At 37.6% G+C, this 144179-nt stretch overlaps 1 protein-coding gene across 1 annotated transcript; it reads right to left on the bottom strand.

Moving 5' to 3' along the window:
• Positions 1 to 62038: 62038 nt before the first annotated feature.
• LOC306769905 (toll-like receptor 4) lies at positions 62039 to 131509 on the bottom strand (the record flags this gene model as incomplete). The annotated part of the gene is given in 9 exon segments (XM_079258672.1): positions 62039 to 62279; positions 63202 to 63319; positions 65452 to 65480; positions 65482 to 66197; positions 108637 to 108725; positions 109661 to 109814; positions 119034 to 119142; positions 119457 to 119715; positions 131446 to 131509. Coding segments are annotated over 9 exon segments (1779 nt in total).
• Between the last annotated feature and the right edge of the window lie 12670 nt (positions 131510 to 144179).

The following is a 144179-nucleotide window of genomic DNA, read 5'->3' as shown; positions in this document are numbered from 1 at the left end:
TCCTGCTGCAAGAGACAAAATCAAACAAAAACACATCAAGGCAGTTCTGCGGTGTTTAGAAATGTGCATTAGAATGTGTTCATTAAGACACATGCTGAGACAAACCCTGCTCTGATTGAGTAAGTCTGCATTTAAAATAAATGAATAAAGAAAGAAACAAATAAATAAATCACATATTTAGGATGATAATATTGCATTTTCCTCTCATTAAAAACAGTAGCTTTCCTCCACCCTTCCTTAACAGGACTTTGTTGTGTGTTATTAATCAGGAACTTCAGTGTTGAGGTGTTTAGCTTATTAGTACCACAGTTTACCTCAGAGGATTAACAGGTAATTTTTTGTGTCTCAAAGATGCCAAAGGATCTTGACTAAATGTACATGGGAAGGGATGACAAAACTTTTCATCCTCTCCGGCTATTAATTAAATTTCTTTATGGTCCCAATTCCCAGTCACTCAGCTCTTATAGGAATCAGATGAGTTACGCTGAAACGGCTCAACAGGATTATTTGTCTTGAATTCTTAACACTAGATACAGAAAACATCCAAATTATGGTTCATTTAATGAGATTTAGCCAACTTGGACTCTTGCTTCAATGTTTTTAGGGTAGCTTTTCCTCACCGGTGGGCAGCTGACACTTTTATTACTGTGACTGAGCGTCAGTAGTAATTTACCCCTCTGAGAACAGCCTTACCTCTGTACGCCTTTTCATAATTTCCTACAGTTTTTATGTGCAAGAAGTACATGAGGAACTTGGACTGCAAACTGGTAACATTTGGTTGCTCTGATAAAACAAAGACCCTCCCTGATTATCAAAAAGCAGAGCAAGCAGGCATGGCTGCAGCTAAAACAAACTGATTGAATTGAAAATCTGCATCATGATGCGGTTGAAAATGTTCTCATGGATGTTAAACTGGAACAGATCCTGCAGCAGAGTGACCAACTTTCCTTTCCTTCAGAACATGTGGAAATCATACTTGAACAGACTTATGAGACGTAGAATTATGACTGATACCATGTTTCAGTTGTTTTTCTTCTCTTTGCTTATTTTAGATTGCTTTGTACATTGTTTTTTTTGGGTTTTTTTTAATCACAAATCCTAATAGTTATATTTATCAGTTTTTATGATTTGTATATCTATTTTCCCCAGCACATATCCAAAGTTTGTTGTTTGGATTACTGCAACCAAACCAGTAAACCAGCCAACTGATAGAGCCAGCTAACAGTGCTGTATTTCTTTGCCACTGACAGCTGAAATGCATTAACACATATTGGTTATTGACCATGTAGTACTACAGCTTTGGTTACTTTTCTCCATTTACCTTCTTCTAAAAAAAACATGTCTGTCTTGATCGACCACATCTCCAGGATCCCACAGACAGCTACTTTTAACTTTGCCCTTTTTATTATCTGTAAGACTGCTATCATTCATTCTGCAATGATTCTCACTCTGCACGGCACCAGAATAATCTCAGTGACGGTGACACATTATTCACTGAAGTGAAAACATGTTCAGTTCTTTCAACTGACTTAAAGTGGAATTGTGACAGACAGTTGACTAAATTCACTTTTTATGTGAGCACAGAGTTAGTTAGAGTAAAAACTGAATGATGGGACATGAATTAAAGGAAAGTTTGGTATGGCTCACACTGAAGCTTCTGTTTATGCTGTAATGCAATCCTGATACAGCATCAGAACAATCTGCCATCAGAGACATAACAATCTAAAGTTTTTGGACATATTTCTCCCATGGATAATAAAGAGACGTGATTTCATTTGTTGTAATACAGCAAAAAAACAAAAAAAAAAACAAGGAAGGATTGTGTCTTGAGGTGATTTCAGATTACAACGCCTTTATATTGTTACATTGGAAGCTTTTTAAAAATATTTGTGCTCGTGCAAAGATAAGAGCCCATTTTCTGCTTGCAATGTCGGAATTGCAATGTTATTTTTAAGTCACCGATTAACAAGTTGACCATAATGCTACTTAAACACTCCTATTTGCAGCACAAAAGGAAGCAAAACATAAAAAAAATACTTTTAGGAGATAACTTTCAGAGTGACGCTGAAACTTTTTAGTTGAAATATGTGAGAAATGCTATGGTTGATGTCTACTTTAGTAAAGAATGGAGAATACAGTTGAATCATGGGTGTCAAACAATAAAGGCTAGTTGGAGTGCACACCAGACATGTATAAGAAGCTGTTGGACCATCTGCACAACAGCTGAATCTTAGACGTAGCATAGCTAAAGATGATTGTGATTGGCTGAGATAAAGTTTAAACAAAGTTCCAACATTATCAGAACTGAGTTGTGTGAGCTCACGCTTCATTTTTCGCTGCAACTAAAAGAGAGAATTAGTTAAAGTATCAGATGAAATCTTCAAGAGCTCTTCCCAAACAAAACGGTAGAATTATCCTAGAATTGATATGTTTAGTTTTGCTGAAGTTAATTAAACCGACTCACCTGTCGACATCTTTTCAGGAAACCAGTAAGTTTCAGGAATTCAAGCTGCAGCTCTTGGACAGTTTTTTAGCCAAACTCATCAAAAAAAAAGATGCTCCACCACACGTGTTGTGTTTGTGGTGGTGATTCGTCTCATCTCCATCCTTTCAGAGCTGATGTTTTGGCTACAGACTTTATTGGCACTGAAAACACCAGTTACTAAGCAACGGCCAGGCTGGCAGGACAACGGGGAGTCGCTGGAAACCGACTCGTCTCATCTCTGCAGTCAAACCGATTCAACACAGCTTCGTTCACCCTGTTCTCCTGCCTCCAACTCTCCTGGGCCCGCTCCTGCTCCTCCTCCACCTCCACATGTACTGCTCAGAAATAACACTGCGTCTCCTCAAGTTAGCTTCTCAGGTTTGTTTAAGTTTTCCAAGTATCTTAATAAAAGTTTATGTTCTTTAAAAAAAAGGGGGAACACAAAGTAAAAAATTAAGAAGAAAATCTTCTCCCATGAGAGACAGCAACCCTAACATGCTGCCCGGCAGGCAGTTGATGAAATCCCAGCTCACCTTTCACGCTCCTGCATTCACTTCATGTTCTCGCTGCATCGCTGCTGATTCCTGCAGTGCTGCTGTCAGAGAGCTGCAGAGCTGTGGGATTTCAACAACCTATACAAGATCTGAGCAGAAACCACCGCTGCACCAGTTTGCAAACACCAGATGCTTAATGTGGGATCTTCAGTCATCTGTCAGATGAGTTCAGAAAAATTGCACTTGTTGTAAACATGACAAAACTGTTCCGTGCATCTTTTGAGGAACAGCTGCTTGTGAAATGCATGAAAGACACGCATTACGAAAGAAAAATAATCTATGGGGGGGTGTCATCATTTTTCACCAGTAAATGTTAATTTCATTAATCAATCTCACATGCATTTATTAAGGTTATGATGTGATTAAATAGTTGGTGTTTTTTGCCCAGATGTACTGCCTGCCAGGCAGACTGAGATGATGATCAGACAGCATTAGAGACACAAAGTGCACTTTTAGTCATTGACCTGCCACAGAGGTGAGCGGTTTGGACACGTACAAGCCACTACTAGCTAACTCAGTTTGTTTGTGTGATCACTCACATCAAGTTATGGTGGACGTAAGGATTTAAATAGGTTTTAATGTAGGAACCAAAGTCTGGACTGCAATGTGACCACAACTCAGATGAGTGGTGGAAAATATATTTTTCCTCTTTTATTATTCTTTTAACTGGCTAATGAAAACACAGCTAGCATTGCCATGTTTCGCGTTGTAAAATTCTGCGCTGCAGATTGTGAAACTAAAGTTTTACTTAATAGCTCTTTAAAAATTATTCTCAAGCTAGGTTTTTATAACAGGACAGACTCAGTTTCCGATTTGACTTGCAGTAAAGAGTTTAAAGTTGACACAGGGATTTCAGCACGCAGCTATCATTGGATAGACAGAACTGAAAACTCTAAAGAAAGCAAAAGAAAGCAAACTATTATCAAATTTAAAGTGTTGTTTTCCTCACACGCTGTTATGTTCAAGGCCATGTATTTTTTCCAAAATAGTGTAAATTCTCATATTTGTCCTGTTGCTAATATTTGTCCTTTGGAGCTAATATGTTTAAGCAAATTCTTGCTCAGGTTACAGCTTAACATGAAGAGTTTTAGTTTGATCCCTAATTTAGTTTCTACAAGTAAACAGCACATTTGAGAAGAAATCTCATGAAGATTCTCAGGTTCTGGCACTTTAGAGGCAAATTGGGAATTTGGAAGAATTGTGGTTCTGATGGATCTCTGTAGCATCACCAATGTGCACTTGTGTTTCTTTCTTTATCTCTTGTGTGATCATCATCTCAGTTTAGTTGTTCATTTGTCAGGGTTGCTGCCTCTCATGCTGCCTGTCAGGAAATCCGGTAATCGAAGGTGTCCTTCTCCATGTAGTCTGTCCAGGTGGATGATGGCATGCTGCGGTAAGGGTCCAGAAGGATCCGGAAACAGCGGACAATCAACAGGCCCAGGAAGATAAAGAGAATGAGGACAAAGACAAAAGCTGCCCTCTGCTCGAGCGTGAGGAAAGAAGCAGACGCCGAGGATGAAGAAGAAGAGGATAAGTCTGATTCCGAGGGGGCGAAGGTGCTGCTGTAGAGATCGTCAGTCATATTGAGATGGTACCGACTGGTTAGTTCAGATCGTGACCTTCCTCATCTGCCCAGAGGATGACATCACGTTCATAGTAGAGGATTGTTGGAGTCGCAGAGGAAATGTCTGCACTGTAAAACAAACAAGAAAAACAAAATATTGTTAATGCTACAAAATTGCTTTAATATTAAACTCTTAATGTTAAAATATGTAACAAATTTAGTTTTTAGCTTTTATTTAAAAATAAATACTTATGAAAATGCTTATATTTTTGTTTTTGTTCATTGCTTTATGAACAGGGGTGGATCTAAAAAGTTTCTGATGGGGAGGCACAGGCCTGAAGATGCTTAGAGATGGCTCAGGTAGTTTTCATCCACACATGGTCGATTGGTAATAAAAACCTTTCTAAAATGAAAAAAAAAAATGCTTGAAACTTTAGGAAATAAATTATTGCAAGTGAAATGGTCCTTTAATTAAAAAGAAAAACAAAAAAAAACAAAAAAAAAAAAAACAAAAGGTCTTACTACCCTCCTTTTGAAACCAATGCTCTACTTCTAGTTAGGTAATAATGATAAGAATAAATGTTATTTCATGCAAAAGTATTATCAATATAAAAAAAAGTGACATAACATATCATTTTTAGAATCACATACCAGAACTGAATAGTAGAAAAACGGCTTAGGCAGTTTTACATCCACTAGTTTGATGAGATACAATTTCACTGATAAATGGCAGAGCAGGATATTAAAGGACTTGATATCTGTAGTAGTATCTTTCATTTTATACATGATTTTACTTTCAAATTTTAGGTTGAGGTTTCCTAATGGTCCCAATAATATCAGCGCAGTTTCTTTTATTTCTTTTGTGATGCACAGTATTTCTAAGATGAGTCTTTTTAACTTCAGTCTTTTCTCATGCCAGCTGTCTGTGGGTGGGACTGTAGGTGTCATCTGGTTTAAACACATAATTCTGTGAAGAAGCTCTTCATTTGCTTCCCACATGCAGATTAAAGCCAAACTCAATTACCTTATAATGTTGCCATGTTGTTCTCTTTCTGAGTCCAAAACCCAAAAGCGAGAAACTACTGTACATCCACTCGACTGAAATTAAAGTCTTCATGCCACATGCTTATATAGAGGAATAAAATTTGTCTACATGTGATCATGTCGAAGCTACAGCTTTTGATTGTTAAAGGGAAAAGGGACCAGTTTTCCTCCAGACAAAAGATGGATTATCTGGTTGTGTTGTGATCAGATTTGCCAACAATCCCAAAATAGCTCATGTCTGTTGTCCCACACAGCTAATACATTCAGGTTTGATGAACTCCACTGATTAATGTTGCATGTCTCCACAGTTCTGTACCAATGTAAAATAACCAGGGGATCTTATTTAGCTACTTTCTAATATAAAAACTCACTTTCATATGAAAATCTTTTGAAATATAACTTTGCATGCGCCACACAACTTAAAGTCTGATTAGTTTGAACAGGCAGAGTGGAGGACGTCGTTGGAGGATTTGCTGAGTCTGCACATTTAAAGCCTCTCCTCCCACCCTCGTTAATATTTCACTGCTAGTCTTCCTCTCCTTCCTCATTTTCATTCAGTTCACCTTTAGTTTCTGAACTTCTGTTGGAACAAAGAGCAAAAGAATCTCAGCTCCATGAAGCCCGTAGAGAAATTCATCCTAAAATAAATGATCGTTGTCATATAATCTGTTTCGAATTTGCACTACCTGCCATTGTGTGCAAATTCACCTTAGTAAAGGCTAAAACACACACACAGAAAAAACACTGGTTTCCCTGAAAATGAGTGAAACTCAAAAAACATTAGACTGAGTGGAAGAACTCAGCCTAACCTCAGAGATGTCATTATCAGACGAAAGAGACATCACATCACATCAAGAGCAATCTGCATAAAATCAAAGAACTGTAAAAGTTCCTTGAGTTTGAACCTTCCTGAGTTCAGAGCATTTTGTCCTCACATTGGTTTAAAGTGCTGAATATAAATCAAGACAGTGTTTCTGCCACAGTTTGACTATGTAATGAAGAGCTGGTTACATTAAGTGATATTAAAGGGTCACTCACTGGTTTTACATGCCAAGGCCAGTTTAATTGCTGTCCTCAATCTCAATCAGCTCATGCAAACTATTTTCCAAAGTCTCCAGATGTTTTAAACACCACCACTACCAACAACAATAATAATAACTAGAGATGCCCAATTTTGTTGTTATACTGACATTGGTCAGTACCCACATTAAAATGCAATCTGTGCCAGTTTTCACTTTTTTAATGACATAACTTTTAAACAACATGCACATATACACCACCAGTCAAAAGTTTGGACATGCCTTTCCATTAACTCAAATGGGAAAGCGTGTCCAAACTTTTGACTGGTAGTGTATATCAGACTCTTCAGCTTCAGAGTCTCCTCTAACTCAAAATGATTAAATATGAGCGATATCATGTCTAGGTTACAGATATACATGTATATCTTTTGTTTTTTGTTTTGTTGTTTGACACAACTCCCTCCCCCCAAATGAAGGGAAATTGGAAATTAAGAATTGGACAAAGTCAGTTTATCCAATATTGGTAAAAGCTATTATTGAACTGTCCTAAAAATAATGCAGTTATCCATTTAAGGAATTATAAAATGTCAACTGAAATGTCTTGTATTGTAACTGCACATCCTGTAACAGATAATTTTATCATTTGGCACTATTTATAATAACAGGTTAGCCAGTTAAAATGAAAAATATACCCTTTTTTTTTAAGAAAACCAAAAAATCTTAATAAACACACCTTTTTTTTTTTTTATGAAACGGATTACCCTCTCGACTTTGTTTCATAAATATTTGCTTCAGCTCTAAAATATGTGTTTATATTTGTAAAACATTTAAATATCCAATATTTGTTTGCATTCAAAGGTTTGGACACACTTTCCTATTAAATCCAGAGGAAAAGTGTGTCCAGACTTTTGACTGGGACTGTACATTACATTATATATGTAAATGATTTAAAATATGCTTTTCTGTTTAGTTTTTGCGAGTTTTGGATCAGACTTTGTGATGGACTGATGACCTGTCCAAGGTGTACCCTGCCTCTCGCCCAATGACAGCTGGGATTGGCTCCAGCTTACCCAGCTTAACCCTGAATTGGATTAAGTGGCTAAGAAAATGGATGGATGGAGTTTTGAATCGTCAATACATTCACTGTCATGGATGTTTACATTGTGTGCATTCTGGATGTGGCAGTCTCTGCACTAAATTGCAGTATATCTGCAAAATTTTTTCTGTTCAACCTTTTCAGTGTGACACTGAAGCCACTAAAAGGGGAGATATGGTGAACTCACAGAAATCGATGAGGACCATCAAATATATGAACATAAAAATATGTAAACAACAATATGTGCTGTTTGTTTGGCACTTGCTTGTAGCAACAGTCAGCAAGGTTGGTTAGATGGTTATGGAGCAGGGGTGAGCAACTTCAGTCCTCAAGTGTCTGGAGTTTCTCTGCTGCAACACAGCTGACAGACATCAAACTTCATTAGCAGGCTGCTGCTGAGCTTCAAATTAAACTCTGCACTAGTCTGCTAATTAGCCACTGATTTCAGTCATGAGAGTTGCAGCAGGGAAACTCTGAACACTTGCAGATCTGCTGCACTGGAGAACCAGAGTTGCCCACCCTTTGATGGGGAGGTGAGGGGGTATACCATAACTGCATCCCTCTTTTCAAAAGCTCCAGATCTGTTTATTTCTTTAGCAGTTCTGTTTAACAACAAGAAGGAGAGAAGTGTGGAGAACTTAAACATGGGTCCTGGAAGCCTGTCCAAAGGCTTTATTCCTCTCAGCTCTCCTCTTCTTATCACTCAGAAAGCAGGAAAGACTCATGCTATTGTTTTTTGTTTCCTTTTAACCAAAAGCGTCTCAATGCGATATCATATCTGTTGATCCACAGATGAAAAGAAAATCTAAGCAATAACAAGTCACATTTGTCTTTATTTCTAGAGCAATCCTAATATGTCATCACCCAGAATGCATTGCACGAGTGAAATGAATACCTCTGTGGGTCAAAAACTGATTAAAACTGTATGTTTTCTAAAGTAATTATATATCAGTATTAATAAATTTTAGTAGAACTGGACAAAATCACATAATAACACCAACAAGTGCTGATAGTCAGGATTCCTTTTAAGGTTGTGTCAATTTATATGATGATGGTGTTATTTCAGACTAAAATTGCTGCCTGTGAGTGTGTACAGACCAAGACAAGGATTAAACTAAGGCTACAGACAGGGAACATGGTATGTACACTGTGTGTGATGTGGTGCTGAATCATGGCTGCATGTGTGTATTTGCTTCAGCAACCTTTCTGGTACGATGTTGCTGCAGTGCAGTCTGTTTAATCCTTTTTGACATATCATGCCCATATCATTAGGTATAAATACCCTGGGTTTTGTGTAATCCATGGTTAATATTACTTATAAACTGACAGCATCAATGTTGCAGAAGTGCAACTTCAGAACAGTCACACAGACTTTCTAAAATAAACTGAGAAAAACATTCCTTACCATCATTGTAACAGCTAAGATGTATTTTCATTAATATCTGTAACTACATGGTGAAACTAAAGGTGAAAATGGTATTCTTGCCGATACTTTATGAGGTCAAAGTGACCACTAACAAATGGTTACAACGTGTACGTTGCTGATATGCTTCCCTGAGGCTTACTTCACCTGATTGCTATGCAGCCAGTGTGGATGCTGTTGCATTCTGCACACATGTTGCATATGCCAGGGCTCTTAAACTCAGTCCCACAAGGGCTACAGCACAACAGGTTTTCAATGTATCAACACACCAAATTCAATGGATCTACCAGCCAATGAAGTTCTGCACAAGGACTCATTAATTTGACTCAGGCGTGTTGTTGCAGGGATGTGTTAAAAAACCTGCAGGGTGGCCCTTGTGGGATCGAGTTGAATAGTCCTGACATACGCGATACTCCTGGTGTGAAACCAGTTTTAGACACAACATATGGACTCAAACACAAGTCAAAATTGATTATTGTTTCATAACTGTCAGCAGGGAGAACGTTTTTGGTAGCAAGTTTAGCACCCTACAGGATTATATGAAATGATTAGAACTCCACAATGTCCATTTAACTTACTGTATCTCCATCTGGGGACAGTTGCCTGACCTAATCCCAGATTATCTACTGGTTTCAGAGTGACAACATTCTTAAAATGGCACTGGAGTTTGCTAAAGAGCTATAGCTTTAGCCCAGCCAGCCTTTTGTTATCATTGCATCTTATGGACAACAGAGGAATGGACAATAATCCATACCTATTTAGCACTTTTCTGGCCTCATTTGTGCACCCCGAGTGATTTAACACAAAATTCCACAATCACATTCATACAGCAATACTATGGATTTATACTAAGTACTTTTAACTGTCACATAGCATTCATACCCTGATGGGTACATTAGTTTGGATGCGTTGGTCAGAGTTTTGCGAAGGAACTCTGACATAGGGATCAAATAACCAACTCTTTAGTAGGTAGAAAGCTGCAGCTTCCTCTTCCTCCTGAGCTACACCGTCCCTGGTTCCTCTTCAGGAACTGCACCCAAACACCCAGTTGATACATTTACTGACACCTTTAATATTTGGATATCCTTTTGCATCCTGGTGTAAACTTCTTTTTTTTACTGCCACATAAAAAAAAAGGAAAAAAGAAGAAAAGAAAGAGAATATATATATATATATATATATATATATATATATATATATATATATATATATATATATATATATATATATATATATATATATATATATATTAATGTCCCTAAACAATCTTACACTACAGTTACCAGGATGGACATGTGTGAAGACAAATGTTAAAGGCTGTTTTATTGACTTTCATCAGTTTGGTAACATGTAAATAACAATATTCTCCACAGAACTTTCAAACAGATATTTTCCCAAAACCCTGCATCCAACATCCACATGTGTCTGTCACTGCAGTGAATAAGTCTTTGACTTTTATTCCGTTCTCAGAGACCAAACGTTGCGCTGACTCCCACCATTGCTACTGCCTGAGGTGGAAGCGAGACAAAGTAAACGTCCTGCTGGAAAATGCAAAATGTGTTGGTGTGGAGAGCAAGCGGAGGAGTGAGAGTGGGCGAGAGAGAGGAGGATGTCAGTCTGTGTGGGAAAGATGCAGAAACGCTTCTGCAGAGGTGTAAGCTGCATTGAACATGTTCCTTTTTTGCAAAGCTATTTATCAGGTTAACCTCTAAATGATTTCTATGTTGTTGTTGCGTGACATTGAAAAAAAAAAAAAATCAAACCTCCATGAGCAGAAAGTAATTAAAAACGAATATGATTGTTTTGAAAGCTGTAATTAAGGCAATGTCATATAAAAAAAAGTATGTGCGTTCTAATTTATTGATATTTTTCACAGCATGCAGACTCTTTTGGAAACGGGGTCGTGTGTTCAGATATGATGCAAACTGCTTCAAGGTCCCCGGCTCAGCTGCAGTTTGGACCCTACCTGCTCATCGTCTCTGCACACAGATGTAATAATGGAGTAATTCAGCCATACAGTTCACACTGAAGCAGAAAAAAGAGAATGTGATTGTACAAGGTTGGTGGATCAGAACATTCATAAATACTAAAGTATCTCAGACCATGTCAGCTTTGTCAGTGTAAGGGACACTGATAGGAAATTTAGATTAGACTTTTACAGGAAATAGGTAATAATATGTTGCTCATGTAAGAAAAGCGTGTTCATCTTTTTAAAATATAAATAGCCAGGATTGGTTTTCTAATTAAAAAAAATGAAGTAATTTCATTTTTAAAGCTTGTTACTTTGGAAATCTTGTCTAAACCTGTGTTTTTTAAATGGTCACTGATCATCATCAGCTGCCATTAAGAATGTTTTTCTTTTTTAAATTGTCATTAAGAAATTCTACTGCCTTGTGCCTAAAAATCTTCTACAGGTATAATAATAGTAACAAATATGTTTGTGGGAAAAACATACTTTATTCATATCATCTTGTCGAATCAAATCAAATCAAACTTTATTTTTTGAGCATTTTTCATGCCACGGGCAACACAAAGTGCTTTACAGGATAAAATCAAGTCATAAGGATTAAAACAAACAGTAGATAAAAAGGCATTTCAAAATAATAGACACAAGCTCTTTCCACACACTCACACACACACACAAGGACATAGAGCAAAGAACCCCCCCACACCCACCCACACACATTCCCAGAAAAACATCATTCCCTGAATACTGTCTCTTTAACTGAATTCTGGTTAATAAAACAACTAAAAAAATTAAGTAAGTGATAAAAATTCTGATAAAAATGTCAAAAGTTCCTTATAGCAAGAAGGATATTGATAAGTTTTTTTTTTATTTATAGAGGTACTTTCAGTAGTATGGATCTTTTCCTGTTGTATTTTGGCTCCTGGACTTTCTAAAACCATGGAAACCTTGAAACATAGTATCGTCCTTTAAAATAGAGCAAGGGACAGTATGTTCATCACTGTAGCTTTTCTTCCTGTCAAGATTTTGGGTAGTTTTGGGGGTCCCTCTTTTAAAATCTTTGTCTCAATACAAAAGGCAAAAGAGAAAAGATACATTTCTAGTCTCCATATACAATATTTATTTGGACCCGACATAACAGATATTCAGAGGAAGCCGACAATCTCAGTGCTGCACTGAAGGACAGGCATGTCCAGCTCTGGTCATCAAAGGCGGCAGTGCTGCAGGTTTTAGATGTTTCCCTGCTCTAACACTCCTGATTTGAATGAAATGTACATGATATGCCCAGCAGCTTATCAATTTCTGACCAGTGGCTCGTTCATTTGAATCAGGTTGAAATAGGTAAACATCTAAAACTTTCAGGACTCCAGCTCTCAAGGCTAGATCTTACACCTGCCTATGCCTGCTCTCGTTAAAAGTACAGTTACTGGCAAACTGGGTAATTTTTTAAAGGACAGTCCTCACTCTCTTGACAGGTTTTGGATATTCTGCTTCAACCTCAATCCTGAATCACTAAAATATAATGGTCTTGTAAAAAAAAAACACAGTAAAAACAAAACCCTGTAATGTGCTTTAGATTACATTTATATTTCATATGGAATAAATAGTTAATGTCTTCACATCTGCTAAAAAATACATTTGTGTTTGGTTCAAAAGAATCAGTGAAAAGTGACTAAACTTTTGCTGTGAGAGTTTATGTTTTAAATTTTGTTTGACATCTCTTTTAGTTGCTTTGTTTATTATCTAACTTATTATTTTATTTGTGATCTTTGCTATTTGTGTTTTCTTTTCAGCACCTGTAAAAGCTTTTGATGGTTTTATTTAAGGCACTTATAATTGTTTTGTTCATTAAATGTGCTATACAAATAAACGTACCTTGACTTTAATGTGTTGACATTTATTTTACAGTTGTTACACATATAATAATATAATTTGCTTCACTTGTTATTTATGTACTTTTCAATGTATTTTTTCTACGTATCTATTCACTCATTTTAGGCTTTTTTATGTTACTTTTTTGGCTATTAGCCTATACTAAACTGAAAGCTATCACTTAAGTTTTGCACTCTGGCCCTGTGTGGTCACATGCCAGCAACTTGATATCAAACACTTTGGATATTTTGAACGTCCACCATGCATAATCCAGCAAATGAAGAGGATCTCACTGGAGAAACTGAAGAAAAGATAGAGAAAAATAGAGCAAGAGATAACACAGGATTCAACACTACAGTGACTTTGACTGGCTGCAGAGAGAAGAAACAAGATACAAGACAGCTGCTGAGTTAGACTTTTTAGAGGGCACCTAAAAGCTTAATTCCCACAAAGTTTAAAAGTGTGGCTTTAAGAAACTGCAACACCAGTTTCCATTGGTTTCTACCTGTCAATAAGGCTGCAAAAATATTTGTGGATAACTAGAACACTGAATGGGAGAAACCTTTAATTAAGAGCTAATATGAGTGTTTTAGCCTGACTATATGAAACCCCTTTTTGTCTACACAACAGTTATATACATCAGCTCGATGTGCTGCAGACGGAAAAACCTGCAGATATGACGAATGACTTCTGCAAAACAGGGAAATCATATCTCCATCAAAGTCCATTCATTCGTAAATACAACTAAGCTCACAAAGCTCCAGTCGGTGTGCATTCTGCAGGGTGCAAACTGTTACATGTAGATCTAGGCATAAAAAATGTAAGCGGATCATCTGCAAGTGAAGTTTTAGCTGTTTGGTGTTTGGCAGTGATCACATGTTCTAGATTTATCTGCAGAGCGGAGGGACACTCAGACCATTTTATTAATCTTGCCTTAGACAATATGTAACCATGGTAACCTTACACAGAAAAAGAGATTGCTAAAACCCAAAGTGCTTTGAACATATGAAAATCAAAAACATGAATATGTTTTTGATGAAAAATGTCACGACGGATTAAAATGCATTTAGCAGAAACAAAAATCAAAAGGCAACATTTTAATTCAAACTAGCTCACATATTTGTCAAACTAATCACAATCAGGTGTCTAAATTTACTTTGTCATTGCCCAACATGAAAAGCATTTTGGTGAAAAGGTTTTTTAGTTTGTTGCTTTTGTTTTGTTTTTTCTGTCGGCAAACAGTTTGTTCAATAAAAATGTCAAACTAAAAGGTAAAATTCACAAGAGTTATGAAGTTTATGCAAACAGTCTAGTTTTGCCAATCAACTTAAAGATACTAACACAAATTTCCTCTAAAGATGGCCAAAGGGAGAACCACATTAAGTAATTACTACCAGTCTTCTATGAAAAAAGCTGCTGTCTTCAGGCTTAAATGTTGCATCAGTGCCACAGTTTTCAAGAGATTTGTTTTCTCATTTTGGCAAACTGAGAAGAAATTCAGGTAGCTGAAGAACAATGAATAGAACATTTATTCCATCAATTTACTGCTCTCCTGTTTTTATACAGTGTTAAGCTATGCGTGTGCATGTATATGTATGTGTGTGTGTGTGTGTGTGTGTGTGTGTGCTCAGCTTTCATGCAAGAGAGAATTCAATTAGAGGATGATGTAGTTCCTCAGAGCTTCCAGTTTGGATTTGACAACTGAGAGATGATGGTGTTTTATTCATGCAAACAGTTTGCAGCTCGTCTCTCTTTGTCACATAAACACATAATACCACACATAATGTCTTTTGTTGTGGAGATTTTCTAGTAGTGACGATGAATAAAAGCACTTTAGACAGTGGTTTCATAGATTATTATTACAAATAAGCAGAATTTTCCATCTTTTTTGTCAATAATAGACAAAAATATTTCCTAATCTGAATATTATTAGTTGTCCTGTATTGATTCATGTAACAGGAGTTTATTGGTGAATTTTCTCTGTGAATTTTATCCCCCCCCCCCCCCCCCCCCCCCCCCCAACACACCGAGACACACACAAACACTCACATTTGTCTCATGCAACAAACTGCAATGAAGCACTCAGATTTTTAAACTTTGCTGCACATTTGAACCCATTTTGCAAACTGATTTTTACTGTCCAAACACAAGTGTAACAAATGCAGGATTAAATTGGAAAAATCAAACAAACAAAGAAAAATCCTTAAAACTTAAAGCAAACTTATGAGAGTGTGCACTATTTAGGAGAGACCACAAAGCAAGTGACATTATGAAGACCAGGGAGTTGTCCAAACTGGTCAGGGAGGAAGAGAAATATGAATCTGATTAAGTTTATTAAAAAATAAAAACCCATGGAGTGCCATTAAATCCACAAAATAGAAAGAATGCTGCACCAAAGCAAACCTGACGAGAACGGACCATCCACAGAATTCACAGGCTGAGAAAAGATGGCATGAATCAGAAAGACAACAACCTTTCCCAGCTCCAACGGTAACCCTGAGGAGCTGGGAAGAAGCTTTATGTTTGCTCTTCATATTTGTATTTCTTTTTTTTTTTTTTATTTCTTTAATCCTCTAAAATACCAAAATGAAAATCAGAAGAAAAGCGGTGAACAAACCCCAGAAGACAGATCATGAAAGATAAAGTAAAGTAAGCAAGCTTGGACTTCACTCTATTCTGTTGATTTGCCTCCTTTCGGCAGATAAGATTATATATATATATGTATATATATATATATATATATATATATATATATGCTGACACAACAGTATTATTTGATAAAAGCTCATATTTAAATCAGGCTGGATGGACAGTCCATCTATTCACATATAAATATAGGAACATCAATGCAGTTTTGAATGTAAAGCACCTTTTTTTGCTGATTAGTTTTGATGAAAAGCGCTTCATAAATAAGTTTGATTGATTCATTGAAAGTAACACGTTTGGTTTAATAGCTTTCGTAATAATCTGAGTTTTTGCTGTATTGTCTTGTAATAAATGAAACAAATACTATTAAGTACAAGATGATAAATAATGACCAACACAAGCATGCAGTTCACAAAAATCCCAACGTCAGAGTCTTGAAGACATCTTAGCACTGAAACATCCAGGTAGGCCTATATTTAGACAGAAGCTGTGGGCTTTCTGTGTCTTTCTGGGGAGGATTTTCAGGATATAACTGGGATTTTTGTGTAAATTGAGAGCATATACAGTCCCCAGATCTGTGTGCACAGCCTGCCATTCCCGTTTTCACACTTCTGTGTGTGTCCTATCCATTACTGTGTGTGACCTGACACCTGTCTGTAAGAGCGCAGAATGTACACATTCTTCAGTCCATTGTGTTTCCTGCATCGAATATTCAAATATGTCTTTTTCTTTACATCAAGCTATGAAAAAAAAATACATCCCTCTCAGCGTGATGCTGCAACTCTGAATGACAAGTACCCGCTGACTTTTGCTGCAGGCTGAAACAAGAAAACCACTGCAACATCAGAGACAGAACACACACACATACACACACACACACACACACACACACACACATGCACTGCAGCAGCGGCTTGTGTAGAAGCCGTTGTGGGGCTCAAGGTAAACCTCCTGCTGCGTCAGAGTCTACATGTGTATTTTTTTGACTGTCTGGTGTTTCATCAGCGGTTAAAGCATAACATTAGAGGTGAGTATCCATGAAACTGGAGACGGTTTGTTGCTATGGGTGAAATGGTAAAGTGCCCAGGGCGTAATTTGTGGAAGAGCACAGACCCGGTTCTGCCCTCTGCAAGATTATCCCCTCCCTTCACCCCTACTTCACACTCACAATCCCAAACAACATTAATGAACAGCTACGTAAAGGACATTTTAGCTTTAATTAATTACTTCCCACTCTGCTGAGCTACATTTGGCTTGAAGATGCTCATCATAAATTCGGGTCTTTATTTTGACTCTCAAGGTAGAAAACAGCTTTTTATACAGATACATGCTCTCTGAAAGACACACGGTCGCCTTGAATGTCCCAGAAAAGTTCAGGCAAGACCAGTTATCGACATCTACTATCCTGCAACTTTTAGATGAAGTCCCTTTCAAGGTAAAAACCAGCTGACTTGGTTCACATATTTTCACAGTTTTTTTCTCGCTTTAAAGGTAAAAGATCTTAAAAAACAGGAAAATCCAAACCAGGCCATTCATATTAATTCAACAACAGTGATTAATAGGCTTTTTTTTTTTATTTCAAAGTTCCTCTGCTGAAAGAGCAACACCAGCCAATCGCTGCTCTCAGCTTCTCTCACCACCACTCATCCACATATTGAAAAATTACATGAAAGGAGTGTTTTTGCCAAAGGCCAGTCAGACCACCAGCTATTCCACATGCACTACCAGCTTTCAAATCCCTCTTTTAGTTGCTCTTGTTTGAAGATATTTCCTCACAAAATAAGAGACTACACTGAAAAGTAAGCTTTAACACATTACTTTCAAGGTTGTTTTCTTAATAAAGGGCTTGTTTTATGATAGTTTTCACTTGTCTAAAGTCTTGATTTTTTTTTTTTTATTAATTTAGTAAATCTTAAATATTTTTTCTCTCTTATTAAGACAGCTTTTGTTGTGTTGGGGAGGTTATAAAATAGGGTTTTTAAAGCTGAGACTGGGTGTGAAAGATTAAAGGTGGTGTCAGTCAAGTGTCTCACTGAGATGCATGTAAAATAACACATTTTATAATAAAATTGCGAAGAAATAAAAGACAGTCTCAAATGTGAATATTAAACTCCCAAACTGCTCATGCTGAGTTTATTAGTCTTGAATTAAATTCATAAAGACCTTTTGGCTGTAAATAAAAATAAAAACTTGCTTTAATAAACTGTTATTGCTGTTTTGATATGACAACTCTGTAATATGTAGCTGATGTTTTTCTTAAGGAACCAAAAGTAGTTGTGAAATTAACTTTAAAGCTGCTTTTTGGCTTTCATGAGTCATTTCTTCATGCATCATCAAGCAGGTGAAAATTCCATCATGTCCTGGGAACTGGGGGAACTGGGACAGACAATTGATCTCTGGAGGATGGCTGGGAGATTGAGACGACAGGAGATGCTGAGGCAAGACACCACAGAGTGGCCATTGAAGCAAGGACCCCATGGATGTACAGCTGGAGACACAGGGGCAAAGGAGCTGAGAGATTCCTGGTGAGTCACAGGACGTCATGGTGAGCACAAGCACATGAACCAGAGCTGATGGAGGTGAGCGCCCTTGAAGGCAGGTACCAGAAGCAGAGGCAAAGGAGGAGCAACCTCTTTGGGTGCAAGAGACAAAAGTAGAGGAGGATCCTTTTACTAGGATCCACAGAAGATGGAGGAGATTCCTCTAAACACAACATGCTTTTCTCCCCAGCTGCATTCCCCCAAAGACCTCCTCTCACCAGTTAGCTTTGTTGACTTAGTGAATGTCAACTGGAGTTCAAGAAGAAGAGCAAAATAATGGATGCTGCGGCTGAGGCACTTTGACTCGTGACAGTTTGAGGACTCAAAGATTGATCCAAAGCGAGAACACTTTGTTAAACTAAGGAACCAGCAAAGTCCAAGCAGCAAAGGCAGGTGTTGGTTCTATACCACAGAGATGGTTGCGAGCTAATGGTCTGACCAAAGGCAGCGGTAGCAACTGTATATTCATCTGGAGGGTGTGATGAGGTGACGCTGTACAGGTGTGCCATCATGAGGTGCGGCTGCAGGCAGAGAGGGAGGAGGAGGGGAGGGCACGACAGAATCAGCCTCAAAAACAGAGAATCCAGAGTAGACTTTACCACAAACCATCCCAAGAAGCCGGCTCAGTTCTGGAACAGCATTCTTTGCACATGTAAGATCAACCTGTATCAAAATTATGAAGAAGAAGAAAAAGCACTGGAGATGTTTTTGGAACAGCTTGTGATCCAGAACACAACGTATTTTCTCTAAAACAGTGGAGGCAGTTAGATGGCACCAGTGGCGGATTTAAGAGATTTGGGGCCTCAGGTAAAGGCAGGCATGGGGCCCTATGGTAAATATTGCACTTTCTACTCCACTACGGTGTATTATTTGCATTGCGAACAAACAGCCAGTGTAAAAGTCTCTTTGCTGACTGAGAGGGCAATTTATAATGACAGGGAAGGGTTGCTTCACTTGATGGTATGAACTGATCATTTATTGTGACGAGTCATTCTTTAAGTTACAGATCAACTCACTGATCGCATCACACACACACACACACACACACACACACACAGATCACATTAGGTATTAGTACGCTGCCCTACGTACCGGAGGGGGCGGCTTGAAACACACATAATATAATAATCATTCTGTTGACAGTTTAGCGAATGCATTTTAATCAAAAACACGAGTTTTGTTAGTAATAAGTAAGTAATAAATAATCATAAGTGTATGACAAGTTCTATGGGGCCCTAAATTACTGGGGGCTCTAGGCAACCGCCTAGTTTTGTCTAATGGTAAGTCTAATGGGTGGCACGTGTGTTCCAACAGCTCTGGGTCACTGGTTCTTATTGATGATGTGACAGAAGACAAAAGCAGCCAGATGGAATCTAAAATTATAGGGATGTACTTTCTGCTCAGATTCAGCAAAGTGGATTTGATGTCATGTCACTGCACGGATGAACAATCATCAAAATTATACTGCGAAAGGGAGTTTCTAAGGGGAAAGAGGTGAATAATCTGCCATGAATGAGTCGGTCATCAGATCATAACACGACTTCACATAGGTTTCAGACAAGCAGTGGGGAGAAAAACCCACAAACACGCACAACTACATACAGCTGCAGTGAAGGTTGAGAAACAGATCACAAAGAAAGATGTTTGGTGATGTTTATGAGTTCCAGACTTCAGCTTGTCGGTTCCTGCAAATGGTTCTCAACAAAGTATTATAAACACTTTGTTTACGGATGGTCCTGTTACTTTTAAACCTTTGAAATGGCACTTTACATAAAAGTTGTTGCATTTTCTAAATTCCTCATTTGATATATTCGTTACCTTAATGTCTGCACTTCAGTTTATTTCCGTTCATTGTCTCAAATCCAGAGCATGCACAGCCATAATCATGATTATTGTGGCATTGTCCAAATACTTCCAGGCCTAAACTTTTATCTCAGATAAACAACAACACAATACTTGTTCCACAGTGTCATGATTTATTTAGTACTAACCATGAAAATAGCATAAAAAGCAGACACAGCGTGTAGCCGTACTACTTCCACAGGAACGGAGGGTAAGGAGCAGCCGAGTGCTGAAAATCAAATGCGCTTGATTCTCAGGATGTTTCTGTGAGCTCACCTCAATGTTACACACTGCAATGGTCAGCAAAACTGAAGCAACTTTCTGCAGAAGTTTGGGCCAAAATTTGTAGCAATGTGAGAAGCTGACATCATAAAATGATTACTTCAGGTTGTTGCTGCTAGGGATTCTGCAAAATATTAAATTATGGAGTAAACTCGGTTTTTCACACAGTGCTTCAACATTTCAGCTAAATCTTTGCTCATTAATGGCATGATATATGTTATTTGATATTGCTCATCTGAGCTTGTATTTTCCTCATTTTAATACCTAGAAAGGGTGGTTGATTTTCTTCAAACTACGTCTCACTATCAAACTACATCTAGGAGCGAACAGAGTCAAAATCTCAGCATGACAGTGCAAAAAATGTGGCTGAGTCACAGCTGAGTCTGGATTTATGGTCATATATTGTGAAATTAAGTGGAGTGTATCTTGTCTGTTGCAGTGAAGGAGTGACAGAAACTGGATTCTTTCTTTAGCTGAATGCACAGCCCTCCTGTTTATTTAAAGCAAAAGAAAAGAACACAAGAAAAACCCTTAAACGTGGTTAGATGCACCACTGGAATAGAAATCTGGAACAAATGCTGGTATTTTCTTTTCAGAAGACAAAAAAAGCCCAAAAAAATTCAATTTAAAAATCTAAGTCAAGTCTATCCTTAACTTAACTTCATGCGGGAATGAACTTATTTCCCTTTGTCACCATGACAACAGTAACTCTAAACACACATACACCCGTTCTCAGAAAATATCTGCTTGTAAGCATATTTTCACACTTTGAGGATTACAACGCCTTTTTTCCCCCACAGCATCAGAGCATCACAAATCACCTGATCTAGTCAATGTCACAAGTTAATTTGCATATCACATACAGGCGTGTGTTGTGTGTGTTCTTGTCTCTGTTACCTCATTACCACCTTTGGTGATAGAACCACTAACCTTGTCTGATTTAATCGTCCTTTTAGGCTGTAAAGTCTGCTCCTAGTCAAGCAGAAACATCATTCATGAGGAGTAAAATTAAGATCAGCTTAAGGTTAGAGGCTACGTTGTTGGTTTGGCTGTACAGGACGAATAGACATCGGAACAACATCTACATATGGATAAGATTTAGGAGAGAAGATCCCAGCTCTTTGGATTAATCCAGGCTCTGAGTCGTCAGCAGAATCTGTGAAAACTGACATGTGAACTTTGTTCATCTCCGCTGGGAAAAGATGGATTTGTTGCCAGCTGCTTCTGACCGTTAACATGCCAGAAAGGCGTTTGTGTGTGTATATGTGTGTGTGTGTGTGTGTGTGTGTGCTTCATCATGGAGCAGAAAACCAGCCTGTGGTCCCAGTAAAAAAAAAAAAAAACAAAAAAAAAAGAAAGTGCTAAATAACTTGGTGCAAACAATGTGGTACTTTGTATGTAAATTTCCTAAAGTGCAGATTTGATTGTTATGAATTTTTGATTATGTCAAACCTACATGTCTCTTTAAAGGTGGAGTATGTAAGATTTTTAATATTTGGAAAAAAAAAAACAAAAAAAAACTAAAAAAATAACTACAATCATAATTAGAAAGTTTTTTAAAACATGTAGGTTCCAGTCTGTCCATATTTGATGTGTTATTAAATTACAAGTTTAATTAATGACAAAGACCCTTCTTAACTGTTTTCCTACCAGTAAAAAAAAGTGCTTTTTGTCATTTGTCATTAATTAAACTTGTAATTTAATAACACATCAAATATGAACAGGCTGGAACCTACATGTTAAAAAACTATCTAATTATGATTGTAGTTATTTTATTAGTTAATTTATTTTGAAAATATTGAAAATCTTACATACTCCACCTTTAAGAGGGAAGACAGGTAACAACATAGTCTGAATGCAAGCTCTACAGTGTGTCTCATTCAGCTGTTTAGATAATGTGGGGTTTTGTTTCTTCCTCGGGGATGTTTTAACACGTCGAGGAACTGGTGATTAAGCCACCGATTTTCTGTTTGGAGCATTAAACCATTTAATTTTATCCATTTAAAAGCAGTTTGTTCATGCAGATGAGAAGCAGCTTGAAAATTCCTGAGATTCACAAAGTAAAAACTCCCACCAACATGAACAGTAATGGCTATTGATCAGGTGATGGTTGTCTCTTCTGATATGCGGTCATAACTGATCAGTTCCACTGTCAGTGAGATGTGATTCATTGGAAGCAGGCTGGACACAAACACACACACACACTCACACACACACACACTTTTGTGAAGACACTCAAAAATTTGGATACACCTCAGCACATAAAGAAAATTCACACAAGTCCTCAGAATAATGGACACACGTGCACGCACACATGCACACAAATGCGCACGCAGAGTCATCTGTTGAACAAACTGTCAGATTGTAGCTCAGTGCCGCTCTTCCGCCTTCCTGCTGACTGGGAGCAGTGTGTGTATGTGTGTGTATTTGTCACTAAATGATGCTTGATCATCATCATTGTTCACATTACATAACAATTGCTTTTGACTGCCATTACCCTCTTGTTACTAACACATTTCTGAGTGTGTATAGATGAATGACTCATGTTGTGGGGACATTTATTATGGCCAGATTGCAGAGACCTTTGGGGGACAAACTCAACACCATATGAGGCAAATCATCAACATTATGCATGGCTGCATTATTCAAAGGCAACATAAGCTCAGAGGAAAAGAATGTAAGTCAGTGCAATGTCCTCTGAAATGTTGGGAATGTGGAGCTGAATGTTGTATAATCCCCTGTATGGCAGTTATGCTGATGTATGCTGTCAGTGTTTGGTTCAGACTCAATGAAGCCAAAAGAAGGCCTGGGGGGTGGGGGTGCCTTTCAGGGTTGTCACCCCTTTTCACATTTTTAAAGGATTTCCACAATATATACACAGATATAGTTACTATGGAGACCGTAAAGTCCTACAATAGCGGCGACTGCTTACTTAGTGTAGTCCACAGATCTTTAATAGGCACAAAGAATAAAACACACTGCTTTATGTTTCTCTTTGTGAACAATCAGCTGCATTTTACAAATGTAAATCACGCCCCCCCAACTATGTTTCAAAAATTGTACATTTGCAATTGCTAAAAAAAAGAGGACAATTTAACTAAAATAAACTTCAGTCTTTTCAGGAGATATGTAGACAACTGTATCTGCAGCATTTGGTGCTTTCATCCCAGCAGCTGGTGCTGGAAAGCCGCTGGTAACAGTGGGTAAACAACTGATCTAGCTCCAAGCTTAGGCTTTAAAATGCTGCAGCAATGGCAGACACGGCACCAGACAATGAGCTGGGAGGTAGTGGAACTGAGAGGGTCTTGGCTGCGGCCTGGAGAATGAGGCGGGGCTGGATATTGGGCGGGGTTGTACGTCCCCTCAACATTTTAATTGGATTAACCCTAAACCTAACTCTAACTCTAACCCTAACAAACCCATTTGACATCTAACCACGCCTATTGGATGTCCAACCCCGCTCAATATCCAGGCCTGCCCCATTCTCAGGCTGCAGCCAGGGTTTATTGGTGGAGCCAGGTGAGGTAGGAAGTGCAGCTGAAGACAGATATCTGAATCTGTGCATGCATAAATTGAAGAATTTTTACAGCTGAGAGACAAAAGGAGAGAAACCAAACTGTGCTGATTGTCCAGTATGAACTGCTAGAAGACAAAGTTTGCAACTTTCAGCACAATCATGGTGCAGTTCAACTTCAGTAAGGAGTCCTGCATTGTTCCAACCACACAGCCTCCTCAGCAACCCCTTCAGTGTCAGCAGAAGGTTGCTCTGGTAACTGAAATCTTAGCCCGGAGCTATATTCATCATGTTGGTACCTTTGATTGAAACTTTGACATGACTCTTTTAGCCATTTAGGTTCAGAATGGAACTTATTGTTTGCTGCGTCTTAGGGGAACTTGATCATGTTGGATTAACTCCAGGAGGATGAGAGGAATGCTGTTGTCATGGTGGAGTTTGGTCTGCAACATCGTTACATCAGGAGGTAATACCCACAGGAATGTCAGGATTTGAGACTTTTCACCAGTATATCACATTACATCTATATGAACCATGCCATCTGCCCGTGGTTTTCATGATGTGACTGACCTGCCTGATCAGCTTATCATAAACACACTTGCAGCTGATGGGGAGAATTTTTCTTTCGCACACGTGTTGCCACAGAATCTGAACCTGTTTTTCTACTGGTTCCATTTCTGTTTAACTTAATCTAAACAGGAAGAAGATGGAAAAAAAAGATAACATTGTTAAAAAGAACAAGTGAATATTAGGATCTGAGACCAGATGCATGCAAATGATTATTATTTCCCAACTAAAAAAGTGTGTATGGACTTTTTTACTTGATTTATAGCAATGCTCTTTAACGTGGTTTAGTTCCTTTACTGGGACATAGTCACCTATGTAATTGAATATTGCGGGCGGGCTGTCTATCAAATTAACCGACTTCATAAAAAATACAATAATATACAATAATAATATTTGTATTCCCCTTTGTTACCAGTAAAAACAAATAAATAACACACACTAAACATAAAATACATTTGAATGACAACATTCTTGACGTGACAGAGTCAAGCGGAAATGTTATGAACACCAAATTTGATCTTTTATTCTTAATCGAAATAACAGACTGTGGTCAAGCTCAGTTCATCAAAGTACCTAAACACCACTATGTTCAGCATTATGGGTGGCGTTTCTCACAGAACGACACAGACGTTCAGCACAGATGTTTTCATTGCTGCTCACTCAGTCAAAGAGGAACTCTGGTGGAACACTCAGTAACCTGCACAAGTGTTCAATATAGGTTTGTTATTTTAATAAAGACTGCTCGTGCTCAGCCAAACTTTTATAGTTTATATTGTGCCTTCAGTTCCATTAAGCATAAAGGAAACATCTGCTGCCATCGGACAATAATCTAACCATGAAATTATGTCTGTATAAACCTAATTATGACTTACTACATTTTTTAAGGATGGCTCTGAGTCAGTCGGAGTTTAATACACCTGCTGACGGTGCTTCCAGATGTAGAAGAGAAGCAGGTCATGAATTTGTAATTGCTGCAGGCATTACTGTGTGACCAAGTCTTGTCACATCGCTGGAATCCCCCAAGCTGCTGGAAGGGGTTGATTATTGCAGTAGAACGCCCGACACATGTTCCTTTCTTATTATTATTGTTGAAGGCCAAATGCCGTGACAATTGAAATAAAACTAGCTTACAAACAACTTACAAATATCACAATAGGAAAGTTTTCTCACTGAAAATTATTCATCTCATCATAAGGAGTTTGGTTTCTAAACTTGACCGAATATTATTACCATCTCTGAAACATGGCAACACAGTAGGATAGCAGACGATGGGATAAATATACATGACTTCATTTTATACAGAGCTGAAATAGGCTCTGGAGGTGGTGGGGTGGCAATATGTCTCTAAAAATCTTACTACTGAACGTATATGTCCAGATGTCGGGCCATTTGACTTTGAATCTTTGTCTATCAAAAGTAACCTTAAAAATTATCCTATAAAAATTAAAACATTTAAATTACTACGATTTATTGACCTCCATCCGTATTAACAGATTCCATAAAAACTATTATGTCCACAGTCTATTCTTTTAATAACTGCAGTGAGATGATTATCTTAGGAGACTTTAATAGCAACTGGCTCCATGCTCCTCTTCCAAAGATAGACATAATTTCCAGTGCAAACCTAACTAAGCTAATGAATGAACCAATTAGAGTCACTAGCCATTCCTCCAGCTTGATAGACTGGATACTAGTCACAAACCCAGACAGAATTATAACTTCTGGTGTGATGCCTGACTGCTTGAGTGACCTCTCAGCTGAGTTTTGTGTATGGAAAATAAAAACGGCTAAACTCCCACCCAGATATATAACTGTGAGGCAAAGTAAATATATCAATACCAAGTATTTTTTAAATGATCTAGCTAACATTAACTGGACTAGATTTCAAATGATCCCCAATGTTGCTGATTGTTGGGCATTTTTGTTTTGTTATTCTGCCGTCCTTAAAGTAATCCATAAACATGTCCCATTTAAAACTATTCCTGTGAAAGGAAATCATCTCCCATGGATCACTTCTGACTTGATTGAGCTCTTTAAACAAGGTGATCAAGATTGGACTAAATATAGGGAATCCAAAGACCCTTCTGACTGGGAAATATACCGTCACCTTAGAAAATCAAACCAAAACACAAACTAAGAATGCAAAGTCATATTATTATAAATAATCTTTTATTTGAAATCAGAATAATCCTAAATTATTCTGGAAGAATCTGGACTATCTTATAGGTCTAGAAGAAATACTACCAGTCAAGTTACTATTAACAATAGCACAATCGCTGATCCTCACCTGATAGCAGAAGCTATAAAAATAATTGTTAAATAGTTATAAATGAAAAGGATATTTAAAAGTGTATAAATCAGATGAAAGTTTTAAATAATGATTTATCACATGATTTTTCTATGATTAAGTGTGATTAACTGTATTTGTATGTACAATATTAAGTGATATTTCAAACCCATAGAAAAAGTAGATCTACACTGACAAAATGTTCAGAAGCTTTTGTTTTTAAGAATGTTTATTTCTGAAAACAAACAAGCTGCTCTATTTGGGGAGATGAATGAATAACTGAATGTAAAAAAAATATTCCCTAAATATTGACTTAAGAAAAGTGGAGATAAAACCAAATATATGACATAGAAAGACAGAAATTTCAACATGAAAAACCAAAACCAGGATCAAATTCTTAACGGTTATATGCATCAAGAAAAAGTGATGTGATAAGAGAAAAAAAAAAGAAAAAAATAAGAGATCATAACCTCCTACTTTTGCAAAAGTTAATTGAAAATTCAACATTTTATCTTAAAATTCCAGTTATGACAAGATATATAATACCATATGATCAGTAACACAAAACCAATCAATTAACTTATATTTAAATAATTTTAATTTGTCTTTACAAATATCTGAGTAATCTAATCATCCAGGTCCGATGGTTCTGTTTATTTCTACTTTTTCTTCACTAGTATTTTTTTCTGAATTGGCTTAATCGGATGTGTCTATGAATTTCCCTGAGATGACATTGTTGTGAAGTGGCGCTATACAGCTCTATTGAAAAAGCTGAATTTTACACCACAGTCACTGCCCTAATTCAAATCTAGAAAAAAATCCATTATAATGAATAGTGAAGAAGAATCTTAATTTTACTCAAAGTGGAGATTAAATCTATTCATTTGGTGGCTCAGTTCTGGAACCACAAGCAGAACAAAAACCTTCCAAGTGGAGAAAAGCAACCGAAGTGATCAACTTCATGTTCACTGCAATGAACGTTGCAGAAGTAAAAGAGATGCTCAGATTACACCACACACAAACAAATCAATCAAACAAGCAAAAGGAAAGAGCATCAAATCACACTTATCGGAACAGAACTGAATTGTAAATAACCTCTAATTCTTCTGCAACACATGACTGCATTGTCTTAAGTGTGCAGCCTAATGGCAGAAATACACACAGCATGCATAATTTCATTTTCATATAGCATGGTATAAGTTTTTTTAAACAACCCTTGGAAGTCTTTACTGAGAAATTCACAGCTGACTCTCAATACTCAGTGAGTATTAATAGTGACCCCTGTGTTTGTCTTTAAACATCAACACAGAAACAAAAAGGGTAAAAACTCTTTTGTTGGAACTTTAACAAAAGAAAAAGGACCTCTGTGAGCTGACAAACAGGTCAAGTTTCTGAAGACTGTCCAGAGGAAATTTAAAGTATGAAGGAGATGGAGCTGCATGCCAGTCCAGTCCACGCTCTGTGTTGGTTTTACCACATTAATGAAGAGTGAGCAAACGCTGTGTTTATTTCTGTCCTGACAGCGAACACATTGATCTGCTGCTGCACAGTCCAAACAACAATAGCACAACCACTGGATGAGCTACCTAATGAGGGAAAGTGATTGTTGCCGTGGTAATGCCTGACAGCTTGTCAATAAGTCATCTCAGCAGGTAGACTGGTGGACACTGATGGGCAAGAGCCATTCACTGCCCATAACGTGCATAGAAAGAAGGAGGGGAGGAACATGGAGTTGTTTTTCTGCTTCCTGTCTGGGAATTGAGGGAGCCATCTTAGCAGGCAGAGAAAAAAATGACCACTGCTGTGAGGTCCAGCTGTGATTTAGACAGGAGGCTGATTGTGGTGCTCTTAGTGAACATGAAATATCGCAACAGTTTGTACACACAGGACTGCTGTGTGGACAAATGCCGTTTCACTGTGGGAAAACAAAATCTGGGCCACATTCTGAGAGATTTGCTTTGATAAAAAAAAAAAAAAAAAAAAAAACATATCCTGGCTTTCTTTCAGTGAGTCTTCTTGTTTTTGCCAGTTTACACAAATATGGTTTCATTTTCTCTTTTTTTTAAATTTTATTTTATTTTTTACAGATATTACATACTGTACGTGACTAATATGTGAAGTTATAAGAACCTACCACCATTTTTTGGTAGTGGATGGCTTGTTGATATTCCGATAAAACTCCACCTGTCTTTATGTCTGAGAGACTCTGCCTCTCCAAGGTGCTCATACTCAGTTATGCTATTGACTTGTTGCCAATTAAACTGGCAGATTTATTTTTATGGACAAGTGTAAAATCAATCCCACTTGATAGATAAATAATCTAAAACAATGCTGATTGGCTGGAATGCAGACAACTTGATGTTACGACCCAGTGGTCTAGGGGTTAGAGCCGCAACATAAAACAAATGTGCCAGACTGAAAGTAAGTTTTGGGAAATTTTATTATCCCATAAAGAGAAAAAAAAAACAATACAGGCCCAAATGAGAAGACAAGTGGTGCAGCTTACAAATACAAAACAGAACTGTTTCAAAAAGCACAAAGACAATCAAGTACCATTAACTACCCAAGTCACACCAAACAATCCAAACAGCAAAACAAATGGCTAAGCCCAAAGGCTACACAAAAGCCAACAATACTGCAGACTAGGCCATAAAGGCTCTTCAAACCTAACCACCAAAAAAGACCAGTCTCAGAGAGGGCAAGCTGTAGCCACCACACAGCTGCCCCTGAATGAAGAACTTGGCGCCCTTTTATCTTGGATCGGAGAGGTGTCGAATCCTCATTGGAGCCGAGGTCAGCCACTCCGACGGCTGGGATATGGAGGAACCAATCCCAGTCAGGGGGAGGCCAGATGATGGTTTCCATGCTCAATGAAATGGGTTGATGGGCAATTGGGGGCAGCTGTAACACTTGATTCCAGAGATAATCTAGCTAGAACCAATGACAGAACACCCTCAGGTTACCTGTTTGCCAGGAGTTGAAGGTCACATGTTTGATTGAATTACCTTGCCACTGAAATTGATCAATTTTTGCAGAATTTTATTAAGCAAATACAACTAATTCTTAATAAAGGCTGACAGTCTGCCTATTAGACCACATAAATGAGCTGCTTCAAGCAATAACACTGTATCAGATACACACAAAAACAGAGGAAGACATATACTGTACATATGCTGCTTTCCATGTCCACTTGCTATGGGCGGTGGAAGTAAAGGAGGAGAAAATGTTCCTGTAAAAGCCGTGTCATGCTCAGATGTTTCTGCAGCTCTAATCTGCCATGTTGTAGCTGTTGGTGGGGTTTGTGGATGCAGGTTAAAGAAAAGATGGGGGCAGGATAGAAGCATATGGGTCGTCAACACACAAGCAAAACAGTGAAATTCCAAATTTACTCAGTTTTGGGCCAAGTTTAAAAAAAAAACAACAACAAAAAAACAAAAACAAAATATGGCCCTTTAATTTAGAAGCAAATAACTATTCACAATGCAAATGTGTTGCATGACTTTACAGAGTGTGAGTGTGTATCAGAACCCTGTTTATGTTTTCTGTGTTATCACAGTTGGTCCGCTGGGTTTTGCATATTAATACAAATGTTCCTGCCATGTATATCAGTGCAGGCGACCTTCCAAATTTTCGCCCCTGAATGAACAATGAGGTATCAGAGAGAACACTTGTAGTTCAGATTTTTTGTAATAGCAAGTTCTGAGAGGCACCAAGAAAGATTTCAGAATCTGTTAAGTTAGTTCTGAACTCACATGTTGCAGCTCTAATGGTGACCCACAGTGGCTTCCTCTCGATGTATGATGTACCTTTGATTAAACAATAGGCTTAACTGATAATAGAAATGTTGTGATGGTGATGATGAAGCAGTAATCCAACTCAGTGTGATGATATTCTGATGATTGCCATGGAGACCATCAAAGAAAAAACAAGTGCAGCCTGTGTTTCAGATAAAACAGCATTTTTTTTGTTAAGTGTTTGGTAGTGTTAAGTATTACTTAAATCTTAAAAAATGTCATAGCCAACACTGTATAGAATAGAACTGAGTCATAATAACATTATAGTTGTCATGTGGATGGTCCTCCCTGTTAAAAGGACAATTCATGCCAATGTAAAACCAATTCTTTCCTCAGCTTGTCTATGATTCTAGTACATCATTATTTAATATTGGGATTTGCCATGAATAGGTTTATTATAATTTTTGTGGGACGATGTGTGTGAAAACACACACTGAAAAACTATTTTAGCCTCAGCTGGAACCTTCTCTTCACAAAGATGCGTCTGATCCAAATAATTTTTTTTTAGCTTTCGCTGCTTCTTGAAGCTCATATTTTGACTGGGAACGTGACACCAGGTGTTTGATGCATTCCTGCTCCCAGTTTTTAACGACCGGGTCTGATTTTAGTTGATGCTGTTACTTGTTTTCGGCGTCTCCACACTTCATCTCGCTTCATTTTGCTGCCATAATTACTTTCTCTGTGTCTCATCCCCCTTGTTGATGAAATCTGTCTTTCTTAACAGGAAGTGTTGCACTGTCACTGTCTCTTTTCAACTCTCCATCTGTTTCATCCCTTCTTTTTTTATCTTTCACTCTCCTTTTTGACACATTTTCCTCTCCTGTTCTATTTCAGGTAGTGATTGTCTGAGATTAAAATCAGTTTCTGGCCCTGGAAACGATCCAGTCTGTTTTGGAGTCTGCTGCCTCATCTTCATTCACAGACATCATCAACATCTCATCACCTCCCCTGGTTGTGCCGTCTGGCATTATTCCATTTCTGTTGTGTCTCTTTACAGTGTCATCTTTTTATGGTTGTTAAAAATGACTGTTTTAAGTCTCTTAGACAGTTTGAGTGTCTTGGTTGATGTCTCTCCACCTGCTATTTGTAAATGTTTTCAGGCTGCTTGTTTCTCTCCACCTGTTGGATTTCTTTTCAGCCCACTGCAATTTTAATCTCCATGTGAACATCTCGCATCTCTTTGTTCACATCCTTTGCTCTTTGCACAAGTTTGTACACATTTGTCTTTTTTTCTTGTTTTTTCATTGTCAGGTCCATTTTTTGTTGACTTTTCATTTTGCATATTTCTGTATGGATTTTTTTTCCATCTTATTTTCTCCATTCTTTGGGTCCCTTGATGGTGTTTTTGCATGACTGAATCAATAAAATGTGTTATGTAAATCTTGGTGAAACATATTCAACAAATTAAACTCTTTGATTCAATTCAATAACACTAAGAAATGTGGACAACGATTACTCAAAAAAAAAAAAAAAAAAATGTTATGCTAGGTTGCTGCTCTGAAGTCTGTGTTGTCCGGGGAATCGGCCTCTGGTAGGGTCTCCCATGCCAGAGTTTCAGGTATCACAGGTGGAGTGAGACTACGAGCATTTTAAACAACTCAGTGGACCGGCAGATGTGTTGCAAATCTCACCTGGAACCAAGTAACTAGGGCATCTTTGTAAGGGGAGCTAGCCATCCGACAAGATGGAAAACATGGAAGCAAGTGGCTGAAATGAGCATCCTTTGTGGGGTGGGAGACCTGGTAAGGAACTCAAAATATCTAGAGAGGGGGCTTGGAGTGCAGCAGCTGCTTCTTTAAATAGAAATGAGTAAGCTAAGGTGGTTTGAGCATCTGGGGGATGCTAGTAGGATGTGTCCTGATTGCATCCCTTTGGTGGTTTTCTGTGAATATCCTACTGGGAGGAGATCTTTAGGAAAACCGAGGACCCACTGGAGAGATTGTATAAAACTTCTGGCCTGGGAATGCCAAGAGGTCTCCTTCCTGAATCCGTTCCCTTTACAACCTGACTTCAGATGAGTTGGAGGAAAGTCAAAATATTTATTCAGTAATAATATATATCTTATTGATCTATATTGTAAAGTTTATTCACAGCAGAGAGCAGTGGGCTTCCATGCTTTGGCACCCAGAGAGAAGAGAGGACCCAGGGGGACTTTCCCAGGGCCCCACAGTGGTTCCCCTCATTCATTGCCCAAGAATGAATGGAACCCTGTTGTGGCAGACATGAAGAAGCCTCTGACTGAAGACATTTTTGTTTTATCAGTGTGTATTGCAGAGTGTGTGGCTGTGTTCTTCATTATGCTTAGCAACTAACACAACATTATTTTTTGCTCCAGCTCTAGGGCTCCAGAGTGAAGATGAATGCATAATTAGTTTCCAGCAGATGGTGGTTATGCTTCACAGTGTTGGTGGGCTGCTGGTACACAGAAGAAATGTTTTTTTTGTTTTTTTTATTTTAGTTTTCTCTCAGAGACATTCGCTTGATAATATCACAAGCAAGTCAGACACAAAACGCCAGTTTTTCATCCTGAAAATGTATTTCATTCATGAAAATGTTTTCATCCTGTTCATCTGCATTTAGTGCTTGTGGTTTTTTTTTTTTTTTTTTTTTTTTTTTTTTTTACGTTTAGTGCTTTGTGTGTTTTTGCAGTCATTCAGGACCTGCTGTGACAGTTTGGTATCACATGGTATGGCATAACTCACTTTTTTCATGGTGCCAGATAACTAATACTGATACCATGAAAGCCAAGGCTCCAAATGAGCAATGATAATACAATAAAATGACATGTAAACACTGTAGATCATTGATGAATCCATATCATCACCACCTGTGGACATAAATAACTTGGCAGCAGTGCAGACACTTATAGACCTCCTTGTTTGATGAAGTCCTTTGAAAGTCCTGCACTCAGTTTGCAGCATATTTCACAAATGCAACATTTGTGCGCAGGGATTGCATATTGTGTGCATGTCTAACGCATCCATCAGCATTTTTATTCATCGTAGATTGACAGGCTGATCAGTTGTTTTTTTGTCATTGGCTGACAGGAAGATAGTCCTGTAGTGCTCAGTCACTCAAAAGATTGTTAAATCGTTTTCAACTAAAATCTCAAACTCAAGCTTGTTGAGTCAAACTGGATCATGTGACGTATCTGAAAAGTACTATTTGTGTCTCTGTGCTTATTTTATTTTATTTTTTCCTTTGTTAGTGGTTTATTCTTGTCTCTTTGTGGTCTGTTGGCCCTGCATCTAATTGCTGTTTTTTCCTCATCATTGTTTCATGTCTCAGTCTTTGTCTCCCACTACTTTGAATCTATACTTTTGCCTCTCTTCCTTTGGGATGCTATTTCTGTCTTCCTTTTGCCTCCTACCTGTCTAGCATTTCCCGTGTGTGCAAATGTGGACAACACACACACACACACACACAGATCAGGACATCAGAAATCTAAATTTAAATTAAGTTAAAAGAGGTCAATGTGGATATAAATACCCTGACAGCTCATCTGTCTTGTCTTCGTTTTCCTCCCTCTATCTTGACTTATCTGCTTTTGAGTCTCAGGTTTGTACTGAGCGTGCTCAGTCCATCCTGGGAACTGTTACTGGGTGAAACACACCGACAGATTTAGAGTTTCTGTGTTTGCACCCATAACACTCCTGCCTCTGATGGTGTGAAAAACCATTTTGATGTAGCAGTTTCTGTGAGAGAAGTGTTTCAAGCACCACACACACCCTTGTCATCTTAAGTTAATTTGACACATTTACAGACAGAAACTTGGGCGTTCTGTTTAGCCTAAAAGTAAAAAAAAAAAAGAAAAGCGGGCAAAAACATGCTGATTCATTTTGAGTTTAAAGCAGAAAAAGAAATGCAGACAGAAAACTTCCCATCTACTTTTGCAGTTCAATGTCTTTCTTTAAATGAATCCATTTCTTACAATCTGCTGTGTCCTCCCTGCACTAGATTGATGCAGTTTATTTATCTTGCCTCTCCTCTCTTTTTCCCACCTTCGATCTACAAATGAAATTTGTTGAAAAACCACATCCCTCATACATTCTTTAGGTCTGAAATAGTCACATACTAAAGGTTGCTCTTGCATTACCAGAACTAAGGAATAATAGAAAAAGTATGTTGTTTGTCAAAGTGTTCAATCATTCATGTCAGAAAATGTTAAAGTTACAACAAGATTAATATTCCCATAATTCCTCCAAAATGTCATGCCTGTACCGTTTTATCTTGCACACAGCTGATGTCATTTTTCATAAAACCCCCATTCAGACATGAAACTGACGTTTGGTTGCCATCAGATTAATGACAAGGAGTCCTTGTCTGAAAGGAGCCACAGAAAAGAAAAGAAAAGAAAAGACAAAAAAAACTAATTAATTGAAACTAAATCAGTCAGCATATTTATGACTGATCACAGTCACATGTTCACAATTACCGCAGCATGGTCATTGCTTAAATATAATCCACTGTTTGCTTTCACGTGTGGCTGCTCCATGAACATTTTGAATCATCTCAGAGCTGCGTCATCATGAATGAGGGAATTAAAGCCTCCATCAGCCTTTGCAAGTCGTGACACACCTTTCCCTCTTCTGCAGCTGTGGCCACAACTGCTTGAAGCCAATGATTTAGGAAACAATATGAGGCTCCATTTTTAGTTTTGTGCAAACTATCCGCTACCAAGGAATCGCACAAACAAAAATCGAATATGCAAAAAAAAACAACAAAAAAAAAAAACAACAAAAAAGTGGAAAGCAGCAATTCAAAGCAGCTGAGGGGACACATTATGTAAATATATATGTTTCCAGTAGAAATTGCATGAAGATTGAAGCCCTTTCAGGGAACTATGGAGCTTTGGAAGGTCATTAACTCAGATCATCTCCATTGCTGGGACCAAAACCTAAACCACAGACATAAACTCCAGTCCATGTTTCAGATTTTTCCTTGTTTCAACAGGTTAGACTCAATTTAATGTGCAGAAATAAACAAGTAGTTGAATCTATTTGATTTGATTTAGATATGTTAGAGTAGAAAAACATCTGCCCCCTCAAGGACTTAAACAGATATCCTTAGGTAATATTTTACCTCAAAAACAGCTGTCACAAACATATTACCTTCACAATTACACAGAACCTGCTTGAGAAGTGCTTGTTGCTCTGCTAAATATTCCTGTTTCCACTAATTAAACAAGGCCTTTCTGCCTCAGTCATTTCATATTTTATTTATAAAATAGGTTTTAAAATCTTGTAACATTTCATTTGTATTGCAGTTAAAGTTTTTACTGTTTGGAAACAACCATAAACTCAGCCGGTTCGATCAGCTGAAAAGACACAAGACAAGCTACGAACTGCAGCTGACGACCAACAATGAGACCTAAACCATAAAATCTTGCCGTCTGACTGGGTCACTGTTCTAAGGCAAGAATAAAACCACTCACTCTTAGTACCAATGTGTTAAATTAACAAAGATGTGCTTTCCTTGGTTTGACCCTGATTTTATTTGTATGAACAATATTTTTGCTTGAAATGTTGTTTCACATTAAAATGGACTCAGCTTTCATATCGTATCCTCTAATTTGAATCTTGGTAGATATGCAAATGATCCAGCAGTGAAATATTCTTTTTGCTCCTCGAATAAAGCCCTGTGGCATTTAAGTCTTGGATGCTATTGGCTAAAATGTGCCTAAGTGGAATAAATGGCCCTCTGAACTCATCAAATAAGCTACAGCAGTATCATGTCTCTGTTTCCATATGCCAACAGACATCATGGGACCAGACTGCAAATTACATCCCCAGCTTCTATACTGGCTTTCATCAGGTCATTGTTGTTGACACTGAAACAATATTTTAGACTTGAATACAAAGCATTTTGCTCATCTTCACATGCATTCAGCAGCTTCATTCTGTTCAGGATCACGGGGCGTGGAACGAATTCAGTCAGAGGATGGAAGGTAGGGTAGATATTTTACATGATGCCCACCAATTACAATGCAGTATTCTCACTGTTTAAGTAAAAAAAAAAAACTGAAATTGGGAGACTTTTTCCTTTAAATATTGTGCATTCAAATTTGCTTTGTATTGACATGCAACAGTAATGTTTTAAAATGTTGAAAAGCTAAATAAAAAAATAAAAACACCACTACAGAAATGCAAATAACGGCCACACATCAGTTAAATCAACAAATTCTGCAAAAGACTTCAGATTCACACCATTTTTTTCTTTTAGAAAATTGGATTAAACTAAACTGCAGTATTCTGAAAGATGAGCCGTGACAAAATGTACTTTGTTCTATGAGGTGTTGACAACATTGTTAAATCTAATCACATGAAGGTTAGACAAAATGACATTTGTTTTAAGTCATTTGAAGAGAATTCATTCCCAGTGGTTGGTGCAATTAGGCTATAAACAACCATGGACATTCAACAGGATAAAAGGAAAATAGAAAGCGACAAACAGCAATGAATGTGACAAAAATCTAATTAGATATGTCCAGCAATAGATTTAAACTAGTCAATTCTGCTAAATTAAAACATACAACCACATACACGGAAAGCATATGACAAAATGAAGAGCTACCAACCTGTAGCTGGCATCACAACAGTATAATCATGAGCGCACTGGGTGTAGCTCTTCTGACACATTTCATTTCTATCATCATGTTGCTTTTCTGACAAGCCTTTCTGTCTATCTTCATGTTCTTCAATTAGCCGTCCCCCAGTTTCAACAAACAGTACATTTTGTAGTGAGATGCGTCAGAATAAAGAAAGATTTGCTATAAAATAAAGGATGACACTCTTGAAAACTCAGCATTTTACATCTTCCATCATAAAAATTTCCATCGAATAAGGGGGGAAAAGGATCAAAACAAGATCAGAATGAGGGTTTTATGTGGCTTTGTCGAAACTGTATTTTTATTACTGAATCCTCTGTGAGGTCCTGACCCTCCACTGTGGCTGGGTGTGATGGTTAAATGCTGTTTATTCCACCAGTCTGGATTTCTTTTCCTTGCTTCAATGCTTTTAAAACTGGAATATTTTTTTTACTTTCAGACATTAAAAAAAAAAGAAGTCATGGCACCTGTGATACGTATAAACACACCTCTTGTCACAAACAGATCCGCAGAAATATCAATACTGTTCTGAAAAAAATATCTTGGGGTGACACAGACAGTTTTTGCTCCCTGTGGTGCCACAGTTTTGGTTAACCAGCTGGAGACGTCATCACACACCCCTGTCACACATGCAGAGGTCTATGACAGCATTCACCTCGCTGCATCACCCTGAACCTGAATGATTTTGGACCCACAGGACTCCTGCCAAACCTGATTTAGGTAAGAATATAAAGCCCAATCTGAAATTGAAAAGAAGTTGAGACTCACCCTGCAGCGGCGGCAGCAGTAACGGTCTCGGTCCAGGTCTCGGTCCCTGTGATCTCAGTTGGGGTTTTGGGCGTCAGGGTCAGCCCCTGCACTCCGACACTGCCGAGTGCTGAAGCAACACTTTCCTGGATGCACAAGTTGTCACCATTCTTTGGCAGCCCCTCCAGAAGATGAAACAGAAATGAAAGAATCCATCTGTCTCAGTGGATTTACATTTTATTTTATTTTTACATTTTGTTGATGTTTCAGCGAGAGAAAAAGCCTCTTCCCCTCGCAGCTGCTGTGCTCACACCTCGCCTTCTCTCTTCTCTGCCTATCGTCGACAACAACTGAGGATGCTGGCTGGCGCTGGCTGTGTCTCGTCACCCGTGGCAACCAGTTGCTATAGCGATGGACCTGAGCTCATTGGGAGACGGAGGTGATGATGGAGATGGGGGGAGGTTTTATGGAGGGACAGAGAAAAGCTGAGTTTGTTTACATGGAAGTTTACTTAAAACCAGATCAGATTTATAGAAAAGTTCACTGATTACTCCTCCCTCTGCCTAAACTGTCCTCATATGATATTGTAAAATAAAAAAAACAACAACTAAATAACCAGATAAAACTGTAACCGATTTAAAAAAGGGACACACACACATACACTGAGACTACTTTGTTAATATTTAAAAGCATTTAGGTTTTCTTTTGAACATAAAAACTCACCTGAGGTAACTATTTTTCTTTTTCTCCATCCTCTTTATGACACAAGGTAAGATGAACTGCTACTGTTTAAAATTCTTTAATTATGTCATAAAATATTGTTTGTTCATTAGCCATCTAGAAACATATGACTTTTAGATCCCAGCATATCTCTAACAATAACAAGTAACTTGCCATTGCAGCGTCTGATCCTCAGCGTTCCATAGACATGACTAAATTTGGCTATATTCAGTAACTTTTGCTGTTTTGGCCTGAGCCTAGGGTCTATGACCTCTAGGCTCCATACATGGAGGCTGTATGTCTCTTGCATGTAAGTCCTATAATCAGGCCATATGTGAATTTAGTAATGTCTTTGTCTATGTTCCATGTAAAGGGGCAGATAAAGAGGGTCCATAAGATTTTCTGCGGTTGGCTTAGGAGCCCTCAGATTCGGCAGATTTGTTTTTGATGCATTACGTTTTGTAATAAGTCTTTTTTATTGTCATCAGGTTGGTGTCTGGAGACCTTTTCGCATCCAAGCTACTTTCTTTACTTTACCTGCCTCAGTAGTACTTGTCACAATTTTAAAGGGGTCTTCACCCGGAAATTGCACTTTTTCAAATTAAAACGTGTACATTTGCTTTCACCAGAAGTGGTAACACCCCTGGAAGATGGTTGAGTTTTTTCATCTGGGTGCTTTGTCACAGCAGAACTGTCCACAAGGCTGAAGTCTCGCAAACGTGTTTTTTTTTTCAATTTGCCCCTGGGATTTTGTCAATCTGGGGAGCTAATTGCATAAACCCACCTCTGTTCCTGGTGTAAACACACCCCTCTTCTACACCTAAATACAGCAGCTGGGCCTGCCTCAGTCACCGTTATCAACAAACTGTGAGAAGATGTGGAAACATCTTCTCGCAGCTGTCCACTGCTCGGTCATAAACTGACACCTACAATCTATTCATGAGATGATCTGATATTTTTACTATTTCTATTTGCAGATTTTAGTCCAGCACATCTCATGCCATGCGCAGCACCAGTGGTCTACATGTAGATGTTGGTTTATAGACTGACCCGGCAATGCAAGCAACAACTGGAACACAGCTGTCATCAAGTACTTTCCACCCTTACTTCAGCAGTACAGGTTTTTCGTCTTTCTCATTCATTTTACATACAGAAAATGATAATTAATCAAACACATACATTATTAATGGAAGCTAAGAGGCACTTTTATTGCTTGTTTTGATGTCAGTATCTGGTTTTGTGCCAAAAGGAACCCAGGTGACAGCAGTGAAGATGATGCAGGAGTCTGCACATCTCTTGATACCGTGGTTCCAGCCTTCCTTGGTCCTAAAAGCCATCCCTGAAGAAGCCTCAACGCAGTCTGGAGGAAGAAGAAGATTTCTTTATAGGCTTGCTCAGTGGCTCCAGAACCACAAGACACCATATTTAATCATATCTAACCCAGAAAACTCAGCTATGATGTTTACAGAATTAGCAGAGTGAAAAATATCATTTTTATTTTATTATATTAAAAATGTGCATTCATTTTGTTTCTGTACTCTAATAAAGACATTGTGTTTTAATGAGCTGTTGTTTTTTTTTAATTTTTTAATTTTTTTTTTAAATTTTACTTCAGTTTTACATTTTATATTCAGAATTCAGATATAGAAATGTGTACATGGTAAAGTTGTGCTTTACTTTAATTCAACTACTATTGTCCTAAGTGACTGGAGCAAAGTTACTATTTGTTGTATGTAATGTGAAATGGTAAGAACATATATAATCACCTTTTACTGTTAACCATTACATTAGCTTTATTTTTTATTTTTTGGGTATAGAAGAGAAACTTCCCTCTCATTTCCTCCAAAAGATAAATGTACATAATCCTGCCCATAAATATTTCTTACATTTTGTAATGAAACAGAATTTAAACAGACAGGTTCCATGCGAGGATGTTGGATCAGACACGTGGGAGTTTGGAGCTTTTTCCTTATGTCTGAGCACCTGAGAAATGAAAAAGAGACATTTTAACTTTGAAAATGAAACTTTTTAAAAAGAGACATTTTAACTATTTAACTTATTAATCTTTACAGTAACACGGCGGCTAAATCAACCAGTGATGTGTTGTGTGGAAATCACAACATTTTCCAGACTCCTGGCTAAAATGGCCCATCTAAATAGGCTAATTAATTAAAATAAACACTGATGCTAAATGAAACCTAAAGTAAACACACTGTTTTGTGGAGTTCCGTGTCATTAAAATATGTGTGTGCTTATCTGGCTGCCAGTAAATTTGATGTGGCATGTAGTGTAAATTTGGTTGGGAAAAATGATGCAGTGGTCAACATGATTTCATTATTTACATATCTAACTTTGAATTTTTTAAAAAGTACATTCATAGTCTAAGAAGTGGTCCAATGCAGAATACGATTGAGATAAATGAACATGAACGACATACCTCATTGTCAACATGCTATCTGACTTTATAGGCAAGGTGAGCAGACTTTAAAATGACAAATTTACCATTCAGAGTCGTGTTGAAAACGTGCTCCTTCCACCATCTCGGTGTCTTCTCTCTCAGGTTTAGAGATGGGTTCAAACATAAATGGCAGAATTAGCTGCTGTCACTAGCATCGGATGTACTAATCCCCCCCCGGCGCTGGACTTGCAGCATCACCGTGCACTTCATTAACATTATTTAAACCAACATGTATGTTTAAATTTAGCTTGAAATCTCATGAGAAAAGTATTGTTGTATATAAATCGTCAAAATAAGCACTTTTTAAACATTTTTGGTTTTATAAGTTTTTAAACAATTATTTAAAAACACTAAGAGGACAGTGGAGACATGAAAAGACCAGGTTATGACTCCTTTAAGGCATTTGTAGTGTTTGACATCAGTTGCATGCTGAAAAGATTCATTATGACTAAACATGAAAATAGTGCCACTTAACTGGATAAGAACTCATCTCTCAAAATGTAGAAATACCAATTTAACATAAGGGAGCTTGAGAATGAATGAAAACATTACCAGCTCTACGTTTAAGGCAAAACAAAAAGAGTACAGAGGTATCAGTGTGCCTAGCTTAGAGCAGGTGTGCTACCTTTGCAGGTAGAGGTGGGAAGTTATAAAAGCATCCCAGAAGAAGACAGATTAAGTGTTTTGTGTAACTTGAAGGTTGTTGAGGATCAATGGCATTTTTTGTTCAATTGTCCTTCATATCATGATGTCAGAACTGTTCTGTTTGAGGAAATTCAAAGTAAAAAGACTGATTTGTTCTGGATGATTTCAATTCAATTCAATTCAATTCAATTCAACTTTATTTTTTATAGTGCCACTTCACAACAATGTTGTCACAGGGCACTTTACATACACATAATTTCGAGCCAATTCATACATATCATGACTACGATCAAATCCCCCATCCTGAGCATGCATGCGCCGACAGTGGGAAGGAAAAAACTCCCCTTTAACAGGAAGAAAACCTCCGGCAGAACCCGGCTCAGGGAGGGCAGCATCTGCCTCGACTGGCTGGGGTGGAGAGGACAGGAAAGACAGAACAACATTTACAATTGCACTTAATAAGGAAGACCTGCAGAAAAAAGGAGAATAAGTTATAGACAGCAATATTGGCATATATTTATACATTAATATATTAGAGTAATAGAGCGAGGTACTTCTCCGTGCATCAGGTAACATCCCCATTACTACATAAGTAAAGGCTGGCTAGACTGATGTGGACTGATGGGGAGATGCAAAGCTGACTATTAGAAAATAACATGTATAACTTGGTGTGATTTCTGGAAAAAGCATATGACAGTGTTGTTCAAAATGTTTGGTCTGAGTTTGTCAAATGACAGTAAAATTAGATTTTAACCACTCAGTCAAACATAAATGATTGAAACAAACACAATGTGAATAAAATCTGGTCTGAAAAGTCACAAGGAAATGGCCAGTGCTTGTTCTGAGAGATCAAAGTTGTGTCCATAAATGCATGGAGCTAGTTTAAGTCATACAAAACTGTTTCAAATGTAACCACTAATGCAAACCTCTGGATAATATGCCTTACAATTGTATACCACAAAACCAACATTGTAAAACTTTGTAACTTTTATGGCAGATTTGTCCAGGAACGATTCAACCACACACTTCTGTAAAGCGTAGGCAAGCCATCGGGGTTGGAGAGACTCCACTTTGCTTTCACAATAGTTTAATGGCAAATCTGTTAATCCCAAGTCTCTTTAAAAAGTTCCTGAAGCTACTGGTTGAAAAATGAGAGGAGTGCTCATCACTCTGTCACCTTGCCCCTACACACACACTTCCCACTGAAGCACCACTGATGGAAAGCACTCTGGTTCTCTCTGTGGGTATAGAAAGAACCAGAATCACAATTACCTTGTTAATAACGAGATGATTGAAGTGGACTCAAGGGAACGGCTGTTACATTCAGCGGAAGAGAGGACTTTTTCTTTGGTGGGTTGAATAGTTTTAATAAACAACTGATACAGGTGATCAGGAAGTACGAAAATGTATACAAGATATGGCAGGTAAAGACACGGAGAGCGCAATGTGCACAAGTGAGCTCTGCAACGTAAAAGTAACTTGTTAGATATGAAATAACTGGTTTGCTGCTCTGCAAGAAGCAAAGTGACAACCTTAAGTGTGTTACTGTGTTACGCTTTTTTTCATTCAGCAGGGAGAGGAGCTACAGTCATGGTGCCTAGGTTCAATACTGATTGAGTGACAATAGTGATGTTTCAGCCTTTGTGATATTTGATAGAAGTAAAATAGAATGTATTGATCCGTTATGTCTCATATCATGTTGGCAAAAGGCTGCAGTGCAGGTTGTTCTCTTTCCAGTCCTCTTCACCCCATTCGAGGCAGATGGCTGCCCTCCCTGAGCCAGGTTCTGCCCAAGGTTTTGCCTTCCTGTTAAAAGACAGTTTTCCCTTGCCATATCGCCTCATGCATGCTCAGGATGGGGGTTTGGATCAAAGTCAAGATTCAATGCAAGCTGTTGGTTTTCCCAAACTATGCTATTTATTATGAATTGACTCAAATTCATGTAAAGTTTGTAAAGTGCCCTGAGATGTCATGGTTGTAAAGTGGTGCTATACAAATAAAAGTGAATTGGATTTAATTATGCATCTTCCATGATCAGATGTCAGCTTGTGTCTATTGTTAGCTTGATTCCCCTTGGACCCACCAGTTGAGATGAGAAAGGAAGATAATGCCTACACTCGCATTCACACATCCATGTTAAAGAACAATTCCCCTCCTCACTGTCCCACACTGGTAGCCCCAAATAGTTCCTTCTGCAACAGACTGCTGCATCTCTGCTACATCATTCTTGCTACTTGTGAGTATGGGTTTCATTGAATGTTTGTCCCCCTGAGCTGGTTCTGTCATGGACTAGGGACAGGTCCCACCCCCTTGTGACCTTGCATTTGAATGATCCATTTTTCAAGATAAATTACCCAGTTGCCACAAGAAGACAATATATTAAGAAAAACACACAAGTACAACTGTGCTTGAGATGCAGCAAAAGGCATGTTCCCCACTGCTACACTGGGACAGGCAGGCACGATAAAGCAGGCGAAAGAAACAAGTCACACACAACAGGCTTAGAATGCACAAGACAAAGCTGGATACAGACAGCAGAGAGAACTCCAATGCTTTGGCAGTGAAAAGAAGAGAGACTGCTGCTTAAATGGAGAGCAGCCCAGGTGGGGAGAATCGGCAATCACTGCTGAAGAGGAGGTTCATTCAGAGGTGGCTTGGAGAAACTTCCACTTGAGACCATGACAGCTCTGGGGTTAAAGGCGCAGCTGGCTTTTTGTCTTACATACACAGATAATGTGATTTCAGAGCTGCTCAAACGTGCTGAACAGACAATGAAAAACTGCTAAGCAGCCCAACTCAAAAGTTCAGTAAAAATGCAGTTCTTAGCTTATAAAAATGTCTGTAGGCATCAAAAACATGTTCCCGTGCAAATCTCTGAATTTGCATTTCTTGCTGTGTAGAATTTAGCAGTGTGGTGTTGACTTGTCATGCAAAGAGAAAGCACATATCCTGTAGTGTATCAATGTGACTGACCACTGTCTCAGAGAAAAACAACAAACAAACATAAAATACTTTGAACAATTTGTTGTATATCTATAATCACTCATTTCATATATCTTGATATTGTATCTTTATAATATACAGTTAGAGGTTGAAATTTTATATATATATATATATATATATATATATATATATATATATATATATATATATATATATATATACATATATATATATATATATATATATATATATATATATATATATATATATATATATATATATATATATATATATATATATATATATATGTGTGTGTGGTGTGTGTGTGTGTGTGTGTGTGTATTCTTCCACATACTTCCCCTGGTAAAAGTAAACTTGTGCACCCTCTAGTGGACAAACTTTGTGATGCTGGCAGCATTTCGAAGCAGAATTATTATAATGATAAAGATTATTACATTTTAATCTTGTCATCACCAGTCTGTCGTTTCAGAGAATCAACTTTTTTATGTACTAAGTGTGTTTTTGTACAAGCAACAAGCGAACATGTGACCGCAATCAGTACAAACCTAAAATTATCCCAAACACTCGTGTTGCTGCAGCTGCACTGACAGACAGCTGTGTTATTACCATGGGATAATTTTAATGTTTCATGGAGGCGTCAGTAAAGCAGCTGGGAAAATCACAAGTCAGAGACTGTGTATGTTGTAATTTTCTTTTCTGCTTGAGTGGGAACTTCAGGTATAAATACAACAAAGAGCATCTTGTGGTTTTATGGGTTTTAGATGTTTGATCTTCTAAACATATATATATATATATATATATATATATGGTGGGTTCCTCAAACAAATACATTGTTGTGGTCACATTAAAGCAGTGCTTGTCAAATGGGCTGCATGTAACTTTTGGGGACTGAAGGTTGAGATATTTAAAAAAATATTTAAAAAAATATTTTTAAATAAAAAGTCTAAAATGTATTTAATAGACATGAATGAATGCTAATATATATATCTAATATAAAGTGAATATGACAAAATAAGCAATAATGACATATGTAAATATATTTAATAAAATTATGTAAACATGAGGCAAAATAAAACTAAAACTGCACTTATTTTCACTAGAAATATCAGGTGGATCATTATGTTTTTTTAAAAAAAGATACATCTAATAAAAGCATCCTGATACTTCTCTGAAATAAATTAAAGGGAACATTTTTAACTTTTGGTTATTCATAAGCTATTATGCTGATATAGTTATTGGTCTCACTTATTTGCAATCGAATTGCACTGTTTGAGGTCCTGAACTAAAATGTAAACAGACACCTCTGGTTTAGGGGCTACTCGGAAGAAAAATGATCCCATATTAAGATATTGTTCCTCAGAAAGGCACACATAAAACATCTTTATAATAATAATCTGTAACACTAAGTGGAAATATTTTCATCAAGTTAAAAAAGGTTAATGAAAGGTAATTTGTTTTTTGTTTTTTTGGGAGACAGTCAATTGCGCTTCATGTGGTAGCAGGGGATCGATGACTTCTCTTCCTCACAGTTTGCTGTCTGGTGATGGATCTCTGTGACTGACCACAATGACTTGCATGGCTAGCTCCACACTGGGAGTTGTCAGAGATGTTTTCTTGAACTGAACTGAACTCAGTGTCTTCATGTCCTAAATCAAACCAGTTACATGCTATATTTATCACATTATTATTTACAACCTCCTGTTTCACTCTGGACTGGATCATGTAGCCCAGCCAGTGCTAAGTAGCTACTTAGCACTGAGGTCCTCCTTAGGGATTTTTATGGTTTGTTTTTAGCTCCAATGTGAAAAACTAATCAAGTTGTTGTAAAGTCTCTAAATACCATTACTAAAAACTAAATATGACATGGTTTTCCCACATTGTCTTAAAAGTAATCTGGTGCTAGAGGATAAATAGATTAGCATTGCTACGTAGCTCCATGCTAACATCATGTTAGTATTTCATACAATATCAAATCGAATCAAATTTAATTATTAAGCACTTTCCATATTTTAACAACATAGCAAAAAGTGTTTCACACATGTAAGCTTAAGGTCTGCCTTGCTTATTCTTAAAGATTGGTGAGTACAACTTTAGTTGTACGAAACTCATCAAAGGGCAGGTGTCATGAAAAACATGGATGTCTCAGTTTTATTGAGTGTTTTAAGGACCCAAAGGCAGAGATGTAGGATGCAAGCAGGTAAAGACCTAAACAGATAACCAAAGTTCAACAGTATCAAAAGAAAATTCTGAGAGGGCTGAAATTTACAGCTGAAAAATAAACAGAAGCGCAGACAACATTAATCGCTACTGAAGGGATTAATATCCTGGGACATTAGGTAACAGAGTGTTGGTGTGCTAATAAAAACCTGGGAACAGGTGATGAAGTGTGGAGAAGAAATGTATGACTGATGACATCTTAAAAAAACTGGCTCAGAAACAAAACCAGAGACCAACCTCAGAGCACCACATTCACAATATAAATTTTAATATCTAAAAGAAAATTTCCTGTTTGAGAATTGAAATTAAATGAAAATTTAATACAATTCTATATATTCTATAAACAGCTACTGATACTTCCATAAATTCTAGTCTGATATACATGCTGTGTTCACATTTTGACATGACCAGACTAAAATCAGCATCCAACACATAACAACAATGTATTGAAACATTGATATTTTTATGATGTAGTTGAGATTTAATAAAAAAAAAAACCAAAAATGATGAAATTACTATTTTATGTCAATTTCATGTGAACGTTGGATGTGACTAACCTTTTTGGAGTTCTTTAATAAATAAAAGCTCTTTCTAAAACCTGGTTGTTAACAGATACAGCTTCATTGTCTTAATCTGGTTTAAATTTGAATGAGTGTATTTTTTAAAGACTTTTTACACATTCTACTATAGTAGACCAGATTTTCTGAATTTTAATTGGATTTTTTTTAGTCTTGATCTCATTCCCATATGGAACTTAATAACAGCGGTTTCTGCCTAATCAATTAATCAGCTCTTCCATACAAATCAACGTACAATAGAAAGGCAACAGTTATTGAAATGAACGAATAAATCGTTTTTAGACATTGAAAAACTGAAGAGTCAGAAATGGTTTTTGAGCTGGTCTTTGTCGATTTTCTCCTTCTGAAAGGAGACTAATTAATACTTAAAAGATTTTATAATCAACAGCTTAGCGTTGTGAGGATGGAGTCCACCTGAGTGTGACAGAAAGCCAGAGGACGGGATTAAAGTGATGCAGTGGAACAGCTCGGAGACTTAAAGCTGAGTGAGACCCTGCAGATTCAATTCAGGCCCTCAAATTATTATTACTGCTTGTGTTTTTTTCTACTGGTTAGTCCAGGAAGGTTCAATGTGATGTCAGGAGTGATAAAGGTGAATTCCACTCAAACTGTTAACTAAATGCCACCTGACTTTAGAGCAGGCGTGGCCGACGTCAACCCCTTGAGATGCAGGTCTTGTTGGTGTGGTTCAGAACACATATTGAGGGTACGTTAACAATAGTGCTACTGTATTATTGCGCATCTGTTGCTTTGTTACCTTTCCTTGAATCTTCAACATTTAATACATTTTCTTACATTGGTTAGATCCTGTGCTGCTGGACTGATTTCTGTACATTTATGCCACCAACAGGAATGATGGTAAATATGAGAACAGGTGATTGAGCTTTCAAATTTCCCTTTGAATTATTCTTGACTAATGATCTGTAGCTTTTTGTGGCACAATTTTTCAAAATAAGACTGGAAAAATAACATAGCCCTCTTTAGTCTACATTATAAAACTGAAAAGGTTTGGATGATGTGGCTTAAGTGTCCCACATAGACAACAACAACTAATGTTAGTACAATTATTAACATTACCAATCAACAATATTAGTACAAAACAATTAAAAGTTTTCTAAAGTGCTGTTAGTATCACTTAAATATCACTCTGATTTAATCCTGAGCTAAATTAGTTTATTGTTATGATGACTATTGATAGGATCTGTACTATTATGTGAATAAGTAGATCTATGTTTCACTCCTTTACATAACTCTAACTGAGGGGTGGACTACTCTGGTCCTCGACAACCGCAATCCTGCATGTACCAGGAGTTTCCCTGCTGCAACACACCTGTAATCAAAAGCTAATTAGCAGACTTGTGCAGAGTTTGATGTCAAGCTCCGCACAAATCTGCTAAAGAAGTCTGACGTGTGTTTACTTCAGTGTCAAACTTCTGAGCTGGAACTTATTGGATGTGAGCGTTGTTGGGTAATATATGAGCACTGGAGGGCGCCGTTGATCTGCTGGTCTGACAAAGGAAAGGGCCGAGAAAAAATATGCTGATATGTCAGCATGGATTTTTTTTTATTTCTAAACCTTAAAAAAAAATTAAATTAAAATTTTCACTAAATTTCAATCATTTTAGTTATTAAATACAAAGGATGAGTGAAAAAAAGTTAATCAAGCATATTTTTAAAACGTCATTGGAGGGAAAAGCCCTTGAAAAACTGTACCCATAATTAAACTTTGAAACCTTTCATCATCTTTAAAGCGCCTTTTTTTTGTAAAACAAAAAAAAAAAAAAAGATTAATAATGAAACATGGATTTGCATTTTTAATTTCACAGTGAAAACATTTTTCCAGAGTACTTATAAAATAAAAAGGGTTGATTGCAGAGATTAGTCAAATTTAACAGAATTCATCTCTAATTTTATTTAAATATAGTTTTCTTGCGACCCCCCCATTCCACAAAAAAGATAAACAAAACACACAAAAAAGTTTTATAATCCTCAGGGAGAGAGAGAGAAATAATAGATAAATAAATAAAAAAAAAAAAAAAAAAAAAAAAATCTGAATGTTACAATGCCCATGGATGCAGCATGTTATTGAGTGTGACTGCAATTTGATTAAGTCACAGCAGAGATTTCAGATTTTAATAAAAATATGTCTGCAATTTAATCAGTGAAAAGCTTCACAGGTTATAAATCTACCACTAAGATAGAAAAAAAAGTTGGTGAGAGAAGTGTGACTTTCCAAATTTCATAATTTTCTCCCTCGAGGTTGTCTAACAGCCGACTGACATATTTCACACACACATTTACACACATATTCTGCTACTTCTTGTTTATTTACTGTCTCTGTCTACCTCAGTTGGCTGCTGTTAGTCACAGGACTAAAATATCACCAGTGTTTCGGCTAAACTTCACAGTTCCAGCTGAAAATTAAGGGTGAAACAGCTTTTTGCCCTGATTTTATAATAAAATCAACCAACAGGAAGGATTTACAATTTTAAATACACAATGAAACCAATTTTTCATTTAGATTATTCCTCTTTAAGTCACTCATGGATATCAGTTTACAGATATATTTTCTTTTTCTTTAGAGGTTGATCAAAAGATTAAAAGAAAGATACAAATAAGAAAAAAATTACACCAACTTTTAGAACGACCAGTAAGTAAAACAAATGAATAGGACAATGACTACAAATAAAAAAGTTGGAAGTTCCCAAAAAGGGAAAAACTGAACTGAAAAACAACAACAAAGAAAACAAGGATAAACAATTACACCACAGAAAACCCACAAGACAAGAAACATACACAGTGGAGAAATGTCTCGTAAACAGATAAATAATAAGTCAAGACAGGATCACACAATGGAATAAAAATATGAGAAAAGAGCTGAAAGGCAAAAACGTTGGGCAAGACATGAAAATACAGCAGAAATAAAAAAATGACTACAGAAATATGATAAAAAGCTTATGCCAAACTGACCACAAACAAATTTAAAACAACAAAAAAAGACAATAAACATAAGAACCCCATGAAAAAAACAACAAAACCTTCCTTATAAAACAACTAGAGACATTCAAATTACCACAAAAATGTAAAAAAAAAAAAAGGCCACAGATATACATAAATTAAATTCAAGACAGTCTAAATGCTGTGCAATCTTTCAGTTGTTCTTGGAGGTTCACCCTCAGCTCATTCTTCCTAAACCTTCCTGAAAGAATAAAAGTAACAACAAAAGGTGACAAACACTTCATGGCAATATGCTGAAAGTATTTTGCAAAAAGGAGCAATGGTGTAATATCAAAGAGCAGACGTTAAATCTTTTCTTTGATTAAAAGTTAAATTTCCATGTTCAATCTTTAGGTCCTGCATGGTAAAAGATTTATTTGTTAAAAAGTATTAAGAAATCTGGTCCTGATGAGTCAAAAGGTATCTCAAATTTGAACATTTTGTCAGTGAGTCCATAAAGGCCAGTCTTTGTATGACTGATAACAACCAAAACAAACCAATATTTCAGTCAAATTTTCATTATTTACACAAAAAACATGGATGTTTCAATCACAAATCGTTTCAGCAAGACAAAGGAAGCAACTAGAAGTTTAATTGGCCTCAGAGAAACAGACAGATGATATATATAGTCACTGAAAGGTTTGAGACAAAACACGAACAGCCCATCAGCGTTTTAGGACAAATCATAGTCATCAGAAACCCAGTTTAATGGTTTTACATTTAAGCCCAGAAGCAACAGCTCAAGGCAGGAGGAGACTCTTTATGTGACTTTTAGTGCACTGATTAAAGGCATATGGCTGTCAGGAGACAGACTTTGTTTTAATTAATGAGCAGCGTGTCCTAAAAGTAGAGTCTTAAATCAAATCTGACAAGCCAGAAGGAATTTCCAAGCAGCTTCTCAGTCCAGGACTGCGTCCAACTGAATTCCCAAGCCATACGCCTTAAAGCATTGTCATTATGAACTTTTTGTTCGCTTTTTAAAAATCCAGTTAGGGTAAAAGTATGTCACAACATTCAGGAAGTCTCTGGTTAGGAGATCCAAACCAGTATAAGTCCCAGTCTCAATTTACTTCACAAGTCTAAAGTCAATATTAAAGACCTCGCATTAAGCTTCGCTTCAAGTCTAATGTGATTCTTCAAAACTTCTCGATGCACAGCCCAGTTAAATGTCCGAATCTAGTTTTAGTTGTACACTGTAAAACTTTGATGTGAATTTACAGTCAAGTCTGAAGAGTATTTTACTGAATTACTGTGATGCAGTGCCATATTGCCAACTGTGATTACTGTAAATCACAGCAAGAGAATGGCTTTGAGAGAAGTCTTTACTGGAAACGGCTGAGCATCATGGGAAGGTGAAAGCAAATTGCGAGTAAAATCTAAAAATCAGCCGCAATGTGACGGGGTCAAAGTGTGGTTTTTAAATTGAAATAGTTTTATTGCATGTGTTTTTAACTTGTTGCTTGCACTACTAACCCCCCCTGGAGGCCTGTCGCATAACTAACTATTTAGTGGGAACACCTGTGAATGGCTGGGCAGACACTTTAAAAGAGCAACAGGTGTGGCAGAAGAGAGACAGAGAGAAGGAAAACAGAAAGAGAAGGAGAGGAGCAGGACAAGGAAGGGAACGGAGCTCCTGAAAATGGACGACGACGATTATGGCGACGACGATGGCGACGATGACAAGGATGATGGCGACGATGACGGCGATGATGGCGACGATGATGACGATGATGGCGACGATGACAAGGATGACGATGACGATGATGGCGACGACGATGGCGATGATGGCGACGATGACAAGGATGACGATGGCGATGATGGCGACGATGATGACGATGATGGCGACGATGGCGATGATGGCGACGACGATGGCGATGACAATGAGGATTTCCTTTGGATTTCCTTTATTTCTTTTTCCTTCTAAGTCACAGTCTCTTAACACAAACCTGTATTAAATAAGAGTGAATTATGGGAGTTACTACATTTAAAGTGGAATTATAATGGGCATTTCAGGCTAATTTATTTTTATTTCTGAGACCAGAAGGGCTGGGATTGATGGAGTTATTGTCACAAATCGCTTTATTTACTTCAGACCGACCCTCTCCGTAGGCTGTCAGATCAGCCTGTGGGCAAAACGAGTGGATTGAGACTCTTCCGCATTAAGCCCCGCCTCCCGCCACTGCACTACATCGGGAGCGCGCACCGCAACTGCTTTCGCCGTCATTGTAACATCTCATAAACAGAAGGATTAGGCTCATATGAACTCAATAAAAAAAACAAGCTACAATGTCAACACATAGCATACAGCCCTACATGTTGGAACCTGAATCAGACCCTGAAAACGAAGTGGAAAACAGCAACCCACAGCAACGAATGCAGCAGGATGTCTCTCTTTGGTAAACTCACCAGCCATCGTTGGAAATAACTTTATCCAACATTTTCCACCCGCCTGATGTATTTGTACATGCCCTTGTTAACCAGTAGAAGGTAACCAATCACTGAACCTTATCCCCCGGGGCGTCACAAGGATTTCCAAGTAGAAAAAACTCTCTAAAACGACGCGTTTTTTGTCACCATGGAAACTGAACGGAGCGAGTGCTGAAACTCAAACTCAATCATGCGTTTAGGTGATATAAAACAGTGCTGTTCACATGTCTGATGAGGATTCAACACTGCAACACTGTAGAAAGCTCAGAAAACTCCAAATACCATAATAGCACCCCTTTAATGATATTAAGTCCCTTTATTTTATTTGTTTATTTATTTGTTTTTTTAAGTCAAGATTTATTCCCACCTATTGCAGGCATACAGTCACTGTCCCTCGGTCTGACTTAACTCCCTTTCAATACAAAGTCTGTTTTCTTCCCCTATTTTTCTCCCTCTGCGGATTGCCCTGTGTGAAGATCTTGAAATCTTTACTTTCTTTCTGCAAATTCTATTCAGAAAGCGTTTTTGCTGCGACATGGTTGAGAATGAGAGGAGCAAAAGACAAAGAAGGCAGGGAAATAAAGCACAATCATTTATAACGAAACTGAAGTCTCAGCTGAAGCATTTAACTTAAGAAACAGAAATCCAAAACACAAGAGTAGGACATGGCAGGAGCAGAAGTCAACTTGGCATGAGGAATAAAACCCACAACACAAAAACAAAGATGAGGATTCATAAACTGACAAGAGACCACGAAGGATACATGCACTAAGGGACGTGATGACAAATACAAACAGGTGTGTGTGTGGTGGGAACTGGGAACACAGCTGTTCCCAATTGTTCAACATGACTCAAAGAAGGAGAAACAAGCACAAAATATAAATGGATGGGAAAGGGTCTGAAACAATACAGAAAAGAACAAGAAATTGAGAGTTTAGAGGAACAATTGAAGTATTAAAGTACGAGGATAGAAGTTGACCTGACTGAAGGATTACATGACACAACTTCAACTCAAATACCTCAAGACAGGCATAACTGGAAACAGAATAAATGACCAGTTCAACATGGATGCTTTTACTATTGGATTTATTCACACTGCAGACAAATGAAACCATACAAAAACCACAAAAAATGGTAAGAAAAGTCCATTTTCATTAATATGAGGTCTTTATTTGTTTCTTTGAGAAAATATAATAAAGTAACACATTTTTTAAGGGATATTTAGCATTTATTATCATGCGATATGTCAAAGTTCTGTCTGTTAATGAACAGAAGACAAGAATCCGATTTGTAGCAAAGCATTTTGAGCAAAGTCTTTACTGTAAAGTGAAGCAAAACGTCTCAGAAATTGTAAGTATGACATATGTCAGGCTGTGCTCTTATTGCTTAAGTTTGTCCTACAAATCCAATTTGATTTTAATTCATCAACATGTCACCAGTATTTCTGTAAAAATATCCTGGAATGGAACAAGGATTGCAGGTTCAGATAATGCCACGTTTAAGGTCATGAAAATGTGGAGAAAAGCTGTGTAGGACCAGTTAAACTTCCTTTGGACGATAATAATAACAATAATCCATACATCCATTTTCTTAGTCCAATGATGGGTCATGGACTAAGAATGGGTCAAGTTGAATCCAGCAATCCCTGGTGGTTGACATATAGAAAACAGTACTGGGATCACAAACAATGCATACCAAAACCAAGTGGTCGACACACAAATACCAACTTTATATTGGTGATAAACAGGAGAAGTAAGTCAGTCAAGTCAACTTTTATAGAGTATTTCCATTATGTAAATATAACAATATAATGTAATATGTTATAAACATTTTTCATAGAATAGATAAAATAAAAGAATTAAAAAGCTAAAAATATCAAAGATAAAGAAATGGACTTGTATGTGTCTGTAGAAGTAAAATATTGTGTGTGGAAAAAATGTGACATTGATTTTCTTTTAATAATTCATACATCATAGGGTTAAAGGGGCTGTGGAATTAAATTTGCAACAAGGTCATAGATGTGACTTTAGCATAGGAAGATAGGACAAAGTCCCTGAAAAAGGGGGAAAAAAAAAAAACTACTACTGCTGATATAAAGATAAAACTTACATTTTCTGTCAATATCTCCGTTGGATAGTGATGAACACTTTAAGACTTAGGATCTAAATTATTAGCTTAGTTTTATTATACACTGCAGAGGTTGGCAGAGAGGTGTAGTCCACCTCAGCAGAAAGCAGGCGAGAGACAGGAAATAAACAGAAAATGTTGCACACACTCACATCCAATTAGTTTTACTCATTTGTCTCAGCAATTCATCTCATACTTCAAGTTGCAGAAGAGAGAAAAAGAAAAATATAAGAACAGTAAACTTCAATGTTACAGTATAAAATATATTAAAACTATAAATTTAAACAGCTCTGAAATTTTATTGGGTTTAATATCAACCAGAGCAATACACAAAGTGAGCAAGTTAAAGATTATTACATCTATAAAACAGCAGTCTGGTGCAGATTTATCTTTTCATTTGAACAATTAATGTTTCTCAGTTAGAAATGGCTGTCTGACAACCAATCAGCACCTGTACTGAAGGATAAAAATCTCCCAAACCACGTTAACTAATAAGTTTCTTGTTTCAGATGCTTTTTAATCGTTCCGTTTTAGTTTTGTGCGTCTTGAGGTCTCTATCATGTTGGTTTGTCTTTTTTTTTTCTCCTAAATTTGTTGTCTTTTGGTTGTTTTTATGTTATTTTTTTCTGTCTTCTGCTTCTGTATTAATGGGCCGTATGTTTTATGTGCTGTTGCAACAAGAAAATCCTTAACTGAGTTTATTCATCACTGTCAGCAAAGTAAGAGTAGTGTAAGTATAGGTATAGGTTCATAAAAGCAACCATTGGCAGTTCAAATCCTGCTCCTTCAGCCAATCTGTTGTGTCCCTGGGCAAGACACCTCCTCCTTCCTGCCTCCAGTGTTGGTATCACTGGTGTGTAAATGAATGTTTTGGTGGTTGTCGGTGGTCAGGGCAGTTGTGTTTTCACATTTAGCTCACCATCACCATCACTGTAGATGAGAATGAATATTAGATTCAATATAAAAGCCCTTTGAGTGCATTGAAAAGCATGATATAAATCTAATTTATTATTAAAGATGTCTGAAGTTCTCCCATGCTGTACCTTTAAATTGGACTGAAACACATGACTGCATGCAGTCAGTCACATCTGCAGGGGGTAGAATGAAGATTAAGTTGCTGCAGGTTGATTTTCATTTTGAATTTGTATGGTTTAATTATGAGCTTGTGTACTACAGCATTAATAAAATCTGAATGTGATATTACTGTTTTTCCTTTGAGAGCAGATTGATATTGCAGTAAATCATTCCACCACCCCAAACAACAACACATCAGTCTGGTATATTACGTTGAGCCTGAACAGGGACCCAGCAAGTTTTACAGTTAGATGATGGTAATAATAAATTCTTGAGATGTGTTTTAGTGTCACAAACCAAAAGTTCAAGTAAACTGATCAAATTAAATAAGAGTTGACACATTGTGTTGGCTCAAAATGTTCTTATTAACCTGTAAAGGCATGTCAGCAGCAGTGAGAATTTAGCACAAAAAGGGCAGAAATTTCTGTTTGTTTAATTATTTCTCCGCTTTTAATAATACCAGTTTATTTTGTATTTTATATCACAACAAGACCTGATTAGTCATCTGACAGTGTAACTTATAACTATCATGTCTTTATTGAGCAATGTCAATGTACTGATTTGTTAATTTCCCTCATGCATTCAACAAACACACGACCGTTCAAACCCCCTGATGTAAAAGAAGCTTGAGAATATTTCTTAATTTTTCTTAAACTTTTTGGGGGGCAAAAAAAATCAGAGTGCATGGGAACACTTTTGTACACTTTCTGTAGTGTGGTAGATTCCCATAAATGACATTGTATTATTGTGCCAAAACTCTAAAAGATATAAAAATACCTGAGCGGATATTAAAGTGTTATCTTTGGTTGGTCAGTTGGTTTCTATTATAGGATATGTATGAATTGACTCGAAATGATGTTGATTTGTGTTTGTAAAGTGCCCTGTGACAACATTGTTGTGAAGCGGTGCTATACAAATAAAGTTGAACTGAATCGAATCTTTAGTGACCAGTTTTAACTTTGTTGTAAGTTTCTACAGAAGTTATAGGGCTCACAGCTTGGTGTGATGAAATTCTTCTAAATGACAAACTGTTGATGATTGAGGTGCCCATTTTAATGTTTTTTGTTTTACTTTTTACCTGTTTTTTTCTCAAAACTGCACTGTAAAATATCTGGAAATTGTGGAAGCTAAGCAGTTTAAGTATGAACAAAATAGGTTCCAATGCTGAAGGTATGAAGGCTATTAGAATTTCTGTAACAATGTCTCGAATACGTCTTGGGTCTAAGTAAAGAGCAAAAGATTGATGGATGCTTTGTTTTTTCATTGAGATTCTAAATGGATTTTACATAAGTTGATGGGATGGCAGTTATAATTTCTATAATAACCTGTGTGACTAGCCTTTTCCTGTGTTTTTCCTGTATGCAGCTTTTCTTCCCAAACTCAGTTCTGCAACCAGAACAATTTTATGTCTGTTATAAAATCTAACATTAGAAAACTCTTTGTCACTTTTAAACGTATGTTATACAGGCATTTACATGCATTTGTGTGTTAGATCTTTTTTTTTTTTTGTGTCCTCCTTCTACAATTACTACTTCTGCAATAACTCTTTTGTTGAGGGGATATTGCATATATTGGACAGGCATCTTGGCCAGGACTCTTTTGGAAAAGAGATCTTCAGATCTCAACCGGCCTTTCCTGGTTAAATGTGGTTTTTTTTTAAAAGAGAAATTGTAAACTCTCCATTTTTTAAAATGAAAAATTAAGGTAAAATAAGTCAAGCATCCCATTAAAAAAAAAGTCTAAAAGCTGGTGATTAGAACCTGACTGAACTTAATGAAGGGTTCATTAGTATTAGAATTATGTTATTTATCATAGTTCACAAAAATGATAAAGTATATTTGTGTAGAGAATGTTCTAAACAAATATTTGCCACCTAGAACAGACATTTAAGTGCATCATGGATGTTCATGTAACAATAGTTGCTGGTTGACCAAATCCCCAACATATCAAGCTGTACAGAAGGATTTCAAACAAACAGAATTATAGTTTAATTATCTGATGACTCTGACTTCTATAGCCTGCAGTTTCAGAACCAGGTGACTGACAGTAAATTACTGCTGAAACATTGATAAATTTGGATTAAAGTCTCAGTGATGGCAAACGTTTACAGCACATTTAAAGAGTTTTATGCAGATAATTCTTTGAACATTTTGCTCATCAAGCTTTTATCTCAAGAATTCTAATTGTAAGAAACTGTCCTGAATCTGATCTACTACTTTTTCTTGTACGGGATCAGAAGACGTGTCCCTATACGTTCAGGGATATTGTTGCTTTTCAAGGTGTAAAGGTGTCATCATGGTTGATCCTTGGAAGCCTGTGGACGTTTGTCGTGTCTCAGCCTGTAAGGCGACATTGCAGAGGTGCACTTCTATGTCTGCACTCGCTCTCGGGCTCTGATGAGGTGTAATGGCAGCAGATTGCTCTGCAAATCTGAAGAGTTCCTCTCATTGCTTCTAATGTCATGGGATAAAAAAGCTGTTGCTTGACAACGGGTTGCCAGGTAACATCCTCATTTTAAACCATTAAAGTTGACGACACTTCTGTAAATGTGTCTCTGTGGCTTTGTTTGAAATTCTAGTTTCATGACTTGCTACTTGCTCTTTAGGTTTTAATTTCTTTAAGCAAAAATAGCTGGCTTCAAAAATGATTAAAAATGAATAATCATAATGTAAGGTTTAACCTTATGGAATACAGAATGGTGATGCCCCCTTAGGTTCACAAGCAAGCTAAACAAACAAAAAAAAAGCGAGAAGAACAGGACTCCTGCATGGGTAGAGCTCTTTTTTTTTTTTTTTTTTTTAACTCTTCTTTTAGCTAATCATGTATAGGCCTGCATTTTTTAGGTTAGAAACAAACCAAAAAATACACTGAAAATAAACTCAATTACTGTATTATCTGACTAAATAGGATCCATTTTCGTGGATTAATCCATAAACAAAAAATGAAATGAATGGCATTAAATTGTAAGTACATGTTTGAGTGGGCCCTGTAACGGACTGGCAAGCTGTCCAGGGTGTACCCTGCTTCTCACCCAATGATTGCTGGGATAGGCTCCAGCTTCCCTGTGACCCTAATCAGACTGAGTATTTTGGAAAATGAATGAATGAATACTTGAGTGTATGTAACATGAAACTGAGCACCTACTTTGTGAGGGAGTGTCTGCGTGTCTCTCTCACACAATTATTACTTTTTTTTTTTTTTAGCTATCTTAATAACATTGCCAACATATTATGGCATAAGAGGTCGTGTGATGGCTGTTCTATACCATCCCATTGTTTTGCAAGCACTAATATGTTGTAATTGCAACTATCAATAGCCTTTCCCATCGCTTATCTGTGTCTTTGCTTTCTATGCATCACAAATGATGCTGAGTAGGTTTTCCAGCCTTCACAATGCTGAACAGCTGCTCTGAAGATGGCTTGGTTGACATCTTGTTTGCTGAAAGAGTCACTGTCGGATTGATTCAACGCTTTGTGTTGAAATGAAAAACACAAAGACATGACACTGATTGTAAAAAAAAAAAAAAAAAAAAAAAAAAAAAGTTGAGTGAAGCATCTTTCGCTGTAAGTTTGTGTAATCAGACTGAACAATGTTCCCCGCTGAAGAATGAGAAACACACTGATGCCTGCACAACTACGGCAGAGCTTGATCAATACAGACATATTAAGAAAGTATTGATTAAGGAAATTACAGACGTAATTAATCTACGAGCAGCTGGTCTTGGCCCCTTTTTGTTCCAATCAATAACACACTGATGTTGCTGCTTAATATGCAGCACCTTTATGCTTCTGAGCAGTAAAACACTGGATCTGCTGTCTGTTGGTCGCAATGCAAAACTACTACATTTTCAGATTAGATTAGTTTTACACTAACATCTAGCAATTACTGTCCTTTTAACATTATACACCTTAAATATGTTGCGTGCAGTGACACACAGTACATCTAGAACTAGAACCAGAACTAAAAATTTGAAGTTTTAATGGCTTTATTGTTCAGAAAAAACATAACAAAACAAAAAATGATCCTTTTACTGCAAAGTATAGCAAATGACCCATGTAAGTTTGGGGAAGCCTTATTTTTGGGCGTGCACTGCAACTTCATGCGTCATGTGCATTTATTTATATTAACCACAATGACTGTCACTAACATTCAGATACTTTTGCCTGCAGCAGATTCAGTCAGAAACATCTCAAAGAGTGAAGGAAGTAATTTTGACAGCCAAAAAAAATATTTTAAATGGCTGCTGCTTACAGTACAAAACAAACATTGTTGGTGTCCAACATGCTGAAAGAGCCCCTCAACCACAGGACTTAGTTTTAAATGAATAAACATTCAATGCCAACAAATTAATATTGAAGAAACCTCAGGAACGTTCTGGAAAATAGATATAGAACAGTGATGCTTTTTTTTTTTTTTTTTTTTCCAAATTTCTAAATCATATTTTATGTTAAGAAATTTAAAAATTTTATTTGAAGGTTTTATTTGAACAGAAAGACATATTAAACAAGAAAAAAAACCCCATATATATATATATATATATATATATATATATATATATATATATATATATATATATATATATAAAACAAAAGAATTATTGTCCAAAATGATTGGGAAGAAGTCATCAATAAACTAATTTAATTAGTCTTTTTCTATTTTATACAATTATTTGAAAAATGATATTTATCATATTAATATAACACTGAGATGGACTGGTGAGCTGTCCAGGGTGTACCTCCCTCTTGCCCAGTGATTACTGGGATAGGCTTCAGCCTCCCCGTGACCCTTTATCAGACCAAATGGTTAAGAAAATGCATGAATTAATAAATATTAACATAACATAGATATACTATAAAGCATAGCTGCACCATTTTCATTTCCTGATTATCATAGAGGCAAAATAAGTTTTTACAGGTTATGTATAAATATATCTATAAATTCTACAGGGAGTGACAGTGTATTGGATAGCTCACTAAAACCCACTGCAGAGAATAATATTCAAATATACCAAGCAAATACTAGAAAACCACTTTTGAATGCATTGTTGTCCAAACTGGTGGACATTAGGCATAAAAGTTTAAAATGAACTTTCACAGTTGATGTCTGCATGATCCTTATAACTACCCATTGAACTCATACAAGTCTGTAAACTCTTCTATTTGTGTGTTTAATTTCAATTAATTTGCTGCTCACCTTCTAAGTTATATGAATTACAAATAGCAGTGGCATAAAAATATACACAAACAGCCAACAAAATATTTGATATTGTAGTTCAAAATTCTATTTCGCAACAATTACTAAAGCCCAACTTAAATCACTTATTGGGTTTAAAACAGGAAAAAAAAATTAACATTCAAAACAAATATTTTTACTGAAAGGGAAGTAAAATTCAACGAGGGAGAAAAGACGAAAAAAAATGGCCAACCCATATTTTTTGTTGTGATCAAGTGACTCCGTTTACACTCTTTTACTCCATGTTGTTCAGGCTTTTGTATTTCAAAGGTCCAGGCCAACAGATCAATATCTCCAAATCATATCAACATCACCAGCCTCCATGAAAACAGAAGATTTTAAGTAAAACAAGAAGTTTAATAAATTGCTTTAAAAATAGATCAACTTATAATGAAGCAAAAATTTATTCATGCATTCAATGAAAAGAATATGAATAAATGAATGTTTCTGCTTTTCAATTTAAAGACGTAACTATCAGTTACGATCTTTATTTACTTTCACCAATGAATATTAATTTCAATAATTGATTTCACTGGTTACTATTAATGCGTTTACATAATCTTTTACCCCTGCACTCATTTCTTATATTTACTTCTACATTTCAAATTAAATCACATCCTCCAGTCCAATTTATTTCAAAACCCATTTTCCGTTTTCTGTCGTTTTTTTGTTTAATTTGCTTAATAATGCACATGAAGTGACTGCCTTTATGTTTCACCTTTCAGTTCAGTCACAGGATACATCAGTATTTCAGCATTCCCTTTCTCCAGTCAGCAGGTCTATGTTCTCATTGAGCGTGTCCTCCGTCTGCAGAGCTCTCTGGACGTTCTGCCAGGAGAGTCCTGGGTGTTGCGCAGCCTGAGGCCAGCTCAGGTAGGTACGTTTCTTCACCAGCTTTCTCATGCGGTAATGGGGAGACAGCTGATGAGAAGGAATGTCCTCCAGAAACAGGAGGATCAAAACATCTTTCTTCTCGTCAAACAGACGGAAACTGTCAAAGAAAACGTGTAATGCAGCTTCAATGATCAGTTATTTTACTGACTAACTTGACAATAATTTGTTTATGTCTTCAAATGCTTCCAGTGAGGTTGCCCCAACTATAGCGTGCATATTTGTCACAATGCATTTATTAATGTTCATCTGTGTTTTTATGAAAACTCGAAAATGAATACAATGGAAATATTTGATCCAGGTTGCAAGTAATCCCACATGGCAAGTTTCTTTGCAAACTCTTCAGACCACAAACTACATGTATAAGAAGGACCTTGTTGCCCTAGTAAATTACATTATCTCCCAATGTTTTACTGGATTAAAAAGATATTGTACATGTAAAGTTAGATCCACTGATTTGTCTTTACATGGCTACATCAAAACATATATACTTTATGTTAGGGCTGGGATATACTTGCTGTGCAGGCTTGCAGACATAGCAACGTTCAGATTTGGACCTAAACTTTTACAATTTTAAAAAAAGATCAAGTGATTTCAACTTCTGATGCAAGCATAGTAGGAACTTTGATAAGACGAGTCCTTCCGTTGTGAGTCCATATGGAGCTGTTTTCACCTTAAAGTTGGTTTTGTTTACGCAGCACTCCTCTGTATTTGCATCACATTTCTGTTTTTGCAGCTTGTTTCTGTATTTGCAGCGCTCCTCTGTACTTGCAGCTTTTCCCACTAGCTGTGCTGTGCATGTATGTAACGTGTTTTCTGTATATGAAGAGGATTTGCCCCTCTCACCCACTAGACTTTCATGTACTTCTCTCAGCTGTCAGGTCTTAGTGACAGTTCAGCAGATATCACAGAAAGCATTTTCAATTAAAAAAACTAAATTTGCTGTTGATGTTATGTGAATGGAGATTTACATCTGTATATCTGTCAAAAGAATACAGAAAGATGACAGACAGCACCCCTACCTGGCCATCTGGATCTCTCTGGAGCACCACTCGCTCTGCAGGTAGTGGCGACTGATCACACAGATGGTTTTCCTGCTGCCGTAGATGGCATCTGTGATATTCTCTATGATGGGTTTACCTGCAGACAAAACACATGATGTATTCAGCTGCATTTTTACTGGTGTCTTGACTTAAATCCAGTCAACTGAAACATACAATACAGACAAGTGTCATCAGGACTGTTCATCAGATGATAATTTGCTCTGAACAAAATTATTAGAAAAATACTGAATGAGTAAAGATGAGGTTGTTTACTTCAGCTTTTATGATCCTTTTTAAACTGAGTCCAATCTGATCTGCCGTTTCTATTAAGTACCTTTAAATTTAGGAACTGCATGCAAGTACATCAAATTGTATCTTCAAGCCACATCAAATGCAGTAAAGCATGTCTGATGAAGGAAACATCAGACATGCAGTATGTGAGAGATTCTAGGAACTGAGAAAAGGGACATGAAACCAGCAGAAAAACTTTGCACACTGAAGCTCTGTATTTACTGCCCACTGTGGTTCTGACAGGAAGTAGATATTAATAGATCAGGGACCAAACATAAATGTCTGGTGAAACACCAACCTGCAGTTAGATACTATGTATTCATTCATTCATTCATTTTCCGAACCGCTTATTCCAATTCAGGGTCGCGGGGAAGCTGGAGCCCATCCCAGCTGGCTGTGGGCGACAGGCAGGGCACACCCCAGACAGCTCGCCAGTCCATCGCAGGGCCACACACAGAGAGACGAACAACCACACTCACACTCACTCCTAGGGGCAATTTAGAGTGACCAATTAACCTATCATGCATGTCTTTGGATGGTGGGAGGAAGCCGGAGTACCCAGAGAGAACCCACGCATACACGGGGAGAACATGCAAACTCCACACAGAAAGGCCACTGACCAAACCAGCGACCTTCTTGCTGTGAGGCCACAGTGCTAACCACTGCGCCACCATGCAGCCCATACTATGTATTATAATAAATAAATATAAATCTTTTCCAACTTAAAGAATAAGTTTTATTAGGTTTCAGGTTTGATTTTTACCTCAGAAAAACAGCTTTAACACTTTAAAGCCAAACCTAAGAAAAACTGGGAAGAAAATTAGATTTTTTTAAAATTTTTTTTTTTTTTTTAATTCTGAAGACTTTATTTAACCCCTTAACTAAATGTGTAAAAACTAACCAAAAAAATAAAGAATGAATAATTTCCACCATAAATTAGTGCAAAAGTTCTTAGCAACTGTATATGTTAAATATAATAGGTTTGGCTTAAAGGGTTGAGCAACATTGAAACTGCGATTATGCTTATTTACAATTACAAATACACAAATTTGAGTCATATAACCATCCTGGGATGCTGCGTATGAAACAAAATTAGATAAAGCTAAATTCCCATCTGATGATGTACAATGGATTTGGAGTCACCTTTAACTCCAGCTGCTGCACCTGCATGTAGTACCATAAGTCCACATTAAAATGTATAAAGCTTTTTTGTGTTTTTTAAAAGATAAAAAAAGTAGTCATCACCAACTCCATCTAGTAAACGGCAGAATCTTGATTATTATCGATAATGTCGGTAAAGTTAAAATTAGTATTCAGACTGTAATGGGAATTTGGTTCTTTTATTATTGGTTTGTTATTTTAAGCTGTTCCCAATCATGAAAAAGATAAACCTGTGAAGAATTTTCCCTTCATCATTTTTGCCCCCTGTATACAGACTGAGACAGGACAGTGAGAGAGAGATTCGACTGGAAAAAAAATACTGGAGGATGCTGAACAACAGCCCACAGAGTTTTGATGCACAGAAAAGAGTGTTTTTCATCCTTTTTATGGCAATAATCAGGGTGAAACATCCCAGCTCAGTTTAGAGTGTGAGTTAAAAAAGACTTTGGCCTTTTTCAAAATTTCAGTCAAGCCAGTTGTTGCTTTGAGCTGAAATTTAAAGCTTAACCTGCCCGTCTTTAAATCAAAAGACATGCCAGTATCCACAAGTAGAAATTTAACCAGTAAAACAAGTCGGAGATGTTTAATTTAGTTTCATTTATTTGTTCACAAATACGCTCATTTGTTTGGACATACAATGTTTTCCACTCATTAAAGACAATGTAAGTTGTACATATGTGTGTGTGAATCAGGTCTCCCAAAGATGCCATTGAAAGCTTATTGAAGGAACCTGGTACAAAATAAAACCATATGTACACATGGTAAAAGTTAGTTTACCTGGTTGGAAGTCTCTGTGATGCAGACAGTCTCCAGCCCTGTTCGCCCTCCAGCACAGGAAGCATCTCTTGGTAAACCCATTCCTCATCATGGATGTTGTAGGAAACAAAGGCATCAAAGTGATGATTTGCTTTGTTTTTCTTCCTGCTATCATAGACGAAGGCTAGGAAGAGGTGGACAGTGTAAACCAGCTGCCATCTCAGGAAGTGGTAGAAAAAGGATGCCAAGAGAGTCAAAACAACCAGACAAGTGCTGGAAATGAAGTAGAGGAAACTCTCATCTATCCAACAGGACTGGACATCAAAGTCTAGTAACATGTTTTCTTGTTCAGCCACAGGAAAAGAGCATGCGTACTGATGAGCATTTACGACGTATGTTTGATTATTGTCCTTCACCCACTGGATGAAGCCGGCATTTGAGCAATCACAGGTGAACGGGTTATTATTGAGGTCCAAGTATAATAAAGAAGGCAGGAACTGGAAGATGGTCTCATTGACCACAGCTATCTCATTGTTAGTCAATTTCAGATATTTGAGTGCAGTGAGATCGGCCTGACCCAGAAAATCCAAAGACTTGAGTTTACACTCGGTAAGATTTAGAACCTGCAGGTTTGGAATCGTTCGAAAAAGTTCAGGGTCCAGATCTGACAAATCAGTCTGAACAAATGTCAGACTCTTAAGCTGGAAATTGAACTGGAACGTGTCCCATTCAGGAGCTTGAATGTAAGCATTCACAGCTGTGAATTCCTTTTTGCGCGTTAAGCTTCACTGGAGAGTTCAGTTCCGTAGTTTTGGGTCATGACTGACATACTGCAACTCCAGTTTTTCTCTGGCTGTTTCTCTAGTCAACTAAAAACAGAGGACCACTATCTTATCAAATCAGAGCTTTGAAGACCTTTAGTTTTTATGTCGGTTTGTGTCTGATCAGAGCTTTCTGCTAAGTAAAATATATTGAGATTAAATACTCACAAAAACAGAAATCCAAAATAGTAATCTTTTCATTGTTTTAAAGCCTGACTGAAATTCTCTCAGGATAGTTTTTTTCTTTAATAAATTTATTTATCTGCAATTAAACTTTAAGAATATTACTCATAACTAAAAAGATCCGGGCATTGTTTACTAAGACAGGCTTTGAAGCAAACAACCTACACTGTTTTCAGTTTTACCACAATGCAGTATAAATACTGTTTTAAAATGTTTTACTCCATTTTAGTCATCAGTTTAAATGAACAAGCTACTTTAGTATTTTAAATATTTTTAGTTTTCCCTTAAGAAAAACTACTTAATAGAATGAAAATCACAGACAAATAAATGTTCTGATACTCACAGCTCATCACCAGCTCATCGTGTAGCATCTGTCAGGGTTCAGCAGTTAACTGTGTGGCATTGTTTCACTTCCCTTTCCCTTTCTGTTTCACAAAAACATGTAGGGTATGTCTGCATCTGCTTGCTGCTGCTCAACTTCTTTTTAGTAAATACATAACATGTATACTTCAATCAATCTTGCTTATGTTCATGCAACCCTCTCTTAAAGGTGTGAGCTTCACTGAGCAAAAACTAAATTTAAATTACACTAACAATAAATAAAAATGATTCAAATAGTTGAAATGAGGAAAAACAATTTTAAAAGTTGTAAATATTAAATAGCAATATAAGCAAAAGTTTAAAAGAAAACATTTTAAACAAGTAAAGCACAAAGGATCCTTAAAATAAGTAAACTTCTTTTCTTAAAGGTAAATTTTACGACTTAATCCCTGAAAGACATTTATGTACCAAACTGGGAACAATTTCCCATCCTTTGCAGAAAGGAATTCTACGTAGCTGCTGTGGAAACGGGGAGATCTTTTTCTGTTCTTGTTTTTTTTTCCACGGATATAAAGGATTTCATATTTTAAGGGAGCAAAAACAGAGAGGCCGAAGAAATATAATCAGTCTTGTTGGTGAAGGACTGAAATGTTTTGGGTCAAGTAACTTACTTACATAATCTCATTCATATGCAGTAAGTGAATGGACTACAGCTTTTTATGTTCACTTTGTACCAAAATCTGTCAGATTTTAGTAAGATTATGCAAATAAAAGCTGCTCCACAGACACATAAATCTCCAGACTCCAGACTACAGTAATACAATGTTTTTGTGTGCATTTTTTCCATTTATATAACTCCAATAGTAAATCTGATGTTTTCATTCACAAAACATTTTTTTCAGATTTCAGCTCATGTTAACTTTTATTTTATTTTTATCTAATTTCCTTCATTTCACAAGGAATAGTTTTACTGTATCACTGCCTTCTTCAGGGGCGTCCTATTGAATGTGCGTGCATGACAAATATGGGTTCATTTATCTAACTGATTGCTTGTGCCAATTATTGATATATCAGAAGGAAATTGAAAATAGATGTCATGCTGACTGACTATATCAACCAAAGGAAGCTTTTATTGTGATGACAAATTTTCAAGAATACTAATTACACAACAAACTGAATACACGAGGGTCTAGTGTGATTATAATGTTTAGATTTTTATTTCCAGTAACTTCAAATGTTTAATAAAATTATTTACATATTCATAACATTTTCAATTTCTTTTTTTTTTTTTTAATGTACCACAATGCAAATATGGCTCCAACCTGCCCCCTGTGTTCTCTTCCTTATATCATTAGTTCCTCTTCTTCTTATTATGGCCACAAATACTAGGTGATATTTACAACGTCTTTTCAGTCTTTATTTCTTGAGTGTTTCCTCTATTAAACTCGGACAGTTTTCAGTTTTCCTCTAACTATGTTTATGACATTTTCTCTCCTGCAGTTTTGGACATGTAAATGAGACCTCTTACATGGTTCCCGTCAGGGACTTCCTGGTGATACAGTTTTAAGAAGAAGAGGAAGAAAAAAAAAAAGAAAAAGGAAGTCGAAGAAACTACAGCTTTCCGAAAAAGATTATTCAAAAAGCTGTGTAATGAAGGTAGGGTCAGTATTCAAAGGTAAAACAAAACTAGATGTAAAGCAACTCTCATTTCATTTGATAAAGTAACTACTTTTTGAGGCCAATAATCCCCTAATCTAATTTATTAATTTTAAAAGGAATATACCCAAGATTGACTATAACACAGTGGTCTGATGTCTGAACAAGGGCCGGTGCCTGAAAGGTTACAACATTAAAACTCTTTCGGAAGCAAGTTCTGGTAAACGGACATTACTTTAATTACTGTAAACAATCATTAGGCATTCACAGTATTGAGGTCCTGTTCTTTCTATCTTATTACTGTGAATTCCCATTCAGCATTCACAGTATTTGAGATACTGTTCTTTAAAATTATTATATATTATTTCACCAAAGTTCGGCACGCTACTTCTGCACCGTTCATGTCACTTCAATCATTCATCATAAACTGTGCAGCTCCTTCAGAAGATATGTGCGATGACTTTTGTCATTTCAAATCTTTGTAGTTTTTGAGATATTTAACGTTTTTTAAAATTAAATTCAGCCTTGTGATTGGATGAAAGTCCTTCGAACCAAATGTGGATTGGATGATGAAAAAATACAACTCAGCTTGGTTGGTTTTTGCATAATAAGCTGAAAACGGCTGCAACGTTATATATAATATTTTCTCACTAACTTTAGTGACATGTTCAGTTTGTTTGCATTATACATCAGTGATTACACATTATGACATTCATACTTGCTCCTATGTAATAACAGCATAATTCTGGTTAGGGTCTGAGCCATACGAAGTATGGCAGGGCCCTATTGTTTTCCAAATGTTTATTATTCTCCTCGTTCTCAGCACAACTCACTCAATTTTGACCCCCTTAGCCCCCATGAAAAGTTGCGAAACTTGGCACACACCTCAAGCTCGGCAAAAATTTTGATAATCTGGCATTTGTATGCACTTCAATGCAAAAATGCCTCAACAGCGCCACCTAGAAACGCCAAAATTGGCCCTTAGAATGGGCTAAATAAAATGTACTTGGACGTAGGACGAGGAAATTCAGCACACATATCTACCATCATAAGACGACCAAAAAAGTCATTTGTAGACCTGTTGTCATGGCAAGAGGCTGTCCGCCATCTTAGCGTTTACAACCATATTTTTTGCCCATTTTTGTCAATTTGGGCGCACTGTAATTTGAATGAACTAGTCTGAGGCGATTCATGGGATTGGCTCCACATTCACCAGGAAGCTTCGTGACAAGATAGGGACCAAAAGTTATTCAAATCTTTCCAATAGGAGAAACTGTGTTACCGTGGCAACCCATGGAAAAAAGTGTTCTCGCCATGAAACACAGTTCCCTCATATCTTCACAGAAAAACATGCGATCTGCACCAACACTGTAAGCTTTCATATTTGGTAGGTCCTGAACACATTGTGATATGTATTGGGGGGGGGGGGGGGGGGGGGGGTCACATTTGGGGGGGTGGGGGTCCCGAGGGGCCCAAATGTCTACTTTGAGCTAGAGCTACGAAATTTGGCACACATGTATAACAGCTCAAGACAAGTGAAAAAGTCCACTAAGCACCTGTTACCATGGCAATGGGGTGTCCGCCATCTTGGCGTTTATGCCCTTTTTATCACTTTAAGCGCATCATATTTGAACGAACTAGTCTGAGGGTTTTCATGAAATTGACTCCACACTCAGCAGAAAGCTTCATGACAAGATGGGGACCAAAATTTATCAAAATCTTTCCCATAGGAAAAGGCGTGTTACTGTGGCAACCAATGGAAGAAAGCATTCTCGCCATGAAAGACGGTTTGCTTATATCTCTGCAGAAATACATATGATCTGGACCAAAAATGAAAGCATTCATATTTGGTAGGTCCTTAACACATTGTAACATGTATTGTGGGGGGGACGCACTTTTTTTTGGGGGGGGGGGGGGTCACGAGGGTCCCGATCGTCCACTTTGACCTAGAGCTACGAAATTCGGTACACATGTGAAACAACCCAAGACGAGCATAAAAGTCAATGAAACACATGTTACCATGGCAATGGGGTGTCTGCCATCTTGGCATTTACACCTATTTAGAAGTGTATGTGAATTGTATTCAAACAAACTAGTTTTGGATTCATGCCATTGAGTTCAAACCCACCAGGAAGCTTTGTGACAAGTTGGGGTAGAGAGGTCAGCATGAAGCGAGGACCTGATGGATGCCGCTTGCGGCTTTAATTGTTTTTGTTGTTTTGTTCTTTGTTTTTTTTGTTTTTTTTTGTTTGACAAAGACAACCGTTCTTCCATTGCTTTGTTTTAAAACAGCGACAACTTTAAAACATGTACTACTTATTACATAATAAATATTAAGAAATAAAAGATTTTTTTTTTTCAAATTTAGTTAGAATCCCAAATAAAAATTTTACAGCAAAACACCTAGTGCTTTGATGAGGAATAACTATACTGTAAGTCTTAATAATGACAGAAAACCCACTGATTGTAGCAATAATGACGCTGAAGTAACAGTTTCTGTCAGCTTAAATTGAGGTGTTTTACTCCTTCTATTCCATTGTCTTATACGATCTGAGTTGATGTAGACACACTGAGAGGAAGTTTGAGGTTGCCACTCATTAATTATTCCCTTTTTCTTGAGGTTATTATGCTAATGAGAAGCAGGCCGCCCACTCTGCAGGAGGTCACACACTCGTTAAACAAACTGGCTTCACACCATCATCCTTGGAATCCATTTGCCTTCTGAACAGCATGGTGGCAATCTCAATTGTGTGTGTTTTAACATTTGTTCATGTATTGAGTCACTTTGTGTGTCTGCATATATAATGAAAGGTCATAGAGGGTGCAGCAATAATGTCTTAAAACATTCTCAGGCAAACATTTCTAATTAGCATCTTTGAATGTGTTTTTTTTTCCCTCCACACGAAGTCTGACATTAAAAGATAAAGTAAAAACATACAAATCTTCAGGCTTCTTACTAATATTCTTAGTGTGCAATAAATAAATTATTACAGATTTTCTGCTCTTGTGAGCTAAGAATTCAGCATGCTACAACTTGGCTGCCTGAAAGTAAATTGAGCAGCAAAATGAAATGTACAAAATATACAAGCAGGTTTTCTTTTTTTAAAGTATGTAAAGCTAAAACTTAAATCAAAGCCAGCAGAACATAACAGGTTGAGCAGCAGCTAGTGATCTTTCATGCACTTGACGCGCCATATTCATACTCTCAAAAAGGATAAAGCTAATGAAACATCTCAAAAATACCACTGCAAGACTACCCAGTCTACACGGGGAATGTAACATACAGTTTATGAACCAAACAACAGAATGATAAAAGCATTTTATTTACATGGAGCTGATACAGTTTAACCATTTCATGCATCGTGGCCATGTATTGGACACCTATTTACAGGCTATTTTCTTGCATATTCATGAATGAGGATGGTATTTTTGTCAATCAACAACTTCAGTGATATTAGAAGTCATCCAACATGTTTCCACTCACTGGAGAATAAATATAAGATGTAATTGAACATAATGTAATTTTGCAAGTTTGCCTTTGCAATAAATAGGAAAAGAAAATGATACAGCTATATTTTACAGAAGATTTACATAATATAATTATGATTATATATTACTTTACAAGTATTTTATAGAATATATTAAAATATATGGGCTGCACTGTGGCTTCGCAGCAAGAAGGTCGCTGGTTCAATCCTCAGCTGGGGCGAGGTTTGGAAAGTGGCCTTTCTGTGTGGAGTTTGCATGTTCTCCCCCGTGTATGCGTGGGTTCTCTCCGGGTAGTCCGGCTCCCTCCCACCATCCTAAGACATGCATGTTAGGTTAATTGGTTACTCTACATTGTGAGCGTGAGTGTTTGTCTCTGTGATGGACGGGCAAGCTGCTCAGGGTGTACCCTGCCTTTCACCCTAAGAGGGGATAGGCTCCAGCTCCCCCATGACCCTTAATCAGATTAAGCAGTTAGGATGAATGAATGAACGAACATTAAGATAAATAAAAAATCATGATAAATTTAAAATATTACTAATAAACAAAAGAAGTATCATTGCATATGTCTGTAGAGATAAAATACTGTATTCAACAAACGTTGCATTGTTTTTTATTCATTCATGCATGAAAGGATTAAAATAGTTTCAGTGTAAAGAATGCAGCTGATGTCCTCTATCAAGTGTGTTTGTTAATTTTTATTACTTTTATGTGAACAATATAATATAATCAGCACAATACAATTCAAATGATCCACATGCTAAATGACTTTACAGTATAATAAGATACATGCACGCTGTCACCACAAAAGTACTTTAAAATGACAAACATTACTCAGTTCGCCAAAATACATAATACAAAACCACCTGTCTGCACGTGTGCGCAAGCTGGTTCAGACTTTTTCGTTAAGGCTAAAGATTTTTTTTAAAAAGCATTTGTTTGTGTTGCGTACAAAGGTTACACAATGTGTAAAAAATTAAATAATAAATAAATGAAAAAATAAATAAACAAAGAAACCGGACACAGCAACTTTCACTCGTTTCCTAAAACTGAAATAAATGTAAGTTTAACATTATATCAGTGTGGCTTGAAAAAACCTTCTGCAAACAGATGTAGCAACTGGTAGCACATAACAGGAGAATTTAGCTGAATTTCCAGTGAAAAATCCAATTTGCAGAGTATTAAATGAATGCTATTATGATTTGAGCCAAAAACTACTGAAGTTTCCATCAAGTGTCCTTGACTCGCTCACTTCTTCTTCACTGCTTGTAATAAAAAGTAAAATGTTTGAAATGCAAAATTCAAAGATACTGAAGGGCTCTAAACTGCAGCAGGACCATGTTACTTGAGACATTTAAGTGCTGCTTGAAATGGACAAAAGGTATTTTACTCAGTGCTGAAATTTCCACAAACACTCAACACTCCTCAACAAGCAGAGAAATGTCTTTTTTATGCTTTTATTCTCAGACAAAGGCTCGGAGTGCCCCTTTTTTTCAGGCTAAATTCTGACATCAAAACATCAGAATACAAGTTTCAGATGAAAAAGTTTGTTATCTGAGATGAAACAAATCTGAGAGCGCAGAGCAAGATATATTGGAATATTTTTTATTATTAATGCCTAGAAAGTCAAATGTTTTCAAAGGTTTTCTCACAGTCGGCTTCCAGGTGAAAGTTGTGTCCTTCCTGGTTTAGATGCCAAAAAAGAAGGCAGTATTAATATGTTTCAGTATGGCATGAAAAAGATTCATGCACAACTATGCAGTAGAAAACAACAACCTGGTTTGTTTAGCAAAGAGAAATTATGATCAGCTGACTGAACGTGTGTGATGCAGTAAAAGAAGACTTTCCTCTGCGGTGACCCTGTTAGAGCAAGGCAGGGTGAGGGATGGAGCAGAAGCGGCTTAAGAAGTACCCTTTCAAGTATCAGCATCCTACAAGCCCATTGTGGGGTTGACTCGATCTCGCCATACTTAGACAATACAATGACACAATGCTTTCAGAAATAATTGATATTAATAAGAATGTAATCATAAATAGTCATACTATCATCTTCATTAATGCTTTTTATGATGACTTTACAGATTATGGATTTGTATGTTGTGCATATGTTGACAATGTCTCTGTAAATTTGCATGTTATGATACAAATTGATGTACAAATTGGCACCAATTTAGGTATGCAATATATATATATATTTTTTTTTTAAGACTACGTGGTGTGAAGGAAGGAGGATCCTGTAGCAAACACACTTCAGAATCATTATAAGCACATTTTTTAATCAGAGTGTAGCATTGAATCAAATAAATCTCTGGGTTATCGATCTGGTTCTTGATCTTGAGTAAAAGAATGTGTTGTTAGCGGTTTGGTCTTGATTAAATTAACAACAGGTGAACTAGAGGGAACAACAATAAAATACCTCCCAAAACAGGAAAAGTTTGATTTGTAACTAATTATCTCTCCCTTTTCAATGTTTCTGATTTTCACTAGTTTTGCATTTGGCATGTGTCAGTGTGACTTGTAGCAAATAGTGAGTCTCAAGAGCATGAAGTAGATTCCAGGAGACAGACAGTTATTAAAGGAACGCTGGACAGGCTGATAGAAGGTCCTTACCGAGTAAGCAAGGTGGGTATTTGCTTCTTTGAACACGGCCAGGGATCTGTAAAATAACATCCTGCACTATACAACTTTTTCATGCTGCGTGATGTTGCAGCAGAGTTTTGCTCCACACACCGGAGAACAGATATAAACACACTGACTCTTTTGAACGTGCGCTGTTGCTGATTCAGCAAAGAAATAAAAGAAGATTTAAAGGGAGAAAGTAACAAACAAGAGTCATTGTAAGATCGTCTTTTGCTGGCAGGAGAGAGCTAATAGTACAGGTAGGATGCAAGATGGGTGGCGAATTAGTCGACAAAAGTTCTGTAGTGAAATCAATTAAATAATTAAATAATTATTGTTTAATTAATTAAATAATAATGTAATTAATTAAATAAATAATTAAATAATTACATCAATTATTTAAATCAAGGATTATCAGTCCAGGTCCTTGAGGGTCGGTGTCCTGCAGGTTTTCCAAGTGTCCCTGCTGCAACACACCTGACTCAGAAGCTCTGCATATGTCTGCTAAAAGCACATTGATTTGAATCAGGGACAGTGTGTAAGACACAAATACTCAAGCATTCCTGCTTTAAATGCTCCTTTTCTAATGAGCCCCAAGACATGCATGTTAGGTTCATTTACATCTCATCCCAATGAGTAGGTGGGGGTTCCAGCCCACCATGACACCCTATACTGGAAAACACAGCCATAGAAAATGGGTGGGACATACTTTAAGAGAAAGAAAAAAACTGAAATTAGTGCTCTGTTTTTCTGCAGATGAGGTAAATCATCAAACATTCAAAATAATCCTAATTTCTCTATTTAATTTACTAGCCAAGATTAACACGGTTCTATATACCGTAAAAATAGTTAAGTTACTTAGAGTTACAGTAGGTGGTAAAACCAACTACTGCAAAAGACTGAAACTAATTTGCCTTCTCAGATTGATCATCTAAGCAGCAGCTTAGATGATCAATTTTAATCCATGTATCTGAGAAATATACCAAAATAATCCTGTTTTTTAACTCTGGTTTTTCAGAACTCTTTGTTGGGTAAAATAGAAGCTTTAAAGCTACAAAACAGAGTACGTATATACTCTGTTTAAGATTCTTGCTGACTAGAGACTTTAATCCCTTCTGTGTGTACCCCAACAACTAAAGACCCAGAGAAATATTGGAAAACCCTGAAGTTGGCTTTCCGAACTTTTCCACACTGCTGCAGCAATGCTGCAAAACGTGGAAGAGAATGGAGGGATTACTGATGATTAAGAACTAGAGCGTGATCCACCAACGAACCACAAATCTATCGCTTCGTTCACCTGACAAAACCCACCAAAATCCCCCCCGAAAAGAAAGAAGAAAATACTTCAAATAGCTTCTCTGAATGCCAAGAGAGCCTTCTCTTACTGCAAAATCAGTGCCCCAAAACTGTTAGGATGGGGCAAAAAAAGTATCTCCTGCCTTTATTCACTCAGCTTCCAAATCAAATGCATATGGAATACTAATGTAGATCTTTAAACGCAACAACGTCTTAAAGATAAATCTTCAAAGGCTGATACCGTTAACGTGTTGGCGTAGACACTCGAAAAGGAGCAAACGACCTTCCATTTGTGTTTCCAGCTGGGTTTTGGTTTCCCAGTTTTGTCCATTATTCATATCAGATGTATCCTGCTGCTTTCTGAGAACTTTCTACCTGTGAAGGGCACTTCTCTCTCCTACAGCATCGTGCATCTGTAATTTGTTAGAAATGTGTTGCGTCTGTCTTTTCTGTAAATTTCTCATGTAAATTGCACCTCTTGCATAAACGTCTCTCCACAGAGTGTCCCAGTCAGTGCAATACAGCCAAAACTGATCCGACCTTTTTCTGAAGGATAATGTTTTATTTTGACTGCTGACCCAGAGAATCTGAAATATTTCTTTTATTTACATGTGAGAAGGTCTTTTAATGTATCTAATTCTCCAAATGTTCAGTGGTGTTAGGGTTTACATAAAAAGAAAAAGACAGATTGTGTTGGGTTTTGAAGGAAATTGCTTAAAATTCTCTGAAACTGAAAGTGATCTGATTAAAGAAAGAAAAAAAAAAAAAGCCCAGACTGACAGTAGTTCTGGTAGATAGATGTCATGGAATGAAAGGATTCAGAAATGTTGAAGAAAAATAAAGGAAAATGGCTCCAAACAACCTTTTGTAGCTCACCTGATGTTGAACAGTTTACCTGGATGGGGATTGTGTTACCTGATATTGCTTCCCTATTTTCTAGGAAGTTTTAGGAAGTTCTCTCTTCTCCTCGACTCTGTCAGCGGATCTGTGATGATGTTTGTTTTCTATGAATCAAAGCCACGTGGATAAAGTGGATTAAGTCCCAAAGAGGAAAAAGGGGAAAGGAAAATGATGAGAAGAAAGTCTTGAACGCTGCAAAATGTAAACATTTGTATTCAGAAGTGTCATCAGTGATCTTATGTGATTTTTTTTTTTTTTTTTTTTTTTTTTTGGTTAACTTGATCTTTGATTTTACTTTAACATTTTAAATCCAGTGTTTTCTACATGGAGACAGGGACTCTTCCTGCTTGGTTTCCACGATCATTTCCATATCTGAATAGCTTGGGGGTCCTGGACTGCAGATGTGGTGTGGACCCCGATGTCACTCAACATATCATTTCCTCATGGTAGCATTGTTTACTTTTATAGCTAAGAGCAAAGCCGGATTATCCAATGGGCATTATGGGCACGAGCCCAGGGGCCCACACCCATCGGGGGTGACCAATGGGGCCCACGTAGGGCAAACACAAGCAGTTTGGACATGAAACAAAATGTATAAAAAAGCCAGATGGATACCCCATAGTGCCTAGTGTATTGCTATTGGTACCACTGACTGAGAGATGGTAAAAAAGGTCATTTCACAGTGTATCATTCACAATTTTTATAATGTTATGGTGTGGAACGGGACCACTGTAACACTTTGGGCCCAGGGGCCTGTGAACTTTTAGTCCGGCCCTGTCTGAGAGACGGGTAAGTGAAAAACATACCTGTGAGAGAGGTGTGTTTTTAATTGTTATTTTATATATTTTTTTTAACATGCAAACACTGTGTAAAGGACTTTGTGCTGTTCCTGTGTGAAAATTTGTTTATAACAAAAACATTTGATTTGATCATTTGGTAAAATATTTATTATCATAAAAATGCAGAAATAAGCAAAAGTAAAATGGTGCAAAATAAAGAGAAGGAGCAAAAAAACTGAATGGGATCGGGTTACAATGCAGAGTAAAATGCACTTCTGTGGAAAAGCAACATGACATTTGAAGATGCTCTTTTTATAAGAATGATTTTCTTTGCTGTGTAACGTTACTGAAGACAAAACACTTCTGCTACATATGTAATGATAGGTTTACATTCCCAGCAAGCCATTTGGTACAGGCAGGAGTTATTTAACATCAGATATTCAGTTTGTGCCCTGGCGTTGACTTGGGTTCCTCAGTGTTTTAGTTATTTTAATGATTTATTTGAGGTTTTCATCAAAGGGCAGCAGAACCAATCAAGTTTATACAAACAAAAGCAGAGCAGGAAGCACATTGAGGGGGCAAGTTTGATTTCTGAGTGGGTGAAGCTTTCAATGTGAAGGACTGATGGTGGTGACAGGATAAAGCCACAGAGGTGCAAAAGATTGCATTTATTCTGCAGTGATGAACAAAGCAAGTCTATTTCAGCAGATTGGATTAGATTTAACAGGGTTTTGTCTTTCAGATTTAGACTTCTGTCTGATTATGAAGAGCTTTTCTGTGTCAAGAGGAGAGCAGAGATTGAAAGCTGAAACTGGCAAAAACTAAACATTACATTTCACTGGAGCTGCTTTAATTTTCACATGAAATGAAATGGGTCAGAAAGACCCCGTTAAAAAATCTTATTGAAACAAAAAGTGAACTGAGTCAAATGTTTTGGACAGCTTATTTCTTCCATGGCACCAGTTTGATTCACTCAGTCTTTGTAAGACACATGGTATAAGTTTAGTGATGAAAACTGGATTTTTTGACATGAGGACAATATAAAATACTCTCAGAATTGTTCCATGAGGACAAGTGAAGACTAGAATAACAACTCAAAGGCTTCCAAGGCGCCCTCACCTGGAGATTTTGGGAATTCAGACACAGACTGATCGGCAAGGTCAGAGTTTTCTGATCTCCAATCAAACAGCTTTCTCCCATCCTGCATGTAGCCTCAGGGAGGCTGCTTTGGTCTGTCTGAGTGCAGTTGGAGGTCAGACAGTCACTCAGGACCAGCAGCTCTGTCTGAACTCCTGATGACTAATGCCGCAAAAACCCAAACCTCAGCTCATGGAACTGCAGACAGGTAGATGCTCGCAGGTGGAGACAGGCGGCAGCTCTGACTGACCTCTGTGATGGGCTGTCACTTAAACCTGCATGCAGCTTGCTCTGACTGATTTAACTCCAACAGCTGCATGAAAATGAATGTGAGGCTAAAAAGTGACTGAATTGAGGTAACTAAATGTTGTTGTCATGGAATTGTTGGAAAATGATTTCATGATTATGGCAGAAGTCATAAAAGATGACTATCGATAACAAACCTTTTATTTTCCTGGAAAAGCTGGGACTGCTGCAGTCATGCTACCTATCACCATTTTGACATTAAAAGCATTATTATGAAGAAAAATAATTAGTAATTAGTGACAAGTATTTCTTACTTATAGTGTACAGACACACACACACATAAATACACATACTAACACAATAAGGTGCAGGGCTGACATGTGACCTACAGAAACAGGGGGCACTCTTTTCTGTCCTTGCCGTTTGGTGAAGCATGTTTCCAAATGTTTTTTTTTTTTTCCTCCTCATTTTTTTTTTTTATTATGAAAAATCTTTAATAAGGGTGGATTCACATGAGGATAGTCTGATAGACTCAGTCCGATTGGGGTGTATCAATGCAGACCGAGATCGCGTTCAAACTGCACTTTGGTCAAACGTGTCAAACCTTTACAATATTATATCCCCATTCCCACCACAGGTGGCGCTGCACTGGTATTTAGCAAAAGAGAGGACAAGACACGCGTGTTGAAGAAAGTGGTTTTGTTTTGTGCAAGTATACTACAGAAATACACTGCAACAATGACCGCAGTATACAACAAACGAGGCTGAAGACCCTTAACACAATCACTATGTATTTACCCACAATGCAATACAACGCAAAATGCAGGAAGTGACTTTTTTTTTTTTTTTTTTTTTAATTTACTTTGTAGCCTTTTTTCTGTATTTGGTCTGCTTTAAACGGACTGAGACCTGCAGTGCATCAAAGAGTCTGCCTCTTTGTGAATAAGAATTTGTTTAAACCAAAAAGGCTGATATGAATGTGTCCTAAGTTAACTTTTTTCTAACACAAACTTTGCATTTACTCTGTTTACACTGATACAGATACATATTCCATCTTTTAAAAATTCAGCCCCAACTCCAACACAGTCTGGATGTTTTGTAAAAATGTTGCTAATCTCAAAAGACAAGTATTTGCAAATCCTTTGTAACCAATTTCCCCCTGAATACTTTACAAAGACAAGATATTGGATGTTCAAACTGATAAACTTTAGAGCTTTAAAGCTGAGACAGGAGCAACAGAAGACTGGGAAAGTTGAGGAATGCTCAGTTAGCCCTTGCTTAGAACATCCCACAAATAACAGGTTTAATCCAAACAGCTGAGTGTTTGGGTATAAAAAGGGGCATCCTTAAAAGGTTTAGTCGTCCACAGGCAGAGATGGAGTGAGGTTCACCACAACTGCATGAGCAAATAGTCCAATAACAACAATTAAACACTTCAGTAACGTTTCTCAGCTTAATTGCAAGGAATTTAGGGGTTTCATGATCTACAGTGCAATTTATCATCAAAAGATTTAAAGAATCCAGAGAAATTTCTGCAAAAAAGCAGTAAACACAACAACTAACATTAAATGCCTTGCATTAAAAAAGACATTTGTTTGTTGTTCCGTCTACAAGTGCAAGTTAAAGCAACAACCATGCAAAGCAACAGCCATATATCAGCGCCACCAAGATATGCTGCTGGGCATCAAATTCAAAATAAGTCAATATTTGCAGAAAAAAAACCAATAAAGATTTCAAGTTTAAACATTATCTTTCTTGTCTTTGCTGTGTATTAAATAAACATAGGGTAAACAGGATTTGCAAATCATTGTATTCTGTTTGTATTTACATTTAACACAACATTGTGTCTTCATTGGAACTGGGGTTGAATGTTAATGAACACATTTATAATGAATGTTGTTGGGCAATATTTAGTTAAACCACCGCATTAACATATTTTTAGTTTCTGCATTAAAAATCAATTCAGAAACTAAAAAAATATATATATTTACCATCATTAAGTGATTATCTTTTTATGTAAATTTTCTTCTGTAAAACTGGGATTTTAATCTTATTGCACCACACGGTCCAAAGTCATGTCAACTATGCCTCTTATTAAATGGTACATTTAGCATGTTGCTGTGACTGCATTTCTGCTGCATCAGATTCAGAGGTGATGCTCAGATTCTATAAATCTGTGTCACTTAGTTGCTGGTACAGGCGTTTAACTTGCTGTCTGACAGTTTCCACGCAGATGAATTAATAATAGTGATAATTCCAAAGCAAAACTCTGTTTTTGTTTAAGGTTTTTATCTCTCTGATGGGTCTTCTTCCAGAGAACCCAGTGCTGCTTAGTTTGGCCTCACAGCTGTGGAGCTTTTACCATCTCAGTGTGGGGCATTCACCCCCCCCCCCCCCCCCCGCCCCCAATCCCAAGATTTAATCAATAGAAACAGCATCATGGATTAAAAAGGCTAATCGTCACATCAGTTTACAGACTGGATGCATTCTTCTTCGGCCTTCTCGTTCATGTTACTGTAATTACATGAAGTAAAACAGCAGGTGGAGATGCCCACACAGCTCTTTTTGTGCCTTTCCTTGAATTCAAGGACAAGTCTGAAGAATAGAAGCGTCTTCTTTGAATTTAATTAGTCTTTCAGTGTATCTGTCCTCCCAGACATAGAGATATTCACTCAATTTTCAGTCCCCCTTGCCCTTAATCCCTCTCCCCAGACCACTTTTATATAATCTCAAACAGAAATACACTCAGATCTCTGCACTCCCCCCTCCATACTGTCTGTCTTTCGTACAATCATATGCTCTCTCGCCCTGCATTTCCTGCGTGCCCCTGGTTATCTGCTCTCAATAAGGAGCACATTTCAGCATCCTCACCTTGTCAGCAGTCTGCTACTGGCCTGCTGACACTTAGAAAATCATTTCGGTTAAATCCTCTCTGAGCCTCACACTGCGAGTCCGTCGGCCTGCAGTGAAACCAGAGAGGAGCAGCTTGGGTTACAGTCTTGTACTAAACCACTTCACCCATCAGGCACCTGCTGAATGTCATATTTCACCTCCATATACTGCAAAATTCATCACCGGCTGACCTTTATGATTGCATTTCTGGGAAGCTATTTTTCACTGTCGAGCTACATCATTTACATGTTTCTTCTTAAAATCTAATAATTTCAAAGGATTTTTTTTTTCTAGGTAATGATTGTAATTTACTTCTTTTAAAGAAATTGTCAGAAAATAAAGCATTGCTAGAGCCTTGTGCACTAATTGAATCCAGTTGGCATAAGAACACATTCATATTTCATAATAACTTATTTGTATAATCAAAATATTTCTATTGAACAGGACAAAGGATGTTATGCAGGGAATTTGCAGAAGTTTTAAGAGGCTGTATTTGATACCTAAGCATGTATTTTTTTCTCTCCTGAATGTTTTTTTTTTTTTACTGCTTTAAAATCTATAGTATGTATGTAAAGATATACAAAGCTAGAAGTAGAGCTGGTGAATAATAATACATACATCCAGGAATTTGACTGGAAAACAGACTAGAAATGCACAACAGATGCCATGTACTGTACACTATCCTTCAGTAACTTCAGCACAATGTTGAATGTCTTCTATAATTCTGTTGTGGACAGTGCAGTCAGCTTTGTGACCATTTCTTAAGGGAAGCAAAGTCAGACTTTAAAAAACTGGTGACCATGGAAGAAGACTGGCTCTTTGTACTGGACAGCTGTGGTGGACCTGAAACTGATTGTCCAGAGGAGAATGCTGCACAAGCTGTTGACTGTAATGGACCATGCTTCCATCTACACAACACAGTGAAGAAACAACAGCATGTATTCATGGAGAGATTTTTTTCACCAGTACCCTCTAAGCCCAACCCGACAACTCTCCTCCTGGTGTGTAGCTGTTTCCATCAGGGTCTTACGGGGCCAAGAAGACACATTTTTAGCACCTATTCTGTTGGGGGTCTGTCAGTGTGGAGTCGGGCAGAAATTGCGATGTGTACTCTTTCTAGGAAACTATTGGTCAGAATTTGACATCACAGGATGAGTTGTGATCTTGACGACAGATTATAACTTTGGGTGGTATCAACAGGCAGTAACACAATGGCTTTTCCACTAACAGCCTCCAGTGGCTCTGCTCATGGAATCTTTAACGGATTACAAGCCGTAAATTGAGCAGCAGGCAGAGCATCACCTCAACGTCCTCCATTGTTGCGCCTTATGTGTCGCAAAGATACAACAAGAGGGCATCTCACTTATAGAAACTATGTAAACTGGGTGGTTCAGTGTCCACTGAAATGGGGTAGGGCTTAGTAGATGCTGGTGGAAAAGAGCCATAAGGTAGAAGAGATTGTTGCCTCTGGCAACCATCACCTTCTGGGGCATGACATCATTTTGTTGCATCTTTATTTTACACCGACCGAAAAACAAGTAACATTGATCTAAAATTCAAACACTGATCAGATACTGATACATTTAAAATTTATCATATGTATAAAAAGAAAAATTATAATGACTAAATTTCTTATTTTTTATTAAACAAAATTCTACTGTAATGTAAATCATTGTTGATGTTTTTACAGTTTTCTTTAGATTATGTAAAAATGTAATGCTCAGTAAATGAAACTGGACATGTACCGGTTAATTTTTGGTTCAAGAACAGATCATTTTCCATTCAAATGTCTGTTTGGACTCAGGAATAAAATCGCCATTTAGGTTTTAGTTTCTTCATACGAATGGGAGCGATTGCCAATATTAGTTGATCTTCTCTGTTTGAAATAGTTTCAACTATTAACTTCTCATACAAAGCACTGGCTGCTGAATCTAATCCAATAAAACTGCATCACGACAAGATCAGTGATATCAGCAAGAATGGAATTGTTTTCAATTTGACCAAATATATAACATTGCTTTGTGTGATTTACACCCTTTGTTCAATGGATAATTCAAAGTAACATCAACATTAATGAGAACTGAGACTTTCCCAACAGAACATTTCACTTTTACAAGGCGTTCAATGTCTTTTTACTTCATCTGTCGGTGAGTTTCACACAGTGGTTTACCTGTGTATGTTATTAATTGTTAATCGAGCCTTTCTCTAATGTTTCCACCACGTTCAGAAAAATAGTTATATTTCTGTCTCACCTTGAGTTTTCTGACACATGTCCTTTTATTATTTCAATCTCTCTCTGGGCTTGTTCTTTTATTTCTTATTCATCCTGTTTCTGCCTTTGATTCTGGTCCTCTTTGATTTCAACCATCATCTGGATGGACACAGCAGGCTGGAGGCAGGACCACAGAAGGGTACTTTGTGTCCTCTGGCTTTAAAAAGAACCTGGAAGGAGAGAAGGAGCTCATCCTGAATTCAGTTCAACATATGGCGAGTTCAGAGAAATGCTGAGAAAACTATTTCTAATGTAACGTTAGCGGCTCTCTTTCTCTGCAGGTCACATACACTTTATTTTAATATAAAGACATTTCCAATTGAGTTTTCTTTTTCTCTCTTGTTTAAAAGAGCAACGACAAATAAAAGAAATCACCCCTGACACCCATCTCATGTTGTGATGCGATAGTCCACCTGATCAAGCTCTTAAAACTGTGGCTTGTTTCTCCACTTGATTGCATGAGTAATACACACACAGATAAATAACACCTCTAAATTTTTCCTAAAGTTTGATAGTTTAAAGAAAAGAAGCTGAATAACTGTATCAGGTGGAAAGGAATGGAAGCTGCAATGCAATTGCTTCGGCTTCCTTTTGGCTCCTGAAGATGTTTTCCTTTTCATCTGAAAGAAAGGCTCTTGCTGAACTGAGGTGGTGGCCTCAGGTATCACCTATTAGCAGCTAACAATGGAGCCTTGACATCCCTCAGCAGGCATTTCCAAACCCATTGTCACCTTGAGTCATGCAACCCCAGCAACAAGAACATTGTTTGATACAGGTGTGCGCCACATCCTCATAAATACAACAGAAGCATTGCATGCTAACAGCTAATTAGCTGGCACATGTAACTCGTGTGTCTGCACAGATGGCACGAATCTTCAACCACAAACCAAATAAATTTTAAAGGATGCAACAACACAAACATGACGGGGAGCTCTGCCGTTGTTTTTGTGCTTTTCTGAGGCTACATAGGATTTGATTGTGCAAGTGCAAGATGATGCAAAAGATGTCAGCATCACCCAAAGATTCCAATTCCAGTTTCCATTGACAGGACTCACCTTGCATCGCAGGAAAATTCTGCTCTGGAGGCTGTTCTTAAATCTTTACATTTTTATCCACCCAAACTCTGTTGTGGTGTAAATGACACAGCAGAATGCAACAAATCCTTTGTTTTACTGTCCTAGTGTTGAGGTGTAAACAGGTGTTGTGGAAATTTTATGTTCTGACTTGATTCATTTCGGATCATGACTTTGTGGGCTTTCTGAAAAGGTCATGATGAACTTAGGAACTTAAGCTTAGTTACACAGTGTCAACTTATTCCCCTTTACAGGCATAGCATTGTGTAGAGGGCCTGACATGTCTGCATTCAGACATCTGGGATCTGATTAGTTAGAACACTCTCTCTATTTTGGTAATGAAGTGAAAAAGATTACAGATTCCTCATCATTGACAGACTGTTTTTCCACAACACAGGGCCTAAGTAGTTGGCTTTGGTTCTACACCCAGCATGGTGCACTCCTGCAGGAACCTGTTGCATTCTGGGACCCAAGTTTAGAGAACTCTCACTCTGGTCAGCTCCTCACTAACAAAGCATCTTTGAACCATCTGCATATTGCACAGAAAGCTGCTTCCAGGCATCTCATGTCACTGCTACTTATCACACTCTATTGGTTTCCCATTTACGCCAAAATACACTTCAAGATCTTGGTCTTGACTTATAGAGCTCTGAATGGTCAAACAAAGTCGGTGCCCAAAGTCGGTCCTCAATGGCTGCTGTCCTGCAGGTTTTCGATTATCCCTGTTCCAACACACCTGGTTTCCATTCAATGGATCACGGCCAATGAAGTTCTGCACAGTGACTGATTAGTTCGAGTCAGGTGTGTTGCAACAGAGATACAAGGAAAACCTGCAGGACTGCGGCCCTTAAGGACCAAACTGGGCACCCCTCATTTAAAGCTTCATGTCCCTAGCAGGTCCCTAAAGTCATGTGACCAAGGCTTGCTGGTTGTGCCATGTACAAGGCTGGTTGTTGCAGCTGTTCTCTGAAGCTTTTCCCCTTTAGTTTAAGGTCTGCAGACTGTGTGGAGCTGTGTAAAAAGCAACGAAAATTGCATTTTGCACCTTCTTTTACCAAAGTATTTCTTCCTAATTCTGTTTAATGTTTATATTTTTCTTCTGTGCAGCACTTTGGGAATAATATCTTGAGAGCTGCTTTAGAAATCAAATTTTACTTCCTGCTTACTTACTTTCTGTGCTTAAAAGTAAGTATTCGATAATAACATGAGAGTCATTTACAGTAATGGAAGGAAATGAATGATCTGTAGGGAAATTAGAAAACAAATCGAATAAATAGATAAATAATACGTGTAGACATATCAGTTTTTTTTTGATGGTTGTGTAATATAAAGCAAAAGTAGCTACTTGGCAGTAGTATTTGGATCTTAGATCTAGTCAGAGTATGGACATTCTTGGGGACAGGATGTTTTTAATGTTCTCTTTACAGTTTCTGAACCACATGTTCATATTACACAAACTCACAATTTTACCTGAAAACCAGCCATCCGACATAGTCCAGTGTTCAGTGTGTTCCCAGCACAGCTTTTGCAGAATGAATGAGTCATGAACAAACCTGGGTCACTGTGCCACAGCCTTTTAGAGCACATCCCAGCATCACAAAATAATTCAGCATTGATTAAATAAAAGTTCTTACTGTTACCATTCCCGGATGGTGTGTTATGGTAAAATGAGAACAGCTGATTGCGTCCTTTTCATTCGGAAATTCACTCTTTCCTGCAATCTGCACTTAATTTTTGGCTTATTCAACCATGCTGAAAGGGAAAAATCTTTTGTACCAGGCAGGGGGGGCATGCGGACAATAGTGTGTCATGCAGCTCACTCAGATGGCTGACAGATACGTAATGTCTCAGCCAGCTTCCTTTGGACAGATGCAAGGAATCTGAGAGTAGTGAAGAAGTGTAATGGGACAAAACTGTGCACAGCTGAGCACAGATGAGAAGAGAGTAACGCTTGTTTAATCTGAAACGGCTCATTAGTCAGACATTATCTTGCACCAGTAAATCAGTGTCGTCTCTGAACACAGGCTCTTTCTGTCCACCTGCACTTATTTCTAAAAATGGAAGAATTGCCCTTGTTCATGGGGTAAGCATGTTTACATGTCCAAGAAATGAATAGTCACGGCAGGAATCCTCGATACTGGTCCTCGAGGGCCGGTGTCCTGCAAGTTTTCCAAGTGTCCCTGCTCCAACACACCTGACTGACATTTACACAAGCTCTGCTGAAAATACACACATTTTTGAATCAGGTGTGTTGCAATGGGGACACTTGGGAAAACCTGCAAAACATCGGCCCTCGAAGATCTCTGGGTTCCGGTGTCGCCCACCGGTTATGGTTTTTTTTTCTTCTCTGCAAATATAAATCTGTACTCTTCCTCTTTTGATGATCTGGATACAAATTTTATTGGATGATCTGCACATTTTTATATAAGTTCTCTGCCTGTATGATTGCACATCAGGGTTAATTTTTCTAACATGTTGAAGTGTGCATAAAAAACTGGTGCATAGAGCTTTTTGCACAGAATTGATACCTACATGGTGATAGTGGTGATTGAGGAAGACAGTCTCTGATGAGGATGATTTTAAAGCACAGAAGCAGTTAGCAAGATGTTCGAGCTCAGAGAAGGGACACACACACATACACACACACACACACACACACACACACACACACCTATTTCCAGACTTTTCTGTTTCTGTTGATGATTTTGCAAATGATTAAATTTGAATATTAAAGTGTCATTTTACAGCAGCTTGTTTCTGACACCTCTATATAAAACAGGATTACACTTAAACATAAATCTTTTCAGGAAAACGTTGCAAGTAATTGTGTCTGCATTGAAAAAATATAATTTAGAAAAAACTATTTTACAGCACAGTATGGAGAGTTGCTGCGGATCTGTTTCTTTCCAAATGTCTTGATTCGTCCTCCATTAGAGGCAGCTGCTGCTGGCAGTGCAACCGGGGCTCAGTGCCAGTTTTCTGGAGTGATTTCATACTTCAAGTAAGCTGCAGTTTCTGGGTTTAAGTGTTCAGCAGAAGCAGGGGGTCCGCTGTTGCCAGGGCTTTTTCTTGGCTAAAAGACGGCAACTCTGCTTTTAGACGTCTAAAATGTGAAAATAGGAACAGTAATAAACTTCTAGTCATGAACTCATGGACTGAAGATTCTAAATGAGCCCCTGAAGACTGGTTTTTTTTTTTTTTTGTCAGCTCAATGATGTTTTCAATCCAGGTTTTCTGCCTGGGTATGTGTGCAATAATTTGAAATGGGCAAAGCTGTCACCAGTCCAGCCCCTCGCAATTACAAATTCCTCTCATTCACGGCTACAAATGCCAGTGAAAATCAAGAATTTTCACTTGAATGTAGCACTAACAAGTTTTCATAAAAAAGAATGATTGTATACACATTAAACAAATGTTATGCGTCTTTGCATTTCTATCTTTTGACATTTACAGTTTTTTTTTTTTTTTTCACAAAACAACAGTTTTTGCATCTGACTGATGCCATGTGTTGGATATAAAATATACATATCTCAACCTTTAACAATTGGAACGACAGACCAACGCAATCCAGAGTAAATTTATCCTGCAAGGAATTCACTTTCAGCACAAATAGAGAAAACAAGAAAATGTGAACCGAACATGAGCTGAGAGCAAACTGAAGAACAATTGCTGAAAAGTGTTAAAACTACGTTGAGTTATTTATCTACAGACAATATAGTCTCACACATATGCAGTGACAAGGAAATATTCAAAGTACAGGATGTTCACAGAAAATAATTCACATAGGATGCTTACAAACAGTGTGAAGAATTAACAATTCTAATTATGAAAGCATGATATTTATCAGTACAATGATGATCCCTGTTTTTGTCTAAAACCATGTGAAGATAAATCTATAGAAGTAGAATTGTGAAATGCTCAAAGGCTTGGTGGTGAAAAGGAGCTCAATCCTGCCTTGGACGTTTGATACATCTGGTGGCACGAGGAACATTTCAGGACTGAGGGGAAATATTAATGAATACCTGACATGGCGGACTAAAAAGATACAGATGAAAAGAGAATGGCTTCAAGAATTCAGAAGAGCATGTTACCTGCACAAGAATCCCCACAGACTTCAAGCTATTTGCATAAGAAATGTGTGCCAATTTCCTCACTGTGGCCTCAGCCTTTTATAGGGAGTTCATTGAAATACTTGAAAATGAAAAAATTCAACTGCAGATTTTTAATGTGGCGCGTAACAAAAATCTTATTCTGTTGGTACATTTTTAAAAAATGTCTACTTTCATGTGAAAATCAAAGTAAAACGAAGTCATCACAAATATTCAATCACCCCGTTCTGGTAAATAAAACTGAAAAATCTAACAAAAAAGACTGAATAAAAGGATTTTAACAAAACAAAACAAAACAAAACAAAAAACCCAACAAAAATTATATGATGTTCTACACTAGTTTTTTGTTTTCTTGAAGTTAGTTATGTTTATGTTTAATCATGTTCTGTAGAACATGATTAAATTTGAGAATAATTGAACACCAAAAAAGACTATTTTAGATTTCTTACAGCATCTACAATGTTTTAGAACAATATGAATCTTGTGAAAAAATAGAATAGTATGGAACACGTAGGAATTTTTAAAAATATATATATATATATATATTCATTAAAGAAAATCTGCAGCATTTTTCTACAACAAACACTGCCTTCACAGTATATACACACGTTACTTATCTATTCAGGAGCGGAGTAGCAGCGGCTCAGGTGGTCGAGCTGGTTGTCATGTGACCCGAAGGTCGGCTGCAGCACCGATGAGGACACAAGTGTTCTCTGAGGGCCGGTCCCAAGCCCAGATAAATGTAGAGGGTTGTGGCAGGAAGGGCATAAAAAACATGTGCCACAGTACAGCCATGCGAATAAGGCTTTCACTCTGTAGTTGGAAACTGACGATTCACTAACCCTTCATCATCACCACTGAAAGCAGCATAAAACTTCTGGCTTTGACTTGAATTTTGAATTTTGAATTACCAGTATGGGGGTGCTTATACTATATATTTGTATATTATTTTAAGAAAATGGTTGTGTACATGCAACAAAATACACAAGCGACCATAAGCTTTGGACACTTTGCCATTGGTTTTAGTAGGAAATTGGTCCAAGACTTTGGTGTACATCTGTTATCACTGTTCTAACTTTAATGGGCAAAACTGAGATGGATGTACTCCGGATGGCATCTTCAAAACTGATTTAAAGAAGCAATTCTGCTTAATGTCAGTGATCTTGTTTTAGCTGCAACTTCATCCCACATTCAGTACAAACGCAGCTTGTGAAACTGCTTCCACCAGCTGTGTAAAATCATTTATATACAGGGAATGAATTCACTGTTGACCTTCTTCAGAGATTTTGTTTATTATGAAAACATTATTTAGAATACATCCTCCATCACTTGGCTGTTGATAACCCAAAGGGCCGGTTCTGGGTTTCTGGTTTTGATAAGATGCCGGGGAGTGCATCAGGTTCTCACAAAGGCAGAGGCAGAAATCTCTGTGTGCTTATAGTTTGCAGCCTTTGAAGAGCATCTTTCCAGCAGAGTCACTCTGCTGCAGGAATGTTAGACCACTGAAACTACCGTCGAGCTGTTAAAAGAGGACAAATGAACCACAAAGCTGCTGCTGCAGTGCTCTGACTGGTTCCTTTCTAAAAGGCATTTTCAGAAAAGAAGCCAGACCATGAATTTTGGAGAGAACATTGAAAATATTTGCTCCTGTGACACCTGAATTATTGACAAAAAAATAAAAAAAATAAAAAACCATGGATTTTAGTGTTGAAGAATTTCATTTGTTGCCTGCATACCTGCTTCTCTGTGCTGCTGAGTCTTCCATCTAAAGCTCATTGTGGTGTGTTCATTTTTTATTTCTGTATTTTTATATCATATCAGTAGTTCCAAAAGCAGTTTGTAGAGGAAATACGTTCTATCTCTCCAAATCCTCTTTTCTTTTCTGGAATGTTATTGTTTGTAAAAATAAGGGAACAATATAAGACCAAGACTAAGGGAACAAAATGAAAATGTTCAGCACAGACAACTTTCCATGAACATCATCATGTGTTAGTCTTTATTTAAAGTTATACCTCAGTGATAGAAAAGGGGAATTTAAGCTAATCTTAAAACTAATATTTGCTGGACTGGCTGATGATGTTTTTTAATATCAATGTTTTATAGTTAGAAGCAACACCTCGCCTGTTTTCTATTACTGCCAAGGCTACAACTTTTTAGTGCATCAGAGCTAATTTCATTGTCAGAACAAGCATAGACATGGACTTTACTATTCTTAGGCTTTAGTATCCTTGTTTATATCAAACATGCACAGGTATTTTATTTTTTCCTGAATTAAACTAGTAGTCAATGCAAACAACCCAAAGTCAATCAAGCAGCTTGTTTCTTGTCAAAACCTTAAATTAAATTAAATCAAATTAAATTAAATTAAATTAACAGCTATTTTGATGGGGGCCAAAGCTTAGTCCCAGTGAAACTGATGTTTTTGCAGATCCTTACTGGGATTAAAACCAAGGTGTGAATTGAGTTTCATCACAATGTCCAAGTAAGAATAGCTGTGCAAGCTTGTGCATGCATGTGTTATGTAACACGCCTCTAGTGACTGGAAGCATCCATTTCTGTTTTCTGTTGGTTGCGCTGCTAATCAGAGTTTCTCTGATTTATTTCATCATGTTGAATAATCCAGTATTACCACATTACAGTATTGTTGGATAGCACACTCAGAGGGACAAGCTGAAGCTTATGGAGTCCCACTCCTTCCTCACAGGCAGTAAATCAGTCATCCAGCCCCTATTTACACCCAAAACTATTCAATCTAAAACCTCATTTACATGCATTCGTATTCACAAAATGTCCAGATTCATCCACATAGACAGTGAGGACTACCTCTATGTGCAATCGTGAAACATTAAAAATGAAGAAAGGCCTTAAAAGGACAGCGGTAAGGTAGTGTGATCATCTGTTCAAAGGATCTTATTCTATTCCATTTGCATTGTTGTTTATAATTATAGAAATGAAAGGGTTCATGTTCTTGTGTATGCCACTTTGATGTTTATCTCCCCTGAAATTAAACTTTTATTCTCCATTTTTAACAAACAGTTTTAAAATGCCGTCTGGGATTAGGTTGTTATTTATTTTATACATCAGTACGGAAGAGTGAAAATGAACCAGATCTTTTCATTTGAAAAAAATTGACTTAAAGAAAAGTGAGTTGTATAATCTTTATCTCTATCCCGGTAATGAAACATACCTGAAACCCTCCACAGAGCAGATGGCTTGTCCCTGTTGAGGAAGAGAAAAAATAAAACTGAGACCATATGTTGATTATTTAACTTAGACTGTATTAAAGGGCAAACTTCAGCCAATATTTATGAAATCAAAATAAAATTTATTAGTATATCACTTTTCACACCAGAAGCAACACAAAGCGCTTTACACAATAACAGCAATAATTTAATTAAATATCAAATTACAATAATTTCAGCATCAGGTTTAAAGTTAAAAATAAGCCTTCACTCAAATATATGACCAAATCAAATCAAAAGCACCTCTAATTATTCATTATCAACTAGTCCCATTTTCCTCAGACAAACTCCAGTTCTTAATATCCTTGATGCTGCTGTGAGGAAGCGACAATTTGGGGAACATCTACAATCCATGACATATTCAGGGTAACACAGTTTTTATGCCGCCCATTACAATCCATTAAAACGATGTTGTAGGTCCTCGTCTGCCATAACTTTGTTACCTAGATCAAACTGAGAGGATGTTTGTGGAAAGTCAGACAAACTAGCTTCAACTATTTAAATAAAAAAGAAAAGAAAAAGAAAATTGGGCTTGTTGGAGAATCTACCAATAGTGATTTGGAAGGTTTCACCAAAGACAGACGTCTGTCATTCTTTGAACTTTTTCATATAAAATGACTAGATTCTGTGAGCTAATTACTTTTTAAGCTCAATCATTCATTTTTCTATACAGCTTAGTCCATTTCAGCGTGCCTCCGCCAGCAACTAGCAGGCAAGAGGCAGGGTGCACCTTGGACCGGTCACCAGTCCACTGCAGAGACAATACAGAGACAAAAAAAATATTCACACTTACTCCTAAAGTTTAGGGTGACCTGTTAACGTACCATGCATGTCTTTGGAGAGTGGAAGGAAGCCAGAGTATCTAGACAGAACATGCAAACTCCACAGAAATGACAATGTTCAAACCACTCCCCACTCAAGCCTCAAACCAGTGGCCTTCTTGTTGTGGGGCTGCTGTAACCACAATACAAGTGAACAGCTCCTGACCTTATGAAGTCTTCAACTAGAAAAAAAAACACTGCTAGCCATTACTTTTCAATGTCCTGCTCCAACTGTTTTATCCAAACAGGTTGGACTTATTGTGATCTCAGAAATCGAGCTCTTAAGCTGTACAGGTCTAGAGCTTTTAGAGCCCCGGAGAGACAGACACACTCGTCCAAAGTATCAGCTCTCACTGAAATTATAATGGCTAATAATCAAAATTTCATTCTGGGAGTGGCAGTTCTAACTTTTCTTTACATTTTATTTTGGAAACTCAGATTATTACCTAATAGGATGGATAAAGGTGAAGGTGCTTTCTTTTCAGTTGCTCTCATACACAGTTGTGGACCAGGTTTGTGTGTCTGTGAAGTGGATGTGCGGTATATTTGTGCAATATCATGGACTAACACCATCCCCACAACAGAAAACTCCCCAGTGAAAGGATTACTGGTTTGCATGGAAACATAGAACACACATGCACAAAAATATACACCCAGGCTAACTGCTATAAGTGATTGATAGCTATGTGTGTGTATGTGTGTGTGTGTGTGTGTGTGTGTGTGCATATAGTAGCAAAGTTATTAAAATCACTCAAGCAAAGGATCATCCACCTACACACGGCACTGCAGGCGAAACAACAACAGCACCACACATGGAGAATAAATGTTTCTCATTGGCTTCATCCTGAAGCCTCTGGATGCAGAGAGGAAAGATGAGAAGAGAAAATCATTCAGTGAAGGATAATAGCAGATGAGTATGTGCGTGATTTTTAGATACATAAAAAGGTGAGAAAAATGCAACTTTATTTTAATATAAATTAAGATAAATTTTTCAAACTATGCACATTTTAAACTCTTCATCTTGTATTCTTTATAATGTCAAAGATTATTTTAAAGCCCCAGCATGTCAGAATTACTGCCATCTAGTGGTGCATTGATTAAATGCAGACAACCAAGTCATTCTCTGGCACCTCGCCATTTAAGCTCATTATTGTCATACCGAAGATGTAGAGTCACAAATGTGAAAATGTCCACATCTTGTAGAAGTTGGAGTGTCCCATCAGGTGATGAGGTACAGAACGTAACTTAATTGTTTGTTATGCTACTGCCAATAGCTAATGTCGTTATGTGAAATCATGTGACATCAGCAACCGAAAACTGTTGCAACAGACTTTTCCACTGTTGGTCAACTAACAAATTAGTTATCTCTGCCATTTTATATAGCAAGTTATAGTAAATTATCCAACCTAAATGATAAAATTGTTGCTGGGCTACCTGCCCGGTTTCTAACATAATGCCAAAACGCCATAGCAGAAAGTTACAACATCCATCTTAGTTTGGAAGTCCCTTCCGACAAAATACATGTTTGTTCCTCATTCGGCTACCCTATTCCAAGATGGTGATGCAACATGGCAGCCTTCTGTTGGGTGCACCGTCACATTAATTTATAAATGATCATTGTACGCTACAAGATCTGTCATGATGTGGGTTTTGTGTGTAGTCTTCTTTGCTGTTTTCTTTTGAAGTTGTGTTTTCATAGACTCATTTCCTGTTTATGAGTTCACCTGAGTTCACTTAGCTTATCAGTTACACCTGCGCCTTGTTATTTTCTCTGTATTCATACCACTTGGTTTCTGTTGTCAGCTGCTGGTTCATTGTTTGTAGTTGCCGCCATTTGTCAATTCGACTTGTACATTAAAACGTCTTGATTCCTTTTCCTGCCTCTCGAACCTGCTTTTGTGCCCATATCTCCACGTACAATAACAAGAATGATTTCATTTGGATCTGATTGTGATTAGACTGAAAACAATGCTTGATTTTTGCTTATTAAAAGCCAGATTAGTAACAAGTTATAAAGTCCAGCTAATTTCAGTCTTACCGACAGATGTCCAAATAATGAAGTTGATAATGTACTTTTATTCATTCATTCATTCATTCATTATCCTAACCGCTTAATCCAATGAAGGGTCGTGGGGAAGCTGGAGCCTATCCCAGCAGTCTTTGGGCGAAAATAATGTAGTTTACATAATTTTTATTTATTCTGACTCGGGGGGGGAAAAAAAAGATCTTGAACAAGATTTTTGTTGTTTTACATGTTTTAAAACTACTGTTGAAGTTATGTAGAGAATAATTTATTTATTTATTTATTTATTTTTGATAATTTTCTAGTTATTTTAAAGAATGGTGAATTTGCTTGGACAATGTGTTATTTTAACATGTTAAAAATTAAAAAGAAAAAAAAGAAACATTTTTTGGTATATTGCATAAGGGCCAACATATAGAACGTAAGCTGTTTGCATTTTGTTACTCCCTAAAGATGATGAATTTAGTATCTGCTTTTCTTCCTGTCTCCTCTCTGAGCTCTATCAAACCAGACAAAGTCAATTGAATGGTGACTTTTGTCTTATCTCTTCCTTTGTCACTTTGTTTTCATTTTCCTAAAGTATTTTCCTCTTGTGTTTCTTCGCTGAATCATCCACTGAGCACGTTCATAACAATGATTGTCTTTCTATCAGTTGCAGTTTCATGACAAGTGCTGTAGCATAAATGCAGCTGCCACCTGATGCCCGGGCTGGAGAAATTAAGGTGTGAAGTTTTGTCAGCCTCTTGGATGCTGCATGGTGATGATGGCTCCAGGAATGGGCATAACGAATGTCAGTGTCATTTAAGAAGAAGTAATTTTAATCTTATTTTTCTTGAATAGAGCTGGATTATTTTTACTTATTTTGGACAAATTAAGGTATTTTGGAGTTACTTCTATAATTATGGACAAGATCCAGGTGAGTTTTGGAAAAGTTAGCTTTTTAAAATTCTGTCTCAAGAGTTTTTCAAGCTTATCTATTCAGTTTGTCTCTGTGTGTGGAAGCATTAGCCTTTGCCCCCCCACACTGAATAATGAAAACTGTGTTTTTCAAATTTTCTCTTTGTTTAAAAACAAAGAAAAAAAAAATTGAAGAGAGACGCAACATTGCCTGAAGGGGATGTGGAGCTTATTACAGACACAGGGACCTTGGTCGCACTCTCTCACAGCTCATAAATGATTTATGTAATAGTTTTGTTTGAACTTCAAACTCTCTCTGCAACAATATTGTTTAAGGACACTACTGGCTCTCAGTTTACATTGTCACTCATAAAACAATTTTTTTTTTCAAATGTGAAAAATCCATCCATTCATCCATCCATTTTCTATACCACTTGTTCCAATTCAGGGTCACTGGAAAGATGGAGGTGATCCCAGTAATTTTTTTGCTGAGAGGCAGCAATACTAACCACCATTCCACCATGCAGTCTAAAGGCCTTTAGAGCTAGCTGCGAAAGCAGATCCTTAAACTGTGCCAATGACACTCTAAAGTCTGTCCTGAAGCCGGCATGGTCCAGCTCATGGAATGTATATAAAGAGATGGACGGAGCTAACCGAAAATTGATTTTTGAATCAGGTTGTTTTTCTGCCGTGAAGTTGGCCTTTTTAACATGGGAGTCTATGGGGATTTGCTGTGTTTTGCAGCCAGCCCCTAGTGGATGAAGGGGGAACTGCAGTTTTATACACTTCCACATAGGCTTCACTTTTAACTGCCGGAGGTTGCCGCTTGGTCCAGCTTCAGCTCCTAGATTAAACAATCCAACTCCCCAAGTTCTCTTCTCTAGAATGGGATATACTCAGTGTACCTTTTAGTTTTTTCTTCTGCAGAATCAGTACACTATTGTCTTGTGAAATCCACCTTGCCACCTTACGAGTAAGGCATAATATTTTTAAACATGGTCCCTGAAAAATAAACTAATAAACAAACAAACATCAATAATTCATCTCTGAATTTATTGCTATTTATTTAAGTCGGTCATAGTGTGTAAAGGCCTTAAGTGTGTGTGTGTGTGTGTATCCAATCTATCTACTATTAGATGGGACAGTTAGTTGTTTGTACTAAACTACTGTAGGTGTGTTGACTGTTATATTCAATGTGTGAATAAGATTGAAAGGTTTTGATGTGCAAAGAATAAACAGCTCTCACTTTTACTGTCTTCAATATATTTTAGATTCCAAATTGATCCCATAATCTCAGTGAGATTCACAAGACCAAAGAGAGGACTGCACAAAGGATTGTAAAGTTAAATAGCTTAACCTTTCAAATCATGCAGCACATAATTGCTCTGTGATGGCAGAATAATCTTTTATAGATCTTTGTGTAGATATAAAATTACACAATGCACAGACAATTACTATGACACATGACTAACGACGATGCAGCAGCAACAACACATCCAGAATATTTAGACATGCTTTATTTATTTTACTAATTTCGACTAACTGGACTCAGGAAGCATTCAGAGCAAAGCTAATACTGCACACTTTATACAAGGCAAGTTTATTTGTGTAGCAACTCTCAAGACGATTCAAAGTGCTTTGCATGAGACATTAAAAGCATCACAGATGGTGTAAAGAAGCATGAAAGATAACAACAAATAGCAAAAATCACAATACAAATGAATTGAATAAAAATAATCAAAAGTAATGTCAGTTAAAAGTTACTCAGCAGATGTCATGCATAGGCAAATGGGAAAAGAAATGTTTTAAACCTGGATTTAAAAGCATCATCAGAGTTTTAGATATTTAGATTTTTGTCCATATTATGTCAGATTCAATAAAGGGGTGAGGGAGGGTGGGGAGTGGGCAGGGTCCAGGACAGTGAGGGGACATAGATTACTTTACAACCTTATACAGACTCACCACCAGGAATTCCCCAGTGGACATGGTGTTCACCTGTAGAATCAGCAGGAAATGGTTCTACCGGTGGGAGATGGCATGTAATGTTTTGTTTTGTGTGTCTGAGGCAGCTCAAAATGAGTTGTGTGCATGATTGTATGTGGTGAACTAGATTTGATTTTTTTTTTTTTTTTTTTCGTCCCAGTTTGTCTGTGTTTCCATGTTTCATTGTGAGAAGTTTCTTTCCTGGCTTCGGCTTCATCACTATAAGATTTTGGCTTCTCCTCTGATGACAAATTACTTCCACTACACCATGTTGCTGCCCTTTCTGTGATATATGGGGTCATTGGATCTGCTGCTCCATCGTTGGCCAGATTTATGAGGCCGTCTGCCATCAAATGTCCATGACCTATTCCAAAAAGAGATCCATAGCTCTGAAAAGGTTGGCTCACAGGTTAATTTCTATGGCTGAACAGTCAAAGAAAAAAAGAAAAGAAAGAAAAATAAGAGCAATCTCAGAGGATTATGTGATCTGGCTATTTTTTTTGTGTGTGTGGTTTTCATTTGTATTTTCTCTAGACAGTCTAGACAGTTCCCCACAATGGCCTGAAACTAAGCCGCCCTAGCTGTTTTTGGAAAATGAAGACATTTGTTAAAAAAGTGGCAACATCCTGCACAGTCTTTTTGGATTCAACAAGTGTAAAACAACATTTCACACACATATTATTTCTTCTCCTTTTTTTTTTGGGTATCTTTCACAAGTCAATATAATAAGAACCAGAAGTGAAATGCAAACAATTTAGCCATGAGCTTATAAGAAAATCTTTGAAAGTGAGCAACTAATTAATCATGTTTAACCAACTTGTGTCAAATAGCAGCTAGGCATGCTGAAAACAACCACTATTAACAAGATTTTATAATCAGGCAACAAAACTAGCAAGGTACCTATGCTAACTACACTGCAAAAACTCAGCCTTAAAAAACAAGACAGAAACATATAAAAATTAGGTAAATGTTGCTTAAAATAAGATAAATAATCTACCAACAGAACAAGAAAATTAGGCTTGTCCAGACTTCCCAAAACAAGTAAAAATAACCGGAATTCTAAGAAAACTAAGAATTATCTTACCTTTAAAAAAAATAAGCATATGTGTACTCAATTCAAGATTTTTAATCTTTCTTAGATTTCAGTTTTTGCAGTGTAATTGAACTAGTTTTTATTTTATGCTACAGAAACCGATGACTGGTGGGAATATAAGGGTTTCTGGATGTTCATACCAAGAAAACATCACTAAGTACATCTTTACTGTTTTATACTGTGGGAAACTATTTCCCGCAAACCTGAAGGTCAACATTTCCTCCTGTCTGTGTGTGACTGTCAGTGTTGGATGAGGTCCAAACTAACTAGTTATTTCACAACACTAATTTTGAGTGTTGAAAATTAACAAAAACATGTTTAAAAGCTGAAAAAAAAGCTAAACAAGCTGGAAAACAGTGTAACTACACTTGGTTGCCATATATATATATATATATATATATATATATATATATATATATATATATATATATATATATATATATATATATATAGGTGTATATAGCTATATAGGTTAACTAATTAGAAATGATAAACAGGTGAAAAATGAAAGTTTGGTTTGTTGCTTTTTTGTAGGAACTTATTGTGTTATTATTATTTTTGTAATTTCCTTTTATATTCCTCAGCTTTTTACTTTGTCCATTGTCATCATTAATGCTCATGCCATGCTGTTTTAGTCATGTTAGGAGCAGGTGCATGCTGCCTGGGAGATCTTTTTCACCCAAAGGGTCACAAATCAGATATAAGAGCTTGTTCTACTACCTGAAACATGACATCATCGCTGATCACACAGCTGCCTAGCAACAGAAGTGTTGTAGTTTTACAGACACATCAGTAAAAGGCCCATTAAACATACTGTTCTGAGAGAAAATGACAACCTAAAACTGTTGGTACCCACTGAGGTTAAAAGTGGTTGGATGAATATTTGCGGAGAAAACAGTCCAACAAAATTGCATCATTTGCTATTATATAATGATCATTTTAACATTTATTAAATTTTTAAATGGTAGTATTTGTATTTATACACAGTCAACTAAATTTGAAGCTGCATAATGGTGACGCATGAAGTTGTTTGTATATGTAAAAAAAAACCCAAAAACAAATATAAAAGACACCTGATGTAATTTTGTTGATCATCTCTTTGTTTTCAATTTATTATTCCTAAAACCTCACAACACAACTAAGCATTACTGTTGTATGTTTTTTTTTTTAAATGCCAGTAGCATGTTGCGGGAACAATTATGTTGTCATGACTACACACATGCATGAACCTGTGATCCCCCCGTGCCCCAAATCCAGATCCCTGCTGCTTCATCGGAGTTGCAGATTAAAGGCTTTGGGCGACTCTCTGCACACCTGAGCCTCATTCTGCAGATTTAGAGAGCAGCAGCGGCTAATCACGAATCCTTTACGAGCACCAGGATGGAAATATGGAGGAATTTGAATGGTGCTGATTATTTTCTGGGGGAAATGATTTCAAGAGGACTGTCGCTTCTCAGCCTCACCTGGAAGGGAATGCATGAAGTAACTCTGTTTAGCTTTTTCTAACGCGTTCAGGCTGCATGAAAACTAGGCTTGACTTTGTTCATGAGAGGCGGGGGGGGAATTTAGAAAAGACAAAAGCTTCAAATCGTCCTTTGGTTCCAGCTTTTCAAGTGTTTAAAAAGATAGGGCAACACGAATAAAGGCATGCCTTTTAAAGTGTTAAAAAATAGGATTTTTTTTCTTCTGTTTTAATATTTGATTCCATGAATGAAACAACTTTAAAGCAGGTTTTTAACAAGGTTTTTAACATGCTGATGCAGGTTTTGGAGGTATCGACACACAAATTACACTCAAACCTTTACCTGTAAAGCTGTTTTATATACATATCAATACAGAAAGGAGGGAATGCGGTTTTTATTTTCCTGAGGAGTTTTCTCCTTTTTAATTATTGTTACTCAAATATTATTGTGTGTTTTATGCCTTCAGCTCATATTTTGTAGGATAAACTGAAAAGCTGTGTGTCTCAGTGTGACCGCAGAAAAACAGCTCTCTGGGTTTTTAGCCTCTCCTAAAGAGCTAGACCGAGTCTGCTGCCACTGAATAATCCAACAAAAATCCACCAGACAGCAGCACAGAGAGGCTTTGAAGACAGTGAGAACAGGTGAAGGGAGACACATGTTAAAGGATGGATTGGCAGGAAGTCCTCTGGAAAAGCAAACAGACCTGTATTGATCCACTGTAACAAAGAGTTGAAGATCCCTGAACTGTGGGGTAGAAAGTAGGGCTCACATGCCCCTTTAAATCTTATTAAATAGATAAAGAAAAGAAACTTGATAGAAAAAAAGAGAAACTGTGTTTAAGCTTAAAAGCAGAACAAGTACAAAATGACTTCATGTTATTTAGTGTTGAGTAAAGAAAAAGGAAAAGTTTAAAGACTTGAGCTCAGATGAGCATTTGTTTTCATATTTTCAAGGTAAATACGCGATTTTTTTCTGACTCTTGCGCTGCATTTTCACCTGGCTGAACTGCTCTGACAAACACAGTCATTTTATGACAGACTTCAGGGAATGGAACTGTGCATTTTCAGTGCACTAATCAAGTTATTATTAATAGTATTTTTACATGTCAAACTCAATGGATCATAAAATATGTATGTCTTTTGTTCTTCTAATGACCAACATTTTCCATCCTTTATTCTCTTCTGAGAAAATAGATACTGAATGGATCTTTCTTTGTTTCACTGAGACAGTTGCCATTCTTGCTTTTTATAAAAATGTCTTGTTTGGAGGAAGGATGTCTTGGCAGGTGGCATCTACCTTTTCCTTACACCAAATATTTTAGCATCAGATCTTTCTTCAAATCCCATCTTGTACAATCTCTCTCCAGTCTTTTGTGCTATTCCATCTGTGTTATGCCAGTGCGCACAGAATAAAGAGCAAGCCAAACTCATTTTCACAAGTCAGAAATTCAAATGTCTCTGTCATTTCCTTCCCATCACCCAGCTGACGAGTGACAAAATGAAAAGCGACCGAGTGTGTCTGATAATTTCAGGAAATTACAAGCCTAACCATAAAGTCTAATGCAGAATTCCCAGCTTATTAGCAAATACCACATTAGCAGCCTAACTGGAAGGACCATGTTGTCGCTTAAGACCGTTTTACAGCATTTAGTTGTATCTGCTATGATACTGAAAAAATGAAATGTCTTGATGTTTTGAGAAATTACTGTAATTTTTATCAAAGCAGGATATTCTGTTGTTTGTTTTTGGTCTTCTTTTACAGAGTATTTTTGTTAGCTACTTGGAGTTTTGAAATGATTTTTCTTTATTTTTTTTCTCCTTTGTATTTTTCAGTTGTTCAGTAAAGATTAAAAACCAAAGGAAGTGGAAGCTACATGTAGCACTAGCTAAACAACTACTGAGTACATTAGCATAACACGGTGGTGGGCAACTCCAGTCCATGAGGGCTGAATTCCTGCAAGTGTTGGGAGTTTCCCAGCTGCAACACACCTGACTCACATCAGATTTAATTAGCCAACTTGTGTCGACCTTAACAGCAAACTCTGACTAACCTGCTAATCAGCCATTGATTTGAGTCAAGTGTGTTGCAGCAGGGAAACTCCAAACACTCGCATGACCACGACCTTCAAGGACCGGATTGCCCACCACTGGCATTTACTATAACCGCTAACCCATATTCACAAAGAAGGACCAAGAATAACAAATAATATCTACAGCAAGTTTACAAAGCAGAGTGAAAATAAATAATACACTAACATACATTACTGTTCTTGGAGTATGAATGGATGTGTTTCCACCTTTTTCATCACAACCTGGCGGAGATAAATGTATAAAAGAAGACTTTTTTCCATCTCTTTACAAAACTTGTACTTCTTTCGATCAATGAACATCTGCTGATATGAGTCAGGCATAATATTTGCAAACAAAAATGACTAAACAAAATGTATTATTGCGCAACCTGCTTCACTTAGTAGTTTTATTATTACTTTCAACTTTACCTGGTCTGTCACCAGTGATGACTAGAATTAGGAGTTTTTTCATTCTCATTCTCACTACATTCTCAGGATTAAGGTTAATGTGCACAATTAAGTTTAAATGTTGAAAAAATTGGCAATTTAGATTTTACAGTTTCACATTAATTATTTGCAGCGTCGTGCCAAGCGACACTAAGCGATACCCGACTCAGAGAGGTTTTCAGGGATCATGATAAACTATCTGGGGTTCAACATGAGGTAAGGAAAAGTTAACAGACCCAAGCAACTGCACTGGAAAACTGGTTTAACAGTCAAGATGATTGATCAATATGGTCTGGCAGCAGATTGATTGTTCCTCTCTGGCCCAGTTCCAGCCCACTAACTGCCTTAGTCCTGGCTGTTTGTGGGTTTACGTGGGGTTCACCACATTAGAACAGCCAAGTAAAGGCTTTACAAGCCACCAACACAGATTCACTTTCTACACTCTCTAACTGTCTGAGAGGTAAAGCTTTTAGGTGAACAGCGAATTTACTATCTGTAAGTGGTTTCATCTGCTGCCGATGTCATCCTCCACCCTCAAACATGTGGATGCAACATACTCTCACTGTTATCTCAAAGTTATCCACACTTGTATGTTCCTTTTACCCGAAAAAGGCTGTTTGTGACACAGTCCGTGCGTTTACATGGGAGTTTTAATTCCTGTTTAATTCCTAATAAAAGTTAATTCCGCTTTAAACTGATGAAAAATGACCATGTAAACATTTAATAAACACTTAATTCCTAATGATAATTTTTATTCAGAATTAAACTTAATTCTGATGTAAGTGGCTGGTTTATTCGCATTTTGATTCCGAACTATTTAATCCCTCTGTCATGTAAACCTTCATTCCGCTCAAAGTTAATTCCAGTCTTTCTGAGCATGCTCGTTACCTTGTCCTGTCCCAATGACGCGCGTTGTTTTGCCTCGCGTGTTCGGTGGTTTGTCTTTCTTCTTCTTCTCAGTTGCTGCAAAAAGTGAAGTAGTATGCTGTAATAATAATGAAAATAGCGGTGAAACTGGTACTTATTATGTAGTTTTTACAAATTACAACTGAAAAGACAAGAAGCAGGGAGCAAACTTTGTTTATTTCCGGTATACGTCATACGTCACGTGCACCCTCTGTCCAATCAGAACCCTTCCCAACCCGCCGCTCTCAAGAGGAATTAAGTGACGACGTGTTTTATGTAAACCTTCATTCGGAATTATTATTTTCATACAAACCTGGAAGAGAATGAAGTTAATTCCGAATTATTAATTCCGAATTAAAAAACACCATGTAACCGTACCCAGTGTGGCTCTATGTAAAGTTGTTGATGGAGTAGAAAGGCAAAGTGGTTGCCATGGATGAGGGGCCTTTCTATTGTGTTCAGCTCTCTGCAGGATCTCCGTTGCTTTAAATTAATAGCTCTCAGCAGAGATATCAAGAAAAACAGAAAGATAGTAAGAAACTCAGCAGATAGAAATCCTCACTCAGCTGAGTGAATCCTCTTTCAGAGGCTGAAAACAGAAAAAAAAAAAATCTTAAACATCTGCCTCAGCATAGTCTGAGCTCTTCACATATTAACTTGGTTTATTTGTATTTTGAGTTTGTGTTCACATGTCAAAGCTGCAGCAGTGAGAAGAGGAGAGGAGTAACTGAGAACTCATCAGAGAGTTCAGCAACAGATGCGATTTTTTTTTTTCTTCGCAGCTGTAAAACCTTCAGAAGAAGCATCTCTAAATAAAACCCAATCCTTTCCGCTGAAGGGTGAAAAAAGGCTGGAAAAAGTCTGAAGGAGAGCTGAAGGGGAAGAAATGATAGAAAAAGAGCAGCGTGCCAGCCGGTTTTCTAAAGGACAAAGAAGACTTGACCTGGAGGGTGCACATCGGCAGCAATCTTTCCTTTTAGACTAGTCGTCCTCTCGTCTTCACAGATCATGTCTTTTCTTAAGAGTTCAAGCCTCATGTTTCTTTCAAGCGTCCGTGGTGCAAAAGAAAAGAGAGAGAAAAGAGAAGAAACTAATCAGCCCAGACAGGATTTTTAGAAATGTTTAAAGATGTATAGTCAGTGATTACTCAGCTGCATCCAAAAACAAAAATGTAATAAATTTGGTCAACTTGAGTAATTTGACATTGTCCATGTCAGATTGTGTTCATGTGGTTTAATTTACTTTAATTTAGCAATGAGAGCCCTTTGACCAAAGCTGCTCTTGCCTGAAAGGAATTGTTGCAGAATGCAGTTGGGCAAAGAAAAACGTTGGGATTGTGTTGAGAAATGAAAGCAGCTTAGGCTACGTTCACACTGCAGGGCTTGCTGCTCATATCGGATGTTTTTGTGAAATCTGAATTTTTTGACAGTCCGTTCACATTTCCGATCAGATGTGACTTGTATGTGATCTCCTGTATGAACTTCATGCGCACCAGAAGCGTCCAGCATGCGTAGAAGACGTGCAGTGAGCGTGCGTGTGACGTCTTTGAGTTTGTGGAAGTAAATATGGATGGTAGCAGAGCATTTGCTATTTTAAAAGCTTTGTCCAACCGTCAAAGTTAAAAGTTTTCCCCAACCGTAGCAACAACATTGTGAATGGGTTCGTTTTAAGGAGACGTTTACAGAAGAGGAAAGTAAAAGTTTTGGTCAAGGCCTTTTGTGGAGCTGTGGCAGCAACAACTGTAGAGAGAAACGTTTGGGTACGGAGTCGCAGTCAGGATTGGTGGGAGAGTGATGTGAGCACATTTACCGATAAAGAGTTCATAAACAACAGACGCAGAATAATGACGTTTGTCGTGTGTCAATGACGCATCGGTCGGATTAATGCGACCTGACCGTTCAGACTGAAGTTGCATGGTAAAAGATCAGATACATATCGGATTTAGGACCACATATCCAAGCAGCCTGGGTCGCATTTGAAAATATCAGGTCTGTGTCGTTCAGACTGTTAAGAAAAGATCGGTTACAGGTCGCATCGGGGTAAAAACATCGGATTTAAGTCACTTCAGCCTGTAGTGTGAACATAGCCTTAGTGGCACATGGGAAAACTGGTTGGGGTTTAATCAGCATGAGTTGTACTGGTCCATTGTGAGTGAGGAGCTGGTCCAGTTCCTTTCCAACCCTCACTTAGGTCACAGGATTTGATTTAAAAAAAAAAAAAAAAAAAGCTGATTGCAAGAATAAAATCCTTGTGAAGGTGGCAGAGTCAGCCTTAGAGTTTGGGTGAGAAGCTCAACCATCCTAAGGGAACTATTAATCGGCCTGTGGCTCCTTTGCTTTGTTTGAACATTAGATTAGGATTCCTGCTGGTTGCCTCTCATTGGAGGCTTTTCAAGCATATCCATCCAACCTTATAGCAGCATAATGCTGGACCCCCCCACACCACCACCCTTCTGGGTTTACTTCTGCAAACCAGTCTGGAATAAGCAGACAACATATCTGGATTAATGGGAGATTTTTAAGTTCTGAGCAGAATTTCAGGATTTTGTTGTTTTTTTTTTTTAAACAAATGTAAATGTACTTATTTTACATGTAAAATTTGTCACAAAGAGAATAAACATGCAAGAAAGTTTTTTTTTAATCTCAGACCTTTAATGGGCATGTTGTACTTTATTATGCATTAAAGTCATGAAATGTGTCAAATTAGTGCTGAAGCTCTTGTTATCTTCTAGTTTTAAGCTGATTTTGTGGGTCTTGGTAACATAAGTTGTCCAGTTAAAAGTAGCACACCAGTTGTTTGTTCATGCCCATAGCGACCAGTTCATCTTGTACTTCCAAGTTCTTAAAGGAAAATATTACACTTCAACGTTAAAGTAAGCATCATTCCCAAGTACTGTCCTTCACAAACTACCACATTCTCAGAAAAGGAATGTAGGGGGGGGGGGGGGGGGGGGGGGGGCATGGGGCATTGATGTGGTTCTAGGATCTGCTGTCACTGATCCACATTGTGACATGGGTTCGAGGAAAACATCAAATTTATTATTAAATAAAGTTGAAGTGAAACAGGACTTTAGTTTATTTGAATAAATAAATATAAATAGAGTTTGGCTGATATGATTCTAGCAGCCTTGAAGTTGAACAGGAAAGGGAGGAGGTTTATTTTCCAGCCCGTACTGTTTTCTACAATGTTTTTTTTGCATGAAACATAAAAATAGGAAAAAAAAAAAAACCCAAACAAACAGGAAGTCTGGATAGCTTCACACGAGACTGATAAAAGTGGTTTTCTGCTGTACAACCAAATTACTAGTTGCCAACAACTAGCGTCCTGGTATACATGCTCTGGTTCTTTTCCCGAGAGGGGGCGGTGGCAAATTATGTACACATTAAAAAAAAAAAAAAAAAAGACAGTCTCTGGTGCCAGATCATTTTTAGCAGATTTCAGCTTGCAGAAAATAACAGCTCAGTCTGAGCAGATATAGATAAATAGGATGATGAGTACTTATGATGAGTATGATGAGATCATTTTCCTATCCAGACTAAATGACTGTGAAATGACTGTGCAGTCGCCGCCAGTCTGCCATGTGGTGATGGGTTTAGCAGTGCTACATGACCAGTAACTTTGAAACAGTTTATTACCTCCGCCAAGGAGTTTTACCCAGCATTTATCTGTTTGTTTGTGTTCAAGATAACTCAAAAACAAAAACAAACGTACTCAAAAGCAAAAGAAAAAAGATCAAACTTCAGTATCTCTTTTAAACAGAACTAAAGAAATCTCAGCTACATAATAAAATAGCAGCTGTTGAGATCAAAATAATTAATAATAATAAAAGCTAATTTGTTTTTTTTCCCACTGTTTCACATATGACCCATAATAGATTTCATTAGCAAAGGAGATTCTACTAAAACTACAGGAAGAGATATTATTCTCACCTGCTGCCAACTCTCATCATTCTGTTGTAGTAATGTTCCACATGAATCTCAGTTTGCACAACTACAAAGCATTGCTGTCACAGCTGCAGCTGAAAGGAATTGTGGAACAGATGTTTGTCCCATCCTGTCGATAGTTCAGTACATTAAGGAATTAAATAAATGGAGCATTAAAACCTCTTTTGTTATCATGTAAAAATTTGGAACAAACCTAATCATCGTTGCCACTTTGATACCTGTATGTTATCTACATTTTGAAACTCTTTTAAGTAAAAAAGACTTTTTGGCTGGGAACTTGTTCTGGAGCTTCTTAGACCTTTGTCAGAGGCATAACACATGCCAAAAGGTCAGACCTTTTTGACCTCAAGAAAAAGCCCTGCTGTCATGTGATTCATGCACAGGATTGGAGAAAAGAAACTGCAGCTGTCAACTGGACACCACGTTGCGATAATTAACATGCTTATTAAGGTGACATGACAGTGTGACGAGACAGCTACACAAAGCGGTTTTGATAACGCAGAAGATATTCTGGGATTTGAAGGCCCACCTTCTGATGATGAGCTATAAAGTCAAATGCCACGATGTGGTAGATGACTACGGTGGCCAACGGGTGCAAACGTGCTTCGTATAGAATAACTGCAGCATATAGGAATAGAAATGCAAGCCGGAAACGCTGCATGTGTAGCAGAGCGCTACAAATCCAAAAACGTAATGCAAAAAAGAAAAAAAACTACGCAGCAAATAAATAAACAAACTGTGAATACAGAAAAGCGATGCATAAAGAAAAACAAGACAACAAGAAACAGGAAAAAGCTGCATATTCAGGCTCATAACGGAGGTGCTCTGGTGAGTTTCCACCTGAGAGACAAACAAAGGGGACATAAACGGCGATTCTGTAGGAAGTTTGTGCGCAGGTGTCACTTCACCTGCGTGCAGCAAGAGGAGAGGAGTGGGATGACAAATTCTTATAAGGGTCGTAGGGGAGCTGGAGCCTATCCCAGTGTCTTTGAGCGAGAGTCACTAATAGACAAGTTAAATTACGATCCTATTGTTCCGTCACAGGCGTTACCATAGCAACGTGTTAATCAACTGACTTTTGACAGGCGAATGAGAGAAACTCGCATGGAGCTTGGGGCCAACTATCGAGGCCAACATAAAATAGACACCCGCATTTCCCGCTTGCATTTCTATTCCTATATTATTCCTATATAATTTATAATAATTTATTACCGTCAGCCACGGTAGATGACACTTCCAGAAACGTTTCGTCTTCTGATTCTGGTTTTTGTTGACTTTTCTCTACTTTAACAAAGACAAAAACTCAACAAGAAAAAGACGTTTACAGCAGGATAGAACTCCCCTTCTGGTTTGCAAAGATGGAGAATCATGTAATTCAGCTTTGGAGGAGTTCAGCAGGTTAAACACAGTTTTCTGACAAAACAAGCTTCAACCTTCAGCAGCATCCGTGCTGAAAGGCCCTCCTCTTTAGACGGCAGGAGGCAGAACAATGTGTGAATGCTTGAATTGCTTCTGTGTTTTCGCAACTGCTTTATGTAGCTGCCTTTTCCGACTTCCACCTCCTCCTCTTCCTTGTCTCTCTGGGAGGTTCAAACCCTCCAGAAGTTCCTCTGCGCATCTCTGGCCTCCCTGTTGCTTCCTGTCCTTGACTTTAAACTTGAAATTGCTGATCATTTTCTGAACAAAGGAAGGGGTGGAGGTCGCATTCTGAAGGGGGGAGGCAAATAGAGAGAAATGTGAAAAACAGACAAATTGGTACAACAACAGGAAATAGAATTATTTGCATTTAAAGAAATTAAGTAATAAAGACAAGAACTTTAGTTACCTTTTATTTTTAAAGTAGATTATTCAATCTGTTTATTTGAATCTGTTTCTACAACCTGGTTGAGAGCAGCAGTGAGTCAGTGTGATGACAAGAAATGTAAACTATCACACATCCAGAGAACAAACAGCATTTAGACGAAACTGCTTTACAGGCAAAACAGTCATGATGAATCAACAAGGAGATCAAAAACTGATTGGGGATGGGGGATTAAAGAAAAAAAGAAGAAAGAGGCAGATTACTTCATGGAAAATCAACAAGAAAATATGTTTTATTAAAATATATAACAAAAAAGAACAGTCAATAACAAGGGAAGGGAGAGGAAAGAAAAAAAAATGGGAATCATGCAAAGAAAAGCAAATGATTGTAGAATGAGTTCAACCTCAGAGCTATGAATGCTCAATGAAATGCCTTTAAAAGTGCCTTTCTCAGCTCTCAAGTCTGTTTTTTCTTTTATGTAATGCGAACAGCCGTGCATTTTAATCCAGCCGGATGTCATGTTCATTGTGCTCTTAGTTACGAGACAAATAGCAAAAAAAAAAAAAAGATGAATGAGGAAAAATGCTGAACAAAGAGCAACAAAAGACAGATGACAGGGTGAAGTTAAAAGAAATATACAGGGAGGGGTGGAGCAAAGGGTGAATGAGACTCTTGAACTTGTCATTTGACCGACAAAAGAGTCAAACAGAGTGGAGTGCTGAGTAAGATGAAAGCGCAGAAACAACTGAGAGCAGGTCCTTGAAGCGCTGAGGTCCCAGTGTGGCTCCAAGAAGGACTCCAGCACTAATTAAAGTGCTGCAGAGCTTCAGCCAATTATTGTGTGCTGCGAGCGACAGGAGTAAAAACCCCAAGAGGCTGCAGGCTGATCTGAGTTCAGCACAGACTTCTGATGTACTGGAGATCTTGCGAAGACATAAAAGATGGTATTCTGCTGGATCTGAGTTCTTTTCACGTCCTGAGTGTCTGACTGATGGGCAGTACTGCTGACAAGTTGAAGACAGATCTTTGGTGAAAGAAACAAAAATGCAGTCCATTACGAAACAAATCATATCCATCATGCCGTTAATAATTTATTCCCCTTCCAGTTACACTGAAGAGGAGTTTTAGACTTGTTTGGATTTATGTGTTTTGTGTAACATGTTGTAATTGCCTCCAGAATCCCTGTTGGGAAATGCATCAGATAAAAATAAACTCCAAAAACCCTTTAATATTAAGTAGGGTGATTTTGCTGTATGGCTAGGTGATTTAGTTTAGTTAGTTAGTTTGTGAGACTTTCATCCATCAAAACATGGTCATGGGTAAAAAACTCAATTTTGAATATAAAAAAATAAATGCAGATGATTGCACGCAAAAATTGCAGAAACTGAGGTGCCATGTTATATACACAGTTCATTCTTTGGGAGGGAAAAATTGTCTTTTTAACCTTGGCAAATTATGAAAAAAAACTTTGAAAAATCAAGAAATTGTTCATGCAAGACAAAAGAAAAAACATAATCATTTCAAACAGGTGTGTTGAAGCAGCAAAACATCTAAAGAACAGTGACCCTTTAGGACCTGTTCCTACCGGCTGTAACAAGATAAACAAACACACACATATACACAAAGCCAAACACAAAAAAAATATGGAATAATTTCAAAGCAATGTGGTTGTTATAGGATCGTTAACAGTTAAGCTCATCATAATGAGCCCGTAAATGGAGACCCCTAATATGCAGAGATTTACTTTAGTTAAACCAGATTCTTTTCATGAAACCATAGACGGTAAATAAAGAGATGGACGGAGCCTCTGTGACATCAACCAAAGGTTTCTGAAGAGCTGAATTGAAGCTCGGTGGGTGGTTCCTACCATCGCCATCTTGGCAGCGTCATGCGCGTCGTCTCACCCGGAAAATACAAATATGGGCAAAGAGGTGCAGCTGAGAGGGGAGCCGTGAGCGTCATGGCGGATTATTGACATCGTGCAAACTCTGAGTTTTCTGTAGCTAAGAGCTAACCGAGCTAACCCCGAGATAATGGGAGCTAACCAGCTAACGAAGGTAAGCGGGCTAAAGCTAAGTCACGTTGTTAACTGGCTCAAAACTGCAGTTGTTCTACATTCTTCTGACTTGAAACCGGAGATTGGTACCTGTCAATCAAAACGACACGCCCCTATATATGCTGAACCTCGAGATTAAATTACTTTTAAACGGGCAAGTTAGAAAAAAAAATTCACTCCCCCCACAGTTGTCATGAAGGTAAACCTGACCTATTAAACCGAAAATGGATTTTTGAACCAGGCTGTAAACATGTTCATTTCTGTCATGAAGTTAGCCTTTTTAACATGGTAGTCTATGGGGATTTGCTCTGTTTTGAAGCTAGCCCCTAGCGGATGAGGGGGGAACTGCAGTTTTATGCACTTCCGCATAGACTTCACTTTTTACCGCGGGAGGTTGCCGCTTGAATGAGACGAACAAGAACTTTTCAGCTGTAAACATTCACACTTTTTGTTCAAGGTTAATGAAAAGCTGACATTGTTGCACCAAAGTCAATGGAGCTAGCTACTACAAAGTTAACTTTCTGCAGTAAAAGCATGAACAAAAGTAAGCCAACAAAGTAAAAGCCAACCTAACAGGGAGCATTTGTTGTAAGTTTAAAAAAAAAAAAAAAAAAAAGCCTCTACTACGTCTCGCCAGCTTTCTTTTCCTTTTGACTTCCCTCTTTACCTCGCCATCCCGCCAACTCCTAATGTCTCCTCGCTAGTCTAGAAGTCTTAATATCACCAAACTAGTGAACCAATTAATTTGTTTCCCTTTAAAAAAAAAAAATCACATTTTATTTGATCTCACTTTCCTTAGTTTTCTTGTTTTTCTTTTTTACCTTTATTTTCCCAGGATGTTCCTTGCGATGAAATCACTTTTCTGAAAGTGACCCGATGAAAAGGCACATCCGTGCAATAACATATTTGCGCCACAGATGTTCATTTTTATCTTCTTCAGCTAAAACTAACCAGTCAGAGCGATAAGCACCATTAACCTCAGCAGCAAATTGTTATTCTACAGTCATTTCATTTTTTTTTACACATTTAAAAAAAAAAAAAAATATTCTTTCTATTAGATGGGTGTTTTTCTTACAGTAAGAGGAATTGGGTTGAGGTCAAGTGATTTAAGTCCTTGGTCAAGTTTAAGTATTTAAAGCTTTTGTTTAAGATTTAATTGGTTGAGCGTAAAAGATCATAGAATGATAAATTCTAGTCAAACTCTTTATTTTTACTGCCCTGAAGATGTTATTTTCTACGTATGTTTAAAAAGAGGGTTCAAATGCACTCCAATCTGCTTTTAAAAAACAGACAACAAAAAGGGTGTATTTCACGTTGGCAATGAAAGTGGTTAGTAAAAAAAGCTTTTTCTACATCTCCACAACATAATTCAGCAAAAAAGGCCAATTGGTAAAAGATCTGAAAAGATCCCAGCGACAATGATGAACCACCATGTATTGCATCGCCCCCTGGTGCCTGGAGGCTGGTATTTACAATTTGTTAGAATGTTTTTTTTTTTTAATTTATTTATTTATTTATTTTTTAATTTATTTATTTATTTATTTATTTTTTACAAACAGCTGCAGTTCTCTACAGCTGCTTAGGAATTCAGGATGTTTACTTTAATATTTTTAACTCAGTCCTGCCTCTTATGCATCAGTCCTCTTATGCATTTGATCTCTTCATCAGGGTGATAGGGTCACCATGGAAACATCCTGAATATCTCAGAGCTCAGAGGTTATCTAACAGATACGGGGGGCATGGGAAAAGAGGCAATGTTACCCAGCAGGAGAGACATAAGAAAAACAGTTGGAGGGCTTAAAAACATGAAAGAGACAAGGAACAGAATAAAGGGGAAGATTCAGTAAATCATTAAACTTTATTCTGTTATTCCGCCTTTCTCCGTTTCTAAGAAACCAGCAAAAAAAAAAAAAAAAAAATCTCTTAAATTGAATAATTATAGCAATAACAGTTATAGTAAAAATTGCACAAACAGCTGCAGAAATCAGTGTGTTCACAAAAGGCCGAGGGAGGAAAACAAGGAGGTAAGCAGTTTTTCCGTCAATTCAAAACAACGTCAAACTGACCTGCAGACAAACAACATCCAGCTGTGGCAAAATGTCACCTCAGAAATAGCAGTTTCATCTTCTCTCTACAATTCAGGAACATTAAAGCAGCTTTTATCATTTAATAGTGGCAACAAAAGCTCACCACTGAGCGTTGATAACAGAAAGGGAGATAACAACAACTCTTAACTTTAAATACATCAACCTCAAAACTGGTTTTGAAGGGCAACTGCAGCTGAGTGAAGACTGTGCAGAATTTTTCTAAGAGTGGGAGGCCTTTGTTGAAGCTTAGAAAGGATGTAATTTTTCCAGCTGTCCGAAGACTAAAAGCTACCAGCACTCTTGAGTACACAGAAAAGACACTTGAGCAACATGGACACTGAACAAAACAAGTGTCTTTGTTATTGTCAAAGCTGAACACTGATACAGGCTGATGTTTACCTGACTGAGATGCGAGAACCACAGCTGGAAGTGGCACCATCATCACACAAAACTATATGTGCTTGGAATAATTTCCTCTTTTGTTATATTATGTTTTATGTATTTATTCATAAAGATGAAATTTTTTAAATAAACAAAGCCCAAAGCACTGACAACTCATAGTTTCTGGGTAAGTTTCAGCATCCAATGAAGACTGTAAAGTTTCCATTAGGTCTCAGAATTATTAGAACTTATAAGCACCGTGCTGGATGTAAAACCTGAAGGTATTAAGTACTGCTGCTTTTAAATAATTACTTTCATGCCATAAAATTATTCTAGCTCTTTGTTATTACTTTATTAGTAACATTTCAATTTTAATTTTTATACTTTAAACTTGTTTTTATTATTTCTGTTATGATTGTATGACTTTGCACCTTGAACTAATCAGCACTTTTAAATTTCGTTGTACATGAAAATCTTACAAGGACAATAAAATCTATCTATCTATCTATCTATCTATCTATCTATCTATCTATCTATCTATCTATCTATCTATCTTAGATACATGAACAAAATCGAAAAAAACAGTTTCAATATATGTACTGTAGATTCATATGGAAACAGCAACTGCCACGTAACTCTCATGAAATTCAATAAATAAAAACAAAAAGGTTTTTTACATCGGTGTGAGAAAAATGTAAAACATTTAATCTTTTCAACAAACCTCAGCACCTTAAAACAATTCATTTAAGAAAAGATTCAAAGTAATCTGATGGTTTTCTTTCAGCTACTTAGAAGGAAGTGGTTAGAAATAAACACAATCATAATGAACTAGAGTGCTGCAGGTTATTATTTTTTTTACTTCGGCAAATGAATGATAATCAGACTGAAGAGCATTTAAAAGGTGGCTTGAGAGGACTTTGGTCATAAACTGATCAAGTTATAGATTCAAGATTCAAGAGTCAAGATTGTTTGTGTCATGTATATGTTTAACTAAAGGTTAATGTAATGAAATGCTTTGGATGAGAAGAACCGTTCAACTCACTGAAATTAGAAGTACTATTAGCGTGCAATAATAGTACATGTTAAGAAAAAAGTAAACATTGTAAACAATGTCAGTATCAAACAATGTAAGTAAACAATATAATAAAACGGAATATAATAAGGATGCAAGATCAAATAAAGTGTGGAGTATTATACATGTGGTAAAACTGCTTCCAAAGAGCTTTGTATTGCAAATAATATAGTATTGCACGTGAGTTGTGGGGCAGGTTATTGTACAGGTAGTAGATATCAGTTTAGTCCAGTATTATTAAGAGTGTCCATATGATTGAGAGCATTTTCGGGAGTTCAGTAGTCTGACAGCTTGGGGACAGTCGACACAGTCATTCAGCAAAAAGTTTGATAAGTAATGGGCATTGATCAAAAACTACCAGTCAGCATCTGGCAAAGGATTAGCTTAACTAGCAACATGCCAGCAACATGACTGGGTATAAGAGGAGCACTTCAGAGAAGCAGAGCCTCATAGATGTGAATCTGCAGTCAAGGCTAGAAAGTACAAAAACATTTCAGTGCAACATCTGCTCCCATCTAGGCAACATCTATTTTTTAAGGGAAGGACTTGCATATTTCAGCAACACAGTGCTAAACCACCTTATATATCATCACAAAAGCAGCAGTGTGGATGCTGAAATGACCTGCCTACAGTCCAGACCTTTCACCAGTAGAAAATGTTTAGTACACAATGAAATGGAAAATCTGGCAACAAACATTGAGGACTGTTTGTCAGCAAGAATCCTGGTTCAAACAATAACAGGACAAATTTTCTGTCTGTTTTGTTCATTACCATCTTGTATTTAGTTTTGCTATGAATAACCAAACCTACAGCTGAAGTTCCAATGAAGGGAAAATATGTGAACAAAAAACCAGTAATGGAATAATTATTTCCCAAATAATCTGTTATTTTGATGATGAAAGTTTAAATTACACATGCCCTCGATAAGACAAAGCTAGGTGCCGGATCCAAAGACAAATTGTGACAAAAAGAAAAATGTAGGTCCGTTCACTGGAGGTAGCTCCCGATATGTTGATTAACACAACAAAAAAGTGACGTCACTTTTTTTTTATTTTGATGATGCCCACATTGCTATTGATAAAGTTACTTTTTGGGAGAAGTAACTATAATGACCTTTTTAAATAATAATGTGCCCTACTGCGCTTCCTAAACATTTAAAACAGTTGTTAACAACAGAAGAGATGATGCTACACAATGGGCTAAAAATGAACTTATATTTTACATGGAAAGGTGAAAATCTCATTTTCAATGGCTGATATTATGTCCTGTTGGCATCATTTGGATTTATGGGATTTGTAAATCTTTGCATTCTCTTAAACCATTTAAATCCCGACTCATGAACAAATAGTAAGAAAAGCCTTTTTTTTTTTTTTCATATGAGGTTTTCATTTGGCCCTTTGACAAAATGTAAGAAAAACAATTAACACTACCACGACCACAAAATGACTTTAGAGGAATCTTCTGCTTTCTGGTGTCTGTTAGGGGGCAGAAGACACGTATCAGTGTGTTCAACAGGATTTTGAGCAAAGTTTTACCACAAAGTGATGCCAAATGTTTCAGAACCCGAATGTATCAACAACCACTTGCACAGAATCCCAACTTTCTTAGAGCTGGAGTTGTAGTTACTCAAGTCAGTTGTTGTACAAACTGCACCAAATATGTGTCACTTGTTGAGGGATATATCCAATTACTTTAGGTTTACATTGACAGTTCAGACCATTTACACTTCCTGACATCGGAAACTTGCTTTATGTCAACAAGCTGTATTTTATTTATGTTACTTTCAGGATTTAGTTTTACAGCAGAGATGTCCTGTTTATTCTCAGCAGAGGTTAACATGTTATGCTTGGCCAGTATCTTAACTAACCATAACAATCTGTGGCTTATTTTGATCAGTCCTTAAATGGGAAAAAAAAAGGCCATCTTCAAATCAAACTTTGAGCTTTTATTATCTTTTCCAATAGCAGTTTTTCTTCATAAGATCAAAACACACAAAAAAATGCATTAGAAAAAAATCCTAGAATCTCTTTCTGGGTCACAGTTAAACTCTAAACTGTGCTCAGACTTCCTGGATAGAAGTTTTCCAGTTTGTCAGTTTAGCTCCTCTGGTCGGCAGCTCCTGCAGGTTTTCCCTCCTTCTGCCTGAAAACAGATTACACTGACGCTGCTTTCCAAAGTGTATGCCTGCATATTCATTTATTGGCTGAATAAAGTCTGCGTGCACCTCTTCTGATGCCTGCAAGGTGTTTAGTTTCCTCCAGAGCAATCATTCCTTGCAGATGATGCCATAAACTCACCCACAGCAATAAGAACTAATGTGTTGACAGAAAAAAACCCAAAGATGTTAACTTAACAAGGGGCTTCTTGTAGACATGTTTTGAGGGAGCAAGTTTGTGGCTACAGGTCAGAAAAATGATTCGGCAACTGGAATTATGGGACGTGATAAAGTGTTGAATTAACTGTAAGGATACAAGCCTGAAATATTTCACTTCATCTGTTTTTATTGAGGATGACAAGCAGAAGCTGACAAGAACTAAAACACAGGGACTTCAGGGAAAGAAGGGGGTCATGCTCTTCTTCAAGCTCACTGAGCTTCTCTCCCTCCTGGGCCCGAGTCCAGCAGACGGAACCTCGCTGACCCAGAAGTTCCAGATCTGCTTGTTCCCAGGCCTTCAACTAGAAAAACACACATCTGGGTAGAGAAACTTTTTGCCTGTGTTTATGTCTCACTTCATGACAACTGTCCTGAATTGAGGGCCTCTTATACTCAGATAGTATTGTTTAAAAAACAAGTGTTGTTGCGTTTGGAGAGTCAAATATCTGCCGATCTTGATGCGAGTGAGATTTAAAAAGCATTTAGAGAGATTATTTTATTCAAAATTAAATTGTTTATGAAACCTGAAAGGAAGTAGAAGGTAGAGCCAGCAGATTAATCTCTTATTCAACCAAATTACAATTTGAGGATTTTTTTTATATTTATTTTTTGTGGCCCAAAAACAGCCATTGCTTTGGTTATGCTTCTGTAAGCTTGGACTGCTGATTGACGTCCAACAATGCACTTCCCCCCTCATTCCCTCCCATTTACTGTTTTCTTCTCTAAATCTATAAGAGATTATTATCATCATCTTGAACTTGTACCTCTATTTTTAGATCTCAGCAGGTTACAGTTTGTGCTTGTTGTACATGTGTACTTGTGAAGCCTTATTACAATCGTTTATTTTCACACAGTTATTATAAGTTGGACTAATGTTGATCATATAATTGATTTGCAATAATTTGATTATGACTGTACTGTACCGATTAATTAAACCGTGTCTGTAAAAGGGCCTTGACAGGGCCTTTAATGTTCACTGGGCTGTCTGTGCTTTATCTGCTTGAAGACTTCCAGTCCAGAAATGTCCCTTTCTTTCTTTTTGTTTTTTACTTCTTAAAACTGCCAACAGTCAAATTCCTCTTCTGAGAGCAAACACACAAACAAGACGAAAAAAAAACCAAAAAAACGAGGTCATGGCAGGCTGCCAACAATCACATCGACTTCCCTGAGAACCGCAGATGAAAACACTTCCACCAGCTGGGATGGGTCGAACTTGTCAGGGTCAGAGGTCAAAGGTTGAGGGGTGAAGAGGAAGGGGATCAGTCTGTAAACAAAAGCTGGAACTTTAGAAGGAAGAGATGTGAGTTTCTCTTCTGATTTTCACATTCATGCAAACGTATTCTTACAAAACTCATTGTGTTGATGTGTAGAGAGAAGACTGGACATACTGGAAACATGACATAGCCCAGACTGGTATCCACCTTATAATAATGAAACTATTAGAAATAAAATTCTGTTTTATCCAAACTATCTGAAGCTTCTTAATTAGTTAAAAACCTCTTTTTGAATTATATTCCACATATAACAATAATAATAATCATGTTAAGAGAATCAAATTCAATGTTAGTTGAAAGTTACATGGTGGCATCGAGCAGAGCAGCAAGCAGTGCAGGAGTTTTATTGTAAAACTGAGCGTTGATTTGAGAACGGCTTGCAGGTGAGCTCTTCAGATCGGCGGTGGCGGAGCAGGTGGACCCCAGCGGGCTCAGAGCAACCAGGAGGACGAGCAGATTGGCTTGTTGCTGCGATGGAAAGTGGGCAGGCAGCTGATGGCCTGTTGACTGCTGAGCACAGTGGCTGTGGATGAGGTGGAGGGCCAGGCTGGAGATGATGCTGCCTGCAGTGTAGATGACTGAGGGTAAAAAATCTGCTGCACAGGGAGTGTATGTGCTCGGACAATGAAAACGCAAGGAGAAAACAAGTCCAGGTCATGGAAAAGCTCACATAGACTAGTAGGATAGCTAAAGTTCATACTGTATCTGAGCTGGTGATGTAATGAAGACAAGGTGGGCTGGAAGTGGGACACAAAGATATGCTTTGACTAAATTGGACAAACAGCTTAAAAACTGAAAGATTCTACCCTGTTTTACTGCTTCTCTGTTTGTACAAGTGACATTATTAAAGATTTAACAAAGAAATTGCATATATATATTTGTGGAAAGTACAACCAGCTTTGCAGCCATTTAATGGGGCAGCAGCATCAGAGACTTAAATAAACTGGGCGGAAAAAAAAACTGATCAAGAAAGCTAGTTCTCTGCTGGGGATCGCTGGAGCTGCTGGAGCTGAATGTTCAGATAAGAATGCTGCACAAGCTGCTGAAAATGAAGGACGATGCTTCTCATCCTTTGTTCTTTTCCATGTACATGGAAGGTTGAGAAAGGAGCACTCAGGAGGCTGTATTCTGCAACTTTGGCTCCACAGAAGTTGCTGTTATTAATCAGTTGACAGGATACAATGTAAGTAAAGATGAGCAACTTGATTCGTGTCACACAGATGATGATCGTAGCATTATGCTGCATAATTAGGATGTTATTGCAGAGCATTTACTTGTGGTACGGCATCTTTTTTTAAATTTCTATTTGGACACTGGTATTTTCACCCAAATCAGTCAAATCAGGAGAGAATGTGAAACAAACAAATTAGACAACATGTGGCTGAACTCCAGTAGCTGGAAAGTAAACATCAGTTCATGGTTTTCCATCTGGCTCGGTGTTTATATCCTGATATCTCAGCATGCAGAAGGTCAGAAGGACAAAAATGGGAACATTGAGAGTCGCTTAGTGTTTCTCTGCAGCAGCCAGAAAATGTATGAATATGACCTCCAGTCAGTTTCTGCTGTTATTTTCTCTTGTATTTTAGAGCCTGTTTGTGTTTTGCCTTGTTTTTTATTTGTGAAAAGTGCTCTCATAGTACATATGGCAGGGTTTTGTTGTCTGCTCTTGTTTTAGACTAGCTCTCAGCTGCCAGTTACCGAACCTGTTGTTCATCTTGCGATTTCAGTCCTAAACATACTTCGACTCCAAGGGTTTGGTTTTTCTGTGTCTGTTTGTTGTTGTTATTAATCCATGTCTGTGTAGTTTTCCCCATGTCAAAGTCAGCTCATGCTATTCTTTTTTTTTTTTTTAAACCTTTCTTTGACTTGACAGCATCTTTTGTTGAATAAAAGTTTGTTTATTCTTCTCTTGCTTTCCTCTTACATGACAGTTTCCATCTGGGCCCTCTGTCACATCCACCCAGACTGCTGTTTGAAGTGTTTTCATAGACCATGTATCTAACCTTCTGGTTTCATTTATTTATTTATTTACTATTATTTGTTGCTATCTCTGATCACATCTGAGCCATAAACACTTGTCACACCTCAGGCTTAACATCTATTTCTAACTTCTCAAGAGAGGAGGACTCAATTTCCTGAACTGAAGGGCAACAAAGAGGTGAGACAACCTTCACTTCTTTCTTTCCATTCATCCTCTTTTCAGCTTTACCAGCAGGTGCTTGCTTAGATAGGCCTTAAAAACGCTTGCTTGTATTAAAGTTGCAGTTTGTAACTTTTTTTTTCTCACAAAAATTAAAGTATTGCTTTCATAAATATGTATTATATCAAAGTCTAATGACAATGGCGTTCGAATGAAAGCATTCTCGTAGTTTAGAATGAGGAGTACAGCGGAGGTGGTGCTCCACACAGAAGGCTGCCATTTTCCATCTCCACTGTTGAATAAAGTGGCCAAATAGGGACAAATTTGTTAGCCTAATGCAGAGATGCCTAAAGTTAATCCTCCTGCAGGTTTTTGATGTAACTCTGTTTCAACCAAGCGGCAGCCTCCGGCGGTTAAAAGTGAAGCATATGCGGAAGTGCATAAAACTGCAGTTCTCCCTTCATCCACTAGAGGCTGGCTGCAAAACAGAGCAAATCCCCATAGACTCCTATGTTAAAAAGACCAACTTCATGGCAGAAATAAACATGTTTACAGCCTGGTTCAAAAATCCATTTTATGTTTAATAGGTCAGGTTTACCTTCATGACAACTATGGGAGGAGTGATTTTATTTTCTAACTCGCCCGTTTAAAAGAAATTTAATCTCGAAGTTTGGCATATTTAGGGGCGTGTCCTTTTTATTGACAGGTACCAATATCTATACAGTGGAAAAGCCTGTTGAAAGTTTTCAGTTGATGTTACTCTTAACAGTCATACCAGCAGTTGTATTTTCCAAGAGTTTTTCCACATTTTTCATCATTTATTTCAACTGATTTGTCAAGACGGGTGGTGATCGATGTCCTCAACTCAACTCAACTCAACTTTATTTATAAAGCTCTTTAAAACAACCAGAGTTGAAACAAAGTGCTGTACACAACCGGGATAAATAAATAAAAACAGAATAAAACAGTTCAAACGCAAATAAATAACAAAAAAAAAAAAAAAAAAAAAAAAAGAGGTCATACAAGGAATACGGAATTAAAACAATAAAACAAACTAAATAAATAGTAAGTAAAAACCATTAATAAAAATAAGGCACACTGACTGCCTCTAGTCACACGATTTCACACAATGACATTAGCTATTAGCAGTAGCTTTGTACCAAATACATGGATGGCATGCTCGTAACTTATTGACATAAAAAACTGAACAGACTTGTGTATCGTTCTGCACGTCATCATCTCACAGGACACTAACTTATGCAAGACATTTGTGACTGTCCTTGGCTTTGATAGTGGAAACACTGCCCTTAAAAGGTGAGGCACCAGAGAGCATAATTGGTTGTTTGTATTCAACTGGCACACCACTTGATGAGAGTAATTCTCACTCACTAGGGCTTTAAGTGATAAAACTAGCTCTAGGGTTAGAAAAACAACCAAGCTAGGTGTTAACACACACAATTTAAATAGGCTTCCAGTATGGTGACATATCCTCCAGCAGTTGGGTCAACGGACAGAGATGTTCTGAGCATTGTTAAACAATGGCAAGTAATATGCAATGTAACATGTATACAAATGCATATGTTATGATACATTTTTTATGTCTTCTGTTTTTCTCCACAACACCCCCGAGCACATGTCTTTCAACTGAGTCTATGTAAACTGTAGCTGCAATTGTTTTATTTAATTTCCCCTTCAGCATCATGTTTTCTGGAAGACATGTTTTTCTTTACAAATAGAATAATCTGTGGACTTTCTAACAGCTGAAATGCCACAGAGTTGGAAATATATCTGAATAGGCTAGTTCTGACAAAGCTCTGCAGACAAATAAATGCAAAACCTTGTATCTGAAAGACTTTCTAAGATGCAAAGTAAGAAGTTGTCACAGAGCTAAACTGAAAAGAAAAGGGGTGGAAAAGTCACTGCAAAGTTTTGGATTTGATTAAAATTACCATTAATTTGCGTTGAGCTTCGGCTGCGCGAGTTGAAGGTAATTTAATTCCCTCTTGTTTGCTCTGATTCTGCTTTCGGCAAAACAAAATAAAACATCTCCATATCAAAGACTGCTGACCTGATTCTCTGATGAACTGAAGTTTGATGTTGTTGTTCCTTGAACTGCCTTTCAACCAAAACAACCTGGTTCTGGCCTCAACTGGAGGAGTCCTTAAACCCGCTGTGCAGTTTGCTGTCGGTAAAAAGCACAGAATATGTTTTCAAAATCTTGAGTTTTACTTCCCGACGGTGTTTCCACAAGCATATTTACTTTTTGTTTCATGCTGTACTGTGCCCTTCATATCTTTTCTTTTCTCACATCATATCTTTGGAGCGTCACAGTCGGAGCAGGATGTCTTTGTAATGGGTTACGCAGGAACATGATGTTTGGTTTATGCAGCAAGCTTTTGTCACAAATTAGGGAAATATAATAATTTTTTCAATTAAAATGTTAATTGAAAACATTTTATTTATGTTTTCAATAAATATGTCTTATACCGTGGTCAGTGGGAATTCTAATGCCAACTGGCTTGCATTGTTTTTGTATATACACACATTTGGCAAGGTAAATCAATGTTATATTACTCCATCATGGGCATCACCATAGAAACATGATGATTAACTGGTTCGATCAACTTTTGACAGGTTAATGAGAGAAACTTGCTATACTTTAGCATATTTGGCAAGTTTTGAAAAACAAAGAACATTTATCATAAATGTATGTTTACCATATGGGAGCATGGAATAAGCAGACTAAGCAACTCAGACCCATGCATTACACAGTTTTAACGCAATTTGCAGAGGAACACTACTAGACTCCGTGTTGTGCATTAAAACTATATAATGCACAGCTTCTTGTTTAATTGTTACTTATGAAACTAGAATGGATCACAGTTTGTGAAACAATGGAAAGAACATAAACAAGAGAAAGTTAGTGTCTGTTTAATGAAGAAGCTTCACATCTGAACTAATCACAAAGAAATAAGGCACAAAGTGGCGGTATATCATGCACTGAAAATAAAACCAGATGTCAAGGCTCAGGTATCACAACGGGACAGGAGATTTCAGACTTTGTTGCCAAAAGTTACCAGAAGCAAAGACTTTTAACCAAAAATAACCATAAATCTGGATCTGTTATAAATCCCTGTTTTTCATTAAACAACTTTCTTTTTTATCTAAGTTACTGTGTAGTCATGTTTAGGATGTAAAACTTTCGTACTTTGGTTGATATAAATATTAGTTCAAGTTTCTGTAAATTTTGTTTAAAGACTTCATTATTACAAGGAAAATAGCGACAGAGAAAATGTTTGCTGTTTTCTGTAGAGACTAGCATAATCTTGCCACCTGGGAAAAATATTACCAGAGCTCACAGCCAAGCAGATAAAAATATGAAACTCAGTACTATCAGAATTTTAATACATTTTTTTTTCTAAAAACGGCCTACTTTGTAACTCTTTCAATTCTGTTTCTTTTGTTTTGTTTTACCAAGGGACACGGTTTCTCTGATATCCTTTATCTGTACTTTCATGCTTGTCGCTCTTATTTGATCTTATTATTTTTAGGTTTATTTGTTTTTTTTTTATTTTTGGCATTTTTCAACTCCAGTGTTTTCCTCATGGGGATCCTCCATGCTGGGAGGAAGTGCTTGGTCTGCAGGGTTGCCACGGGGATGGCTTTAGTCTGGGTGTCTAAGGCGTCGAGTACTGTAAGCATGTGGTTGCAGTGGGTCCCTGTGCAGTGGCCTGGATCTGAGATGTCTTTGTGGAGCTGGCCTCTGTAGTCATAATGGCTTCCAGGGTGGACGGATCATAAAGATATTCCTCACTGCAGCGTCAAGCAAGATTATATTTTTATATCTACATCATGCTAAGAGACAGGATAGGGGAACTTGGGTGTACGTGTGTGTGTGTGTGTGTGTGTGTGTGTGTGTGTGTGTGTGTGTGTGTGTGTGTGTGTGTATGAATGAGCATTTACTATATAATATGATGTTGGCAAGTCTTGCTCCAAACCTTTGATTGATCCAGAGAAAGTATGGTGCTTCTGGTCCGTAAGAAGTACTGCATTAAGATTTTACCTGAGCAAATAATGAAAAAACTGCTTCAGTCAAACCACTTTCAGCCCTCATGGTGTGCTGGGAATGAAGCAACTAATGTGCCAATGTATTGATCTTTTGATAGGAAATGAAAATAATTTCTTTCCTTATTATTATTATTTTTTAAGTTTATAATTTTGTTGAAGTATTTGCTATTTTCCCTGCTTTACATTACCTTAAACTACTGTTACGTCTTTACTCATAAGCTTACATTTCTCTCTTTGTATTTCTTTGGGTTTAAAAACTGTGACACTGTAATTCAGACAGACAGATTCACTCATTCAAAGTTTTGTTGACTTTTGTTTTTCCTTGTGAGTTCTGGCCCAGTTCTGGCAGTAACACTGCCTACCTTTAACCTCACAGAAGTTCCAGTAGTTGTCCGCAGTGCACAGTAAACAGATAAGATTAGCATAAATCATTAACACGCCCCTCCAATAAAACTTCTGAGCCTGATTCTGTCAGCTTCTTATCTGCTCTTTCTCTTGTTCTTGTTGAGTTTGGATCCCTCCCCGCAGAACGGCTAATAGCGTTCTCCTCGGGGAAACTGCTTCACGCTGGAGGTGAAACTCTAGAGCTCAGCTCTCAAAAGAGGAGTTTGGGGGTAAAATAGATTAACTTTGATATTCTAATAAGGGGTTTTCACCAAGATCTAAAGCAGGTCAGGGCACCAGAGGATCAAAGACAAGCAGTGCTGTATGCTAAACAGGATTTTGGATTCAGGCGGGGGACATTATTGTGCTGTTTGTGTAGAATAATTGTTGTCAGGCAGATTTGTTATCACAGAATATATAAGGAGGAAAAAAGTTTTTATATAAATTCTTCATAGGCCATTTCACAAGGAGCCTGTAAACACGCTAACGGCAATGCTAGCACGGCTAGCTCTTTAGTGTTCTTTCTAACTCTCTAATAATTTGCCCTTAGGCTGGTGGGTGTTGGGAGGAAACATGCTAATTCTGCCTACTTTTTTTTTGTTGCCAGGCAGGTTTTCAAAATGGAAAACAGATTAAAGCAGCAGGCATCAAATTTCATGCCCTGTGACCCAGTTTTTGTTTTTTTTTCAACATTCCTGCTTCTGCGAATGGCAATTTTCACCCCCGAAGCACATTTAATTTCTGCTTATAAGGAATTTCTTCTTATTGAGGGTTTTTGTTCAGTTTCTAAGTGCACACTGTTTATTTCTCGCTATAAAAGGGTCATTTTGGAATTGTAAGAAAATCTATTTGAATGGGATCTCTTGGTTTTGGTTCAGTTCTTGGAGTAGTTCCTGTTGGCTTTTTGATTCTAGACTTCTAGACCAAACTCTTATTTCTCAAGTCCACCCCTTCTGTATTCTGTATTTAGCTTTCATTTTCTGTTTGTCATCACACCTGGTCCTCATTTGTTACCTGTCACAGTTGCTTCAATTTCATCATTAATTGGCCATTTTATCATGCTCCAGCTTTTTCTTTAAGGGTCAAATTGTTGTTATATTGTTCTGCATTAAGGTCGTAGAGCTATTGTGGGTTTTTATTTATTTATTTATTTATTTTTTTTTTGCATCCATATAGCCTTTAACTAATACCTGTGATGTTCTAAAATGGTGAATCGAAGTATTTGTAAATCAAGGTTTTCTCTTCACTTTAGGATGTGTGAAAGCTTTCTTTTTGGCTCCTTGTGAAGAGAAGTTTATTTTATGACATATAGGGAGGGACAGACTTCCTCTGCATCTTCCTGGTGGGCGGATGTTATTTCTGGGCAACACTGTGTTTGGTCAGACTGCAGGCAAACTAATAATAGGTTAGCCTGGTCTAAATGTTAAACACCTCCCCTTATGACTGAATAAGTCATTGTCCATAAAACCAGCAGAAAACTTTCTTTCATGACTACCAGCCCATAAAGCATGTTGATCTGCATCCCATCGGTTCTACTGACAACAGGATGAACCAGTCAGATACTTTAAACCCAATTTTGGTTCTGTACCATTAGCTGCACTTATCTGTCTGAACCTGAAAGAGAAAGTGGAGGTACAGTGAAACTTGTGCAATTAAAAAAAAAAAAAGACAAATGCTGCCAATGTCCAAAGATGATTGACATGCATTGATACAGCAGGATCAATTCAATTCAATTCAATTCAACTTTATTTATATAGCGTCAATTCACGGCAATGCCATCTCAAGACGCTTTACAGAGAAGAAAACATAATGAAAGCCAATTCATAATAGCCTATATAAGGAAACCAACAGATTAAGTTGGGTCCAACTCAATCTCCCATTCTGAGCAAGCACACTGGCAACAGTGGGAAGGAAAAAACTCCCTTTTAACGGGAAGGAAACCTCCGGCAGAACCCGGCTCAAGGACAAGCAGCCATCTGCTTCTGCTGTGTGGGGGGAAGAGGACAGAAAGACAACAGACAACAGGAACTGCTACTCCCGGCCAGGGAGACCTGCTGAGACAGGAGACATACATGTTAATGATGCAACACTGTTATTGGGGGGGAGGGATAAAAGAGAGAGATAAAGAGAGAGAGAAAGAAGCTCAGTGTATCAGGAAATGTCCCTCAGCAGTCTAAACCTATAGCAGCATAACTAAGGGATGCTAACCATCCCTAGCTATGGGACTTATCAAAAAGATAAGTCTTCAGCCTAGTCTTAAAGGTGGGGAGGGTGTCTGCTTCCAGATCTTCAGTGGTTGTTGTGGTAATTATGGTAGAGGTGATGATACGCCGCACTGCTTTCACATGACTGTTTTAAATCATTAAACCCGTAAGTCGGAGCAACTCGAGCCAGTTAGTAATGAATGCACTAAAAAAAACATACAATTTTTCACCATTTTTAAAAAAAATCTATATTAGTATACACATATAGAAATATGGAATGTGTTCACATTAATTCTAATTGATAATTATGAAAATAAGTACAAATATTTTCAAAATCCAGATGCACTACAACACTAGGTATATACAACTGATTTCCTTTGTATTTCTATCACCCCGCCAGGTCACATTTTATTTCACACACTGGTGAGACAAAGTTGAGATGGCTTTGAATTCTTTATAGATGCTACTTTTGTAATGAGACGTCAGGTAAATTGGGCAACCTTTAAATAAATCAGTTCAGAAAGTAAGAAAAAATATTGTGACATGGTGACATGGTTCCAGAACTTCTCCAAGGAAAAAGTATAACTTTGGTAAGCAAAAGACTTTAAGGCTTTTCATTCAGCTGAAGTACAGTTACAGTAAGAAGCTTTGAACATGTTCCTCACTTGGGGTTAATGAACACTGATGACGCTTTGATATCATTAAGATCCTTCAAAGGAATATTTAATGCTGGTATTTTACCGGCAGGCAGACTTGAGGTGGTTTGTGTTTTCTGGGTTTTCTGAGAGAACATTTGAACTAAAATGTTGTCAATGTATCGTTCAGAAAAGATTTTGTTCTTTCTGTATTTATATTCATGTATTAAAAAATTCTGCCAAAGCTTTTATTTTATTTAAAGTAAAATGTGTTTATGCTGATCATCAGTAAAGGATGTTGAAAATTAGTGCAACTCCTGATTGAAATAGTTTACGTGACATTGCAAAACGCTATGGTGAATGTGTTCTAATTCAAGCTGGAGGAAGTATTTTTCACATCTTACATGTTGTTGTCAATAAAAAATGAAGATAGCAAGTACTTAAAAAATGAACAATAACTCTCTGTTTCAGTATTTTATATGATGTATTTATATGATATATGATGATTTATATGAATTTTCCATTAATTCAAAACAAACAACAAAAAGAAAATATAAATGAAGAAGGCTGATTGTCTTTTCTTTTGTTCTGTATTTTCTTTTAAAAGCATCATGATTTATTAGACAATGATGAATTGATTTTTGGGAAATTTATATTTTAACAGCTTAGTAAAAATCTTACATAAGAACTTTTAGGACCAAAATGGTGTTTAAAGACAGTTGATTACTGCTGTCCTGATTAAAAAAACATAATAAAATGGAAGAATACATGCAGAATTTTAGAGATTGTGATAACTAAATGATAAAAAGCATTTTTTAGAAAATACTGTAAATACAGAATGTCATGGCAACAATGGCCTTTACTGTTTTTGAGAAAAAAGACAGAATAGGACATTGTTAGTTTTTATTTATTTATTCATTTATTTGTTTGTTTGTTTGTTTTTTTTAACTATTTTGCTTCGGCATAGTTTTTAAGCAATATTTTATTAATAAATTGAACATCTCACTGACACAGCATCACGTTTCCTCTGACATTCAAATCAAATTGACCTGATGTCAACGTTGCTTTCTGGTGAGAATGTTCGAACAGAGTTCAGAATAAACATCCATCAATAGCTTTTAGATCGATGGCTGATTGAACAATCACAGCAGTTGCAGTCACCGTATGACTTCATACATTTGATCAACCTCCAGGAAAGGCTCTGAGATCTGATAGGACACGAAAAACTTCATGAAAAATTTACACATCCAGTTTTCTGAGGTGAGAAACAGTTTTATATTATTTCACATAGTGAATAAAATATAAAGCTCACAGAGGTCTGGTTGTAAAAGTCACTGGAATGCCCTAAAGCCACACTTGGCATTGTGGGTTCACATTTCAACCTGACAAGCGCACTGAACACAAAATGAAAAAATAAAAAAACAAGTGTTACTGGAATTAAAGAAAGTTGAAATTTAAGGGAAACTCCACAACTCTCATGCAGTCTTGTTTAAATCCCACAGAAGCTGTGAAATACAGCCACATTTAACATGAATTTGAGTTTGGTTGAAGTATCTCGGTGTCCTCACTTTCATAAGCAAAGCTTATTGAGGGGTTCATCCTCACCCAAACCAGATCTTTCCACTGGTTTGTATTATGAGAGCAATTGTGATTTGGGGGGAATAAAGGTCATTAAATTGGTCCTTTGTGGGAAATGGAAAACTGAAAATTTGCTCAGTGGACCTTTCTCATTTCGGCCCATCGATGCCATAAGACAACCATCACAAGTCCACAACACAAAACATTTTACTGTGCAAGGCCCAAAACTTGTTGAATGATGTTTTCCTGCAGTTCCTCTTTACTTTGACATCACTGTTACCATGAGACCTACTGTGTGACTACACTACATGCGTTTGCCACCGCATGAACTTTCCTTGTTTCATGAAAAGTTTGGTCATTTTGATTTGGCATCAAACACTGAAAGGTTTGACAAAGGAAGGAAAATACACAAAGTGGTTAAATTGAGCCAATTTTTTAAGGTTGGAACAGTATAAAATACATATTTCGAGTTTAAAGAACGGGCTGCACGGTGGCGCAGTGGTTAGCACTGTGGCCTCACAGCAAGAAGGTCGCTGGTTCAATCCTTGGCTGGTTTGGTCAGTGGCCTTTCTGTGTGGAGTTTGCATGTTCTCCCCGTGTATGCGTGGGCTCTCTCCAGGTACTCCAGCTTCCTCCCACCATCCAAAGACATGCATGATAGGTTAATTGGTCACTCTAAATTGCCCCTAGGAGTGAGTGTGAGCATGAGTGTGGTTGTTCGTCTCTGTGTGTGGCCCTGCGATGGACTGGCGAGCTGTCCGGGGTGTACCCTCCTGGTTCTCTCCAGGTACTCCAGCTTCCTCCCACCATCCAAAGACATGCATGATAGGTTAATTGGTCACTCTAAATTGCCCCTAGGAGTGAGTGTGAGCATGAGTGTGGTTGTTCGTCCCTGCGATGGACTGGCGAGCTGTCCGGGGTGTACCCTGCCTGTCGCCCGGGGCCAGCTGGGATAGGGTCCAGCTTCCCCATGACCCTGAATTGGAATAAGTGGTTTGGAAAATGAATGAATGAATGAGTTTAAAGAACATATTGTAAGAATTTGCAAATTCTTTACCCTGACTGCTGCCCAACAGGTTATCACACCCGTGGAAGCCTGGAGACATTGATCTGCATTCCCAGATGCCTTAACTTGGAAAACTGCATGCTAAAATCATACATGTCACAAGTGACAGAGTTCATCTACAGGTTCTCATCTAGTTAAAGTCAGAAATAAAAAAAACTAAAAAACTTCCTCAATGATGATTTTACAAAGATGAATATTCTGTACTGTACAACCAGTACCTGACTGATGGAACATGAAACCTCCTGGATGGAGGATGATTGAGGGCAGGCATTTTTCTGCCATGGTTACTGTCTCTCAGGTGGCCACATCATTTTATTCCCTTCTCTCCATCCTCCTTCAGTTTATGTTTTATCCTCTTTTTATGCCAGTATCTTTTTTTCTTTTCCTAATTTTTTTATCCTGCTTTTTCCTCATCTGTTTTTTTATTCTTTATCCTATTTTCTTTATCTTTTTGCCTCACTTACCCTTTCCCTCTTATTTACTTCCTCCTTACTGCTTCCTCTCTTTCGTAATTTCTTAAATCTTCCTTTTCCCTCTTCCTTATTCTTCTCTTTCCCATTTTCTTTCTCTTCTTCCTGAATTCTTTGCTCCATCCTTCTCCATATTTCGTCTCTTCCATCTTACCACTCTTCCCCTCTTTGTCCTCCATTCCCCTTTTCCTCTCATTTCAGTGCCCATATATTTTTCATCATTTTGTTTGTGTCCACTCCACTCATTTTGTTTATATGCTTATCTTGTCTCTTATCTTCTTTCACCTATCTTTGTTTTCTTGTCCTTTCCTCATCATCTGTTTGTCTTTGTTTAATGATCCCCCTTGTGTCTCCTCCCCTTTCCCATCTTTCCTCAGATCTTTTTATTTCTCCCTTCCCACCCTTTCCTTTGCCTCCTCCTTCTCCTCCATGCAAATGTCTTGATGAAAAAGTGTTTGTGTTTGTGTGTGTGTACATGTGTTTTTCATGGTTTATACAGCAGACACATGAAAGTTGAGACGGTTTTGAAAACAAACAGCTCAACTGTCCCATTATGCATTTCAATAAACAATAACCTGCCCTCACATGAATCTTTAAATTAGCTTTACTTAGAATTTAGGCAATAAAGCACAGTTGTCAAACCACTGAACTGAAACAGTCATTCAGTATTTATTTGTAATTGTTTTATAGTCGTCGTTTGTTGCTACACAGTCACTATAATATTTTGTCACATTTATGACAATATGGAGATAATACACAACTTAAAACTGTTTTATGGGACTCCAGAGATATAGTCACAGCCAGGATCAGTATTAAAAATGTCGTTGCAAAAAGTCTTTTTTGAAAATCCATAAACTGCTGAAACATCAGACCTTGAAAGTCACTCATGCATGACCAGTCTACCACTGACTTCCCTGTTGAGTCCATTAAAACTTTATGAAAAGGTTGGTTTTAGATGTGGAACAGTATTAGATTAGATCTTTCTTCTCCTCTCTATTCCAGCTTAAATGAATCAGGAGTAGAATCATGAATGTTTGATGGTTGTCTGAGAGGTGATTGGCTTGCACTGAATGCCCCGTGGGAAGTGGTGGCTACCCATGTAGCTATCACCACCTATGTGGTAAATCAATTATAGATTCAATGCTTTTAGTGCCTTGAAAAGTGCTATGGAAAACCTTTTCAAGTTATTAAAATATTATTCTGTAATCAGGAGTATGTAAAAAGGATTAAACCATCAGATGTGATGAGTGTGCAAGCTTAACTGACCAATAATGTGAAGAAAGCAGTGAGTTTGTATTGATATAAATGAAATACAAGTGTTTCTGCAGCAGTAATTGTAGACATTCAACAAAGGAAAAAGATTGCAAATCAAAGAATTATACATCATTGGCTTTTTGCTCATTTTCTTTTACTTTTTATATTAGATGACCACTTCAATTGTAACATATAGTTGAGTTTTTCCCTAAAATGTCCTTTCTCTCTCTCTCTCTCTTTCTCTTTGTCTTTCTTTTTAAAAGGCTGTATTTACACATGCCAACCAGTCATGTCTGGATTGTTTGTCAATAAACAAGCAAGACAAACAATCTAAATTTTTGAAAATGTGCAGAAATACAAGCAGTGAAACTAAAATGAAGAATCATAAAAAAGGTGATCATTGAAGTTAGTTATATTGAGTCTTAATTAGTTGATGTACAACGCAAAAATGTTCAAAAACCCCCATCAGCTGCATCTAAAGGAGATGGGTGTTCACATTAAAAACTATTGGGTTAAAAATAACCAAACGTGGCTCGTTCTGCAGTCCAGCTGCAGGGTAAAACGTGGACCGACCCAGGTATGGGTTATTTTAACACAGTGTGTTTATTTCACGCAGCACTTTGGATTATGTTTTCTGCCAAAAAAAGGATTAAAATGACCCAGTTTTATAGTTAAAGCTACCCAAATTGGATTAAAAGGAAAACCACAAATTTGGGTTATTAAACTACTAGCAATTGGTTTAAAATGACCCTGGCCCCCACATCAGAAACTTTCTAGAACCACCCCTGCCCTGTTTAGAGCACAGCATGTAAAGGACACTAGAATGACCTGATAGAAAATATAATCAAGTCTGTTATGAAAAGATCATCTTTAGGAAATCTGAGTTGAATTTATAATGGAAATGTATAATCACATCAGGAATAGTTCATCGTTCTTGCTTGATGTTTAGAAACTGAAATAAAAAACAAAGGACAACAAAAGATTTAAGTACACAAAAATAAACAGTATAAGCAGATCAAAGTAACATCAATAAACAACAGTGATATCAGATAATAATCACCATACTGGCTCAAAGAAATGCTGTAAGGAGCGAACAACCATGTTGTCCCTGGTGAATTATTATTTTACACACATTGCTGCATCCCTGTGTGAATGTCCAAGCAAGTCCCCACCTGGTGCAGCCCTGGTTTGCAAGAACTGCAGTCAGAATTACACTTTCAGCATAGGATGGAGAACAAATGCCTCAAATATGCCACAAGCACAAGGAAACACACATAGACAGAAAGAGCAGCAGAGGGAGAGTGTGTGTGTCCATCTCAGTTTGTCACGCGTTGTTGTCTGCAGTGCTGACAGGCGGGATGACGGGTGGTCTCCCAGCTGTCAGGACAGAGAGGGAAAGCTGGAGAAAGATCTCGCTGAAATAAGGGAGGAAAAGCAGTGGTTTGATTAGGGGGAGAGGGGGCTGGGTGCTGCTGCAGTGGCAGCGGCACAGTGATGATATGCTCCCCTCGACAGCAGAGCTGCTGAGAAGTGTCTGTCACATTAGACTAACTCAGAGGATGCAGAAATGTGAGGACACTTTACTGGTTTCTCTTATTTCCTTTTAACTGAGCGACGATAGCTTCTTTTCAGTCTGGAAAGAGAAGTTGTAGTCCATGGAGGAAGGGCTGCAGACAAAGCCACAGATGCTGCTGATAGAGGATAGTCTCTGCCATGACTGCCTTCCCATGACTTATACTTTACTGTGTGTATATATTTATTTATGTTTAGGCTTTTTTAGCTTTATTTGTATAGCACCACTTCACAACAATGTTGTCACAGGGCACTTTACATACACATCATTTTGAGCCAATTCATACATAACCTATGATAGAAACCAATTGATTGCATCGAATCATGACTTCGATCCAATCCCCCATCATGAGCTGCACGCGGCGACAGTGGGAAGGAAAAAACTCCATTTTAACATGAAGAAAACCTCCGGCAGAACCCGGTTCAGGGAGGGCAGCCATCTGCCTCGACTGGTTGGGGTGGAGAGGACAGGAAAGACAGATCAACATGTACAACTGCACTTATTCAAGAAGACCTGCGGAAAAAAGGAGAAATAAGTTAGAGACTGTAATATTGGCATATATTTATACACACACACACACACACACACACACACACACACACACATATATATATATATATATATATATATATATATATATATATATATATATATATATATATATATATATATATATATATATATATACATATATATATATATATATATTAGAGAAATAGAGCAAGGTATTTCTCAGTGCATCAGGTAACATCCCCATTGCTACATAAGTAATGGTTGGCTAGACTACCCATAACTATAAGAACAATAAACATAACCTGGACAGTTGGGTCTTGTACATGCAGACTCCAACTCAGGAGATGCTCATATCCTAACTATAAGAATCATGAAAAAGGAAGGTTTTCAGCTCGATCTTAAAGGTGTGGAGGGAGTCTGCCTCCCGAACCCACAGTGGGAACTGGTTCCATAAGAGAGGAGCCGGATAGCTAAAGGCTCTTCCTCCCATAGTACTCGTTGAGACTCTGGGAACCACCAGTAAACCTGCAGTCTGACAACGAAGTGCTCTATTTGGAATATATGGAACTATAAGATCTTTTATGTACATTGGAGCTTGGTCATGGAGAGCTTTATATGTGAGGAGAAGAATTTTAAACTTTATCCTGGATATAACTGGCAGCCAGTGTAGAGAGGCTAAAACTGGTGAAATATGATCTATCCTACTAGTCCTCATCAGAACCCTCGCTGCAGCATTTTGGATCAGCCGGAGACTTTTCAGGGCATATTTGGAACAACCCATAAATGAGGAATTGCAGTAATCCAGTCTGGAAGTAATAAAGGCATGGACTAATTTTTCTGCATCTTTCTGAGACAAGATGCCCCTAATTTTTGCAATGTTACGCAGGTGGAAGAAGGCGGTTCTAGAAACCTGTTTTAAATGTGAGCTAAAAGACAAATCCTGGTCAATAATGACTCCAAGATTTCTTTTTTTTTTTTTTTTTTTTTTTGACTCCAACATTTCTCACAGTGGTACTGGATGCCAGATTGATGCCATCCAGATTAATTACATAACTGGAGAATTTTGTCCTAAGTTTTTCAGGCCTGAAGACAACGACCTCTGTTGTTCTGCAGCGTAAAGTTGTATTTTGTTTAATTGATTAAAATACATCAGTTCAGTGTTTTAATTGAATCTCATCAAGACTAATACAAAGAAGTTTGATATATTTGTATTCAGCTTGATGATCTTGTGCATTATAATTTCTGCAAACTGTTGATTTTATGCAACGGTAAACAAAGTAGAAATTGGAGGACAGAAAAATGTTCTATTTAGTAGAGAAAGGGTCTTTTTTAATTGGGAACCGATGGTCCAAATCCAACTCTTTAATCGTCTATAAATAGGAAATATATTTGACCATGTACACACAAGTTTCTTTCTGTTTTCACACAATCCAAAAAGTTTAATTACTAAACTCAGTGTTGATCACGGTCCAGCGTGATCTGTGGGGACTTTATTTAAAGTTTTGTACAAGCAAATTACAAAACCAGCACACATAGAATATACTGACTGGTTTGTTTTCACTTTAAACTTTCCAAATTTATGGAGGCTGAAAAAGATCCCTATTTAATTTGTTTGCCAGCTTATTAAGTCTGTTGCACAGAATTCTAAATTAGAAAGAAAAGAAAAAGAAGTTTTAATCCTGGCTTTTACATCTCAGGTCCAGAACAGAAGCATTTTCTTTAAGAGAAAAAAAGTGTCTATAGCAGGGCAACTCGGTGTGAATTGCTGCTCAAACACACACAACTCAAATGAATAAGATATTAGGCAGATCCTCATTAGGTCATTCAGTGTGAGTCTGGTATGTTGGAGCAGGGAAACAAAGAAAATTCAGAGGACTGCGGCCCTCATGGGACCAAATTGAATAGTTTTGTTATACTCGTGACAATTGACGGTTGTTTATTTATGATAATTTAACATTGCATGGTCTTTAGTCACTGCTGCACAAATAACTACACTAAAACAAGAAAAGGTTGTTATCAGTGTAGATGAAAGTAGTAAAATGAATAGTTTCATCAAAGTTTTTTCAGCATCCTTGTGAGGAAGATGCAGGCATCCCCTCACTAATCAGGTGCTGTTTTGTCACTCATAGACATGTATGTATCCCTTTATTTCTTTGTTTCTGTTGATGTATTTATTCACTAAAGATGGATCCTATTTAGTTGAATGACACATTCATTTGGTTTGTTTTCAGTATATGTTTTGGTTGGCTTTCTAACCTCTCTCTCTCTGAGGTGATCTTGGAGATCAGCAGTGTCATGGAGGCGCGCCCATGAATGTTGCTGACAAGGGCCTGGTGTGCTTAATTAGTTTGGTTGGCACAAACCAAACGGCCTGAGGAGAGGAGGGGAGATTGGGGAAGAAGTAGTTAATCTTTATTTGTGTTGATTAGTATTTCTTGTTTTGATTATTAAAGTAAAAGGATAAGGTGTGATGTAATTTAATCTTTTTCTAGTGGTATTTAGAGTTAAGCAGTATTGTATGTTTTTAAGATTCGTACTTGTGACTACGCTCCTGTGTTGGGCATTAATGAATATGGGAGATGGTCGCAGGTACGTGACGGGGGAGGACGCAGGTAAGTGACGTAATGCTGTCGGCAAGTAGTGAGGTTGAGATGGCGGAGTCCCACTAGGCAAACATAAACTATTCATTCATTCATTTATTAATGTGTGCGTTTTGCCAAATTAATCTGAAATTAATTTGAACATTCTCCTAAGTAGGTAAATAGTGTCCCTTTAAGGGGCATTCTGGAGCACAACGAGGAGGATTTGGCCAGCCTGACGGACTTCATAGATCAGTGTTTCGACAGAGTTGTCATGGGGAAGCCAAAGCAAACATCGACCCCAGCCGCATCATCTCAGGCTAAAAGACAGCGGAACGAGGATTCATCCGGAGCCATTTCGTCGCCGGGGAACGACACGACCGATGTTCTTATTTCTATCGATAAAAAGCTCAGTAGTTTCGATGCGCGCTTGAGCCTGGTGGAGATTCTCCACAAAGAGTTTCAGGCCTTGCGGGAATCACTGGAATTCAGCCAGAAGCAAGTGGAAACACTGGCCACAGAAAACGCGGTCCTCAGAGAGTCGGTTAAATCCCTCACTGAGGGATTGACCAGAGTCTCCGAGGAGAACAAGAAGATGAAGGAAGCGGTGCTGGATCTACAAGCCAGAAGCATGAGGGACAACTTGGTGTTTGCAGGGATTCCAGAACAAGCAGATGAGGACCCCGAGACCACAGTTAAAAACTTCATCCAGACTCATCTAAAGCTCCCGGAAGAAACGGTGGGGAACATCGCCTTTCACCGAGTTCACCGTCTGGGCGGAAGGAAACCCGGAGCCGGCCGGCCACGGCCCATCGTAGCCAAGTTTGTTAACTACAAACAAAAGGAGCAGGTGAAGAGTCAGGGTCGTGAACTTCGGGGCCTTCATTATGCAGTTAATGACCAGTTTCCAAGAGAGATCCTGGATCGGCGGAGAGTTTTGTTCCTTATCAGGAGAAAATCCATCGCCGAAGGAGCTCGCGCTGTCATCGCCGTGGATAAATTATTTATCAATGGACAGTTGTACCGCGACCCAAACATCACTACGTGGCTCTACTGACTTGTTGGTATGTTCCTTAATAATCTTAAATCTTAAATAAGTTATGCCATATTTGTAATACTGTGGTTTCAAAATAATTATCAGTATTTTCTCCACCCGTCTCTGCTACACCGTTCTCGTCACGGATGTTTCTTTTACATTATTTTCTTCCTTTGGCACGGTCACTTTTTTCTCTTTTCACTTTTCTTTGTTTGAACCCTTTCACTTTTATCAGTAATGTCACCTACTTCTCTATTTATATGTTTCATGGCGCACGCACAAGATTAAACATCGGACACAACGTTATGCATGATTCACACATACACACACAGTTAAGTATGAGGAAAGCACACATAGAGACACTTAACGCGCAGATCCAGGTACCGCACACAGCTGACAGGTGCACAAGCAGCGGGTTACACACAGACACACGCTGTGGTAATATGCACATAACCTCCATCTCTGCTGGTTTATGGATACACTGAGGTTTGTAATATGCAGATAGTCTTCGTTTTTGTTGGTTTATGGATGCACTGAGGTTTGTCTCTTGGAATGTGCGTGGAGCTGGTACAAGAGAGAAGAGGTTAAAAATTCTTAATCAGATGCGTGAAATGAAGGCAGACATCGTTCTCCTGCAGGAGACTCGTTTATCTAATTCAACAATAAATCTTTCAACAGACCAGTTTCCACACGTTTACTCAGCTTGCTATAATTCCAGACAAAGAGGAGTAGCCACTCTTATTAATAAAAGTTTAAAATTTGACATTGATCAAACAATCACAGATCCAGAAGGCAGATTTTTAATAGTTACATTATCTATTCAAAATGTTAAGTTAACTATTGCAAATGTTTATGGCCCAAATGTTGATGACTCCTCCTTTTTTCTCTCCCTCTTTACTTCGCTCTATGATCACTTAGATAACACAATCATTGTAGCAGGGGACTTAAATGTTATTCTTGACAAATACAGTTCATCAGGGAAGTATCGAGGTTGGAAATCAGCTGAAACGGTTAAACAGTACATGAAGGATTTTGGTCTTTGCGATGCATGGCGTTCTCATCACCCGACACTGAGAGAATACACTTTCTTCTCTTCAGTTCACCATACCTATTCTAGACTAGATTACTTCCTAATCAGCAGTTCACTCATGAGTGACATATCAGAGATAAAGATCCATCCCATAATCATCAGTGATCATGCACCTGTATCATTAACCCTTAGAAGTAAAAACTGTAAGCCAGCCACTAGAAACTGGAGATTTAATACATCATTACTTACAGATTCTGAGTTTATCAGTTACTTTAAAAGAGAATGGTCCTCATATCTAGAAAACAATAACAGACCAGAAACTTCAGCGTGTGTTCTGTGGGAAGCAGGAAAAGCAGTAATGAGAGGGAAAATAATATCCTTCTCTTCCCATAAGAAAAAGAAGGAAACTTTGAGAACATCAGAATTAGAACTCAGAATTAAATCACTAGAGGAAGCTTACCATGTCTCCCCAGAAGAACACACACTGAATGATATTAGAAAAGCCAAATTAGAACTTAATGAAATAATAGATAAAAGAACACAATTCATGGTGCAAAGACTTCGATTGGACAATTTTGAACATGGTAACAAATCTGGAAAGTTCCTGGCTAACCAACTAAAGGCAAATAAGGAGAAAACAACAATTTCCTCTATAAAAGATTCAGAAGGAAATATCAGCCATGATCCTGACATGATAAACAATACTTTCAAAGAATTTTACAAATCATTATATTCATCACAAATAAATCCAACAGATGAGAATATTAACCAATTTCTTAGCAGCATCAATCTTCCTAAAATAAATCAGGAAAATAAAATGGCTCTAGATTCACCTATTTCAGTTCATGAGCTCCATGAAGCTCTCCACCGTATGCCAAATAATAAAGCACCAGGTCCAGATGGTTATCCAGCTGAATTCTACAAAGAATTCTGGACCACACTGGCTCCAACCTTTTACAGCATGGTATTAGAAATAAAGGAAAAGCAAAAAATACCCTCCAATATGAACTTGGCGAATATTTCAGTCCTATTAAAACCAGGAAAGGACCCTACACTCCCATCCAGTTATCGTCCAATTTCATTAATAAACGTAGATCTCAAAATAATCAGCAAAGCTCTAGCCAGAAGGATAGAGAAAATAACCCCTTCCATTATTCACCCTGATCAAACAGGCTTTATAAAAGGTAGACATTCCTACACTAACATGCGCAGATTAATTAACATAATAGATTATTCAACTCTACACAATCTGAAGTCCACAGTTATATCTTTAGATGCAGAAAAAGCATTTGACCGTGTAAACTGGAAACTTTTATTTGCAACTTTAAAAGAATTTGGGTTTGGGTCATCATTTATTGACTGGATAAAAATATTATACAACAACCCAAATGCATGTGTGAAGACTAATGACAAAACTTCTCCAAACTTCTGCTTACAGAGAGGCACCAGACAGGGCTGCCCACTTTCTCCATCACTCTTTGCCATTTTTATTGAACCTCTGGCAGCTGCCATAAGACAAAACCCAGAAATCAAAGGAATTCAAGCTAAAAATATTGAACATAAAATTAGTCTTTACGCAGATGACATTTTACTTTTCCTTAACAACTCACAAACAACACTTTCTCAAACAATCACACTAATTAATACATTCTCTTCAATATCAGACTATTCTATTAATTGGTTAAAGACTACAGCAATGCCCATTAACTGTGACTTTAAAAACATATCTAACACCACTATACAGTCAGGAAATATTAGTTATTTAGGTATAATAATCTCTCCCAGACTAACCGAACTAATAAAGTTAAATCATGATCAGCTAATAAAAACAGTAGAGGATGACCTCTCAAGGTGGAACCGCTTGCCCATATCACTTATGGGGAGGGTTTCCACTGTTAAAATGATGGTTTTACCAAAAGTTAATTACCTTTTCTCAATGGTTCCCATCAGACCATCCTCCACTTGGTTTAAATCACTAGACTCCCACATATCCAGATTTCTCTGAAAAAACAAGCCATCCCGCATTAGTCTAAAAACTTTACAACAGACCAAAGACAGAGGTGGGTTGGACCTGCGAAATTTTAATCAATATTTCTTATGTAATAGGCTGCAATGCATCTCCAAGTGGCTTAATCCAAGTTCTTTGGATGAGCCATGGCTGGATGTTGAGCAAGCATTGTGTGAGGATTTAGTCATCTCTGATTTACCATTCATCAGCTCAACTGTCAAGTCATATAAGTGTTTTAAAAGCATTAACATCAGCTCCAGTTTAACGGCTTGGTGGGAATTCCTGAAAGTAACCAAGTCTGCGCTTATTCCATGTAAGCTCACACCCATCTGGAACAATCCTGACTTCCTGCAAAACAAAAAGATGATAAACTTCCCTCGGTGGAAGAATAAAGGAGTAAAGCAGTTAGAACATATAGTAGAAAATGGAAACTTTCTGCCATTTGATGCAATTTCTTCACGGTATGAATTCAGCAGCACCAAATTCTTAGAATACCACCAACTTAAATCTATCATAAGTAAGAAATACACCACTGATCAACTAAACTTACAGTTACCTATAAGGGTTGCAGAATTCCTAAATCTTAAGGCCCCGAAGCTACTATCCAAAATATACAGATTACTATTGAAGCTAGAAGATCCCATCTCTCTCCCAACTTCTAAATGGGAAGCAGACTTATCCAGCAACTTCAATCAAAATGAATGGTCACAAATCTGCTCAAACACATTCAAAATGACTAAGAATTCAAGCATGCAATTAATACAATTCAAAATTCTACACAGAACTCATTATACGGGACACAGGATGTTCAAGATGGGTCTGTTACACTCACATATCTGTTCACACTGTACTGACAACATGATTGACAGCTACTACCATGCCTTATGGTCTTGTCCACCTGTCCAGAGATTCTGGCTCCAGGTGTGTAAAGATCTGTCAGACTGGTTTAAATGTAATATCCCTGCAAACCCCAAATTGTGCCTATTGAGTCACTTAGGTGAATATAACATAGGGTTTAATTTAGCAAAACCAATCCTCAGCAGCCTGTGCATTGCAAAGAAAACTATCCTTGTGAACTGGAAAAGCAAACAGAATCTGTGTATCCAGCAGTTTAGAAATCTGTTATTAGATTACATCAGCATGGAAATGATGTCTGCCTCCTCAAAGGATCAGTCAGTTGAATTTCACTCTCTCTGGTCTCCTGTGATCAGCTCCATCACTTAGTGTAGGGGGGAGAGTGTGACCTCATCCCGCTCGGGGCTAGGGAGTGGCTGGGTGGCTCAGGTGGCTATGGGTCTGGGGTGGACCCCTGGACGGGGATCTTGGCTGCTTCATTACTGGGGGGGCTAGGTTTCCAGACCTGGCGGGAGACCTTGGGTTGATCAATGGTTGGAGTTGCCTTTTGGCGGTGGGGCGAGGTCGCTGGCGGGGGCTGGATCGGCGGGTATTGGCTCCGTGACGGGTGGCCGTGCCGCTGTGGGGTGGGCGGGGTGCGGGTCCTGGGCTCCGGTGCCCGGGGCTGTCCCCTGCTTCTCGGAGATGGGGGGTCGGCCCTGCCGTGGGGGGGTTGGGCTGACCTGGACCTGCCGCTGCAGTGGGGACGGGTCCGTGCCCTGGTGCCCGGCAGAGGGACCCGGGCCCAAGATAGTTGAGGATGGGGGGGTGCCTGTGTATATATGGGGTGTGTATGGAGGAGTGTAGTGGTACATGAATGTATGGGGGGTAGGGGTGCGTGTATGTGGGAGTGTGTTGAGGCATGTATGTGTGGGGGTGTATGTATGAGGGAGTGCGGTGGTGTATATGCGGGGTGTGTATAGAGGATTGTAGCGGTACATGAAGGTATAGGGGGTGAGGGGTGTGTGTATGCGGGAGTGTGTGAGGGGTGTTGGGGTGGAGGTTTAGGGGACTGTGATAGTACATGAGTGTGTGGGGTGTAGGAAGTGTGTGGTGGTTTATATGTGGGGGGTTTATGGGGAATGTAGTGGAGCATGAGTTTGTGGGGGGTAGGGTTGTGTGTAAGGGGGAGTGTGTTAGGGCATGTAGGTGTGGGGGTGGAGGTTTTGGGGCGTGTGATAGTACATGATTGTGTGGGGGGTTGGGGTTGTGAATGAGGGAGTGGGTGGTGTGTGTGTGTGTGGGAAGGGGTAAGGGCTTGTGTGTGGATAATCTGGTGTTAAATGCATGGGAGATAGGGGTGTGTATATAGAGGAGTATTGAGATGCATGTGTATGGGGGGTAGTGGCCCGTGTGTAGGGGGGAGTGGGGGGGTGTATGTGTATGTAGGTGTATAGGGGGGTGAAGGGTCATGATTATGAAGGGGGTAGGACTTCAGTGAGAGAAGTGGGGAGTTGTGGTGGTTTGTTCTAGGGTAGGTAGAATGAGAAGGGGTGTTTTGTGATGGGCAGGGGGGTGAGTGGGATGTAGGGTTTTGGAGGTGGACTAATCTTTTGGCCGTGTATCTGTTAGAATGGGTGTGTATGTGTATAGAT

The sequence above is a fragment of the Telmatherina bonti genome (genome assembly GCF_933228915.1).
Source record: "Telmatherina bonti genome assembly, chromosome: 19".
Classification (NCBI taxonomy): domain Eukaryota; kingdom Metazoa; phylum Chordata; class Actinopteri; order Atheriniformes; family Telmatherinidae; genus Telmatherina; species Telmatherina bonti.
This window is presented reverse-complemented; position numbering and strand designations above follow the sequence as displayed.